This window comes from Neofelis nebulosa, chromosome 8 (genome assembly GCF_028018385.1).
Source record: "Neofelis nebulosa isolate mNeoNeb1 chromosome 8, mNeoNeb1.pri, whole genome shotgun sequence".
NCBI classification, from domain to species: Eukaryota; Metazoa; Chordata; class Mammalia; order Carnivora; family Felidae; genus Neofelis; species Neofelis nebulosa.
The window spans coordinates 23,202,072-23,346,250 of NC_080789.1; the positions used below are offsets into that span (position 1 = coordinate 23,202,072).

Below are 144,179 nucleotides of genomic sequence, written 5' to 3' on the forward strand. Positions count from 1 at the left end.
AAAATGATGGAAGTAAAAAAATAGAATTTGAAAAAATTACAAAAAAGTAAAAAATTTAGTAGAAAAGATTAAAGAAAAGTATTTTTAATAAAAATGGAAAACAGAAATAATGTTTTTCTCTTTCTGTATTCAAGAATGAGAAAAGAAAAGAAAAGAAAAAAAATGAATAGATGGACCAGCAAACAGACTGAAGTATGATTGAAATTACATCAGTTTCTGTAAACGTTATAGTCTGTAAACTAAGCAGGCGAAGAGACTTGTGTTGTTCCTGAAGAGCAAGGTTGGCCCAGTTAGGCAGGGCTTAATGTAATGACTCTGTTCTCCATTAGATAGTGCTGCTTAGCTTACTGGGGTGGATTGTTGTGGCGCCTGTAGGTGTGCGTGCATGGGAAGGGTGAAAATGGTGTCACCCAGGTACCCATTCTCTAGTATCGGAACTCTGTGCTCTCCCTGACCAGCAATCACCCACCCATCCTTTGTCTCTGGCCTCTGTCTATTCCCCGCTTTTACACTGTCTGTGACGAAGGCTTCAGATTGCCAGGTGGCACCTCCCTCCTGAGTTTTAGCTCAGATGTGGCTGTGTTTCCCAACCCCTCACTTCTGAGGGACTGTGGCTTTGACCCACTCAGACCTTCTGGGGGAGGGTCTCACTGAGCAATGACCAGGTGTTGACCCACCCCCAGGAACGTTTTGGAGACCGCTCCTGCTGCTGATGCCCAGGGACTGCAGCTGGGTTCCAGCCCTCCCCAGGAAAAGTTCACGCAATTGCGTAGCAGCAGTGTTTCAGGGATTATGGAAAATCACAATATACCACTGGCACCAGGCTTCCCCCTTAACGTCCTTGTTCCAGCACCAGTGAATGTGGTTGTTCTCCAGGGTCCACTGGGACCTTTGTCTGTGGGGAGGCCACACAGCCTCTACCAAATGTCCTCCCAGCAGGGGAACCACCTCTCCCCTTGTGGTCTGAGGACCTTGCTCTCTGCTCCTGGGGATTTTCCCGTCCCACCATAGCACCACCAGGTGTTGAGCTGCAGAGTTTCAGACTCTGCACTCCCCCTTTTTATAGAGTCTTAGTGGAATTTAAATCCTCTCCTTTCTCCTTTCTCCCTTTTTTGTTCAGTCCCTTGTGTGCTCTTTGTTTTTTCTCCATCTGCTTTCAGGTGGTGAGGGGATGCTTTCTGTACTCTCCCCCTCCAGCCATCCCCATCTCCGTCCTCTGTCTGCAAGCAAAAACAGCTCCCTGCCCTCTGCAGCTTTCTCCCCCAGTTCACCTCTCCACACCATGCACCTGCTGAGTTCTCTGGTTCGGGTTGTGCAGATTCTTGTGTTAATCCTCAAATCAATTTTCTAGGTGTGCAGGATGGTTTAGTGTTGATCTGGCTGTATTTCAGGGATGAGAGATGCAAAAAAAAATTCCATGCTGTTCTGCCATCTTGGCCCCCTCCCAATTTTTATTTTAATTTTAGAGAGAGTGTGCGAGTGGGGGAGAAAGGGAGAGGGAGAGAGAGAGAAAATATTAAGCAGGCTCCATGCTCAGCATGGAGCTGGACATGGGGCATAATCGCACAACCCTGGGGTCATGACCTGAGCTGAAATCAAAAGTCAGATGCTCAACCGACTGAGCCATTCAGATGCCCCATTAACTCTATTTTTCAATAAAGGCACTAAGATCCAAGTTTCCACAATCAAACTGGACCTTGAGCCCAGGTTAGGATGGGACCATTGCTTTTTAGGTCAGTCTTATAGAGCTATTGTAAGATTTCAGCCTGAATTATGGGCATTATAGTATTGAGATTAAGAATTTGGGCTCTGGAGTTGAATTTAAATAAATTAAACTCCTGACTCTGCAATTTAGAGCTAGGTGATTGGCACAAGTTAGTTAACTTCTCTGATCCTCAACTTTCACCCATACAATGGGTATGAGTTTCACCCATACAATGGTTATGAGGCCTACATGAGATAATGCTTGTAAAGCTCTTAGAATACTTGCTAGCCCAGTCTAAGCACCCAATTAGCATTCCCTGTTAATATTAGAACTGGCTTGGGGTAGCAAATTCAGGTGTTGGGCCCAGAAACTTAGCTATGAGGAACTGGAAAAGGCATTGCAGAGAATGTCAGGGGATGCTGATATTGTCTTGTATGAATTTTGTGTACCAGTCTCAATTGGTTAGAACAAGGAAAAATGAGGAAAATTACAGATAAAGTGAATTAGTGATGCTGTTAGGTGTGTCCTTTCTTCATTTCTTTAGTTCTAAGAACCTTTCCTCCATCCTCTGTGTCTAATGCTTGGGTCCAATCTCAGCTGATAATGAATTAGGAAGATACCTATCCCGGGGGTATTTAATCTTTGCAAAAGACTCAATTAACCTTCAGGATCCAAAGGAATTAATCTTTCATAGTGTAATTTAAGACCCTGTAAGGGGTACTGGGGATATAATGTTGGGTAGGGGCTGTTTCTCTGGTTAGCCAAGAAATATTGCTGCCATGGCTGCTTGAGGGATTGTCATCAGATAGTTGTCCAGATGGCAGGGACCACCTCCAGTTTACCTTAGTATCCTCCAGAGTCTTGTGTACAGTCCTGGGGACATAGTAAGTTCTCAAAAGTCTTTTGTTGAAGAGAATTTAAAGAATATATTTAGTTGCCAATCTTAATATTGTTTCTGTCTAGGTGTTTATGAATGCTTAGTAAAATTTCCTTGCAAAATTTTGAAAAATATTACCAAAGTAACTAATTACATTTTATACACTTAAACAATTAATTTTGTTTTACTCCAAATTCATTTGTTTGTTCATTCAGCAAATTTATATTGTCTACTCTGTGCTAGTTGCTGGGGGAAACATTTTGGATTGAGGACATTCTTTCCAGATTTGTTGGGCTCATTTCTTTCATAGTCTACTTGAAGTTGACCCATCTCTCCTTCAGGCACCTTCCTGGCCAAGTGAATGCCTGATCCTTTGGATCTAGATGTTTGGGAGCCCCATTCTTCAGCTCTCAATTCTTTCTCACTCATACTGTAAGTGCTTTTTGTATGGGTGTTTACATTCTATGTATTCCAAAAAGACAGTCAATTAAAAAACAAAATAATCAATCACCTCTCAGTTAACAGTCAAGACCGATAGAGATTTCTCCAAATGAATTATGAAGTACATTTCTTACTTTCATTACTTGGGACCTGGTTTTGTTGTGACTCAACTGATGAATTTGAAGCTCTGATAGTAATATTAACATGTTCCCAGTTACTTAGTTGGTCTCCAAGGGAGATTGTTTGCAGAATGTCCTTGCCAATTTTGGTGGGTATTGAGGCTAGTAACACATTTAGAGTTAAGGCAAAAAAAAAGTGTGTCAAAGGATCTTCAATGATAGTAGACCTGAGAATAGTAATTTTGCGTTTCTGACTATTGTCACATGTGGAATTTTCAATACTGGGTTGTGTTCATTTTGGTTTATTGTTTAAATTTTGCATCTAGGATGATGTTGACAGTTTTTGAGGAAGCAGTGACTCTAGGGACCAGCTGTGTGAGCTTTGAAAATGAAAGGGGGAAGGAATGATTTCATGATAAGGGAACAGAATGAGAGTAGTGGGGCCGTGTTGTGGAGAGGATTCAGAAAGGCAGAGGAGAGGACAATGCAAGGGAAAGTGCCAAGCATTGAATTAGATGCTGCTTCTGGGGTCTGACCCATCCTTATATTAACCTCTTTTCCTTTCTGGAGTTTACTTAGTTTTACTCAAGCTCACTAACTTTGAGTGTATATGTCTTCACATAATTTATGGTCACCTATTTTTACATATCCTTGTGCAGGTACATTTTGAGGGTAACTTCCACTCAAAGATTTATTGAGTGCCTCCAATGTCATGAACACAGCATATATAAAGATGAGTAAAACCAAGGCTCTTGCATTCCAAGAGTTACAATAAGGAAAGGAAACTAATCTGCATGTAACCATCCAACTGACCAACCAAGCAACCGACCAATGAATCAACCAGCCAACAACAAGACAAGTGCTAAGTTGATGTGTTGGGCAAAAGCTGAGAAGGGTTTTTAATTTAAACCGCAATGGAAGTGATTAACTTAGTCTATGAGATTAAAAAGGGTTGAATAGTAAAATTCTACCACTATTGAAGGGGGTGGGCTATCCAGCTGGAGGTGACAGTTAGGGTAAAGACTTGGAGGAATGACTTGACCTGGTTTATTGGGGGAGTGGCCAAGTAGACCAATGTGGTGGGATTGCTGGGCACTTCGGAAGGTTGGGGGGACAAATTGAGGCTAGCGTATGAAGATAAGGATGATGGATTGCAGAGGTGAATGAGTGCAAAGTTGGATAATATCGCCCAAAGAATGTGACTGCTGCAGAGAGTTAAAGGGAGACTGAATAGTGTTCAAGTTTGTGACCCTAGCTTTCCCTCTTGGCAAAGGGCAGAAAAGGGGATGTTCTAGCCTGAGAATGGATATAACTAAAACATTTTAATTATATCCTGACCACGAGCCTGGGCATCCCAGGTCGGGGTGGGGGGCAGATACTCTGAGAGGAAGCCTCTGAAGCACAAGGGGTCCACAGTACCCAACTATGCTGCCCTCCCGGAAACAGTGTGGACAGCTTTACCTGCAGCATGTCTCCCTGGGATGTCAGTGACATGGACCAGCGCGAAGGGAAGCAGCTGGTACCCAATATGACTGCGGCTACAGAAACGCCCAGATTGTTAGCCAGTCTAGGTCATATGAACTGGCCATCTCAAAGATATTTAGAGGAAAGATGAACCCAGCGAATGAGCTCACAGTTCATTCCAGGTGTGCCAGCCCTGGGTCTAAGGTAGGGATGTTCCATTCCAGACACCCTAACAAATGAGAAGTTAGCATTCCTAATGTCGTCCTTCTTTTGGTCCAGAGTGATTGAGAAGTGGGTTCAGATGAACCTTTCTTTTTGGCAGACAGTCAGTAGTCATTTCCTTTCCCTTTTTTAAAATGCCTGTAGAATAGGGACACTGTTATGGAAATTAGTTAGCAGCTGCTGTACACTAATGTTTAGAAAATTAATATTACTTACATTAGGCAGTACGGAAGCAGAATTTTAATGAAGCACAGAAACTACAGGCACATTGACCCCTTCCCCTTATCAGAGAAATCTCAGGATGCACAACTTTCTTTGAGAAAACTCATTTCCACTAGGCTTCTATAGGCCTATTAGTGACAAAAATAGCACATTCACAACCCAAAGGAGCAAATATTTCAGAACATATTGTACTAAAATATGACAGTGCCAGCTAAACCATTATCTATACTTATTTCTTATTATTAATTCTTAACAATTAGCTGTTCTTTGTTGCATGGTAATGGGATTTGCCACATTGTAAAAAATGCTTTGAAGTTGTTAAGTGTCAGACCTTGTTTGTGCCAATTCTGTTCGAGATGATTGTTATTTGCTCTACAGACTGCTGGGGATGTGGCTGGCATTGGGCAAGAATAAGTATGTGTGTGTGGGGCAGGGGTGAGAGTGGGGTGTGGTGGGGAAGGAGGAAATGACAAAGATTCCATACAGAAAAGCCAGTCTTTGCAAAGCTGAACCTGGAACCACCTACCAAATTTGATGCAAATGCCCTCACAGTTCTGAAATGTTATTTTAGGCATGTGGGGTTCCTGGGGGAAGGTGCAGAGGGAAATTTGGGTGAAGAAGGTGGAGAGTAGTCAGGGGTAGGAGAAGGTGGGATGAAAAGAATCAAGTTTTCAGGTGGCATGATGGCATGATGAAAAGCAACACACAGAACCTTGTCTGGGGCAATGGGGGAAATGCTCTGAAGGTAACAGATCTTTTGTTTTTAGTTGAAGAGGAAGCTCAAGAAGGAGGAGAAAAAGTAAGCTTCCAAAGGTAAAGTGTCTTTTACATGATTTATAACCTCAACCTATGTAGAATGGTATTTGGTGGTATCAGGGCACACCATGATTTTTCTTGCCAAAGGAAAGCATGGTCAATGGTGCAGGAAGGTACAGGAATGATGTGATGAGAAGAATAGCAAGAACAATGAACCAGTGCTAGAAATTACGCGGAGAAAGGGATGTGTGTACTTTTTGTGGGGAAGTTTGCTTTATACAGATGTTATGCATTCATTATTTAAATGCATCACCATCCACCCTGGGAAGAAAGTGTGTGTGTGTGTGCGCGTGTGTGTGCGTGTGCAGAGGTTTGCTCTGTGTGAGGTGCAGATCTTCAACCTTACCACCACCACCACCACCTGTATTACTGAGTACTCATTGTGTATAGTCAGCGGGCATTGATCTTGAGTCTGGTGCTGGTCATAAGGGCCAATTATATTTGTCATCTACAGCATAAGACTTTTCAAAGTCTGCAGTGGTGTGTTGGAGCCATCTTGTACTAACTTACAAGATGGTGCAACCTGATGTCAGGTTGGTAGCTTGAAATCAGCCATGGTAGGAATATTTATGCCACAGGAATTGGCAAATGTTGCAAACCAGGCTTCTCCCTGCTCTCCACCTCCACATACAGAGCTAATTGGTAAACATTTACTAGCATATTACTGGGTCTCTGCCATTTAGATGAAGAGGAAATAGTGAAGGGGAACAACTCCCTTCAGAGAAGAGAAGAGCTACTTGCCAACTCTTTATCTGTTCTTCAACATTAACCTTTTGGCCAAGGGCAGCCTGTGTTAATAGCAGAAAGAATATGAGCATTGACATTGAACAAACCTAGATTGGAATCCCCACTCAGCCAAACACTTTGTGTTACTCTCTCAGCTAAACTATTCAACCTCTCTGAGGCTCAGTTTTCTCATCTATAAAATGGGGATATAGTATTCACCTTGCAAGGGTGTTGTCAGATTTACAAACAATATCTGTATAACAAGCAGATGTTAAATGTTTGCAATTTACTTTCACATGCATTAAAGAGATGGCTTGATGTGGCTAGAAGGATAGACATGTGAAAAATCAAGTCTAGTAAAATGGTAGAATTCAGGTAGTGAGTATATGGCTGTTCACTGTAAAGTCTTTCAACTTTTCTATACTTTTCATGATAAAATGTGGATACCAAAGAAATTTATTGTGTGACAGTACTGACAATAACAACAATAAACAATAATAATAGCAGAGATGACTCATCTTCTCTCATCTTGTCCTTTCCTGACTCTGCTCCAGTAGCCCTGCTGGTTCTGGAACATTCTAGGCTTGGTCCCCTCTGCACCTGTTTCCTCATGCCTAGGCTGCCACTCTTCCTCCCTAGCTTGCTCCTCACTCCCTTCGGGTCTTTGTTTACATTTTATCCTCTTGTTTAGCCCTTCACTGCGCACCTATTACATTGCACATCTCAACTGCTGGCATTCCCTCTCACGGTCCTTATCTTTATGTTCCTCCATACCACTCATCATACTCTGCCTTACAGGACATTTTTATTGATTTTGTTTATTATTTCCCACCCCCCAAGAATGTAAACTCCACGAAGACAGAGATTTTTGTTTATTTCATCACTGCTGAATGCCCAATGGTAAGAACAATGCTGGGAACATAATAGGTGCACAATGAATATTCTCTGAAGAAGGAAATAATAATAATAATAATAATAATAAATAATTCATTAGACCTACAGCTAAGCCCCCAATAAAGGCAGCTGTCTTGGTTTGGGTTTCCCCAGAAAAGCAGATCCTAAAATAAGGTTTCAAATGCAAATAGGTTACTTGGGAGGTGACCCCAGGAAACACTGGTTATGTATGGAGTGGAGAATTAAGATAGGAAAAGGATGGCAGGTAATAAATAATGCATTGTCAGGCAAGTTGTCCTTGGAGCTTCAGTTGCCACACTAGGAACCATGTATGACATTGCACCCAGAGTTATCTTACAGAGTGAGGGGGTGGGATATTTATAGATCAGTCCCCAGTAGTTGAGAGTTGTTCCCAGGGGTACATATTTCCTGACTCTTGCCTGTGTGCTTGGACAGAAGAGGCTCAGGAGGCCAAAGAAACTTCTCAGGCAGAGGATGCAGAGGCCAGCTTTTAGAAAGCAGGCTGACGTGTAGGAAGTGGTATGACTGGGAGAGATGTGGGCAGGGCACCCACAGAATCTGCTTTGCTTCCCACATGACGAAGTCTCCAAATTGGTATTGAGAGCTGTGAGGTTAACATTAACGTCACTGATCCTATAAAAATTATTAAAAAAAAATCAGTGAGGGTTTTTATCTATAAAATATTCTAATTTAATTTTACCACCTAGGTCCTAGATGATTTACATTTTTTTTTAAGTCAGAACCCGTTTAGTTTATGGAAGAGAAGTTATTTCTTCACATATTATACTAAATTTAAGATGGTCTATTCTTTTAGCGATGACCTAACTAAAATTAATCTCACTCATAAAACAGGAGCTTCCAGAACAAAATCATATTCACAGATCCAAAAGCAAATATGCTGACATTAAAAAAATTTCCAAGATACCAGAGTCCCACACTAGATTTAACTATCTCATAAAAAAACCTCATGTTTCACTGATTGCTGTTTATGACTAAAGCTAATAAGTTGGGCAAGAGGGAGACATACAGTTCCTCACAGTGAAAATAAACAAACCAAAACACCATTCCCAGAAGCAAGATGTGATTTGGAACTTAATAATGAAGTCACAAAGCTTAAAGGAAACTTAAAGACTTATGACCTCATCCTTCATTTTACCCAGGGCCACACTTAATTTTTATGTATATAAGTTAAAACACTGCTCAATTTGGTGGCATTAATCTAAATAGTTGGTTTTGTAGAAATCCAAAAAAGAGTGGGGCAAGAGGTTGGGTGAACAGGTAGCTTTTTAACTGGTTGTGCTGCATTAGGAGAAGCAATAATGCAAAGAGGTTAAGATCTCCCTTTAGTAGGCGGACAGACTTGCGTTCAGTCTTCTCCCTCTCCCTCATTCATTCTTCTGTTTATTAGAATGACCTTGGTGACTTATTAACCTTCTGGTTTTCAGTTTTCTTCAGCTATGGAATGGGAATTATAATGACTCATCTCCCCTTCCTGCCCTTCCTGTTTTACCTACCACTGATGGAAGGAATAAATTAGATAATGTATGTAAAGTACTTAGTTTAGTGCTTATAAGGAGACAATGCTTCGTAAATTACTTTTATTATGTCCATAATCTTATTATGTCATTCATGCATTTGTTCAGCAAATATTTATTGGGCATCTGCTATATACCAGGTCCTTGGGATACGTCAGTGAGCAAAAGAAAGATTCCTGCCTGATGTGGTGTTTACATTCCAGTGGGAAGGGGGGTATAGACAACAAGAAACTGATACAGCAGATAAGCAAATTATGCAGCAGATCAGAGCATAGTAAGTGCCATGAAGAAAGAAAAAGGATAGAAAGGAAAATGGGACTAGAAGGGCCAGGGAGATGGTGCTTTGCAACTTTATATACAGTGGTCAAAAGAGGCCTTATTAAGAGGTGGTTGGCATTTGAACCAAGATTTGAAGGAGGTGAGGGAGTAAGCATATGAGTATCTAAGGAAGAGTGTTCTAGGCAGAGGGAGTAGCCAGTGCAAAGTCCTCGAGGGTTCTGCGTGATTGAGGAATAGAGAGAAAGTCAGGCTAAACGGAGTGCATGAAGATCAGAGGGGGGGTGCAGTAGAGGGATATGAAGACAGAGAGGCAATGAGTGGGTGGGTTAAGTTGAGCAGGTAGGGCCTTGTACACCGATGTGAGGACTTTATCTTTTATGCTGAATAAAATGGGAAGTCACTATAAGGTATTGACATCAAGCAGAGACTTGATCTGAAGTGCATTAGAAAAGATCACTTTGGAGGGGTATTGAGGAGGGCACCTGTTGGGATGAGCACTAGGTGTTGTATGGAAACAAATTTGACAATAAATTTCATATTAAAAAAATAAAGAAAAAAAAAGAAAAGATCGCTTTGGCTGCCGTGTCCACAGCAGACTTTCTGGGGAAAAGACAGAAGCGGGAGACGTGCTAGGAGGCGGTTGCAATCATTCAGGTGAGATATGGTGGTATCTTGAATCAGGGTGGTAGCATGGGAGGTGGTGGTGGTCAGATTCTGGTCATAGTTTGAAAGGAGTCCAAAAAGGTTTCCCGATAGGTCGGGTGTGGAGTATTAACAGTACAGCACGAAGACTTTACAACATCAGAACGTTTGGCAGCTCATTCTGTTTTAGGGGCTGCACCATACACCATTAGGCAGGTATACCAATTCATTTAAGCATTCTTCTTTTAATGGAATTTTAGGTTTTAAAAATAGTTTTGTACATGGTTGATACTAGGGAAAATGCTGTAATGAAGTCTTTGGTGCCCATGGATAAACATGTTTATAGACTGGGGTGCTAGAAATAGAATTTTGAGTAGAAAGGGAAGGACATTTGAAGTCTTGATGGCTTTGGCCTGTTGACACCTCCCATGCTGATACCAATGTACCTACGCACCAGAGGGTACGGCAGCAAGCACGTCTCCCAGCTGACACAGTGTATATTATGGTTCTGTGAGTTTTTGACTCTACTCTGTCATATGGTAAATTATAATAGGATTATCTTAAAAATTGCTACCGACAAAGTTGCCTGGTGCTTCTGGGTGTTGTTACCAGATATTAAACATCAGCAAAGTTTGGAAACAGTTTGAAATGAAGCATTTAGGTATCATTTCTTCTAGAGAGAAGGCTGATGACATTCTAATGACAAAGCGGTGAAGTGTTACAACATTACTTAAAGGTCACCAGATGTGGGATTAAATTGTCACTAATCTATTTTTTATGCCAATGTGAAATTGATAATTCAAGGGAAGCAGGAATCTTTATCAGTTAATGTCACAGTGTTCAATAATTATTGTATTTATTATTTCCCCATCCAAAATTAAAAATCCTGATTGGCGAGGAAGCACTTTATGAGTCTGGGGAGCTCTTCTGACATTTAATATAATCTTCCAATAAGTCAGATGGGTAGTTGTTTTGATGAAAGCTGTGGACAAAGTGCTATTAAACCAAATGCAAGGAAGACATTATTTTGTAAATAACTATGGTGATTAAAGCTTTGTTTCACATCATTAAAAACGTGTTACTTGATCCAGCATTGCCTCTCCCTAACACCGTTCAGCAGGAGATGCTTCAGTTTGAAGAAGCACAGAGAAAGAAAAGATGCCCATTTAGAGAAAGACCGAAATAGAACCAGAAATCTGCTAAACACATTAGAGGAGGCTGAGCTATGGGCCCCTCTCCCTGCAGATCCTTTAGGGGTGCAATTGTGCACTTAGCTTTCACGGTGCTTCCGGAACTTTCTCACGGAATCTGCCGTATGGGCCGAAGATTTATGGAAATGCCGTTCCAGCATCACCTCTGTCTTGGGACTCTGTCTTATTGATCAAGTGAAAAGTTTAAAAACTCAGGGCAGTCTCACTTAGGCAACATTCGACTTGTGCCAAGCCTCCAGTCCCCTGCAGTGTCAGCTTTATTGCTCATACAATTAGAGATGGCTGCCTGCGAGAGGCTCCCCACCGCTGCCACTCTCCCCAGTCCGTCCGCTTCCCCTTGCCCAGCACGCTGGCTCCTGGCTCATTTCAACTTTCATTAGCCTCTCCGGCTCCTGGGTGTGAAGGTGCAGCTCACCTAATCTCTGCCATCCTGGAGCACAAAATAAAACATCCCAGTGTTTGAATCCCTGCTCTTACCACTCAAGTGTTTAACTAGAGGCTAAAAAACTTTTTATTTTTTTATTTTTTTTAATGTGCTGGTCAGTCCCATCAAGAGGGAATCATCAAAAACCTGATATTTTTTGAGCTGATGTCTCTCTCTCCCTGAAAGGGGACAGGATGTACTCCATCCCACCCTGACATATGTGGGGATGATGAATGAGGAGATATGCAGTAGCCTGTTTGGGGGTCAATCTGGACAGATCACTTGACTGCATGCATGACAGATCTGATTGTGAAGGCAGTGAGCAGTAACTGGTCTGGGTCAAGTTGTTGCATTATTATGGAAGTCACTACTCTCCAATTGATTTGAATCATTGCTTTAGTGACTATTGTGGATGAGTGTCTCATATATCACGTACTGGCTTTAGTGAAAACAAATTGGTTTACATAATGTTAAGTTCCAACTTCTTGTATAAATGGTTCCAGAAGGGCACACAAGTTGTTCAGGAATCTTTCTCCCCCACCTCCAGGTCTACTTTCTGCAGGCAGTGTCTTCCTATGTGAAGACAAAGTAGCTGCTCAGTAATTCCCAGCTTATAGGCATCCTGGGCAGAAAAGTCTCTTCTGTAATTCCAGCTAGTGGCCTGGGTCTGCATTTCATCATTCAGGCTTCAACTGCCTGCCCACAGGGGCTGAGAAAACAAGGCACCATTCTGATGGGCCAGACCTGAAATCCATACCCATTCTCTGAAACCACTGAAGGGTCAGTCCCACCCAGTGCACATGGTCTGTGAGAGGAGGAGAGGTGGTTTCCAAAAGAAAATTGGAGCAGTGTTTCCAGAAACAGGGGTATGGATGCTGAGTAGGAAAAAAGTGGCTGATGTTCATTCCAGTGTGCAACTAACTCAGGCCCTGGGCTCCTGGGAGCACCAGTAACCTGAGTAGCACAGCCATGGATGCCTTTAAATCTGAAGATGATAACATAAAAGCAGTTCGCATAGCACATTTTATAGGAGGAGGATCTGAGTTAATTAGTAGCAGGGTAAAATGAAATAAGGTTTGGCACATAGTAAATGCACAACAAACGACTGAGATTTGAGTGGTTTATCATCCTCTACCTACTTTTTCATATATGCATACTTTATCACATGCATTATATGTATGATAAAATTTTGAAAATTTTTAATACATGGTGTTACTCCATAAGCAAATTTCGTGGTTGCGGTTTGGTGTCCAAGAATAGATAAGCTCACTACAATGGGAAGTGCAAGGGATGGATTGGGTTCCTAATGGCTCCAAGGAAAGAAAGCTCTTGAAGTTGAAGGCAGAGGCTAGAATTGAATGAGGGGTTACGGTCAAGGGGAAATAAAGTTTTTTTCCTTCAGAAACGTGTCTGTTGTGCAAGAAATGGTCCTGGGGGACAGAATATAAAATCCCACGGGAATGTCGACCTGCCTGACTCTACATGGAAGTCATTTGAGGGAGCAGGAGGAAGCAGGCTTTGTAAATTAATAAATGGGGAGCTGAGCGCTGAGACCTATACTCTTTCAGTTCCCTGGTTAGCCTTTTACTTAATGGCAGCAGATGTTTCTGGCTGGACTTGAGTTTTGCAATTCTCAAGACCAGTAACTCCATGAAGCTTAGAGTAGGAACTCTGGGCAAGAGAGATAAACCTGGAACTGCTGTTTAGATTTTAAGAAATGGGCATTTTTGCATTTATCGTTGGTAAGGTAGATTCCTAAAATCTTTCTTGCCTAAAATCTTCCCTTCCTGTGTGTATCCAGGTTGGCAAAGGAGCATCTGGGGGCCTGAGGCTGGGGAGTTTGCACAAGAGGACAGTTGGGGGATCCTTTTCTTACTTCATTTATTTATTCATGTCATCTTGATGAAGCAGCTCTTCCAAGCAAAGCCAGAAGCCAGGTGGCACAAGTGAGGCTCATAGAGCACAAAATTTTAAGAGGTGCTCCCTCTTGGGTTGGTGGAAGTGTAGAGTTGGTGCCCAAGAGCGATCACCACCTTAGGTTTTAGGCCCCAGGACCCTCCTTTGCCTCATGTGTGTTCTGGTCCAGTTCTGCATAAGATGTCAGAGATCCAAAGATAAGTGAGATGAGTTTCTGATTCCAGTAAGTTCCTTCTCCAGGAAGTCCTTGAAAGGTGATGTTAAGCCTGGGAAGTATTAGGTCTGCCTGAAGCTCATGGGGAAGAGGGTGTAAAAAAAAAGAGAAACTTGAAGTTCCCGGACTCTTGAAGCCTCTGGATTGGAACTGGAGTCCACAGAGGGAAGCACAGGCCTGGGGGCTTCTTTCAGATGCTTGCATTGGAGTTGTGCTGGCCAGTTTTTAAAGTAAAAAATTAGGTGTCATACTCTTATTGTTATTAGTAGTAGTATTACTATTGTCTGACAGGACAGACCATATCATAATAATGGTAATAATTAACATATAATAATAATAATAATAATACTGAAAATAGAGCTCGTATTTGCTAAATGTATAATAAATGCATTTTTCCATTTAGTCCTCACAACAACCCTTTGAGGTAGGTATTATTTTTATTTTATAGAAGAACAGATTGAAGTTCAGTGATGTCAAATCATTTCTCTAAGGTCAGATAGTGCAAACTGCCAAGGTCAGGATTCAAACCCAGGTTTGTCCGCCATGCTGGCTCAAAGGGTAAATCTAAGCCAGTGGTGGTGGGAGTCGTCATGGACGACTCCTCCAAATTCCTAACCCTGAATGGACTTTAAAACATTCCTTATTTTAAAAAACTAGACTAAGGGCAAACCAAATTTCTTTAAAAAGATTCTCAGCTTGCCGAGGAAGACTGAGCAGGAAAACACAGCCATCTGTGCTCTCAAACCCTTGTCTCCTTCCCACAGCCCACCCCTCACCTTTCACTCTCCTCCACTGCTGCGTAGCAGAACTGACCTGGGAGAGAAAATAGAAAGACAGTGGAAATTGCTGTCACTCTCACACTGCCCTTAGGGAACAGGAGAACACTTATTGCCACACTGGGGCAGCCAGACAGGCCCTGGATTTCTGTTCTTCTATGTTAATTAGAAAGCAGAATCTTAAGAGCCAATTTTGACTAAGAACTCTGAGTCCAATTTTCTCCTGGCCCTGATTGTGAACGGCCTGATCAATATTAAATCTAATTTACAATGATGGCCCCTGTGAAGCTGGCAAATGTTATGTCAACATACCGTAATGACTTCGGCTTGCTAAGCACACTTGTTAGCGTGGCCGCATCTGCTGCTACCACTCTCTTAACCGCTCCCACCTCTAATGCCACATCTGTGATAATGTCTCCCAAGTTCTCTCGCCTTCTTTCCATCAACAGAGGCCCCAGGCCTGTCAATCCTTGTTGCCTCATTTCTATGTGATGAACTCGAGAAAAGAAGGAGAACACAATTAATTTTCCTCCCACAGCTGATGAACCAAAGAAAGAAATAATTGCTACTCAGTTTTAATAATGGCAAATTTTATGAAATTTCCATAAAGACAATTCGGAAAGGAGCACGGGGATCATTTCTCCACGGGGGGCCCAACTGGTTTGCATTGTTCATAATGTTTATGTTATTACAATTCCATGTTGTCTGCATTTGCATCCCCGTTGTCTCCAGGGCAAGTTCTTGCAACTCATTTGTGAGGCGCTGAATAAAAGAGCTGTGACAGGAGCAAGGCTCCCATTCCAGAGGTTTCTCGTCTTTCCTCATCTCAGGGGAGACTGGGGTGACTGCTGGACAGAGGCGCTGAGGTGCTGGGTGTTTCTGAAAGCCAGTAGGCAGATACCATTCATGTTGCCTTCCTGCCCAAAACACGTCTTGGACTTGCATTGTTTGTTAAAAAAAAAAAAAGGTACAACTCTTCAGCTCTCACCTCTCAGGGTGCTTCAGACAACACATTCCCATTGTCTGCTCCAGCCAGCAGGCCTCCCCCAGTCTCTAATATTTGCTACACTTCCTCCCACCACAGGGATTTGGCATCCGTTCTTCCCTGTGCCTGAAGATTGTTCCCACTCCACCTTCCTGAGGAGAGGCTTTCTCACCCTCCAGATATCAGCCCTCCCTGTATCTTTTTATCACGGCTCCTCCACCGGGTCAAACTTGTCCTTTGTTGGTTCTGATTGCCAACACTCTTTTGTCCCACTTGCAACTTGATATTTGTTGGTGCAATTATGTGATTAATGTCTTCCTCTTCATTCAAATGTAAAGTCCTTGAGGATAGGGGCCTCATCTGTCTTAGCTCACTCGTTTACCCTTTTGGAAGAGTATTACCTGGAAGTGGAACATGATGCCATAGTGGGGCATCATCACATCTCTGTTGAAGGAGAGAATTACCATCTCTGTATTAATTGAGTATTGGTTTGGCCGTCATAACAAAGGAGAAGGTAATAGTAAACTTAAAACAGTGGTTTACTTCTGTCTGAGCTTAAGGTGATACAGCCACTCCACAGTGTCAGGGATTTGGACCCCTTCTATCCCTTTCATTCATTCAATGCAGAATTCAATTATGCACCTGCTATATTCCAGGCATTGTTCCAGGCATTGAGGAACCAGTAGTGAACACAACAGAAGGAGTCCCTGTCCTCATAGAGCTTATATTCTAGTGGGATTGACAAGTACATGAGCATGATGAAAAGTAACACGTATAGCATGCTATATAGGACTATAGGGAAAAATAAAGCAAGGGCAGGAGGAAGAGTTGGGGGTGGGGAGTGGATGCTATTGAAATTCTAGACAAGGTGGTCAAAGAATATCTCTCTAGAAAGGTGGTATTTGAGTAAAGACCAAGAGAGAGTGAGGGAGCAAACCATGAGTATACTTGGGGAGAATGTTCAGCAAATACGAAGGTTCTGTGGCAAGAGAGTCTCTGGTTTTTTGGGAATAGCAAAGAGGGCAGTGTGGCTACAGGGGAGTGATCAGTGGAGAGCAGTGGGAGCTGAGGCCAGAGAGATTATGCAAGGCTGGATAACACAGGGCCTTGTAGGTCATTGCAGGGACTTTGGCTTGTTGCTGTGTCCTCCTCACTCGGACTTGTATCTTGTAGTCCAGGATGGTTGCATGAGCTCCTGGCATTCTAGCCAGTGGCAAGAGGAGAAGGAGAACAGGTGGATATGACCTTTTCCTTTAATGAACAAGCTGAAAGTTGAACACCTTGTTTCCCTTCACATTTCATTGGACAGAATTAGTCACATGGTCATACCTAGCTATAAGGAATGCTGGGAAGTAAGCCTTGGCTGCCAAGGATCCAGATAAAGCTCAGAGATTCTAGTACTTATGAAAGAAGGGATGAAGTATCTCTGAAGACAGTAACCACTTCTGCCACAAACTCTTTCTTTGAAAATAGAAAATAAGAAATTAGAAATCTGATTATCCCTTTAATAATGAAATCAGCTTTCCATTAATAGAAAATACAATGTAAATATTTTAACCAAAAAAGTACTTTATTTTTGGGTAATGTGCCAAAAATTCTTTCTTGTTTTGTTTTGGAAGCTCTATTTATGACCTAGTGCACTAAACAAAAGCCTTGTCGGGTTGACCAGTTAACTAAGGAGAAATACCCACATAGGATTAAGTTGAACTATTTTTCTTCTCTATCACAAGTGACAATTTTCTTTTTTATATTTCCTGCTACACAATGTAAAAATATATGAATTCCACTGTTAAGCTGTTTTACTAAAGAATCTGTCTTTACCCAGCTAAGGATGTGTATAGACACCAAGTTTTGTAAAGCACGTCTGACTTTAATAATGATGGAGATTCATAGAACAAAGCTAGTATAGAAAATAGTTGTAGTTCATAAATTAAACTTATTGCCAGTCACTGCAGAAATAAATTAATTAACAATGAACTTGCTAGATTTTAAATTTTTTGGCTATCCAGAGAAAATCTCCTTTGTTCTCTAAAACCATACAAATCATAGTTTAATTTCTGGTGCTTGAGATAGAAACTCTCCCCATGGTTTCTCTCCTACAGTGGTTAAAAGAATGCTTTGACGTCTCCAAACCAAACTAAAACTTGGAATCATGATATTCTTTGATAGTTAATGTTGAATGAGTGCATGAACCCTGAGAAGCTGCTTTGTTTCCTAATCGTTAGCATCTCAGAGTTGGAAAGAAGATTAAAGAACAGGCAGTCAGTTCTAAACTCTATACAACATCTATCCTAGCTTGAATCCCTTCAGTGATAGGGGCCATGTCCTTTTATGCAGTGGTCTGGTTCATTGTCACATAGTACAGATGATTAGACATTTTTATTTCCCTAATTCACTTTATGTTTTTTTCCCAATAGATCCAAGTTTTCCTCAGTGTGACCAATACAAGATAAATTTAATTATTCTTTCCCATGACAGTTTTTCTCCCCAGAAAGGGGAGGGAGACCCAGAGTTGGCTCTTCCAAAGTCCCTTTTGTGCACTTTCAGTGATCAGGGAGCTTCAGAACAGAGAACTTCCTACTTTGGGTGACATATCTATACCATTAGGTCATCTCTCAGAATAAAACAGGGAAAGTTAGTGGCTCAGAATTTTGTTACCAACTTGTTCTCTGTCTTTGAGCAAGTCATCTAATAATAATAATAGTTAATAACTGCTACTGATTATAGAATACTTCATATGATGGAAACTGTTCAGATATTTATGTATATTTTCTTATTTAATCCTCATATAACAGTAAGGGTAGTTTCTACTACTATCCTCATTTTATGATAAAACTGAAGTTCAGAGATATTAAATACCCTACCCAAGGTCCCTATGACATTACGTTTGTACTTTTTTTTTTTTTTTTTTTTGGTACAGACAACCTCCCAGGCGCCCCTACATCTGTATTTTTAACTTCTCCACTGAACTCCCTCCCTCAGCCTAGTCATGAAACAATAACCAAGGCTGCCCCAAGTAAGATGGCCATTGTGGGTCCTGAAATTCCAACAGACCCCCAAGACTGAAACAAAGGATGGGGAAATGGTCATCAGCAGGAAATAGAAGAAAGCCTGAACCAAGTTCAATGAGGGCTGTTGTGGCCAAGATATAGGTAATAGTGAGTGCTCCAAGAGGCCAGTAGCTTGGGATGCCGCGAAGATCTGGTAATAGGCAAAATACTTATGTTTGTTAAGAGGACATAAATGCTGAAGAGATTATAAGACCCTCTGTCATATCAATTCAAAATAAAAGTAAGAGAAACATTAAAAATAAATGTAAAAAAGTTCTCTTTTTCCTTCCTGTGCCTGAAGACACCTAATACCTGGTGGATACTCAGTAAAGGTGAGGTACATTTATTGACTTACAGGAACCACAGAACAAGCAGGTGATGGTGGGAGAATGTTGTCAAAGGAAACAAGACAAATAAGAGCTCAGTTTCCATAATTGAGTGTAAGTAAGGATGGCTTGTATTTGCTGAGGTTTGGGGGAATAAGAGGAACTGGAGTGGCCACAGAGTCCAAAAGTGAGACCGAATTTACAGACTGGTTGAGTGTCTTCATCTAGGGAGCATGGAGGGCTTAAAAATCCTGGGAGACTTTTGGGTGTTGATCCATATCACTCTGAAGTTAACCAGAGGAAGGATTTTAAGATGGCACAGATTGTAAGACACCTGTTGACTTAACGGCAACATTTTAGAAAAGAAAGAAATATGACTATCAATGTACATGGCAGATACGGTGGAGGATTTTGTCTTGGGCATGAAGATTAATGGTCCCAGGTCATGTGAATAAAATCTGAACCAAGTTAGTCTTGATGTGTCAAGTTCAGAGGTCTTATAGAACAGGACAGGCCCACACAATTCTGGGCTTTATTCAGAAGTGAGGTTATCTCCACAGTTCCACTCAGACAACTGGAGGGTGTAATCACCGTAGGCTCTGGTGGCAAAACTGAGCTAATGCTTGGAGGGCCTCTGGGTTTTTGACCCAGTGTAGTAATGCTTTTCAAAATGCTTGTAGCTTACTGAGTGGGAATTATGGGCATGGATTCTCCATTTCTGAAGGTTCCAGAGGGGAGAGGGAGATGAGAACAGGAGACCAAAATGAGAAAGTAGAACTTTACCAAGAGGGCATGGCAGTTACTACCACTTCCGTTTTATCTCACACCAGAGATAAACATTCCAATCAAAATGCCAAGTATGTCAGCGGAAATACCACTCTGACACTGTCCTGTTGCTAAGGTTACTCCAGAGATACAAAAGTTTCAAGCAGATTATTGGTATTTGGCCCCAAGGACCTTAAACTACAAACAGAAGACTTAACCATTAGGATAATATTGTATTAGATTTTAATTTCACATGCTTCAGTTTTCTTTATATCAATAATATAAATTTCAATTACCATAAAATTAGTGTCTGAGTGGGCAGGAAACACATCTCTTTGCAAGAAAATGTTGATGCAATAATTGTTAACAGAAAGGGGAGTTTCAAGCTCTTCTGTGTAACTAAAAGTTCCCTTCCCTTCAGTGACATAAATGCAAAGCTGATTTCCTTCTTCTTTAATGAGAGAAATTGAAGCCTTAATTAAAATAGTGAAACTAGGGGCGCCTGGGTGGCGCAGTCGGTTAAGCGTCCGACTTCAGCCAGGTCACGATCTCGCGGTCCGTGAGTTCGAGCCCCGCGTCAGGCTCTGGGCTGATGGCTCAGAGCCTGGAGCCTGTTTCCGATTCTGTGTCTCCCTCTCTCTCTGCCCCTTCCCTGTTCATGCTCTGTCTCTCTCTGTCCCAAAAATAAATAAAAAACGTTGAAAAAAAAATTAAAAAAAAAATAGTGAAACTAAACTTGGGCTTGTGTCACGGTTGAGACACTGGGCGTGTATGAGGGCTATCATGGATGGGGGCAGGCTGCTTTTTTACTGTAGAGGAATCAGAGACTTGCTTGGTGAAGTTGAGTGTGTTAGTCTATTTTTAGTGTTTTGATAAACATTCTCATCAAAAAGACCTCCAAGTATCTGAGGCAAAGTTTACCTCAAAACTAGGCTACCGAGGTAAGACATGGGTTTATGGAGAAGGTACTTTGAGGTCCGGGTATTACAGTCATCACAAAAGAACAAGCAAGCCTTTCAGTAACAAACCAAAAACCTTCTGGAACCTTGAACTTTTTAATTAAGAGAAATAAAGAAGCAAAAGTTTCCAAGGGAAGAAGAGAGAAAGAAGAGGGAATATATGCATGAGTTGAAAACAGTACAGATAAAGCACAGTTATTAGGTTTTCTTACTTTTAAGTTAGGAGCAAATCTATAAAACCACAAAATCTCTCTCTTGTTCTTTTTGAAAGTGCAATCAGATGTCTGTTTTTGCTGATTAACATCACAAGCATCTTACATTTCACAAGGTCCCTAAAAGTCTTCCTTAATTCAAGGTAAGATGTGAAAGACACACAAGCTATTCTCGGCAGGGATTCAAAGAACCTGTGCACCCATTCAAAGTACAATGAGCTTAGGCAGAACGCTGTGCTACAATATCAATTATCCTTACTGAATAGCATTTCTGCCCCCTTTTTGTGTGTCTTTTTGGAATAAGAATGTATGTTGCCCTTATTAAACCTACGGAATTACTTTTTTTCCTCCTCCTTAGGAAATCTAGCAAATGCAGACAGTTTCAGCGACTTAACAAAAAAAAATCTAATTTCCACTTGAGCAGCTCTGAGGTTAGGTCAGCAGAAAAAAAAACTGCAGTAGCTTGTGTTGATGAATATTTTATAAGCTCTACCATCTAATAAAAGATGTATTTAAAAATGGGCAGGATGCTGGTTAAGAAAATGTCCTATTATTTAATTATCATGAAGATAAAAGTTGAGTTTTGAGTGTGACGAAAGAATGAGCCAGCCCACAGACAAGCTCAATTTTGGGTCTTTAGACTCTTTTCCTTCTGTCCACCATAGATCTTCCATCATGGCTCCAACTGCTGACTCGTATAATCAATGAGGCAACGGGGTGATTGCAGAGCTTGACCCATGTGGCAATTATTTAGTGGCCTCAATGGACAAGAGAAATCTTTAAAAAGCTTCTAATTAGCACACCCAGTCAATGAAACTGCAAACCTCATTATTTGAGTCAGGGCCAGAAAAGTACAGGCTAATATAACCCCAGATGACATCTTGGCAGTATTTGGATCTTCTTACCCACTCACCATGATCTATAATGATGATGATGATGATGATGATGATGATGGTGACAATACCAACAACTCTAAAAATAGCAGCAACCATTTGTTGAGCACTTACTATGTGCCAGACATGATACTAAGTGCTTTACATGCATCATTTCTTCCAATCCTTAAAGTAAAACTCCACGAGAAAGGTCCTATTATCATACTTATTTTATAGATAAGGAAAATGAGGTTTATGGATGCTTAGCTAGCAAGTGATTGAGCTGACTACAAAGCCAGCAGGCTTTGCTAGAATGGATACCTACAATCCTACTCCTTGTATCTTTTCTAGCAAAACCATAGTTTTTTTTTTATGTGTCTAATGGAAAAATGACAAATGCTTATGATAGAAATGCTTATAACACTGGTTTTGATACCAGCTGCATACCTCTTAGGCCTTTAGTAGAAGATCTTAGCCAGGAGGATAAAGGAAGTGTGGTAGAAGAAATAGCAGATTAGACGCCCTGAGTTTTAGCACCAGCTCCATCCATTACAAGCTATGAGACTTGTCAAATCCCTTTACCTCTTGCATTCTTGGTGGCTTATTCTTGAAAGTGATGATTGTAATATTTGCTCTCTCATTGCAGGGTTGTGCTGAGAAAACAATGTGATAATGTACCTGAAAGCTCTTGGAAAAGTTTCAAGTGTTATGTAAATGAAAGGTGGTAATTAAAAACCTCCAGAGAAGGGCAGCCTATCTCAGTCATCAATTATCATGTTTTCTTCCTTGTCAGAAAACCTGCATTTTTTCAGCTTCTTGGGGGGTATCGATAGCTCTGTGCAACATTTTTGTTTGGGAAATGTGTGAAGAAAAGGATCATCCTGACAGCTCAGAACCTATTTGTGATAGGAAATAACCGCACATAAATTGATGAAACCAAAGGCAGATGCATTCTCATGCGAAATTGTGAAAATTCATACCTCCACTTATTGGTTTTTATACTTAGTTATAAGAAGATGGAATATTTAACTGTCATAACACACATAAAGCCCAGATCTTTAAATAAGAGAGTGGTACAGGAATTGACTTATTATCTAGAAAAATGGAAAAAGATTTTGGAGGAAAAAACATGAAAAATGTGAATACCAAAAAGCTTAGTGTGTTTCCAAGCTTTGGGAGCCTGGGTGTGGGGATACACCTGAGAAGTTTGAAACCATTTTTTGCACATATTATATATATATACTTTTTATTTCTTTTAACATTTTTTCATTTTTTGAGAGACAGAGACAGAGCATGAGCAGGGGAGGGGCAAAGGGAGGGAGACACAGACTCTGAAGCAAGCCCCAGGCTCTGAACTGAGCACACAGAGCCTGACGCAGGGCTCGAACCCACAAACCACGAGATCATGACCTGAGCCGAAGTCAGACACTTAACCAACTGAGCCACCAAGCTGCCCTACATATTATATTTTTGATGAAATTCAGTTATATTCCTGAATGAAAGCCACAACTGGATTAGGAAGAAGCATTACTTCCAAGATGGTGTAATGGCATAAGGGAACGTCTCAGGCTTTAGCTTCAGGAAGACCTGGACAATAATTCTGACTTTGCTGCTTATAAGGTGCTAATTAGCTGCTCTGAGATTCTGTTTCTATACAGCTACTGCATGTAAACCACCCAGTGTCTTAGGCATTATGTTACTAGACAGACCAACAATATAACCTGAGTAATGAAGACCTAGCCAAAGTAACATCCATGTCTAAGTGCCATGGAGTTTCTAAATTCTTCCTCATCTGACTTTCTTTCAGCATGGATAAATAGGGACATGTACTAATCTGAGCTTTATCTTCTTATGTTTTTCCTTGATTTTTCTTGCCTAAAGTGCTCAAAGAAAGCAAATTTGGACTGATTGGGTTGTTGAGAAGTTGAGATCAGGTAAAGGCGAGACAAACCTGGATAATCAGGGTTTGGCAGGGAAGGAAATCCAAGATTCACCATTTTAAATGTGTTGAGGCACACTGAATTACAGTCTGAAATGACTGGGAAGGTTATATCTATCATAGATAGCATGGCACTGAAGTTAGATCATGTGTAGGTCCTTACTCAGCTACAAGGGAACTGTGTGTGCCAGGACGGTGTCAGGGAGTATAACCTTTGATTCACAGTGGTCCAAAATTTATCAAAAACTTGAGTTAAGAAATAATGTTTATGAGAATTGGTGGAAAGTCTAAATTCTACAACTTATTCTCAGGTTTAAGTTAGACCTTAACTTAAACATTAAACACTAATGTTCTTAAACATTAGAGAGCCTTAACTTGGACAGTTGGCCCCCTCATAATGTTTGCTTTTAGTGATCTAGGGATAGCATCTTGCCATAGACCTTTAGTGGGGAATGTTAAAAGACATGGCCCGGGAAGTGCATCACTACCTTTGTGGTAGGGGTCCTATCCTTCCCAGAGGTCTGCCTGACTATATTCTTGGAATTCTTAAATGTTTCCTCTGTATTATGAATAGAGAGATTTTTCTAATAATTAGCTATAATCATGCTATTTCCCTACACAGTAATCTTAACTGGCTCTAGACTAACTGCAGAACCAAATCCAGGTTTCTTTGCAAAGCCTTCATGTCCAGATTCTGGAAGTGGCCTCATGTTACTTACCTCGCCTCTTCCCCCTAGTCTCTTGAACTTCCACTCTGGTAATACTGAACGTCCAGACAGTATTCCTTTAGCCTTCCATGTCCTTCCCACAATTGTCTACTGAATTAGTCATTCTTGAAGCCTCATCGCAAATGCTAATCCTCTGAAGATGTTGACTTCCCCAGGCTGACTTTAGGGCTTCTTTGCTTGCTTTAGTCCCAATTCAAGCAACACTTTTACTGTTTATAATTGCTTTTTTGTTTTGTTTCATTTTATTGATCTGTCTCCCCTCTAATCTGCAGGCCTCCGGAAGGCAAGATTGGTTTTCCCTTCACATCTGTAGCTCCAGTGCCTGCCATAGTGCCTGGACCATTGCTACTGCCTCTTTTCTGTCTGTTGCATGCAAGCTGCTGCTTTTCCCTCTTTCTTTTTTCTTCTGGTCCTCATCTTAAAAATGGCTTGTTAATACTTTCTGTTGAGTGGCGGGAAGAGTTGGAAAACCAGCTCTGACACATTCTACACTCTTTTTTTTTTTTCGGAAGAGGGTGCAGTCCTCTGATGGAAGTACTGGTCCAAAAACTCACCTCCGTTCTGATTTTGTGTGACATTTCCCATCATGTAGAACATGATTAGTTGTCTTTTTAAGTGCTTCTTTAGGCCAAGTCTATTAATGAGATTTTGTTTAGTCCAGTGTGAGTCAGAGCCAAGCATGTTTGCTCACAGATGCGCATTAAAGGAACAGGGTCTGACTGGTAAGTGGCAGCCCAATCTTTGGGGCTGAGGTAATTTTCCAAAGCTGATTTTCTTAGTGTTCAGCAAAGTGGAATGTAATTTTAATTTGCAAGGAGAACTTTGGCTTCCACAAAACATAACTATCAGCTTTTTCTCAAAGCATTTCTCCACAATGGTGCCAGAGAGGTCAGAATGGAATAGTAAGAGATACAAACAAATTTAATAAAAAGGAAGCCCCAAACAAATTAAAAAGTATGTCCTGAAATTTTATGTTACAAAAGGGGGAACAAAAAAGTTCAGCAAGTATTCTTGTTTAATGATGTCCAAATACTCGTTTAGTACAAATGTAAGAGCAAAACAAACATCACAGGAATGTATACCTAAAGATATTACAAAGCCAATTTGAATAAAGTTTTAGCTCACCAAGCAGTCAAAGGCATCAAAGACATTTATTTCCTTGCAGAAGATACTTTATGTGGAGGATTCAAATTGGCAAAACTTTTTAATTGGTTCACTTCTACAGTGCAAGTTTATAGAGGCAACAATTCATTAGATGCTGTAGCATCAGACCAGAGCACCAACTATTTATAATTCAGCCCGCCATTCAGACATGCAGCCATATCAGAATGAGATATGAAAGTTCACCAAGTGGGCAGATTTTCATTAACCATTCATTTCCTTTTGTAAAGTTGAGGGCCACACAAATAATTCTTTCACCTCAATCTTCCTACATAGGAATAATATGCATAAATAAGTATACTATTCAGGAACTAGATACAATAGAAAAATGATGGACTCCAATGCAAATAAGTGTATAATATTATAAAATCATAGATGATGTGATTCTTAATTCCCTGCTCTCTTTCTCTCCTTCCCCCAATCCTATGTTTTCTCTGAAATGTCAGGAGTAAGGCTCACAGGGATAAAAGATGACATATTGCTCTCATTTCTGATTCTTCCCTGGGACATTTATTTGTAAGTACACAGTTGGGGGGAATAGTTTAGGGATATTCAGTCATGTATCCAAAGAGGAGAAAGGGTCATATCTCCCGCTGGTCTATGGAGATGAGGGCTTTACTGACGTTGCAAAAGGCAACAGAACCCAGATCCAGGGAGACATTGTTTTGCGAGAATAACCTTGGGAGCATGAGCTTGTTGGTTTTTCCTACTATTCTTTTTTTTTAATAGAGGAAACAAAGTAAGTAGGACTAAAATATGAAAAAGTAGGCATTGCACAACACCAACAGACATTTGCTAGAACTTAAGAGCCCTATTTATTTTGTTTAACGAATTAAGACTACCTGATGACAGCTACTGTTATGTCTCTTTCACCTTGTAGGAACGACAGTCTAGGGGTTGGGACGAAGATGACTGGTGTAATTCTGTCTGGCGAGACCATTGACTCAAGAGGATCAGAACTTTGCTTGAGGGATAGAGGCAAGAGTAGTTCTCAGTGTTAAAGTTGATAGAAATGAGAGTCAGCGTCTCCCTCAAATAACATGGATATCTGAAGTCCACAGACTTGGTGGCATGATTTTTTTTCTTTCAAGTGTGACAAGTTATTCTGGTGAGTTTAGACGAGAAGGTTAGTGAGAACTCATTTCTCTGTTGTACACCCTGTTCTGCAGATGGGATTTCTTAGAGAATTGCTTGCCTGTGTTTGGCATACAATGCCATGAAATGTGTTATGTCCAACAGATGTGCTAAGAAGTGATACAGTGGCACACTAAGAGAGTCCTGCAGCTTCCTGTCCTAGTCTACCCAGCGTGGGGGTGAGGCGGAGCATGGGCAGGACCAGCCCACTGTGCAAGGAAGTGCAGCTGTTTGGAAGGTATTTATCATGCTTCATAATAAAGCTTATTATCATCACAATCAAAATAATTCGTGTTTATTGAGCACCTACTGTGTACTGGGTTCTGTGCTGGGAGTTTACATAAAGTATCTCATCATTATACTGAATCCTTTGTATCACCTTGGGACATCAGCATCAGAAACCCCATTTTGTAGAAAAATGAGCCTCAGAAATCTTGAGTAGTGTGTCTACGTCAGACTGTGAGTAGAGGGAAGCAGGGATTCAAACCCCTGCAAGTCTGCCATTGACCTACTTCAGAGTATGATAACCTTTGCTGGCAGTCCCTGTCCATATTCCCTTGCCTCTCTTGGAGGTCACCAGAAGTTCTTTTACCTACAGGTGGCTTCCTGCATATCTCTGCTCTAGGGTGTTGTCTGGCTACTGAAGTGTGTTTCGTTAGAACACAGGGCAGGCTGGAAGTACTAAGGAGTTAATGCCCTTGGGAGCAGCCCTCAGTTCTCAACCACTGAGGTTTAGAAAGATTAATAACCTGTCTCTTGCCCTTCAGCAATTCTGAGGTGTTTTCTACACAGTCTCTCAGAGAGTCCCCGATGGGACAGAGTCCCAGTTGCCCATGGAGTTATCCCTCTTTAACTCACCTTTTACTGGTCTTCCTTCCTTCCTTTCCTCTCTTGCTCCCCTCATTTGCTCATGATTTTTTTCTGAAATCACCTCCCAAATACCACCTCTACCCAAGATCTAAGTTAAGACAACTATATGTCCCGTGGGAGGTCTTCCACCTGCTGGTTAATGACAGAATTATGCATTATTTAGAATGGAAAATTAAGAAAGATGAGAAAGACTCATTGCATATGTCTAAAGACACCAGGAACTCTGAAACCTAGCTGTCAGTTTTGTGCACAGACAGAACAGGGAGTTTTTAGAACAGCACAGACGTTTCTCCCATTTTGGCACAGTGGTTGTGTGGAAAAAATATATTTTCCTAAGTGTTTACATATGTCTCTAAGCTAACAGATTTCAGAATTAGTCCTTCAAGTTCACTAATAATGTGGGAGTAGCTTAGGAGTAATAAAATAAAGTTTAAACAGGACTGTGTACCACATAAATGCTCCCCTAAACCAACAAGACTGAAGTAGAAATAATATAAAGAAAAATGAGCTCACTGTATCTCATTAGGGGTGTACTGCTAGATTTGCATTTTTGTTTAATACTCAAATGCTGCCACGTTATAGCTGACTCATGACTTCAACTTCCTTTAACAAATTAAAATGAGATTGGGTAAACAGACATCTAGAACACCAGGCAAGCATTTACGAGAGTCTGAAAATGGTACAGGTGATCAGCTAGGCCTTACCTAGGGAGCAGTGAGTATCCAATTTCCTTCTGATTCTTTGGGTTTGTTGTATTTATTAAATAGAGTAAATTCAAGTGGTATTTCATTAGTTGGGATAAATGGGTATATCTGTTGGGAAGAAAAATTGGTTTAAAAAAAAAAGAAAGAAAGACCACAGGTATATAGAAATGACACCAGGGTCCTGCTGATAATGAAAAAAAGAAATAACTTCTTCTGGAATTTCTAGTTTCCTTTCATTATCAGGAAGGGAATATTGCCATATTCCAAATACTACTTATCTTCTACTGATAAGATAATAGTTCATTTACACCAAAGATTGTAACATGGTTTAGAATTATCCTTTCCCTTTCAATTTGCTTCCCTCTTCCAATATCCTCAGATTCACAGTTAGTTATAAAAGAGATTTATGGTTTTAAAACATCATCTTCCTTTTTGCTAACGAGTTGTATAAAATAAGTATGATTTTCCTAATATTCATTTTGAGTGTAAAAATATACAGTTTAGCAAAGAGCATCAAAACACTATTAATGCTGCAATTTAGTGACAGAACACCTCTCAGTTTTCAAGTACCTCTTGCTATATTTCTTCATTTCAAAGGATTTATTGTATTATTTCCTTGGCTGTAATGGTTGGGTCCTAGCGTAATAGGCTTATTTTGATATTTTCTCCACAGTTTAAGTTATTTCAATAATGACTAACTCTACCTTTGAATGATGCTCAGCAAACAGGAAAACAGTGGGTGTTCCATTTTGCCTTTTCCATCTCCACACCTTCAAGGGATCATGTTATCATTGGCAAGTGTGAGCGGCATCTGAATACTGGCTTGGAAGAGTCCTTCCTCCCTCTGTTTGAGGAAAACTGTGGCTCCTGGGCCATCCACTCTAGTTTTAAAAAAAATTTTCAAACAACCCTCACCACAAGAGCCTGAACTCCTAAGCTGTGAATGTAAGTAATGACATAGATCAGAAACTAGTTGTAGACAAAGTAGCCTACTCCTCTGGCTTGGACAATTAAGCAGAATCCAAGCATGGAGTGCTTGGTTCTAACTACTGGTTAAATCAGAATTTGGCCCGTGAATCTTTTTGGATTTTACTAGTATGTGATAACAACCATAGGCAGAGAGACAATCAACTCTATTCAGCCATTTGTAACTGAAAAATAAATGTAGTGTGTCCATGCAGGAATGTATTTTCTGGGCTTACGTGAGGACTGGGACAGAGAGATTTAAACTGAAGCATTAAAGGTGGTTTTTCCTCCCAGCTGGCTATATGGGCATCATGCTAATACCTTAGGAAGTTTCGGTGGTAGACGTGAACTGTGGATGTTTATCTCAAGAAGGTCAACTGTAAATCTCTCAGTCCCTGTTGCAGTTGGCAGGCCTCTAAGGAATATTTATATTTTTATGCATCCAAAATTTAGAGAAATCACAATTCTACAGGCAGAGAATTAGGTATTTAAGGACCCCAAAAGTGGATTGTGTATCTGTGGAATTTCTTTTTAATGTAAATATGATGTTAAGGCAATATGAAAAAAAAATTTTAACAAAGAAAGAATTTGAATACTGTGATACATGTTCTTTATCCATATTCAATTTTGTTTTGAACTTAGTCATTGGTTGGAAACAATAGTGCTCTCAGAACCGATGGTAATAACTTTGTCTGGCCTGGTGGCTCAGAAACATTCCTCAGGAGGACCAAGCATCATTGGGCTGTAGGAGGAGAGCTTCATCCAAATAATTCACTCTTTGTGGTCCGTGGAAATAGCCTCCTGACTGTCTTGCTCCTATCCTTGACTCCCCTGTCTATTTTCAAAACAGCAGCCGGAGCGATCCATCTACTAAGGTCAGATCTGTTACTCAAAACCTCCAATGACAGCTTGTTTCATCCGGAGTGAAAGCCGGTAGGCATGTGAGCTGCCTTCCAAGTTACTGCAGGGACAATTTTACCAAATGTTTTGTGGATACACATCACATGATCTCTAGCTTTGCAACCTGAGTTTTGTTTTGTTTTGTTTTTTCTCTTCTATCCAAAACCCAACTGTAAATCAATAACATACATTTTAGGATTTTGATGATAGCATTCAACTTCTATATTCTATTAGTTAATTTGATATTAGTTGATTTAATTAGTTGATTAGTTTTATTAGTTAATTATTAGTTTATTAGTTAATTAGATTATATTATAGTTTATTAGTTAATTTAATTAGTTAGTTGATTAGTTAGTTATTAGTGCTAGATGAGATCAATTTGAAATCTCCATGGCTTAAAAAAGTACAAGTTTACCTCTTGCTGCCACAATCCTTTGGGTCTTTTCCTGGTTGGGCAGCCTTCCACATGGCCAATCAGGAACCCAGTCTTCTTTACTCTTTGGGCTCTTCTCTCTTCTGGGTTCTTGAAGGCTCTCCATTTAGCCGGGGTGTGAGAAAAGAGGTATGATGGTGCTACAAGACTTTCTGCCATAGTCCACAGGCCAAAACTCAGTCACTTGGTGACACTTGACTACAAAGGTTGCTGAGAAATGCAGTGTGTGTCTGGAAAGAGGGGGAAATAGGTTTGTCAATTAGCTAGTAGGCTCTGCCATATCTATCTGCCATTCCTACCCTTAGTTAGTAGACCATGTGGCCTATTACATTATTTCTCATTTCTCAGTTGTTTAGGTATTGCCCTAAATAGACATTATGGTTGGATGTTGTGATATATTCTTGGAAGCAAAAGGGAAGGATCAAGTCTCTGGAGTCAGACACTCCTGAGTTTACATCATAATTGGGGCACTTAACTAACTGTGTGCCTTTGGGTAAATTATTTAACGTCTCTGGTCATTAGCTTCTTCATCTATCTAAACAGGTGTGTAAAATACCTCCTTCATGAGATGACTGGATAACAAATACATCAGAGAACAGAATAGCAGAGGTTAGGAGCACAGATCCTGGCACCTGCCTGTGTGTTTGAATCCTGCCTGTATCCCTTAGTTGCTAGAGGATCTTGGATAAGCTTCAGTTTCCTCATCTGCAAAATATAAATCACGACACTATCTACCCCACTGAGGTTTGGAGAATTAAATGAGTTAATATATGTAAGACACTTAGAATGGTGGCCTCACACATAGAGTAAGTAGTATGTGACCGTTAGCTCTAATCTGAGTATCTGGTGCATCTTACAGGCTTTTGATAAGTGGTATTCTCTGCAGGTTGTTGCTTGACATAGCTTATTCTTTTCAGCATCTATCAAAGACTGAAAAAGCCCCCAGAGATCCCCCAAAAGGGCTCTTCAAGCATGGGATTTCAGACATACTAACGGCATGTCAAGGAGGTTTGTGTAGAGAGCCCTGCCAAATGACCACCTGCTCTGATTATTGCAGTGTTGGTTCTGGGTCCTGGAGGAAATTGCTCAAGAGAGAATATTTACCCAGGGCTCTTTGGAGTGATTTTTTTTAAAAAAAATGTGTGATGTGAGGTTAAATAGCACAGAACTCATTATCAATTTGGGTGCACAATGGAGAGGGGAGGTTATTCAGGGTATCAGGCTCATTTAAGTAGAATATTACGGTCTGAAAAATTGTTTAAAGAGAAATATAATTGGAATAATGGGACAACATAATGGGAAATCAATGCTATTAATGTAACTGCTAATTACTACATTAGAACATTTATCCAAATCTCTTCTCCTTAAAACTAAAAACATGAAATTAAGTCACCACAGTAGACAATTTGTGTAGAGGGACTCAGGGATCTTGGATTACTCTGGAAAATCTGCCCAAAACAATTTGTCATTGTACCAAACATCAAGCTGGATCTTCTCAGCTTCAAGGAGAGAATGTGCTTGGGAGGACTCATATTTTCACTCTATTCATATTGCTCATTTTAGGTCTCCTGGGTTCTGAGCATTGAGAGTGCTCTAATGTTTATTTAAAAAAAATTTTTTTACGTTTATTTTTGAGACAGAGAGAGACAAAGCATGAACGGGGGAGGGGCAGACAGAGAGGGAGACACAGAATCGGAAGCAGGCTCCAGGCTCTGAGCCATCAGCCCAGAGCTCGACGCGGGGCTCGAACTCACTGTCTGTGAGATCATGACCTGAGCTGAAGTCGGACACTTAACCGATCGAGCCACCCAGGCGCCCCAGAGAGTGCCCTAATGTTTAAAATGGACTTTTTGTTTCCTGCCCTTAGGAGTGTTATTTTATTGAATGTGGGTCTTTTTGATAGTATCATAAAAGCTCGGGTTCTGAGTGTTCTGAGTACCCTCTAAGAAGGTGGAATGAGGTGGAATGAAGAGCTTTATTGGACCAATTTGGGACTGTTTGGGGTAGAATGCACAGTGCAGCCTGCCTGGCAGAGAGAGTGGTGGTCCCACAACAAATGGAAGGGAATGTGACCACCCAAGTTTCTGGGACCGGAGCTAAAGGCCAGCTGTCTTGATTTGAGATATGGTACAATAAGACACTGCCTCTTTGTTTTTTTTTTTTTTAAATTTTTTTTTTTCAACGTTTTTTATTTATTTTTGGGACAGAGAGAGACAAAGCATGAACGGGGCAGGGGCAGAGAGAGAGGGAGACACAGAATCGGAAACAGGCTCCAGGCTCCGAGCCATCAGCCCAGAGCCTGACGCGGGGCTCGAACTCACGGACCGCGAGATCGTGACCTGGCTGAAGTCGGACACTTAACCGACTGCGCCACCCAGGCGCCCCAAGACACTGCCTCTTTGATGTTAGTGTAGCTTGAGGTTGGAGACCAGAGAGTTTCCCATTTAGGGGGTTAGGAACAGTCCAGAAGTAAGGTGTAGAGCTAGACACCAGGAGTAGGAGGCTCAGACCCCTCAGGTAAAAGGTATGGATGGGATGGAGTTTGTCTTGCTTTTAATTGTGGGAAAAAATATCTAACATAAAATTTGCCATTTTAACCATTTTAAGTGTATAATTCAGTGTGATTAATCATATTTACAATGTTATGCAACCATCACCATTATTTCCAAAACTTTTCCATTGCCCTAACCAGAAACTATAACTCCCCATTCTCTCCTCCTTTAGTGCTTGATAACCTCTAATCTGCTTTCTGTCTCTACGGGTTTGCCTATTTTAGGTATTTCATATAGGTGGAATCATACAATATTTGCCTCTTTGTGTCTGGATTATTTTACACAGCATAATGTTTTCAAGGTTCATCCATGTTTATACCATGTATCAGAATTTCTTTTTTTTAAACTTAATTTTTGAGAGAGAGAGAGAGAGAGAGAGAACAAGTGGGAGAGGGGCAGAGAGAGAGGGAGACAGAATTCGAAGCAGGCTCCAGGCTCCAAGCTGTCAGCACAGAGCCTGACATGGGGCTTGAACCCACAAACCTGAGATAATGACCTGAGCCAAAGTCAGATGCTTAACCGCCTGAGCCACCCAGGCACCCCAGAATTTCTTTGCTTTTTAAGGCTAAATAATATTCCATTGTATGTTTTTTTTGTTTTTGTTTTTTAGGTTTTAAATATCTCTTTGAGGCAGATAATCTTATTTACAATGATACAGAATCATTTCACATTTGTAGATCAGACACTAATAAATGCCTTATTTTAGTAAATTATCAAGAAAAATGGAAAGGAAACTAGTCAGAAGTGTTCTCCATTGGCCTGTCTTACCACAGCAGGAGGATCTGGAACATGGAGCCCGTACAGCTGAGGCTGGGCAAACTGTTTTTCTCTGGCTGGACAGTAGGGAACTTCAACTGGTTAGACTATGCTTTCCTTTTCTGAGCAAACATTTATACAAGAAAAAAGGATGGTTCCTAACATTGAAAAATTCAAACACACTTCTGAAAACAGTGTGAACAGTGTGAGTGGGGAGAACCAAGCCCCTGGCAGGCAGGGTGGACAAGGCTCCAGGTTAACGAGGCCCTTAGTCGGCTGCCTGTAGTGTGAGCCCCACTCACACACATGCATATCTATATTTCACACGTGGATCTGTCAATAGACATTTGGGTTGTTTCTACCTTTTGCCTGTTGTGAAGAATGCTGCAAGAACATCAGCTGTAGTGTCTGAGTCCCTTCTTTTGATTCTTTTGGGTGTATACCTAGGAGTGCGATTGCTGGGTCCCATGGTAATTTTATGTTTAGTTTTTTTGAGGAACAGCCAAACTGTTTTCCTGGAGTTGTTCTTGAGATCCGTGAAGCTGGTGACAGGTGTGCAGAGGTGGGGGGTGGGGTCTAACACTAGGAAGTGGAGTGAAGGGGAGGAAGATGGACCACAGGAACACAGCAGAAGCCCTAGTGAGTGGCTCGACCATGCACAGAGTTGACTCTGCTAATATGTTCTCAAGTGTGGTCTGTGGACTGGGGTGGCTTTACCTGGGTGCTGGTTAGAACTGCAGCATCTTAGGGCCTGCCGCAGAAGCACCTGTTTCTGCCTCTCTAACTTCTATGTGCATGGGCACATCGCCTGGGCATCTTGTGTGTGTATTTTGAGTGAAGTGGTCAGAGAATCTGCATTTCCAACTCTGAGCCCAGGTGATACTGGGCTTGCTGGTTCCTAGACTACATCTTGAAGAAGGGAGTGTCAGGACCGTTTGCATTTTGGAATTACCTGGTAAGCTTTTCAAGCATCCCAATGCCTGGGTGCCACCACGGAGGTTCTGACTTAATTGGTTTGGAGTAAACCTGGCTTTCGGTATTTTCATAAAGTTGACAGGAAATTCTACCACGCAGCCGGGGTTGAAAGTTTCTACTCTGGGTTTGAACACTGTCTTATCTGCCCTCCTTCCTGTTTTCTTTCTAACCTTCTGCTTAAAACTGAGTCAAATTCTCAATGGATTGATGTTTCTTGCATTCATCATTTACACTGCCTGCAGATTAATCTTTCTAAACCAGTGGCGGACAGACTGCTCTCTCGCAAAAACTTTCGGTCGTTCCCTCCTGCCCTCCATGAATCAAAAATACCTTGTGTTTATCTATCTTTTAGGGCCGTCCTTGGGATAGCTCCAATCTTCTTTACCCCCATGTCTCCCTCTTGACTGAGCCCTATATACTAATTTCCCTGAATATACAGTCAGTGTTCCTATCTCTGTGATTTTGCTTCGGTTAACTCCCCATCCGTTTCATCTTTTCTATATTTGTGTCATTCAAAGACCACCCTATTTTTACTTGCCCCCATGAAAACTTTCCCTAATCTTTGCAACTGATGAAATCCTTTTTCCTCTAGCATTTTTATTGGTTTTCTTACAGCATTTACTTTTTTCCCTTATATTTCTGGAATTTGAATTCTTCTCTGACCCTCCTTGCTGGATTATAAACTCTTTGGGGGCCAGAACCTCTTTTTGTTCATGTTCGTATCCCCTGCTGGGCCTACCACAGTGCCTCACACATAGTAGGCATTTCCAAAGATTGGTTAAATTGTATTGAATTGAGTAATTTGTCTCCATGTTATTAATTCTATTTTGGCTTCTCTGCCGTGTATTGATATTTTAACCACACTGTCTGACATTTAGTAAATCTTTAGGGATTTTATTTAAATAAATGCTTTTCCAAAAGCTCCAAATGTTCTTTATGAACACTTGATACAGTTTCCTCACTGCCTTCCAAAGTTTGCAATGTGTTAATTGTTCACTCTTTGTACCAGTTTGTTTGTATTTTGGCTTCCCTGTGTCCTGAGACAGTGTGGGATCTAGTAGGAGGTCAGAGGCTACGTTCATTTCACTTTCAAAGACTCATTATATTCCTAAAATCTTTGGGGTGCACTGGTAATGAGCCATGATTCTGGAAAGCCCATTCGGCTCTGATTCCACCTCATGTTCGGGTGGGAACTTCTGGGGTACTTAAGTGGGTGATGGGACTTGGAAGGTAATGATGTTTCCTGCAATTAAATCATGTCCATAACAAGTTGCTTGCAATCCTGTAGGAACAATTATAAGGAATCCCCTCTCATTTGGCACAATGAGATATGAATATTTTCTAACGGGCTAATTAGTGCAGTTATCATTTTTTTTAGCCAAAAATGTCAATGTGTGGGATTTAATTAGTCTGCCCTAGGATTACGAGATAACTTCTTAGCTTAGTCAGTCTGTCAGCATTTTCAGGATTTGGAAGGATGCCAGGAACTATCACCTACACACTTGCAGAAACTTTTAAGACTTCTAGAGAAATTACTATGAGGAGCAGGTAAAGTTTCCAGAAATAAAATCTAAATTATATGGGTGGAGGCATTGTGACCAAAGGAATATTTAGTTAGTGGAAAGTGTAAAAAACAGGCCTTGACATCCCATTGTTCTTATTTCTATATTGCAGGATGTAGGTGGTTTAGAAGTTGCTGTCTCTGATTTAACTCGTTTGGTTTCTGGTAGTGGAACTTGATTCTACCTGGCTAAGCTACATGGGAATTGACTGGTAGGATATTGGGTAATGCGCAGAATGAAGGAGACTTTGAATAGTTCGGCCATGCAACATGGGGGATTAGGGAGGTTTCTGGGATGTCGGTAGCAGGCACTAGTAGGGGGATCTCTTCAGGATTCTGTTGGTGGAATGAATGTCTTGCAAATAGTTTCAAATCTTTTGACTTTCCAGGGAAAGAGAGTTGTGTTCACTTATCTTATGTTGTGGAATGGGTTCTGTAATATCCCTTCAAAGTTCATATCCATCCAGAACCTCAGAATGTGTGACCTTATTTGGAATAAGGGTCTTTGCAGATGTAACTTAGGTAGGGTAGAGATGAGGCCATACTGGATTGAGGTGAGCTCTGCATCTAATGAGAGTGTTCTTATATGAGGCAGAAAATGAGGAGACACAGACACACAGAGAAGGAGGTGATGTGCCATGGAGACAGATATGGCAGTGATGTGTCCACAAGCTCAGGAACACCAAGGATTGCCAGCAACGACCATAAGTTGGAAGGGAGGCATGGGACAGTTTCTCTTCCAGAGTCCCCAGAAAGAACCAACCCTGCTGAAAGCTTGATTTTGGACTTAGGTCTGCCTAAACTATGAAAGAATAAGTTTTTCTTTTTTTTTTTTTTTAGCCACCAAGTTTGTGGTAATTTGTTTCAGTACCTTTAGGAAACTAGCACAGGTTATATGTCCTGTGGTAGGCACCTTGATTGACAACCTCCCTGTAACTGTATGCATTGGGCTTAGAGGGACTTCCCAAAAGGAAATCCAGGGGTTGTCTTCAAGGAAAAGAGCATGGATAAGTGGAAAGAAACCATAGGAATGTCTATTATGTACCATAAACCTGAATTTCTATTTTACCTGGGAAAGCTGGGGAACAAGGATGGGAAATGTGCTGTCTAGCACCTGACTCAAGTAAAATGTGAAGCTCACCCTCAGATTTTGCCAAGTTAAAAGTGGCAACTAGTCTTTTGGGGGAGAATTTGTGGTGTTGTGGATGACAAAAAATAAAGGCAATGTTAGGACAAAGGCCTTGTTTATATGGTCAGGGTATGGTATGATATGGGTCTGGAAGATAATCTCTGAAATAAATGAAAATTTACTACTGTATGGATTAAAAGGAACCCACAATAATGATTTTGCCTTATTCCTGGACTGGGACACTGTGATACATGTGAGTTGAGCATAGTCAACAGAATAAATTCTAGCATGTGTGCAGAGAAATCATAATGGGCTACATGGAAATTATTGATCTTGTTTGGGTGATTCTGTATTCCATTCCCTTTATGTTATTAGGTATTTGGTGGCCAGAGAGACATCTTTGTGTTTATTTCCTTTGCAGCTCTGACAACAACAACAACAACAACAACAACAAATATTTATCTAGGGCTTCCTATGAGCCAAGAACTCAATGTGTTACACAGGCATCAATGTTGTTCATATTGTTAGTGGCTCTGACTTTTGGATGTGGAAACAGGTTTAAGGAAGTTATGTACTTGCCTAGGGTCCCATAGCTGGTGAGTGATGGTACCAGGATTCAAACCCTAGAGTCTTGATCGCAGAGCCTAAATTCTTGAGTAATTGTGTAGCTATTGCATGTACCTTTACTGTGAATATATGTATCATTTCAGTAAAGAATTACCATCTTTTCTTTTTTTGGTTGTTGTTATACTATTTCCTTAAAAGCCCATGTGGCATATTGCTCATGTGGCATATTCCTTGGAAACTTTCAAATGTCAGTCAGTGGAATGAACCAGAACTTTCTTTGTGCCGTGAAGTATACTGTCTGCTAAGCTAATCTCTTTCCTACTGGGGAATATGTATAATACGAACTGGTTTAGCTAGACTGAAAATCAATCATCAAGGCCACTGACGATGCTTAAAAAAAAAAAAAATCAAAAGCAGTTAGCATACAAATGAAAGTGATTCCCTATAACTCTATGTGGGACAAATTTCCTGAACCACCACACCAATAAATCAAGGCTGTGGAGGCTCAGTTATAAAGGAAGATAGATTGAACAATTTTCTTGTTATAAGCAAGCTGTTTTGTACTATGTATCTATTAGCTAGTTATTCAGGTCTAATTTAGGAACGTGTAAGTAAACATGGACAATATATTTCACTTGCATTAAAAATTTCCAAATAATGCTCCATATCAACACAACCAGATTATTTCTGGAATCTTTAAAGTGCCTTTTGCATAACTGTAATTAGAAATTCTTTGCTATAAAAAAATAGTCTGTGAGGGTCCCCCTCCCTCACTCCTTCCCCCAATCTTTGAAGTGGAATTTTTGTTGTTGTTTGTCCACAGAAGGCTTTTTGAATTCATTGGACCCACTGTTGGAGCATACCTTCTCAGTTCTGTTGAGTGACTTCCCTGCTGGGATTCTAGAGATACAGATAAAGCCAGAACAATAAAGCAACTAACTTCCAGTTTCTCTTATCCGAAGAGGCTGGCTGACTGCAGGGCTTTGGGACTCTATCAAAATTACTGAGGTAATTTGTATCAGGACTTGGGGGCTATAAATCAATAGAGAGGATGCTTCTCTTGACTGGCTGTAGGTTCTTTCTTCTAATCCACTCAGAGTTGAACCAAAATATGCAAGTGTCATGGGAAGGCCAATAATGCGATGCTCTGTGCAGGAAAATTTTTGAGCATAGCATCACACTAGTCATATCAAATAATCATTCAACATTTATTTACAGCTGTGAAAATATTGGAAGTAGAGGGCCACTGGTGGTAGCTCTGAATTTTTCCTCTCCTATTCCAAGACCTGACACAATGTACTTGCCACTCTGCATGGGATGGCACCCTGGGTAAAAGCCAAGAGTATGGACTCTAGAATCTGACTGTCTGGCTTTCGATCTTGGCTTTTTTATGTCCTGGTTTATGACTTCGGACAAGTTACTTAAGTTCTATGTATCACAGTTGCCTCATCTATAATATACATATAATAATATGTATTTATTTTATGGTTAGTTAGTGTTTAGTTTATAGAATTGTTTTGAAGTTTAAATAGGATCACCCATATAGTACCATTACCATGAGTCCTAGCACATAGGGATCCTGTAAAAAATGTTGTCTATTATTACTAAGCAAACAAAGTCCTTCCCTGTAGAATCCCCCTTCCTCCAAATTTATGCCTTGCTTTTCTGTTGGGGAAATCATCTCTTGCCTGAGCTTGGCCCAGGTGGTTTGGTTGGATGATTCTTCTCCCTTATCCCCAAATCCAGAAATGATTTATGATCTGGATTTGACCAACCAGTCTATTCCATTTCCTCATGGCCACAGTGACTAGATCAAGGATGGGCTTGTGATCCAAGTAGACCAATGAGACCCTATCCTGGGACTTTGGTAGAGTGTTAGGAAGGAAAAGAGGATGTTGCTAGAATGTACGATGTAAGTCTGGAGGTGCTAGGGGCCACTGTGAGATAGTAGGTGGAAAGAGAGGCTGAATCCTGAATAAATCACTAGGTTCTGGAATTCTTGAAGCCAGATTTACCACTGGACTTTTCAAACATTGGCACCAATAAATGCCCTTTTGATTAAGCCAGTTTGATTTAATTTTCAACATCTAAAACAAGGGTGAGCATATGTCGTTTGGGACAGCCTTAATTTATACCTATTGTCTTAGCATCGTTATGAATAGTGTACTTTCACTCTCAGAAGTATCCTGATTGAGAGGATAAATTATATGGCCATCTTATTTAAACCCAAAAAATCCAGATTAATACAGCAATACTGGAGCAAAGACCCTTGTGGAGTCCCACCTCTCAAGGGGTTCTCAAATTACTCAGCACATACTGTATTCTCACTAGGGAAAGTTCTGGTGGATACACTCATCTTCATCTCTAATGAGGGTGTAGGGCCCCTTTGAGATGGCCACTGCCACAGTGACCTCCTTAGTCTAGCTCTGATCTTTAGGCTATGGCTGCTTAGACCTACTTGGGACTCTTGTCCTTTTACTGACAAGCTGAACTTCTCTAGTTGAGCAATCAGCCTTCCTAGTCAGTCTGTCTCTCTCCCCACTTCCTCTCCTTCCTCCTTGACTACTCATACATGTGTGCACACTCACACACATGCACACACACAACATTGGATTAGGTGAAAACCACCAGCTCCCTTGTCTTACCCCATGACCATGTTTGTTCATTCTCTAGTCAGTTGTGCTAAAGGGGAGAGGTTTGTGCTGGGAGTTTGCGTGGGCAGACGAACAAGATCACTGGGATCATTTTAGGTAGTAGAAAACATACTGGTGAAGATCTGACTTGCATTAAGTGATGTTAGCTTCTTCGAATCTCTTGATTTTCCTTTGATGAAGCGTCCAAAGTGAGATATCAGAGGCAGAGCACTGGTCCTGAGCCAACTGTATAACCTTAGGCAAGTCACTTACTGCCTCTCTGAGCCTCCATTTGCTTCACTATTAAATGGATGTAAGAGTGTCTCATCTGCCTGTGGCACAAGGTTGTTTAATGTTGAAACACAATGATATATTCCATTGTGGTTTATAAGCTGCTATGTCAATGCAGGAGAACTGAACACAGTCATCATGCTATGGCAGCTTTCCTCACGTCTCACATGGGGTCTTGTTTGTTATCAGCAGGGTTCAAGAGATAAGTTGGCAAGGTCCTATTGCACTGTCAGGCTTTACAAGTGTGTATGTAGGTATATGTATATATGGGGAGGGAGAGTGGGAAACATTAAGTTATTTATCTGCACAAAAGTTCTTGTTTAGGCAACATGAGTTGATAATAATATCCATTGTTAATATTTAATGTTTACTTTTTTTTTTTTGCCAGGCCTAGAGCTGTGTACTTTATGTGCATTGTACCATTTTATTTAAAACATATTTTTAGTTATTTATTTTGAGAGAGAAAGAGAGTGGATGCTAGCAGGGGAAAGGCAGAGAGAGAGAGAGAGAGAGAGAGAGAGAGAGAGAGAGGGAGAGGGGGGGAGAGAGAGAGAGAGAGAGAGAAGAGAATCTCAAGCAGGCTCCACACTATCAGTGCAGAGTGATGCAGGGCTTGAACTTACAAACCGTGAGATCATGACATGAGCTGAAATCAAGAGTTGGACGAGAGTGGGTGGCTTAACACACTAAGCCACCCAGGGTCCTCTGGATTATATCATTTTAATCCTCACAGTGATGTGAAAAAGTCTGTATCATTACAGACTTTATGCATTTTTCAAATGTAGAAATTAAAGCGATAATTGGCAGAATCAGGACTCAAACCTACGTCTGTTTGATCTCAAAGTTTTTGCTTCTAGAGGTGGTATTATTCTGTTCATTTTGTGCGTTGGGAAGAACACTTAGCCTGAAGTCAGGAGCTCTGGCTTCCATTTCCCTATCTGCCCTTAATGAGCAGGTGACCTTGGACAAGTCAAGCTACCAAATGGGCCTTTATTGCCCTGCGTGATAAATGAGGGGTAGATTAGATGATTCCTGAGGTCCCTTGAGGTTCAATGATTTCATGACTCTAGGAATTTGGGCTTGGGATCAAGTTCAAGTTTTCTTTAATGTCATAAGGTCTAAATCTTTCCTGTGGGGGAGCTGCATTTTATCATAAACATCAGTCACCAAAGCCTCCAGCTGCAAATTAAGAATGAAGGAGAAGGGGTGGTTTGTAGGTGCAATGAAGGAAAAGTTCCTCCTGCCAGATATTTAGAAAATGGTGAAATTTCCATTGAAAGTATATTATTAGTAGTAGAAAATAATGATTAATGCCATTTCATGTTCCTTTCACAAGTCATGGTAGATAATGAACAATGATAACACTATGCATGATTGCTGATCCTTGTGACATTCAAAACAGATTCAAAATTCCTCTTCCACATACAGGACTCAGTTAGGACGCTATATTAAATTCAAACTTAGGGATCAGATTTAAAATTCAAATGCATATCCTTTTTGCATATCTATTTTGACACAGCATTACAAATTACTCACTGTAATATGAATTAAAGATGGACTTTTGCACAATGGGGGAAACATTAAAAAATCCTATTTAAATTTAAATCCCCTTTTTCCCTTTTCAGATTTCCCCCCATATTTATCCCTCAGTATATCTGCTAATTATCAAAAGTATTGCTGTTTAAACAGTAATTTGTTCATTCACATTTTATTATTTTGTCCTGGTAGCGACTGCCAAGAAGCAATGTTGATATCTTGAATCACAATTAGTTCATTGTGATGTTCTTAAATGAGAGAATTTTAAGAGTACTTTGTCCTATCTACATTTTAGTATTTACCTAATGTACATAGTGTAGAAAGAACTGATGTCAAAAAGGACAGAGTGGCAAATGTGCTTTTAAGTATATTATAATAGAGCCAGTGAAATGTGCAAAATGACAAATTAAATTTAATGTTCAGGTGCATTGCCAATTTGTTTGGGGGGTAAAAAGCAGCACCCTTTGCTAACCTGATAAGAATTAATCAGATTTTAATTACTCGATGTGCAACCTGGACTGTTTAGCACATTTATACCGAGTAATCACTGGGGCATCTCAAGCCAAATGGCTGAAAATTTCCATCTTTTAAATTATGGGTATGGTTCTCTGTTAATCATTTTTGGACCCTCTAATTTTTGTTTTTTGTTTTTTTTTTTGCAACTTCATTTCTTCTATGACACTAATAATTTCCTTCGGGTTTTTCTTTTTTAGTGGAGGGGAACAATTTGCTATTTTGTATAAATGGAAGTGATGCCCATCTCAGTGTTGAGGCCCTAAGGTTGTATTTCCAGTTTTGTGGAAATATCCTCTTTGCTTTCATCTACCACGGAAACTCCTGGAGGTTAGGGGCGCAGTTTGTCATCACAGAGATGGAGTCTGACATTTTGGCCTCATTAACGCGGTGCTGTAACAAAGCGAGTAAACCTCAAACCTAATTTAGCAAAACAACCAAGCCCATAAAAAAGGGCAGGACAAGAAAATCAGAGGTGCATTCAATAAACTTTTATTATTGAACTTCAAAGTCTTTCTTAAAATTGCCAGAAGCTTCCCAGCTTTGTGCTGGTGCTTAGGAATTGCCACTCACAAATGTTAGCAAAGTCACCACGTCAGGCTCAGTAGATACGATGAAATCCAGAATCACATTCATTTTTGTGTTTCTTCAATTCCTGGAGGTCCTTGTTCAGCCTTCAATAAGATCAGCCCTGGACTAATCAATGAGAAATTGCAGAGAATATGAATCCTGCAAAATCAATAATTCGTATAATAATTACACAAACATATTAGAGAAGCATAGTAGTGCATAGCCAAGCAAATCCCAGGGAACATGCTCTTGACATCTTTTAAAACTCAGCCAGATATGATAAAGTTTTGCCTACCTTGCTTTTGCTTTAGGATGATCCTAGAGTTTAATAGAAAGAGTATTGCAAGGTTTTCCTCTAATGTATGCAAGTTAAAAAATTAACACATATAAAAGCCAAGTTGTTAGTAGAAAAGTTTAAGTGAATTTTAAAAGAAAAGAGACATGATGGTTCCAGATACAGGTTCTTGTCATATGTCTGAAATACCAAGTCTACTGTCTCTCCTGACATAGTTCACACAGGGAATCCTAGTAACTGCTCATGGCTGCATTTTTGTGGTCTGCCCCAAGACTTCTCCTTCTACCAGCTCAGGTTACCAATCTCATTGCTTTCCTCACCCCAACACCATGGGGGCATGAAGAGAACTGAATCAGAACCATGAGACTGGAGTTCTGGTTATGACCATGTGCAAAGGCCTACCAATCCCTCTCACCTTCAGCTTCCTTATCTGTAAAATGGACATTACAAGATCGCTGAGTGTATAAGGTGAAATGTTACTAAAAGTGCTTTCTTTCTTTTATTTTAGAAAGAGAAAGAATGGGGGAGAGAGGAGGAAGGGAGGGGAGAGGGAGAGGGAGAGGGAGAGCGAGAGCGAGAGCGAGAGAGAGAGAGAGAGAGAGAGAGAGGATCTTAAGCAGGCTCCACACTCAGTGCAGAGCCCGATGCAGGACTTGATCCCATGACCCTGGGATCAAGACCTGAGCCGAAATCAAGAGTCAAACCCATAACTGACTGAGCCACCCAAGCACCCTGGTAAAAGAACTTTCTAAATTGTTTACCTCTGTAGTCCCTGCATGGTTTTCTGACCTGGAATAACTTTATCTTTGAGTAGAGGAGTCACAGAGAAGGCCTGTGATGGTTAATTTTGTGTGTCAACTGGACTGGGCAAAAAGATGTCCAGAGAGCAGGTGAAATATAATTTTTTCTGGGCCAAGAGCCTACAATGAATCCTCACTTTTCTTGTGAGCCTCACTTTTTCTGTGTGGATTCCTCTTTCCATTACCTAGCCCTGCCAGTTTCAGTCCCTTTAGCCACCTGGAGCTCCACTCATTGCTTCCTTAGCTCAGGGAGATTGCCCATCTCCATTTGCCCTCACTTTGTGTATTTCCCTCCTCTCAAAGAAGACAGCCCTGTGCTGTTTGCTGTTCGAAGTCTTGAAAAAGTTGGGGCACCTGGGTGGCTCAGATGGTTAAGTGTCCAACTTCAGCTCAGGTCATGATCTCGCGGTGAGTTCAAGCCCTGTGTTAGGCTCTGTGCTGACCCTCTGTCTGCCCCTCCCCCACTCGTGCTCTGTCTCTCTAAAAAATAAACAAACATCAAAAAAGAATTTAAAAAAAAAGTCTTAAAACAATTGCTTTATGTACTTTGTCCAGTGTTAGAATTGTCGTTAGCAGGAAGCAAATCTCTAATAGTTATTCTGTAATAACTGGAAGTGAAAGTATTTATCTAGATTATTTTGCTCTAAATCATACATGAATTATTTATTCCTGACAGTTTCAATACATTAAGACTTTGTCTAACATTACTGCTAGAACCTACCCAACCAAAAAGTGAATTTGATTTGAAAAATAAATCCTCAGAACAATGAAAGATGCTGATTTCAAATTGTAAGTTTCAACTACTATAGCATGAGGGTGCCCTAATTTAAGAACAAAGAGAAGATAATCAGACAGTGTTTCTACTCAACAGGAGTTTCAGGCATAATTGTGAAATCAACCAACACCTCTAAAGTTTTAAATTAAAATCTCTAAATTTAAGCTATGACTCCACACATGTAGCAACATCCTTGTGATTCCATATAATATAAACCATTATGTTGAAAGTAAACATTGACTAAAAGCACTCTCTCCTCTCTCTCTGTGTGTGTATATATATATGTATATATATATGCGCGTGTATATATATATATATATATATATACGCATGCGTATATATATATATATACACACACATATATCTATCTATCTATCTATCTATCTATCATCTTCTATCATCTATCTTTCATCATCACCTACCTCTCTCTCCTTGTCTCTTTCTGTAACATTTATTGAGCAGTTGCTGTATGTTAAGTACATTATATACCACATCATGTTTAATCTTCACACACAAAAAAAACCCCTATAAGGTTAAGTAAACTTTCCAAGAGTAGTAGTAATCTTGGGTAAGTCAAGGATCAAATCTAGACAGTTGATACTGTTGTTATAAGTGCTTCAAGTAATAGGGTGGATGCTTTTAGTGAATTCTGAACAAAAGTTTACAGCTTGTACAGTAGATTTTTGATGTTTGTTCTACCTTCTTGACAAGTTGTGTTTTGTGGATCCACTAGTAGGGGTACCCCCAAATAGAATCCACTAGATTTATTCTCACATTGTACAAAAATGACCTAAAATACAGATAAGGAAGGGAATTTTCCATTCACAGTTTATTGTTTGCTTGATTTTATAACATTCCCCCTCCAAATATGTCTTGCCTCCTAGGAGAATCTTTCATGACATATTATGTCATAAGAACATACTAACTCAAATACAAACATCTGGTCTTAAAATAATGTCTCATTTCTTATTTCTCTTCTTTTTGTATGCTTCTTCATCTTGCCTAGTCCCACGGTTGTATCTTGGTTCAACCTTATAACATACAACATCACTCACATCCATACAAAACAAACAACATGCATATACTAAAATACATCGTACAATAACTTCTTTTTTCCATCAAAGTATCAATAATGATTGAACAGTATTTAGGGAGTTTTGTGCCAGTATTTTTCTAAAAAAAAAAAATACCAATTTATGGTTACTGGTGTATACTATAGCAAAAAAAATTGACCATTGCCTATGTAATCTGACTTAATGGTACTAAAGACTATTGGGTTCATTTTTAAGAAGTCTCCCACATTTTCAGCTTATGTTTTTTTCTGATTTATCACTTTCTTAGATATTCCTAGAATTCAACTGCAGGAAGAAAATAATGTTTGATGATGCCAGTAAAGTAAACTAAGGAAATAGTATAAAACCAAGAATCACAAAGAAGAATGTAAAGATAGAAGTTGCTCTTGTTGCTGTCTTACATCTGCAAAGAAAGGACAATGCCTAGAACTATTTGCTGTTAATTTAGTAAATAATGTACAGTTTATAAAAATATAAATTGTAAACTGTATGATATATCTTTTCTCTTAAAACTCTCTTTGTGCAGAAGGAAATTGGGGGTTGAGATCATGTCAGCTGTAACATTGTTGTTTTACTAGGTTTGTCTTGATTGGTTCTCTGGAACTCCATTAACCTGCTTTCCATCGAGAGCCAAAGACATTATCTGCTGTTGAACTTAAAAAGAATTTTGCTATTAGAGACTGTAAGAAGTAGAGGGTGTTTTTTTTTTGTTTTTTTGTTTGTTTTTTTTTTTTGTTTTCTAATTGAACCTGTTAGAGGACTGGGACCAAGTCTTATATTGCTTTTCTTATTTCCCCACAGTTCTCAGAACTGGCCTTAGTACCCAATTAGTATTTAATAAATACTTGCCTATTGGCTGACTTTCAGATTTGGAAATGTAGACTACCGTGAGATCAACAGGGGATTATGCACAAGGAAGAAACAACTCAAAAAAGAGAGTATCTCCTTGTTTTATTTTTTAGTAAGCTTTTTGTTTCAGAAGAAATTATTTTAACTTCAATCTGAGGTAATATGTAATTTTAATACATTTATAAGTAGTATAAAAGTATGACTTCACATAGCAAATTGTGTTAGTCATTTCATTTTAAATAACGTTTTACTCAAATTGAGGGTTGATGAAGGGAGGTAGGTGGGAGATGGACCAGATGGGTGATGGGTACTAAGGAGGATGCTTGTTGAGATGACCACTGGGTGTTATATGTAAGTGATGAATCACGGGTATCTACTCCAAAATGAATGTTGTGCTGTATGTTAACTAAGTAAAATTTAAATTAAAAAAATAATGTTTTACTTGTCCTTGGCCTGGGAAAGTATCTAAATGCATTTAGGTGCTAGCCAAATTCATTTTATCTTGGTAGGTAAGATGCTTATTAGATATGTATCCTTATAAATACAATAGATATCTCTTACAGTGAGAAGAATTTTTTCTCTATTAAAAACTAAATTCTCAAAGAAGTTTCTGCACATTTTCAATGAGGTTTGAATGTTCATCTCATATGTATTCTTAATATTCTTTTGGGGACCTTGATGTAGTACTGCAACGGGAATTTTTTTCTTTCAAGGTACATTGAATTACGGAAAAAAAAATCAGTTGAGGGTAACATCATTAAAAACCAACAGAGTATTATACTCATTAATTCCACAAGGATTGAAAAAGCATAAAAAGTTATATTATCAATTAACACAGAGAAGCTGGGGGAGGAAGGAATAAAGGCTTCCAGTCCCTGTCAGTGTTTTTTCACAAATGTCTACCCATAAAACTTCAATAGCAAGACAAAGTGATTGATTGTGGATCCTACTGTCAGCTATCCCAACTTGAACTTTGCATTGTAGACTAAATTATAAAAATAATATTTATCTATTATCACTTAAGTAGTACCTAAGTTTTGGGGTGCCTGGGTGGCTTGGTCGGCTAGGCGACCGACTTTGGCTCAGGTCATGATCTTGCAGTTCAGATTGTTGGTTCCAGCCCTGCATCAGGCTCCGCACTGACAGTGTAGAGTCTGCTTGGGATTCTCTCTCTCCCTCCCTCTCTCTCTCTGCCCTGACCCCACTCATGCTTTCTCTCTCTCTCAAAAATAAATAAACTTGGGGCGCCTGGGTGGCGCAGTCGGTTAAGCGTCCGACTTCAGCCAGGTCACGATCTCGCGGTCCGTGAGTTCGAGCCCCGCGTCAGGCTCCGGGCTGATGGCTCGGAGCCTGGAGCCTGTTTCCGATTCTGTGTCTCCCTCTCTCTCTGCCCCTCCCCCGTTCATGCTCTGTCTCTCTCTGTCCCAAAAATAAAATAAAAAAATGTTGAAAAAAAAAAAATTTAAAAAAAAAAAAATAAATAAACTTAAAAAAATATTTAAAAAAATAGTCTCCCAATTTTCAAATACAATTGATGTTGTGGGATAATGAACCATTTTTACACCATGAATTTGGGTATTTTCTGGCATCATTTCTTGTACCCCTGTAGAATAATTATACTCCAGTTTGAAAAACATGGTATTGTGGGACACCTGGGTAGGTCAGTCGATTAAGCACCCGACTTTGGCTCAGGTCATGATCTCACGGTTCATGGGTTTGAGCCCCATGTCAGGGTCTGTGCTGACAGCTTGGAGCCTGGAGCCTGCTTCGGATTCTGTGTCTCCCTCTCTCTCTGCCCCTCCTCCACTCATGCTCTGTTTCTCTTTCTCTCAAAAATAAACACACATTAAAAAAAAAAAAAAGAAAAACATGGTATTGTAACACCTTACATAAATATTATTACAATGAACTTTCATTATTTTTTCACATTGTCTCCTCCTACATTTTGAGTTCCCTGAGGTCAGGGACTAGATCTCATTTTTCTCCATATTATCAGAGGCCAGTTTAGTGCATAGCAAACAATAGCATGTAGTATTTGTTTGCCAAATTGAATTAAATTTGTGCATATTTTATACTTGGGCTTGTGAAAGTTTCATTCAGACTGTATCTTTGAAGAAAATGATAAACAATAACAACACTACTAGTTACATGATGTTTACCATTGTCATAAAACTCTAGTCTTACGTATTTACATTTGGATAGAATTTAACTTGCAGACATGGTGCTTTGTTATCAGTGCCTCACTAGTGTGCTGTGATCTGGGACGAGTCACAGCATCTGGTTGCTGCTGTTACATAAATACGTAAAAGAATGTTTAAAAAGATTTTGCTTTGATTGGTCATTTTGGAAAATCCCTATCTTATTGTCATGTTAAATGTCATTCAGTTCTGCTCTAATTCTTCATTTTCATCTTTCTTTTGTGCAAATGCTAAGGATAGGAAGGTCATGGGGGTTTTTCCTCTGCGAAAGTAGGACCTGGATCAAAAATTCAGAGTACCCTTGTGTTAGAGGGATGGTCCACTATGCCCCTGTTCTTCGGATGCTGATCCAGAATATATTTAAGCACTAAGGACTGCACCATCTTGTACACAAATATTGACAAAGCAAGGAAGACAGAAAAACCGATCTTTTGCTTAATGAGTAACCAATCCTTCTAGGGACAATAAATACTCAAGGCAGTAAGATGTCTTTTTTAAAATTTTGACTTAGAAAAAAAAAGCCCCCAAGGATGCTTTGCTTCTATAGCTGTGGAGATGCTCATGGTCTTAGCCATTCAGGACCAGGCACCATGTAAAGAGGGAGTGGACTCTTTGTGTAGCTCTGGAAAGCAAAGGATTGCCATAGGTGTCTGTGATGGTGGGGAGTGCCAGCGTGGGCAGAGCTTCAGAGAATTAGAGACCACCGATACTTATTATAAACAAAAATAGAGAAATAGAATAGATTTTGGTGCTAGAAGCATATAAGCTCTAAACTGTACTTTATTATGGTAAAAAAAAATTTCCCCTTCAAAGGCTAATTTTAGTTTTGAAGTATAGAGTGATTGTACATACATTGCCTTATGGAATGACTGTCAAATTCTTGAATGTGAAAAGGTAGACTGTAGATCTAGGGCTACTGTAATGGGTAATATTGCTACCTGTGGCCTGTAAGCAAGCTACAGACTCCTAGGGCTTAGGAGTATCTAAGCCTATCAAACAAAGTATCTAAAGTATCTAAACCTATCAAAGACAATACAGTAATTAATCCCACCCTTTGTTTTTTATTGTATTATCTTTGATCTTTAGAAGGTTTCTTCCACTTAACACAGTTCTCTCAATGCTGGATATTAACTTTGCTTCTTCTGTTTTCAAACTCTAAATGACATTTTTAGAGAAAATATTTATTTCCATGGAACAGAGTTTGCTCACATACCAAGTAAGATTTAAGTTTTTAGAAATTTGCGGTTGAGGTCACAGTTCCTTAAAAGGGCTATAGAATGCACTTCTTGATCGACAATTTTTGTTCTTTGCGAAAACAAGGGCTGCTTTATCCAGGCTGTATTTGAAAATTAAATTTCTAAACCTGAACCTCCCCCTTATCCCCCAAATCACTTTCTTTTGTGTTATAGTTGATCTCATTGTTTATGATTCCTTAAACCCTGCCAAGGATTTTAAGAACACTAGTTCTCTGAATTTAAATACAGTTTACTTGAAATACTTAGAGTGGTTTCCATTTTCTTACATAAATGCCAACTGATATAGAGCATGCGAGCATAATATAGCAGGATACAGAAAGAGGAGGCTAGGCATCTCAGACAGACTAGGGCTGCTGTGTTTATCTTCAATCAGAGGGGGACAAGTTAAAACTATGTGTGCAAGACATTTGATATGGGCACACATACAGCTAACCAAGAACAACATTCTTAAGTGAACAATTGCTAATTTAAATCTATAGACCTAGATAACATTAGTCTTTCGTTTTTGCCCTGCAGAATAATTGAAATCAAGCTTCGTCCTGGTGGATTCTTTAGCCTTGCATGAGGGACAGGCAACATCCATTGTTCATAGGCTTTTTTAGTAGTTGTTTCGTTGGAGCTGGGTGGTTTGGAGCATGTGTTTCTTAAAGGGGCAGAGTGCAAGGCTAGTCAAGTTGGTTCACCAAACTTGAGTAGACAGAATTGGCTGGTGGGATGCCCACTTCTATCATACCATGCTTATTCTTCCAGAAGTTGTTCATTTGGCTAAAGAGGATGACCTTCAATCGTATAAATAGGAACTATTTTTTTTAAAGTTTATTTCTTTATTTTGAGAGAGAGAGAGATAGAGCATGGGCAGGGGAGGGGCAGAGAGAGAGGGGAAAGAGAGAATCCGCAGCAGGCTCCGTGCTGTCAGTGCAGAGCCTGATGCAGGACTCACTCATGGACCATGAGTCTGAGCTGAAATCAAGAGTCAGACCCTTCACTGACTGAGCCACCCGGGCACCCCAAGAACTTTTTTAAAAAATCAAGAGTACACTAGTAGCTATGGCAAAATAAATTATTTTATTTATATATTTACATTTCCATCCCTCACCACACAAATGTAAGCTTCTCGATAGCAAGGTCCTTAAATGTCTTACTTTATCTTTAGTAAATAATACGCTTTTACCTATTCAAATCATTCAATGACTAAATATTGAATAGGTACAGTGACCAAGACATTAGACTAGGCCCTGGGGTTATAGCAGTGGAAAAACTTGGCTTCAGAGTTTTGTTGGTAGTAATAGGGAAAAAAAATATCATTAGCAAGACAACTTTCCTATAGTTGGGCTTTGAAAATTAAAAAAAAAGTCACATCTTTTTATTGTGTACAATGTGTAATAACACTGTTGGAGACTGATAGGGTGCCAAATATGGCTTTTATTTTACCTGTTAAAGCAGATTTATAGAGAGCTCATAGAGGCTCAACAGCTAAACATTTTGATTTTAGTCTAATTGGAAAAGAGAATTTAATTTTACTGACAATTACAGGGGAATAAAGAGTGCACTTAAGTTGAAATTAAAAAGTAAAATAGTAAACTAGTTAAGTTTATTGTAATATTGTTGCTTTCCCCTGATAATTTGCATTGCATGATCATGTTCATGATCTCATAGAATACATTAAATCCTATGGTTTATTATAATAAGAATATTTTACTGTGTAACTTGATAAATAGACAGATGTAAAAGAACACTTTGCGCGTGTGTGTGTGTGTGTGTGTGTGTGTGTGTGTGTGTGTATGTGAAAAGATTGAGCTCTTTACCTTGGAAAGGATTTGAAAATTGGGTCACCTTATCCATTTTCTTCATATTGATGGAATACAGGTCACTGAAGTCTAGCTTTGTTTAGCTCTTCTTGCTCCATTTTGACAAAGTGATAAAGAACCTAATTACTAAACTACTCAGCTAACAAAGATGGGGGAATCACCTTCTCAAAAATGGAAAAGCACCTTTTCAAGTATATTAAGGGCCCATCCATTTCAGACTTGAAATTTATCCCACTTAGAGCCTGGATGAGGAGATATGTGTTGAGGGGAGCATAGCTCCTAATTAGCTCCCCAGCCTGGGTGTTGGAAGGTGGAGACCTCTGCACTTGGTTTCCCATTTCTTGGAAAAATGCTCAGTGAGAGCAGGGATAATGTCTCTGAAGCATTAATTATATATTTACTGAATAAATGAAGGAAGCTTGATAGCAGCATGTAAAGTAGGGATCCTGATTGTTCTGAACCTATCATTCTATCTGCCTATACCTGGATTTTTGTGTGTGATCTAGTATAACAGGGTCAACTTACTTCTGTCAGCCTCAATTTCCCCATCTGTAAATTGAAGATTCTAGCATTCTTCTATTGCCAAGAAGAAATAAAAATTCTTAGTAAGAATGACCTAACATTTTTGCCTTTGTAAATACGGTTAATTCACTGTTACCCAGCTTCCCTTAGTAAACAAATGCTGAATACATTTAATTAATACATCTTAATTACTAGAAGAAAATTCTACTTTCTGTGCCCCCCCCCCCCCCACCTTGTCCCTGGTGACTTTCCGTAGTGGCTTTCTCAGTGGCTCTTCCTTCCCTGGCTCTTTAAAACTTAGTGTTCTTTAGATTTTCCTTCTTTTCTTATGCTATATGCTCTCCTTGGTTGATCTCGTAGACTTTTCTAGGCCTAAGTCTTGACCATGTCCAAATCTACATTTACAGTTCAGTCTCATGCCTCTTACCCTGAATCCTACACTGATATATTCAGCCGCCTACTCTGTTACCACTTAGATGTCTATGGCAGAGACAGGCTAGTTGCTCATCCAACCAGGTTCCTCTTCCTGGCCACACAGTTAGACTATAGCTGCTAACTTCTTCTGCATTCAGTTGGAGATTACATGAATGAGCACTAGCCCATGGACTGATGTGAGTGAAAATGATAGGCACCAATTCCATACATCTCTCTTCTGTCTTCATGGCTGGAAGCAAAGTTCTCCCAGATGGCAGTATTATCATATGGGAGAAGCCTGGATTCCTGAGTCACTCCTTGAAGGAGAGCTTCCCAAGAGAGCTACCCAAACTGCCTTGAGCTGTAATATGAGCCAGGAATAAAAGTTTGTTAAGCCACTGAAATTTGGGGGGTTATTTGTTGCCACAGTAGAGCTTGACCTTTCTTTATTAATATTGTGTCCCCTAGGCACCACGAGCTCCCCAGGTAGTCTACTTTCCACCTCAGTTGGTGGTATCATCCTCTTGTTAGCCACCCAATTCACAGCCCCCTAGTCCTCAGCCAAATCCAATTACTAACCAACTCCTGTGGATTTTAACTCCCTTATTTTTTTTCTTGGAATTATCTTTTTTTTTAAAACCATTATTCTGGTCTAGGCTCTTACTATTTCTTACCCGCTTGTTGATTTGAATGAAGTTAAAACAAACCAGGAGGTATCCTATTAGAATAGTCGGTCATTATTAAAAGGCCTTCCCAGCAGGGAACACGAGAGAATGTGGTGACAACGTAACGATACAGTTGATGTCTGGAAATAAGTAAATCTCCAGATCACTGATGAAGGAAGTGGGGACCTCCCCGGCCTTTGCTCTGCGCTGATGATGCCTGAATACAAAATAAAAAAAAGGACCCCCTGCAGTGCACAGATGGACAAGTGAGGCTTAATGCAATTAACCATGGACACCTGGATACTTCCTACCTACTGTCTTCCACTTTATCTTTTCATCCACTCACACATGCTTTTGATAAAGGGTCACAATGCCAGCTGCTTACTGAGTGCAGATCAAAGCTGGAGCGATAGTCTGGCAGGGGTCTTCTTGCTAAGCTTAACCTTACCTGGGAGAGTCAGTTAGCTCAAAACACTTCTAATCACCTGTGATCCCTCCTTACGTCTCCTGCAGAGTGTGGGACTGTAGTTGACAGCTCCCACGCTCCCCTGTCCATTTAGTGATGCTCCCTTTATAAAAGCAGCTCTTGGTTTTATCAACCTATATTCCCTCTACCACGAAAAGGAAGCCCCACTTTGATCACACTCCTCTTGCTTAGAGGCCCCTCCTGTGCCATGGTGCTTCATTTTCTTCATTTCTGTGGCAGCTCTCTCTCCTCCAAACCTCAGCACACATTTCCATTGTATATTTTAAACAAGAAAATTAAAATAATCCCATGTTTAAAGAAATGGGGTTTGCCTTTAAATAATTTTTCAGCAGTCCATAGCTTTGTTTTTTCATGTAGAATAAAAAGATCCTATTGAAGCTTGAAATGGCTTCAAGGAACATAGAAGTGATTTTGAGGTCCGGATGGACATCTTTATGCTGGGTTTTATAGGAAAGCTTGTGATTATTAGAGGCTTACGCCAAAATGGAGTGACTAAATTTTCCCTGCCCTCCTCACTGAAATGTCTGGGGGGACACTTCTGCACATAGAACTGATTCCCGTATAAATAAGTACAGCGTTGGCCACACTAGTCATTCTTACTACTGATTCTTCTTCTGGACCCTCTTCCTCCCTTCTTGTTTCCTAACTTGAACCTAGACCTTAGCCTGTTTCTGTTTCAGGCCTGCTGTTCTGTTACGTTGTCTTCTTCCTCCCTCTGTAGCTAAACTGGTCACATGCAATGTCATCTATGCTTCCAGGGGAATGATGGCCATTCTGTAGCCCCTTCTAAGAGTATTTGCTTTTCTTAAAAAAAAAATTTTAACGCTTATTTTTGAGAGACAGGAAGAGACAGTGTGAGCAGGGGAGGGGCAGAGAAAGAGGGAGACACAGAATCTGAAGCAGGTTCCAGGCTCTCAGCTGTCAGCACACAGCTGGATGTGGGGCTCAAACTCACAAACTGCGAGATCATGACCTAAGCCGAAGCCGGATGCTTAACCGACTAAGCCACCCAGGTGCCCCTAAGAGTATTTGCTTTTAAAGCACTATTACCAACTGTAAAATGAAAGATTGTACTCCCATTAGAGAAATTTAAGGTGAAATGAGTATCGAGGGATTGAGGATATTTTTAAGAAGAATATTTTCCCTGAAATCCTTTCGTAACCTGCACCTCTATGCAGGTGGATCTTCTCCATCTAGCGTGTTGCTGGGTCCATTAGCATCTCATTATCTGCCATAGGGAAGTAGATACTGTGCTAGCTTTCATCCTGTCAATAGTCCCTATATGTAAAAAGAACAAAGACTTAAAAAAAAGGGAGGACAGAAACGATTTCTCTGTTTTCTTCTTTTCTACCATGCATACTGCCAAGTAACTTCCTACCTCCATCCTTTGTACATGCCATTTCCCGTGTCAGGAATTCGTCTCTTCTTACCTTCCTACTCATCTTTCAAGTGGTACTCCCCCAATGTGGCTCCCCCTGGTTCCTCCAGCTGGAATAACTTTTCTTTGTTTCTATCTTGAGCAAAACACTTAGCCACACTTTGCATTTTTGTAGTCTATAGCACACTGAGGCACAACAAAGGCTTGGCACTTTGCAAAATTCAGTGCTGTGGGCTACTTGTTTGGTTTTACAAGCTCTGAGCATTAAAATCTTGATCACTGCTGTTGGGTGGGGTCCACCCAGTTTAAATTTCTGCATATGTGACAATATCTAAAACGGGCTCTTTATCTTAGGACTTTATGAAGGTAATAAAAGTGTGCATCAAGTTATTTTTGAAACAATACGGGGGTATAAATAAGTAAATAATAACTGAGCCCATGCTATGCAATGACAGCTATGTAGAGTTAGCAAGCAAAATTATTTATAAATAAGGAATTATACATTATATATAGGGAGATTCTGATGTTGGCCAATTTTCTATTCACTAAGGGATTGAAAAAACTGCTCAGTAGTGTGGCCAACAGAAAGGTTTCTGTTCCATGCTGAATATTTTTTTTTCCTTTTTGTATCATCCAAGTTCTATGTGCTCTAGGATTCTTTCTGTGAATTTCTTGTTTTGATCCCTCATCTTCACTAAAATGTTCTTTTCTTCTATCAGAGCCCTTAATGCTATTTGCAGAAAATCTGTAGTCCTTGATTTTTTCATTTGCTCTTATATTCTGCAAAATTACCCTACTTTCCCCTTCCTGTCCTTAGCTTTTCTGCAGAAACGGGAAGTCCCCACTCCACACCCTTGTATTGTTAGACTAGCTTCTTGACTGGGACCTAAGCTGAAATCAGATTCTCTCTTGGGGCACTGACATGGTATCTGAGACACCCCCACTTTTTCTCATCATTCCTCAAGGAGCTACGAGGCGCAGCATCCAGGGGCATTGATGCTTAGGTTCGCCATCCTCTATCTCCTGTGAAGCCATTCTCATGATGGTATTTGTGTCTGTGTCTTATCTTCTCTACTAGACAGTAACCTCTTGAAGACGTCAACAGTATCTTATTCAATTTGTACCCTCCAGGGTTCCTAACAGTCTTGCATAGGGCAGATGCCCATGAAATGTTTAATGGATTGAACTACATTAGCTATTACTCTAAGTGCCCAAAAAGGGGTACTAGAGCTCTGAAGAGCCTTAATTCACCTCATGGGGTTACATGAAGCTCTGTCAGACCTAGTTTATACACCCCAGCTCTTGATGGGTAAAGTCAATGCCAATTAATGAGCTTCTGCATTGGAGAGAAAGCACATTTCCACCTAAAGGCTGATCAGTTTCTTTTCTGCAGTATATCTCAGTGATCATAAAGCAAGAAGACCCCTGGGACTCTATTCTATTTAGGCAAAGGCAGGTGTGCTGGGAAGCTTTATATTTACACACAGAGAAAGCGGGGCTTATTTTTGCAATTACTTGTGAAGCTTGCCCATGTTTTCCAGCATGTAAATTAGGACTTGAAGGAAAACATCTAATTGCATTTCGCTCTAACTAATTGCCAACTCAAAATTTTAGATTAGTGTGCACACCATACTTAATTTTTTTTTTGTTGTTATTAATAACACATTTAGCTTGGTAAGATGAAAAATAACGAGACAGTACTGAAAAGACTTGAGGGCTGGCCCATTAAGGAAATGCTTTGGGTAGGGTGGTAAGGAAACTTTGAGGCAAAGTCATGGCTAAAATTCCGGACAAAGATTGCCTGGGTATTATACTCCTCTGTTGGTTCGCTGGTAAAGGTTAGATGGAGAAGAAAAAACCAGAGGTGGCATTTAGAGTCATTGCATGTGTTTTGCCACAAGGAGGGGCCATGGTTACAACCATGGAAGTGTCCTTGACTTGTATTATACCAGTAGCCTTTCCTGCATGAAAAACAAAACCTACTTAAAAGAGCTTTTTTTAAAAAAAAAAAAAATATGCTGCACATCCAGAAAGAATGGTACGGTCTTTTGTGAGTAATATAAACATTCTGTGATATCCTTACATTATTAAATGAACATTACAAAGCATGACAGAATCACAGCCACACAAAAAAATAAGGACAAGCTAGTGTTGACTGGAAATAAAAAGGGAGAGGCTTTTTCACATGTTGTCATGAAAAGGTAACTGGAGACCTCAGAATTCTCCTGTTTTCTCAGCAAGAGTTATTCTCCAAAGGACACAATGAACTTTTTGTCCTTCTAAACACAGAAGTCAAAAAATGTATCCTTGGAGCTCAATTTAGCAACAGCGGGTTTGTGAATCTATTAACCATCCGGGAGAATTTATTCGGAGGGGGTTAGTTCTGAGTTTCTAAATGAAGGGTCAGAAGTCAGATTGGATGGACCTTGGAAAAACATATGAACTAAATAATGTGATCTCATCATAGCATCCCTCTGCCTTCATCATCTGCCATTCTTTAGTGGATACATGTCTGTGCCAGACAGGGTGCTCGACACAGCAGCTGTCCCAGAGACAACGCTCAGTAAGATACCTACTGTTGCTTAGTTTCTAGACAGGTGGAGGGCGAAGATTCAAACATCAGAGACATAAGTAAATATATACTTATAAATTATGTTAACGTACCACGAAGGAAAAGCGCAGGAATTGATTAAGACCACAAACTTTGCATCTCATTGAAATAAAGAAAGCTTGGCAAAGCCTCTCTGAAGAAATGACATTTAAGCTGAGACCTATATAGGATGAGGAGGATTTAGCCAAAGCAGGGGGAATAGATATTTCCAGACAGATGGAAGGACAGGTGTGAAGGCCCTGCAGGGACTAAAAGACAGCACTTCCTGTTGGAGCTTGGTGACTGAGGGGGAGAGTGGCTTGAAACGCGGCTGGAAGATTGGCAGAGGCAGAACCACACAGGGCCCTGTAGACCACGGTAGGGAGTTTCTGCAAGCAACAGAAAGCTGCTGAAGAGTAGAAGTGATGAAAATCAATTTATAGAGATCTCCGTGTAGAGAGAGGATGGGAGAAAGGCAAGGATAAATGCCAGGAGACCAGTTGGGAGGGAATTTCCGTGGGGATGGGGAATGCGTTGCTCATTTGCCTATTTGTTCTGAAATCTGTTCTTTATCCTTCCCGTGCAAAACAAAGTATATTTCCGAAACTCTCTGGCCAATTTGCTTTTGGGCGGGCTGAACCAACGTGAGGCAGTGGAGCGAGACTGCAGAGCTGGATGAAAGGAGAAGCCAGGATATTTCCTCTTGTCTCTCCCTGCTTTGTGGGGCATCCCTAGCAATGTTGGTCCTTTTAGGTATCAGCTGCTCCTGGACAGCCCCGTTGGACAGACCCACTGGATGGTCCCATTGTCTCTGGACCTGGATCCTTCAGGGCACTTTTCTCCATGGTTCCTCTTTCTACCTGGCTTCCCAAGTTCTTACACTTCAGCGGTACCGTCTCTTCCTCAGTCCCTTCAGTCTTGGCGGTAATAGTGACTCCCTGCTACTGCTAATCTCTGGGTTGTATCACCATTCTCTGGCTTTTTGAGCACCTTTATGACTAGCCCTCTACATTAAAATACCTCGAATCAGAGCTTGGACTTTGTTTTCCTGACTGGTCCTGACTGATGCAATGAGCAACAATGGTAGCTTCGACCCTGGGTCATAGCAGTTGGAGGATGAGTACCTATATGGATTTGAGATAGCTTCTTGAATTCTGGGTGAACTGAGTGAAGACAGGGGAGGAATTCGATAGATCTGCAAGAGTCGAGTTTCCCAGCACCCTGAGAAGGATTAGTTAATCTCTAGCTAAATTTAGCTGGCGTAGACTTGACTGAGGAAAACAAACGACCATTGGATCACCTCCTACACATTATGGATATGCCCTGAAGCCCTCATTAGTGGTCATGAAGCGGCCAACAATTGGATCCAAGCTAATATCACTCCACCCACAGACTCCCACCTTCACATTCTAATTTCTATAGCTGAGGTCTGGATAACTTTCCTGGGACCACAGAACCATGTCTGACTATAGTCTATGCAAGACTGTTTTCCTTAAAACAAAGAAGGGATAGTTTCATTTTGTTAAGAAATGATTCCCCCAATTATTTTTTAGCTTTTCTTTCCTTTTTCTTAGAAGATCGCTAGCCTTTCTTGTTTCTTTTCCTTTTTCAAAAAAAGCTGTTCTAGCAGCTTCTCTAGACCCTGGCTCCCCCAGTAGCTCTTCTCCAGCACCCCCTGACTGAAGGAGCATTTATCTGTGTTGACGCTCCCCTCAGAGTGGGACAGAGCAAAGCATCAGTGGCATTCTTGCCATGGCCTGTGTGCATTAAGATGGTGAGAAGCCAGGTGCTTCCGTGTGCCTTCCTTTGGATATCTCAGGCTGTAAACCATTCAGGAAGATTTGGGGAGTTTTTCAAAGATCATATTTCTGTGGCCCCAATAGTCTGGAAATAACTACTGGGAGATTAATGTGCGTGGAATGATACAGGTGTGGGTGTTGGAAGACTTCGGTGGTTTCAAGGCCTGTGAATCTATGAAAGGCTCCCCACCTTCATCCTTTCCTGAGTCCCTTCCTGTATCCATTCAATCCAATGAGAATTTTGAACACCTATCATGTGGGTATTAGGGGTGTGTGCCAGGTGCTCTGAAGTACATGAAAGAAGTACAAGGCAGAGACTTGTTCTCAGAGGTTGGGTGAGACACACATCTGAAAAGCGAATTTGCTATTAGTAAATAGCAGCATAGGGTCAACATAGGATCAGAAATCAGGAGGTCAGTATTTAATCTTATTGGTGCTTTTGATTAACTGTGGTCTTGGGCAAGTCACATAGCCTCCATAAGTTAATCCCTATTGAAAAGATTGAACTAAAAGATCTCTAAGTCATATTATTGTTCTATGATTAATGGGGACATTTATGAGTGATCTAGAGCAGAGGTCCTTGGACATTATGGTTGCAGGTTCCCTTTATACTCTTAAAAATTATTGAGGGCCCCAAAGAGTTTTTGTTTAGGTGGGTTGTACCTATTGATATTTACCATACAAAATTGACATTTAGTACAAAAATGTGACTTTAAAATATGTATTAATTGATTAAAATATAAACCTATTACATGTAAACATAAAATTATTTTCATGAGAAATAAAATATTAAAAAAAATTTTAATGTTTATTTTTGAGAGAGAGAGAGAGACAGACAGACAGACAGACAGAGCATGATTAGGGGAGGGGCAGAGAGAGAGGGAAACACAGAATCCGAACCAGGCTCCAGGCTCTGAGCTGTCAGCACAGAGCCCGACGTGGGGCTCAAACTTATGAAGTGTAAGATCATGACCTGAGCTGAAGTCAGACCCTTAACCTTCTGAGCCACCCAGGCACCCCAAGAAATAAAATATTTTTTTGACCAAATACTCATAATCACCTATTACTTATCCATTGAACTTTGGCTTAACCACATTTTAATCAGATTTCTTTCTTCCCCACGGGCCTTTAAGATCTGGCTTGCCCCCCATTTGAGCATGCACTAATGCACTGAGGTGAGCACCACCCACCCTTAACAGCTCATTCTGAGACTGGCTAACTCCAAAAAGAAACATTTCTTATTGAAGTGTCCTGATTTTACCACCTTCTCACCCCATCAGCTTGCCCTCCTCCCCCCATGAAGTCCCTGGTTACCCCTCCCTACATAAGAGAAGCCTCTTTCAGCATGATATTGAGACATGTGCAGGTCCTGAGGTGAAACCACTTCCCTCATTACAGTAGTCTTTCTGAATAAAGTCTCTCCTTATCTAAGTCCAGTTTTGTTTTTATTTGACATTTTCAAAACAAAATCTTTAATGGAAATAGTGACATTGTTTTACATTATTGCAAACCTCCTTAATGTCTGGTTTACTATCTACTTCTGCAGTTCATCTGCTGCGATATGTTGCTTTGGTTGAAGGATATGGAGGAAATCTGGACTCACCAGCTCTGCAATTGGAAAAGGAGGACCTCACAGACCCCTCTGACAGGGTGTCAGGACCCCAGGGGCACACTTTGAAAACTGCTCTGGAGGAGCAGTTTCCTGCTATGGAGGAAATAGCTGAATGTTGAACTGGATTCTACAGAATTGACTTTGGATTTGTAAAGATGGGACAAAGAGGACAGGGTGAGAAAAGGCAAGAAGGAGAAAGTGAGCAAGCTGTGCTTGGGAAAGAGATGAAAGTGGAGTATGGAGAGAGAAGGTTTGAATTCACATTAAGTTCAAGTTATAGAGGAGCTTAGGGCCTTGAATTCCTCTTCTATCAAGGACTATGGTCTTGATCCTTTATGTCATAGACATCCACTGGAAGCTTGTAAACAGGGGAGTAACACTATGAACATGATAACTGAAGGCAATAATAATGGTAACTATGTTTGATGGATTGGTACAAGGAGATAACAAAAATTATGTGCTACTGCAATAGTCTGGGCATGAGGCGGCAAAAATCTATGGCAGAATAGTCATGTTAGGACAGTAAAAGGATGAGGAGGTGAAAGGATGACAAGAGAATTGCGATAATTGACTGATTACACAGGGTGAAGGGGTGTAAGAAGTGAAACTAAATTCTAAATTTTGAGCCAAGTGATAGGTAGAATGGAGGTAAAATCTCCATTCTAGGTTTTGGCAGAGATGGGAAATTTAACAAGAACAGTTTGAGGGCAGATGATGCTTGAAATAATTATGATGTAATTTAGGAACTACAATTCATAATCTTCCTAGGCCTGGAAGATCCGTCTTGATCTGGCCTCTGCCCAGCTCTGTAACTTCCTCACTCCATTCTCTGTCTCATTCACTGTGCTGCAGTCATTATGCTTTTCCTTTACTCCACTGCCAAGTTCACTGAAGCCTCTCTTACCTCTGCCAGGAGTGCTTTTCCTGTGCCCTGTCCTTCTTCCCCTCTCCACCAGCTGTCCCCAAGTTGCTACCTACCAGCATTCAGGTTGTAGTTCACATGTCGTCTCTTCCAAGAGACCCTTTCTCTTCTATTACCATCAACCTTTTCACCTTGTTTCATTTTCCTTCTAGCACTTACTATCATCTAAATTGATTATGCTTTTTTGGTTGTTATTTATTTATCTGTTTATTTTCTGCCTCTCCCCACTGGGTTGTAAGTTCCATCAGAGCAGGAATTTTATATATTGTTTACTTTTGTGTTTCCAGTACATAGTAGGTGCTCAGCAAATATCTGTAGAAAATGGAGACATACAGCAGACTGTAGAAATTTCAGGGTTTGCTCTTAGGAGTGACACACAGATGTATGAGTTTGGAGGTCATGTCAGAGAGGTAGGACTTGCAGCATGACTAGGGCTAGAGAGTGGAGGACATCTGCTCTTTCTGACAAGGGAGGTAAGACAGTGTCACAGCCAGGATGCCCAGGGCCTACGGAGTCAATGTTGCCAGGATACCTGGAGATACAAGGAGTCCTGCCAACAAAGACTGTGCACTGGGATGAAATCATACCTATGAGGTAGAAAGGATGTCTACATGACTACAAGGAGATATCATTCCTGTGATTATGTTATGTTATATGGCAAAAAGCCTTTTGCAGATGCAATCAAGGTCACTAATTAGTTGAGTTAAGTGAAAGGGGGATGATCATGTGGGCCTGACCTAACTTGGTGAGCCTTTAAAAGGAGGGCTGCAGGTGGCTCTTAGGAGATGCAAGTGGCCCCTAATTGGCAACCAGCAAAACAGGAGCTTCCTTCATGGGACCACAGAACTGGATTCTGCCAAAGGTTATGTGAGTTTGAATGAGAATCCTGAGCTCTAGAAAGGAACCCAGTCCAACTAACACCATGGTTTCAGCCTTACGAGATTCTAAGCCAAGGGCCCAGCTGAGCTATGCCTGGACTTCTGATCCACAGAAATGGTAAGATAATAAAGCTGTGTTTTTTTAAGCTGCTAATTTTGTGGAAATTTGTTACACAGCAATAGGAACCTAATACATATTTCAATAAGCATTTGTATGTTTAATTGCCAACCTTAACTGAACCTTGCAGCCTTCCTAGATTTCCCCATGACTATGTATCATAATGATAATTTAAAAAAAAAGCAGGCTAATGATCAAAACAGTTCTGCAGCATTACCACATGGGGACCCATACAGGTTGTTTCTCTGTTTAAATCACTTACTGGTATTGTTTTAAAATGTCACTGAAAAGTGGATAATCTAAATTGCCTTCTGCTCTGGTTTTCTTTCTTAATACACCAGATCTTTTAAAAAAAATATTAAGCAAGATTTTAAAAAAAATATCTGGTTAATCAATTCTTTCACCTTTTTGTTCCTACCCACCACGACCACGACCATCACTACCACCTTGGTCATTGTTCTCCCTGTTCAGGATTCCTGGTCCCTGTTTCTTCTCCTTTTCCTAATGAGCCACACACCACATTGTAGTCAAAGTGACCTTTAAAAAGTGAAATTAAATGGTCAGATGATGTTATTTCCCTGCTTTAAACTTGTTATGGACTGAATGTATCTCCTCCAAATTCATATTTTGAAGCCCTCCCCCCCCCCCCCCCCCCGTGTGACTGTATTTGGAGACAGGATCTTTATAGAAATAATTAAGATTAAATGAGATCAGAAGGGTGGGTCTCTGATCTGACAGGATTAGTGTCCTTATAAGAAAAGACACCAGAAAGTTTGCTCTCTCTCCAAGCACACACACTGAGGAAAGGCCATGTGAGCACACAGTGAGAAGGTAGCCATCTACGAGCCTGGAAGAAGGCTCTCACAAGAAATCAAACTGGCTTGCACCTTGGATCTTGGACTTTCCAGTCCCAGAACTGTGAGAAATTTCTGTTGCTTAAGCCAGCCAGCGTATGGTATTTTTTTTTAAGGTAGCCTGAGCTGACTAATACAAAGTGGCTTTCCATTCATCCCAAAATGGAATCAGGGCTTTTTATCATGGGTCCTCTCTCTAGCCTCATCATCTCCCTTTCTTACCCGCTTTGCTCACAATGGCCTTATTTTAGGATTTAAAACATGCCACCCTTTCCTACTGCAATGCCTTGGTCTTCACTGTGGCTTCTCTTCGGGATGCTCAGTCCTTTACATCTTATTGCAAAGGTTAGTTCCTGAAAGACACTGTCCCTACCACCCTTTCTTGGTAAAATTCTGCCTCCCCCATTATTCTCATTTGATAGTTCACTTCATTTGACTGTCTGGCTTGCCCACTGGATTTTGAATGCCAAGATGGTGGGGACACATCTCTCTTTTATACACCATTGTATACCAGTGCCTGTCTCAGTGTCTGGTGCATAGTAGGTACTCAATAAATATTTATTGAATGAACAAAGAGCTGACATTTGAAGGATGTTGGTTTTAATGTATTCCACATACACTCTGGAAGCCAGAGCTCCACATCCTGGGCCCAGGTCTTCCCTTCACTTTCTGAGTGCCTTGGGGATATCCTTTACTATTGACACGCATGTGTGTTTGCTATTAGAGGGAAAGCAATATTAATTAACTTCCAGGAAGTTGGTGATGAGTGAAATATGTGGGTTTTTCGTTTGTTTTCAGAATACAGACTAACTCTCCATTTCAAAGACAATGGATGGCATGCTTGGCTTTCAACTAGTTGCCACTTAACTAGTGATTATGGTATAAAGCCATCTAGATTACAACATTTACAGGGAGCAGTTTCTTATTCCACAGTGATCTCCTTGAAAACAACGTTAATAATATGGTACAAAGGGATTGTAACTGAAGGGTTTTCATTCATAATTTCTCTTCAGTTTGCCAAAGACAGTTCTTGTGGCCCTGAGTAATGCTACTGTCTTTAAAAAAACCTTCATTTTTATGATGTTCCCTAATTACTGCTCCTTAGGGCATTTGAATGTCTTCCTAAAAATGCATTTCCTTTGAAAGCATTAAAAAAAAAATGGACTGCAAGTATTACATTTCTTCAATAGAAGAAAGTGGGGTGTGGGGTGGAGTCAGGGGAGAAAAACCCCCAATTGTTACAGGATAAGATTTTCAAATCTGGGTGCATGAGGAATTATTTGATTTGATTTGATTATTATTTTTTTAGTTTTTTAAAACGTTTTTATTTATTTTTGAGAGAGAAAGAGAGCGCAAGTGGGAGGGGCAGAGAGAGAGGGAGACACAGAATCCGAAGCAGGCTCCAGGCTCTGAGCTGTCAGCAGAGAGCCCAATGTGGGGCTCAGACTCACAAACTGTGAGATCATGACCTGAGCCAAAGTCGGACGTTCAACCTACTGAGCCACTCAGGTGCCCCAGGAATTGTATTTTAAGTATTTCACTTAAGCTCCTTAAAAATTGAATGTGGATGCAGAAAAGATTGCTTTATTCATAGTGGAAGCCCCACAAGAACAATGAGATACAATAGCCATTATATATACATCATGTGTTCTCTCTCTCTGATGAAGGATAAGGGATACACAGAATTCCTCTTCTAAGCCCTCTCTGCTTTAGGGGAGCATTCACACTCTCTCCTTAATCACAGTTGAGGCCTGCCTCAAAACTCTTTTCTCACTCGAAATTTCTCCACTATGAGGAGGCCTGCTTCAGAGTTTTCAACAAGGTCTAGGTGGTTGATTCAGGGCTTACTCTTTAATCATATCATGCCCACTCCCATAGGTAACAAATATTCTCGCAGAAGTCTAGGAGGAGCACTGTAGAGGATGCTGTCCCCCTTCAGAGCTCAGTCCAGACCCCACCAATTCCACAGTCATGTCACCTGCTTGTGTGTCCACCTGGGTGCATCAAACTGCAATGCGCACAGGTACCGGAGAGAAAAAAGAACTTTGTGATTTGAGCAGAAGGGAGATAATAGGGGGTGGTGGGGCCTGTCAACAGAGAGTGCTTGGCTCGCTCAACAATACTATGAGTGCTTCCAAAAATTTGCATTGCTGGCTGTTTATGACCCTCAGTGATGGACAATGATCTCTATCTATAGCACTTTCTAGTCTTAACTCATTTTCTGCTCAGTATGAATTCTGGTGTCTTAAATTTCTGGGGCCTAGGCCTATAGGTGTTTTCTTCAACTACATTGTAATCACTCTAGGGAAAGGGGTTCTGCATCACACATTTATTGTGCAGACTGGAATTGGCCTGCTCGCCGCCCCAGGGCCCACCATAGCGGCTGCTGCAGAGGCTGGCTGAGTTCACGTTTATTGGTTACTTGACTGACATGTTGGCGCACGTGTGAATGCTGGGTGACCCCAGCTTGCTGTGGCGCAATCTCCCCTGAACGTGTTCTGCTTAATGAAGGGCTGCCAGATAAAGAGCTCCATGGTCAAACAATTTGAGAAAAAGCTGAGTTTAGCAAGGTTAAAGTTTAATAGTTTCCTTTACTGCAGGATTTTTTAAAAAGGCTTAAAATGTTAATGAGCACCATACATTTTTAAAAGGGGAATGATAGCATGATTGGCGCTCTCAACCCCCTCCGAGAAACGACATTTTTCAGACTCCCTTGCAACTAAAGTTCTGGATGAGAATTCAGTTCTGCCAATCACGTGCATGCCTATGAAATTTGGAAAGTGAAAGTGAGATGTAGTTAATTTTCTTGCTATTGATGCTGGTAAGCAAGGTCACAGGGATGTGATTATTTATAGGCAGTTTTGGCTCAGTCATGTGACAGTTGCAGCTTCCAGAAGTCTGTATTCTGGCAACTGTGCATGTGGGCTCTTGAGCTGAGCAGCCTGGGGCAGCCCCTGACTTCTGTTCCTTCAGTCCTTCTGAAAATTTTGTAATCACCAAATTTCTTGTATTAAATTCCTTTTCTGCTTGAAACACTTAGAGTGGTTTTTGTCTCCCGCCCTGAACCCTGGCTGATACGAAAGGTATATAATGTGTGTATACCATACACATTACTGTGTGTATATATGTCTGTGTATATATTTGCTCGGAAACAATTTTGTTTTCACAGCATAACTCTCAAGACCACGGTTCCTGAGTAACAATTTAGGGTAATTGTCTACGGAAAGAACACTGAAATCAATATCAGAAGGTCTACGTTACAGTTAGGACTTCACCATTTACTTGACTAGGGAGGTGATCTCCTTGGAGCCTAGAGTTCTCTTCTTCATTTGAAATATAAGAACAATAATTCCTGCCCTCGAGACCTCACAGGGTTGTCATGAGAATCAAATGAGATGATCAATGAGAAAGTGGTCTGGAAACTGTAAATTGTTATAGAAATGCGAAGCATCATCATTAGTCATGCTGCCATCTATGAAAATGAATGTTAGATTCATAATTCAGGGACATCATTCTCCTAACAATTGTCTGAGTAGTCTGTGGTTCCTTGAAAACATTGGGGGTTTGATAGATTAATCAGCTGGGAGCAGAAATACCACCAGCCTTGTTGAATAGACCATAAACCAAAGGGAACATTCCCTAGCTCCCAAGGTGGCCTCTTTAACAAAGGATGAACACAGAATTCTCTCTCTTCCCCATCTCTTCCAAATTAAAGCCTTTGGGGGAAACATTCCTAACAGAATCCTTTACATCTTCAAAACAGACCAAAGGAAGTGCAGCAAAAATATTTCCTTCATTTGATTTTCTGTTGGTGAGATGGGTCGTTTCATTAGCAAATTGAGTACACACAGCCCCCACAGTCTGCTCCAGTAATTTCCAAAACATGATTTACATAAATTTAACTTTGTAATCTTGTGGTTATATTACTGCATTAAAATGACAAATAATGTGCCACATGAAGCAGTTTCAAATGTTGATATGGTAACTGTTTACCAACAGCTGCTCAAATGGAGGTGTCTCTTATCATCCTCTCTTTTCTCAGGATTTGGATATTCATGAAGTATCCCAAATTTGGTCTTTATTTATTTATTTATTTATTTAGTTAGTTTATTTTTATTTATTTATTTATTTATTTTATAAATGAGGGAAGTATATCCCTGTGCCCCACAAACAGAAAATTTGAAGTTAGCCAGTGGCTACAGTTTACCTGCTTCACTTAGGATTCTTTGAAAAAACTCAATGTTAAGCAGCTCAACATGACAACTAATGTGTGTAGGACCCTCTTAAATAGAGTTGATGACCAAGGTCTAGGATTTTAGGGAAGCAAGTGAGAGATTCTAGAAGTTATTTTGTTTGAAGGCTTCCTTCTGTTTTTGCCACAATCTAAAATTGCCTGTAATAAATAGAAAATAACCCCATCACAGCACCTCACATGCCATAGGTACCTAATGGTGATCTGTTTTGTGAACGAATGGGTTGAATCTTTTTTTAACTTTGCAGTTTTTATCCTAACCATCAATAACATAGGAGGTATTGGGATTCATAATTAATGTCCTTTCTCCTTCCCTTCTGTCCTCTTTCTTTCTTCCTTTCTTTTCTCTCTCTCCCTCCTTTCAGAGAGTCAGTGCCCACTACACATCAAGCTGTGCTCAAGCCACCGGGAATATACAGGATACAATACTCTCTCCTGGTACTCTTTCCTTTAACTACCACTCGTCACATTTGAAATTATATGTTAAATGTCTGTCTGCTGTTCTGGACTATAAGCTCCCTGAGGGCAGAGAAATGTTCTGCTTTGTTCACTCCTATGTCTTCACATCCAGGACAGTGCTCTGTTCACAGTATTTGCTCAATGACTATTAATCAAAAGACTTGGACCCTTCTAGGATTGTGCATTCTCCTTCACTGTCTTATGTGTCTTATGTCTTATTTGGCTCCTGCTGCTCCTTACTCCACCCATCAATTATTCCCACAAGGTCACTGGTGACCATAGAGTCAACTTCAGCCTTTCCCAATGCTTACAAGACCACTCTATCACAGCTGTCCCTAATATAAGGGCCTCACAATCTAAGGAGGGATTCTGCTGATGTTGGGCGGTCAAAGCCCTTCGTGGGCTTACAGCTAACTGATTTAGGGAGCGGGAACATCAACGTGAGTGGGTAAATAATTACATTAGTCAGAAAAAATGAAGACCAATATCAATCCTACATAAATGCCATAAAAGGAGTAACTGCTGAGAACTGAGGTGGTTAGGGAAAGCTAAGAGGAAACTGAACCTGAGGTAGGTCTTAAGGGAGAAGAGAAAGAAGTAAGGAAAGGCTTCTAACATCATTTTGAGTAGGACTTGAGGGATGTAATGTGGAAGAGATGAAATCAGACCTTGAGGAGATCGTTTAAATGCAAAGCTGAGGATTAAATTTTAACCTGTGCACAATAAAGAATTACTGAAGGCACTAGAAGTGAAGGGGGTGAAGCTCACGCAAATCTGTGTTCTTGATAGAACACAGCAGTTGTGGGAAGCTTAGCCAGCATTACCACCCTCCCCCCTCTGATTCCTGCGTTTTCAACTTCTAATTCCGTACTGCTTTTACTTCCTTTAGTAAACAGTCTCAGATTTCTCTCAGCTTAAAAACTAACACCTACTCCACCAACAAAATAAAACAACATTCCCTTACCCCTCATCTCCATTTAGCTATTTCAGCTCCTTCATTCAAGCGCTTAAAAAATGGCTTTATGTTCTCTATATCTGCTTTCTTACTTCTTATTTACTCCCTAACACACCAGAGTCTAGTTTCTGCCCTAACCACAGAAATGTCTCTGTCAAGATCACTAATGAGCTTCTAGCTGTTAATTTGAAGGCATAGTCGTTAGTCCTTATGTTACTCAATCTTGCATGTCATAGTTTCATGCCCTCTTTCCTTCCAAAAGACTTCTCTTGCTTTGGCTGTTGGGACATCTCTCATTCTTGGTTTTCATTATACCTTTCTGAGCTGTCTCAGGTGTTCTTCTTTTCCATTACATCTTTTATATATTGCTGTTTCCCAGGGCTTTTTTCCTTGTTCCATTTTGAATAGTCCATTCAAGTGTGGGACAGTTTGGTAGAGATGTCCAGTGGCACTTGGATATAGAGGTCTGTGCTTGAAATAAAGATTTGGGGGCTGTCAGCATATGTGGGCAAGTGAAGACATGAGATTAGGGGAGAACAGGTAGAGTAAGAACAAGCCCAGGGAAGACAGATAAAGGGCAGGTGGAGGGATGGAATCACCCAAAGGAGAGGGGAAATCCGGGGAGACTGATGAAATGGAAATCAAGAGGGAAGGAGAATTTCCAGAAGCAGAGAATGCTACAGACACATTAAATAAGGTAAAGACTGGTAAGGATCTGTTGAGCTTAGAGAACTCTCACTACTGATAAATACAGAAACTAGATTTTCATGAGCTTGAATGGGGGCAAGGGCAAGAAAGTAGAAAGAGCTGGGATAGTCTGCTTTTTCTAGAATCTTGGCTGTGAAACAAGAGAGGAATTGAGTGGTAGAAAAAGAAAGATGCTGTGCTTAAGATGGGAGAGACTTGCACTGTCAAGTTCTTTAGGCAAAGGGAAAGGTAAAAAGCTATTAATTTTATATATCACAAAGTTCATAACTAGTCAATAGAAACAGACAGGGATGCACAGAGACCCATATTAAGGAAAGCAGAGTATGTGAGATTCCAAATTTTCTTGTGTTGTGGGTTCATTTCTATTCTTTAAGTTTAATATATGTCTGGTGTTTCATTTCATTTCTTCACAGCAGTAGATCATAATTTAATTTTTTTCCTTGATGTAGGTATAAATGGAGATGCTAAAGCATATTTATGCATACAGGGTCATTTCTAGGTGCATGCACTAAATATTAATATTCCAATCCTCTTCTGAGCTCATGAGCCAAGCAAGAAATGCATTTTTCTTGCTTAGTGATGAATTTTTTTTCTGAAGCACAAGGCTATTTGAGCAGGCTCTCTATCCTCAGAGAAAGCAGTATTATTATTACATTTTCCAACAAAAGAAACATATAGGAAACATAATTCGTATAGGAGCTGGGTTCTATATTCTATTTCTGGTCTATTTGGAGACATGACACACAGTCTAGCAGATCTAGATGAAACAATACTAACTGAACTTCCATACTGGTGGGCTTAGTTTGCTTTTGTGATCTTATATTCTTCCTTCTCACAGCAGCATTTTGGTTTTTCCCCTGGGACATGACCCTTTTCTCTCTCTCTCTCTCTCTCTCTCTTAGTGTTTGTAGATCAGTTGAGGCTGACTTTTTCCCTGGCTCCCAAAGCAAGGCATATGATCTAAAGCAGGTAAATCAAAGTGCAGAATTGCTTTGTCCATAATGATGGGTTTAGAGTGGCTCCATGACCCTGTCCAGGCCAAGGATGGCCCTGTTAAACCTGGAGTTGAATTACGGTAAAAGAGCTCTGTAACTGAGGATTTGAGTCTGGAGCTGCCAGCTGCCATTTTGTTCCCTCAAGGGAAGAGCCAATCTGAGTTTAAAGTTAGCACAAATGAGAGCATGGCCAAGAGATGGAGAAGGCCAGGTTCTTTGTGACATCAGTTGAGTTCTTGCCTCTAGGCATACCTAAAGCACTAGCACTACGTTTTTTAAATTCATGCAAGCCAATAAATAACCTTTGGAGTTGCATTTCTGTCCCCTGCAGTCGCAAGAGCTCTGACAAAAATGGTCACTTGATGCCACATTCACACGTGTGACCTTATGCAATTCCACCCCCGCTGGGTAAGGATTATTAACTTCCTTTTATAGATAAAGGTCACAAAACTGCTAAATGACAGAGTCAGGATAAGAAAGTCTTAGGTCCTGTGCTTGATCCATTATACCATAGCTCTTTCCCACAAGGTCTCTCTTTAAGGTTTTTTAGGAAGAATTTATAGTGATTAATGCTATTGCCCTACTTCACCTTCCTGAACTATTAAGGTAATGACGAACACTCTCTGATTTAAAACTTAATGCTGCCCTTAGTTTTAAATTTAGTTTATTTACACCTCCTGTGTCCTTTATTTCTTCTTCCTTTCCATATATGAATATTTTTTTAGACTCCATTGAAGTAATAGATCCAACAATTATTAATAGGATATTCTGTTCTTATTTAAAACATGCATTTCTCAGCCTGCCACTGCCTACTGATTTTAGTCTAACATATCTTATTTTCATACAAAGTAATGATGACTCCCAGCACCTAGCACATAGTATAGTAGACACTCAATAAGTTGAATTTGTTGAATGATTTGTTGAGTGCCCATGGCATGCACAGTTTACTGATTGGCTTCATGAATGATACTTTTGCCGTTTTGCCTGGGACTCTCTCTCCTCTATCTACCTGGCCTGATATTCATACCTTTAGTTTTTCTTTCTTGAGTCGAACAATGGGAGTGACGATGGGTACAAAAGTCTAGGCAATGTGGTTTCAGAGAAGATGGGTTCTAGATTCCTATTCTGTTACTAAGTAGCTACCTGACATTCACTAAGTTATTCACATTTTCTGAGGGCTAATTTTCTTCAAATAGGTTGTTTTGAGGATTAAAAGAAATAATATGATAAATTTATCACTTTTATTGGTGCAATGTACACACCAGTGGGAAGGCAAGGAAGAAAGGAAAAGGATTGCTTTCTTCCAGCAACAAATCAAGTCGAGTCAGTACAGCTAAGAAGCACAAAGGAAAACAGAAGGAACAGGGAAAAGTTTTTTTGTTCAGTCCTCTGGCTTTTTCTCATCCCCTTCACCTTGTTTTATTTTTCTCTGTAGCACTCAGCACCTTCTAACATACTTAATTTGCATATATGTTATGTTAATGAGCTGTTTTGCCCCACTTGAGTTTAAGCTCCATGGGGGCAGGGACTGATTGAGAGGGCACTAAAAGCCATTTGTTCAGTGAATGAAAAATTGGAGGAGTGTAGAGAAAAACAGGTGTGGGAGACTGCAAAATGGGTGGAGAAGTAAGAATCTGGGGCATGGGTATTACGGAGAAGGAGCAGAAGGACCATACGAAGAGAATATCTTTGATAATATCCAGGATCTGGAGTAGGGAACATCTTTCCCATATTTATTTTCCAAATATGTGTGTGTGTGTGTGTGTGTGTGTGTGTGTGTGTGTGTGTTGCTTTCAACAAACCTTATTACAAAAGCCACATTAAATAACCTTTACAATTCAACATTCTCCTTACGTGACAATGCATTCTCAGAACAAAAGGATGGTGATATATCACTACAATATTCTGAAAGTTAGGACACCTCAAATCTTGTGCCTCTTCTGTTGAGCTCTGTAGTCCCTGAAAGACATTGAGCACATTGTGACACTCCTGTCATGTCATCTCATCTTGTCCTTTTTCTTTTTTCTTCTTTTTAAAATGGTAAGACCTAATAGGGTACATGCTCAGCAATTTAAGTAGCTTTTTGTTGGCAAGTAAACAAATACTTCAAGTTTATAACAGATGCACAAGTCCACTTTGGGAGAAATGCATTATAGGCTCAGGTGCATCCTAAGAGCTCTTATAATCACATTTGTTCATCTGTTCATGTGGTGTACACCTGTACAAATTTGGCATGGGCTTGGGTAAAGTGTAGGAGAGTCCCAGGTTCAAAGCAAACTTCCAATCTTTGTTCAGTTCTCTGAATGTTGTAGATTATTTTCCTCTCAACCCATAAAAAGGTAGGATTCTTAGCATATCTAGAAGCTGACATTGCCCTTTGGTGAAAGTATTAAATACAAATGCAAATAAATCAACCTGGATCAAAGAGCACAGACCTAATTTGTAAGCACTTTAAAGTAAGCAGGAAAAAATGGATAAAAGTTTTCAGAGTTTTGTATTTAAAAAACTCACAGATTTCACAGACCAGCGTATAATCTGAGGGAGTGAATTGTCTTATGTATATTAGTCTCTCTTTAGACGAATTGTATTAAGATGTTTTTACTTGCATTTGAGGCCTCCCAAAAGTTCAACACTAGATATTTCTATGGCACATACATTAAAATAAAAATCTGGGGATGGGGACGCCTAGGTGGCTCAGTTGGTTAAGTATCATACTCTTGATTTTGGCTCAGGTCTAGATCTCAATCATGAGATGTAGCCTCGCATCAGGCTCCATGCTGATAGCATGGACCCTGTTTGTGATTCTCTCTCCCTTTCCCTCTCCCTCTGCCCTTCCCCTACTCTCTCTTCTCTCTCTTTCTCTCAAAAAAAAAATCTGATAGCCACATGTATGGAAGAAGGAAAGAAAATACTGAAAACCAAAGACTGTTTCCAGGCTAAAGATTATTTCTTGACTTTTCAAAATGTTTAGCAGAAGGTTAATTAGCTCAGAAAATGCTGAAAGACTTGCGTTTTCATTCTTGTTTTTTGGCATATACATTATGCTCTTCTATTACATGCGGGATTGCAAAGTATTGTGCTTTACAGACATCAAATTGTGAACTCAAATGTATGTATGGTTGGACTTCAGTTTTGGCCTCCTCCGTAAGAATAAAGAAAGTGGGGACCCCCAGAGCATAGCTCCCTTCCCCTCATGGAAAGACAAGTGGGAATTTTCCAGTGAATGACCTTGCAAGTATATCCTGAGTTGCTTCTCTTCGGTGTGTAAAGGTTTGACTCAGCAGGTTTGGGATGTTCAAACCCTGCACATTCCAGAGGAAGGTCTGGCCCTTGACTGGCTCCTGAGAGATAACCTCTAAGACTTTGGTATATCCTACTTGACAAGAGTGTCTTTGTTTACCTGTGGCCTTGAACTACACCAATATGATTTATGGAGGGGGCCTTGGACCATGTGATATCAGTTTGAGCTCTGGTGGTCCTGGAGGCTGGGTAATGAGGGTCAGCTTCATACTCCATGACTATGTGACTCCCAGTAAAACCCTCAACTCTAAAGCTTGGTGAACTTCCCTGGTTGGCAATACCCTATGTGTTGTCACATATTGGCTCTGAGAGAATTCGCTGCTGTCTGTGTAACTCCACTGGGAGAGGACAACTAGAAGTTTGTGTTAGGTCTCTCTTGATTTTAATCTGTATCCTTTCACTGTGGTTAGCCATACAGTGGGTATAACAGTTTTTCTGAGTTCTGTGAGTCCTTCTAGTGAATCGTTGAAGCTGAGGGTGGCTCTGGGGATACTTGACAACATCCTCCTTCCAGTGAGAAGGGCTGTCCTTATACTCACCATTGTGGCATGTGTACCTAATGACTATAAACAGCAGGCACCTACACACAGACTATTTGGCAACCAGGCTTGGACTGTTTTGCTCTGCTCAAAAGGCTATTCTTATGCTCGCCCCTTTAAAAGGGAGAACAACAGAAGCCTACCATCCTCTTTTTTTAGAGCATGGCCTCACAGCAAATGTAATTGAGTTATAGACCTAGCAAGCCTTTCTGAGAGATGCTGGAAGACTGGGAGAGAATCACTGGCTTTTATTCTTACACAGTCTCTCCCTGTGGTCCTACTCGCAGCCTCTCGAAGGTGGCAGCTTTCAAAAAGTCATTAATCTGCCACAAGGAGGAGAAGCGCATGTCTCTCTTTGTGACCTATGTATCATGTTTTCGTAGGGAGGTGCCAATCATTATCAGATTCATTAAAATCACCCTCAAAATAAATGTTGATTTTCTTCACCATTGTCTCCACAAACTTGCATTAAATTTAGACTCTGATGCCAAGGAATTTAATATATCTGTCCTCTGTCTTTTGGAGAGGGAGGACAGATATATTAAAAACAAATAGCAGGACTGACAAAGCTGCACAGGTGACACTACACATAGCCACCAGTGAGAGCCACACTCCCTACCATAGGTGGATGCCAACCCCAGTTCTGAAGTATGGTAGGCTGGCGGGATAGTGAGGTGGAGTCATCTCACTGTAGGGAGAGAGAAACTCAGAGAGGAAAGGTGCAAGTCTAGAAAGGCTGTAAAGGTCAAGGTCTAATGAGTTTGATCTTCATGTGTAGGTTCAGGGGCTTTCAGTGGCCTTGGAATTCTGCCTTCAACTCAACTCTTCATTCCAATAGCAAATGCTTGCCGGTCATACAGCACATAATAGGCCATTTCCCTTGCCATCTCTTCTGCATTGTTTTCTCTTTCTTGTCCTCTGCTCCCCTAAACCCACCTCAGATTCAGTCCTGTCCAGGAGTGTGTTTGGCCTGACTAAATGTGGTTATTCCAAAGACTCCTCAGTAATTCTGTGCTCTCTTCACTCCAGAGTTAACCTCAATTTTTTTTGTAATAGATATGCTTATAAAGGTGGTCTGTGGAGTCAGTTTTGGTATAATGGCTCTCTGCTTTTCTATACACTTTCAACATAAAATCATACATATGTTTCTCTGGAATACTTTTTAGCATCCAAATCCAATCTAATCACATTTACAAACTCAGTAACCTTTTTGAAATCATATTTAAAAGTTATTTGAGTCAAGTTTTTCCTGATGAAATAATAATGCAAAAATAAGTCTTAATATAAATGCAAAACAGCTGAAGTTATTTTTAAAATTACAGTAACTTAAAGGCTTAAAGAAAAAAAAAATACAGCAGTCGCTTATCTGAACAGAGCTCATTGATATTAAAAAAATCCCAAATGGTTTCTGAAACCTGTAGGTGAAATGCATGTCCCTCTGAATGCACAGATCTTTTTTATTTCCCCTAGAATTTTGTAGGCATGACTGGTTTTTAAAAATGAACAGGTGATGTAGGCTGAGGGAAGAGGCTGCACTAAAGCAAAGCAAAGGATTCAGAACATATCAGTAAATGAACAATTGGTAACCCCCTGTGTCGCCATTTTCTTCTCTGCTTTATCCTCATACTTTTACACAGTTAATAAGGGGAAGAGCTGGGACCCCAGCAGTTCTAGCTCCATATTCATGGCTCTTTCCAATTTACCACAACTGCCCTAAGCAGTGTTCATTAATCTTTGGAAATTTTCTTCTTTATATGGCAGATTGCTAGATCTCACTATTATAGCAGATACCTCTAAACCAACGTGCCAAAACCAGAACCTGTCCTGTCACTTTGCACCCAAGCCTGTTCCGTTTCATGACCTGTACTATCATTGTCATCAACTCAGGTTCTCAACATACTGTAGCTCACATTTGATTCTTCTCTATTCCCACTCTGATATCCATTCATTCTTATAGATTCTGCTCTCATGATGCCTCTGAATCCCTCCCCCTCTTGCCTTCCCTGCTGCTGTCACCCTAGCTCGAGTCCTTATTATTATTATTATTATCAATTAATTGTACAACTGCAATAGCTCCTAACTGGTCTCCTAGATCCTGGTTCCGTTCTTTCTTCCAGTCTCTATTCATCATATGAAAACCATCGCACATACTCTTTCTTCTTTCTCCACTATGGTAGGGTGATTGCATCAATGACCCAAATTAAATGGCATCCCTGTGTCTATGTCCTTTGTTCTGTTAGTTAATGGTTTCTTCCCAAACCGATACTGGGCTTGTTCATTGTGACTTGCTTTTGCAAATGGGAAAGTAGCAAACTTGATTCAAGCAAAGGTTTACATATAGCATGGGGCAATTTCTGCTTTCTTTACCCCTTGATCCTCTGAATTTTTTCCTGAGGACACATCCACGGAATCCTACTGGAAAAGGAGACTAGTGTGGAATAGAACAAAGTCAGCCCAGGTTGATACAACCAAGGCTATCCTGGACTAAACATCCAACATCTGACCACAGATATGTAATTGAGCCAGCTAAGATCAGCAGAATCATTCAGCTGACCCTTAGACATATGAACAATTATCAATTGTTGGTGTTTGGGTATAAGTTTGGGGGTGCTTTGTTATGTAGCAGTAGCTAGTTAATACATCCAGTATGTTTTCTTCTGAAATACTTCCATATTGTATGTACTGTTATTTTAGCATTTATTATGTCTGACTTCTGTCGGACTGGGTCCTTTATGTCAGGGGCCACATTTTTAAAAACTGCAGTATCTAGCACATAACCTAGCACACAGTGGGTACTCAATAAGTATTTATTTATTTTATATAATTTTACAGTAACTCATCCCTCCCCACTCTTTTACAAAACTGAGTCAAAATGTTTTTTTTTTTTTGGCCATCCTTTCAGATTTAGCAAGAATATCTGTTTCAGTCAAGTCCTTGCTTAAGCTGTGAAAGAAAAGGCTTACTCTATAAGTGCTTGAAAATTAGTGTTTGTTTTTAAGTTTCTTTCTTTTAAGCCTGACATTTGGATAAGCCTCTTGTTTAAGAGGAGAAGTAGTCCGTCAGTTCAGCTCCAGTTCATGCCTCGTGACTTCCAAGGTGGGGGACATGTGCTGGATCTTGGATTTGGGGAGGATGCTTCCAGGGTAGGGAAAGTATAGGGCTTTGGAGAAACGAAGGGGAATGGGAGCCTGTGAGGAACATCTACACAGTCTTCCTTTCCCCGTCACCGTAAACAATGGTAAAGTATGCATGGACTTTTAATTCAGCCGTCTTTGCCCTTTTGGCAAACTTGAATCAAATTTCATAGAGAATACTCTACAAGTAACACTGGTGGTTGTTTCCATGCAGAGAGGTGAAAATGACTAAAGACTTTTGAATTTTTTTCAGCATGTTTGTGCATATTTCTGATAGTCTATGAATCTTCTGTAAAGATGTTAGTATTTTTTTTTAGTTTATCTATCTATCTACTTATTTAGAGTGCTCATGTGAGTGGGGGAGAGGCAAGAGAGATAGATAGAGAGAGGAATAAGAATCCCAAGCAGGCTCCACACTGTCAGCTCAGAGCCAGATGCAAGGCTCGATCTCAGGAACCGTGAGATCATGACCTAAGCTGAAATCAAGACTTGGACAGTTATCTGATTCAGTCATCTAGGTGCCCCTATAAAGAGACTTCAGATAACACAGTGAATTTGTCTTTCCTATTTAAAATTCAAGCTACAGGGGCGCCTGGGTGGCTCAGTTGGTTAGGCATCCAACTTCAGCTCAGGTCATGATGTCATGGCTTGTGAGTTCGAGCTGCATCGGGCTCTGTGCTGGTAGCTCGGAGCCTGAAGCCTGCTTAGGATTCTGTGTCCCCCTCTCTCCCCGATCCTCCCTACTCATGCTCTGTCTCTGTCTCTCTCTCTCAAAAATAAATAAACATTAAAGAAGAATAAAAAAATAAATAAAATATAAGCTACAAAATATTTAAATTATGCTTGTACGTTAAGTACCAGTTATTGATTTCACAACCAATGGCAAGTATGTCGTATATATATGACATATATATGCTATATATATGTCTGCTCATATTCAGTTGACCTTTGAACAACATGGGTTTGAACTATGCAGATCCATTTGTATGTAGATTTTTTTTGGCAAATACAGTATAGTACTATAAATGTATTTTCTCTTCCTTAAGATTTTCTTTTCTCTAGCTTCCTTTATTGTAAGAATACAGTATATAACACATGAAACATACAAATATGTGTTAATCTACTGTTTATGTTATCTGTAAGGCTTCCGATCAACAGTAGGCTATTAGTAATTAAGCTTTGAGGGAGTCAAAAGTTATATGTGGATTTTCAACTGCACAAGGGGTCAACACCCCTAATCTCTACATTGTTCATGCGTCAACTGTATACCCTAAATTATTTTTGGGTCCATTCTCTCAATCTCTACACTTTCCCCCAAGCCCATAGCCTGCCTGGTAGAGCATTGTATGCATAGTAGACATTTAGAAAATTTACCATTTCTTAGCCAACACTACCCTCTGCTCCTTTGAGCTTTCTGAAACATTAGACATTCCTATCTCCAATCTCCTTCGTACTAGAATTGGCACATTTGCTATACATCAACACTTGGACAATGACTAATGGCATCATCTAGGGAAGAACAAGTAGCAGATTTGTGAACTTCATTTCTTTTCAGCCTTTTATGCCAAGGCTAATTGCTTGTTTAAGTAAATGCATCTGACTTGAATAGCAATTGAAGATGTTTGGGGATAGTTTGAGTATTGAATTTCACATGCAGTGACCAAGGCTAAGAAAATAGAGGTTAATGTCCTGAAAACTTTTAATCAATACAGAGGCTTTTCCTTACAGAAAGAAATTGGCCTTGGCAATAGACAAAATCAAGGGTCAGAAATTGAAATGCCCATAGAGGTCAGACAGGTGACAGAAATCAGTCAAGTAGGTGGGGATTGTGGTGAAGTGGCCAGCCGCTCCTTACTTTGACTATTGTCATGGGGGGAAGGCAGGCCCAGGATGGCCAGATCACCCAATTTTTAAAGCCAATCTGAAAATTTAAGTTTTATTTAAATGTGATATTTGAGTTTTAATTATTGACAGCTAATTCAAGAATATGGATTGCTCTCAAGGCTATCATTTTATTTCCTCTAAACTAAACAGAGACGATTTATGGATTTTCCAATTGTTCTATCCTCACTACAGGAATTAACCATTATTCCGTTCTGACCTGTGACAGCTGCATCACAGGGTGTGATGGGAAATTACCTAGGGGACACCTGGGGCTGAGTTCTGAGTGAGCATCATCTATTGAGCAGAAAATCTGTTTGTATGAATGTCTCTGAATATATTTGTTTCCTGTTAAAGTAGTGCTTCCTGTAAACATGCTGCATCTTGTGTTGGAAATAGCTGAGAAAACTCCTCCTTTAGTGAGTGAGGGGCTAATTATTTAGTGACCTATCCTCGGCCTCAGTTGAGACACTCCTTACATGGTTGGGTATGGTCCCGGTAAAACAATGCCACAGATCAGAGGTTTCATAGGACCTTGGGGAGCTATAGCACGGGACAGCTAGGAGAATTCACATCTTACCCCAAAGAAAATCCCTACTCATAGGGATTTTGGTAAATTGCATCTACAGGTTATTACATTCAAGGTGAGCTTTGAGGTATAAATTTGTAGGATGTTGTTCTCTACCTTCACACTGATAACAATTGATCAACTGATAAACAACCATGCCCCTATGTCCCCAGAATGCTCCTTTGTTACTGTGGACACCTTGTTTCTTTCCCTGGATTCCTCAGACCTCCTGCAAGATCCAGGCACTACAGTGTTAACGCATTTCCCTGTACAGCAAAGGGCAGGCTCTGTTCTCTTTGCTAGTGCCCAAGCCATACCAGCTTAAAATATCTAACTGTTATCTTGGAACACTTGAACTAGAATGCCAGGACTCCATGAAAAGCAACACAGTTCAGATATTAGAATGTTTTATTCTTACTGCTTTCCTTCTGGTAGCCATGGGCTAGCAGGAAGCCTGAGATGAGTGGGAACAAGCAGCTCAAGGAACAGAACACATATTTCACTAAAAGCCAGAGGTCCTTTGTTCCAGTCCCAATATGTAGTAGATGCCCTGAAGCATAAATTCGTGAGTTTCATCTTGCATTTTTCTATTACTGGAAAATTTCAACTGGCTAATTTTAAAACATAGATTTCCGCGCCCCCCTACCCCCCGCAAATATGCAGGCTCCGCACACATACTCTGTGGTAGCTGCGAAACAGTTGGAGAATTCCCCGTGTTCAGTGACCTCAAACTCACACTTCAAGCTGTGCTGTGGTTTCTTGCTAGTACAATAAAACATACATGAGTTGTGACTGGCTGCAGAGTCAGGAGCGGGTGTTTCAGTGTTAAATAATCTGGCTCCATTAATTTTGGCGGTTGCTGTCCATGTTTCTATTTTTGTCCCCAGTTAGAACTGTCAAGAAAGGAGTCCACCAGATTTCCGCAAGTGCTTTTGTAAAAATGTCATTTGCCAAATCAAATGTCCGAGGCAGTGATCACACTTTCACAGTTACACACGCCCATCACGTGCTTTTCCATAAATGACTACCCGAGAGCCTGGGCAGAGAGCAGAGATGAGGCGCGGAGTGAGAGAGACAGTAATGAGGAGACAGAGCCTGGCTTTCACAAACAAGCCTTTCCCCTAATTGCTCCCTCCTGTTGCAGCCACCATGGCAGCAGCAGCAGCCTCTGACCTCAGCTGCTGTGGTCTCCCCGGGCGATGAGAAACCCTGCAAGAGCAGAGAGAGGAGCAGGGCCAACACAGGCATGCAGAACATCCCTCATCTGATAACCAATCAAAATCACATGTTGTAGTTTCGAGATTGTCAGGGGTTGAATTGTGCCCCACCATATTCGTGTTGGAATCCTAACCCTGGTACCTGAGAATGTGACCTTATTAGGAACTAGGGCATTGCAGGTGTAATTAGTTAAGTAAAGAGGAGGTCAAACTGGAGTAGGTGGGCCTTTGATCCAAATGACTGGTGTCCTTATAAAAAGAGGAGATTTGGACACAGACACACAGAGGCGGCATGTCATGTGATGATGGTGGTTGAGACTGGAGGCATGCATCAGTAAGTCAAAGAACACCAAGGGTTGCAGGAAACCACCAGAATTTAAGGAAAGACAAGGAAGGGTTCTCCTCTACAAGTTTGAGAGGGAATGTGGCCCTGAAGACACTGTGATTTCAGACTTGCAGCCTCTGGAACTGTGACATAATAGATTTCTGCTGCTTGAAGCCACCCACTTTGTTTTGCACACCATTGGATACTAATACAGAGACCATGCCTCAATTTTTGCGTCAGGAGTCAAAGTTTTGAATTTAAGCGTCTGTTCTACTTAGAGTGCTCCAAATATCTGAATTCAGGGGAATAACATCTGATGACATTATCAACTGTGATGTTGATATTTTCCTACCTGTAAAACTCCCATCAGAGGGGCATGAAAGCTCAGAGATTGAGAACATGAGCCATGGGGTCATTCACGGGCTCGATCACTTAGGGGCTGTGTGATCCTGAGAATGTTACTCAATCTCTTTACTTTTTAGGTTCATCATCTGTAAAATGAGATACTAATAGTGTCTTCCTCACCTGATGTTTCATAAGGATTTAGTGAGGTAAAGCAGTAATCCACGTTCACTCGGCAACTATTTATTGATCATGGTATGTGCTGCATTTACAGTTAAGGAGGGAAAATAAACAAGAGCAAAGACAAACGAGATAATTACAAATTCTGACAGATTTGGGAAGAGATCAACAGGGTCTTGAAAGAAAGTGTAAATGGTGGTGGGGAGGGGACACACTTTATTTTTTATTTTTTAAAGTTTACTTATTTTGAAAGAGCGAGAGAGAGAGAGAGAGAGAGAGAGAATGAGTGGGGGAGGGGCGGAGAGAGAGAACCCCAAGCAGGCTCCAAGCTGTCAGCACAGAGCTCGATGTGGGCCTCGATCTCATGAACCATGAGTTCATGACCTGAGCCAAAAACAAGAGAAAGATGATTAACTGACTGAGCCATTCAGGTGCCTCTGGACCCACTTTGGATAAGAAATCCAAGGACTACTTCTGGGAGAAGGTCAGATTTCAGCCAACACCAAAAGGATGAATAGTGTTAGTAGAGTGGAAAGTTGGGGAAAGAAATCAATGGCAGAGGGAGCAGCTTGTACAAAGGCCCTGAGGTAGAAAGAGCATGGCATGTTCAAAATGTCTCTTTAGGTAAGGGGTAGATGGCTACAGTGGTTTTCTATTGCTGTCATAACAAATCACCACAAATTTAGGAGCCTAAAACAGCATCCATTTATCATCTCACAGCTTCTGTGGGTCAGAAGTCTGAGCACAGCTGAATTCTCTGCCTAGAGTCTGTCAAGGCTGAAATCAAAATGGCGGTCAAGCTAGTTCTCATCTGAGGCTCAGGATCCTCACTGGTGCTTGGAACTTCTTTTTCACACTATCCATGTGGCTCTTTATATTTTTAAGCTGGCAACAGCAAATGAAGTCCTTCTCAGATTTTCAATCTGACTGCCTTGCTGGCCTTTGCTTTAAGGGCTCATGTGATTTTTATTGGACCCACCTGGGTAATCCATGATACTCTCCCCATTTTAAAGTCAATTGATTAGCCCCTTAAACCTATTCACTGGAACATATTCACAGGCGTGACAGATTCACAGTCTTGGGGATTTGGGTGTGGGGTCTTCTCTCCCCCTGTAATTCTGCCTACCACATCATATGACTTGGAGAGGAATCTGATGATGTAGGGCCTTATGGATCATTGTGAAGGTTTTGAAATTTAATAGCAATAATTGTAGTAATTACTATCATGTAGTTACTATGTATACCATCTATGTATTAGATTCCAAACATTACAAAATATAATCTTATTGGATCCTCCTAATAGCCTTTTGAGAAAAGTACCACTATACTCAATTTACAGATGAGGAAATCGAGGCTCAAGTGATCTACCCAAGATTTCACATTTCCTGGTGACTCCCTATTTAAGGCCAGATATGTCAGTTTCCAAATTCCATCAGCATTTTTTAAATGTTTATTTATTGAGAGAGATAGAGATAGAGACAGAGACAGAGAGAGAGAGAGAGAGAGAGAGAGAGAGAGAGAGAGAGATTATGCAAGAAGCCGGGGGGTGGGGGCAGAGAGAGAGGGAGAGAGAAAATCACAAGCAGCTGTCAGTGCTCAGCCTGATATGGGGCTTGATCTCATGAACCCGTGAGACATGATCTGAGCTGAGAATCAAGAGTCTGACACTAACCCACAGAGCCACCCAGGCGCCCCCAAATTCCATTAGCATTTTTATTTTAAATCCCCCTTACTTAGACGTGCATTTAAGATATATTTTTAGAGGTTTCAATAGGGACTTTTCTCTTCTTATGGGTGAAAGCATAATTGATCTAACTAGATGTTTTTCTTTTTCAGTCTCTTAACCATGCCTAGGGGAAGGCTGGTGATTCCAACCATCAGGTTGTAGCCCAGGACTACAGCAGATCTGGCGTCTTATACATTAAAGAGTTTTAAAGAATTTCTGGAGCTCCATGAAGCAAAGCTTATTTAATTTTTGATATACTTTTCTCAAAATTCAGTTTGTGGGCTTTTCATTTTCATGCGCTCAGTATGAGTTTGAATACTATCACCTGCTTTGCCTTTGGAAATACCTTGATTTTTATTGAGGGCATTGAACTTTGAAATTTTTCAAAGCAGAAGGACACATATGCCAGTAAGGCAGTGTTTAATAACGGGGCCATAGCATCCACATTCTAATCTTCTTCAAGTATCTCATTAATTATCTGTATTTTGATGACAGTTAGAAACCTGGCCATTTCCACAAATTGTTTCATAATAGCTAGGCAGAATCTTGTAGTCCTGGGGATTGTAGAGGAACACATTTTTACATGAGGCTAGAGAATATGCCTTGCTCTTATCCCATGGGCCTCCTTGTTCACCTCTTGGTCCATCCTGCCAAGGATAAAGTTCTAGAGATCTGACTCCATGCTGGGGACAAGAGGTGATTAGTCACATGTTAGTTCCTGTTCCCCATCAGGCGCCTACATATACAATGGCCCCTTGTGTTTAAGGGTCTGGTAGACAGGAAATATCGGGGACTATTAATTGTGGAGTCACCTCTAGGGGGTAGTCAAACCTTTTCCAAGGACCTGGGTGGGGGGCGGGGAGGCGGTGAGGAGATGGACTCTGTTCTCTAGGAAAGCGGGTGGAAATGTTGCAGGAGAGGAGGGAGTTGGGGAAGGTATGTCCCACTGATTGGAGCTGTGTCCTGGGAGATTGCCCAGCAGGCATATTTTGCAAAAATGGTCCAGTGCCAGTTCCCAGGTGTCTGCTGACTGGGGGCAATTCATCATTAGTTAATATTTCAGTGCCCATTGAATGCTGCTTCCCTGTGCCCCCTGTAGCTCCAGAAATGCTTGCTTGAGGATATGCTGCTAGAACCCAGGACTCCAGGAGAGAATAAGAAACACACGTGCATTCCCGTTGCCAAAAACCATTGCTTTGCAGCTGCAGTACAAAAACAGGTATCAACACATTTAAGCCATGCAGGAGGGGGAAAGAATTCCACCCAGAAGGAAACTTTGTTTGCCAAGTTTCTTGCCAGTTTTTCCTATACAGGGGGTAGGAAGCATTCCCAGAAAGAGAATGGCAAATGAAGTTACAACAAACTTAAAAAAGGCAATCCGCAGGGGAACAAGATCTTCAACAAACGAAAAAGTGTAAATGGTAATATTCCAGCAAATTAGCTCCTAGAGAAGCCCTTAGGCAGAACTGTAAGCCATTATAATTAAGGATTTGGAAAATATCAGTATTTAATTAGAGCCTCTTCTCTTGGTGAAATGCTGTTGCGTTGCTGTAACTTCAGGTGTAAACAACTAGACATACCCATTTCTAAAACGTGTTTTGTTGCAAAGCCTAGAATCGGTGCTAATGTTAATTTGCTTATCTTGCGTCTTCCTCGCCTGTTTTTTTGTTTTGTTTTATTTGTTCGTTTCTGATCAGAGCTGAATTTTAAGAGCATTTTTATCTTTAGTTCCCAAATACAGTCATCTCCAGTTCCCAGGCTGTTCTAGGTATTTATTCACAAACACTAGGGATCATCCCATAAACATACCAACTCCTCTGTAATCTAATAAACACGGTTCCTCCAATATTTAATGCATATTTGTGGCAGTTGTTTCAGACAAGGAGTTTTCAAATCCATTCCCAGCCTAATCAAGTATCTTGACAATAGCAAAATGTTTCAGCTTTATCCCTTAACAGCAGCAAACATTATAGAAATTGGTTTGTGCCGCATGAAATGCTGATTAAAACACACACACACACACACACGGAATACCTGGTGCCTGACTCACATCAGTCTTAGCCCCCACTTTTTGCACCTGCAATATTCCTGACAACAGATAAACCTTTATTCCTTTGCCTATATAGAGACGCGTGTAACTCAAAATGTTTTCCTGCCGTGATGGAGAAGATGAGGCATTATCAAGACTAACACTACAATTTAACGCTTCAGAGGAGCAGTGTATATCATTACTCCCTCTGTAGCCAAGCACACTAATTAATATTTATTGCACCTGTCAAGCCAGTAGCCACGGCCAATCCATTCCTGTGGCAGTTCAATGGGAGACTGGACACCATATTTCTCCTTGGCAGACACGTTTGGGTCATCAGCAAAGACAGAAGCCCCTTTCCCCAGTGAGACATCGTAAACGCTCTCTTTGCTCTTGCAAAATTAAACCATTAATTCTTTTCGCGTTAATTTTTATCCTTGTTGAGAATTGCTGTAAAAAGCAAGTGGGGGAGGGCGGAGAAAGGATGAGAAACCACTGCATGTTCAGGATCAGCTGTCAAACATATTTATTAGAAGAAGGGCTTTTGGAACCCATGACCTTTGCTTTGTATCAGACATCCCTTAAAGGTTACAGACATGTGGGGGGAGACATGGTTATAAATCCTCATGAAGTTTAATCAAAAGTGGCAGACCACCCAGCAGTAAACATGTTATTAAAACTCTTTGACTTAAGACTTTGTTCAGCATTGCCAACAGACCCCCATCATCAACAGGTAGCTGGCAGTGGAATTAATTAAGCGAGGGTAAAATAATAGATGAATTCTCATGTTGCACCTACAGCAAGGCATTTGGCACCGAGAGCGGAGAAGTTTCTATCAAGGCTGTGAATCATTCTATAGTGCATCTGAGTAAACCCAGCACGGCTGTGGAACGAAGTTTACTCAAAAATTTAATTAGGAGAACATGTAAACCGTACTGGAGAAAAGTAGGGCACCAAATGCTGCTTTATTTTACTTTCCTTTTTTGCTAATTCTGTCAGGAGCACCTGTGTCATTAGAACCATGTGACCCAAACTGCCAAGCTTTTGATTTACAGGAGGAATACTGTGAACTGATCACTGAAGATTATCAAGGCCATTATACTTTCCCTTTGAAATAATTGCTCTTCCCTTGAGGATGACAACATTAATGCTGATGATAACAAAGCAACAATAGCAATAATAATAAAAGAGCCAGCAGCTTCTGAGCTGGTATGATGCCCCAGGTACTAAGTGCTTTACATACATTATCTCATTTAATTCTTACAAGCCATGGAGGGAGGAATTATTAGGTCCATGAAACAGATGAGTAATTGAGCTATAGAGAAGGCTTGTAACCCCTGGCACCCACGTATAGTCTGTTATACTCCAGAGCTGTCCTCTAGGATGGAGGCTTCTTTGGAGGGCAGTGGGGGTACCAGGAGAAGAACCCATTTACATAAGAGAGCAGCATCTCTGTAACCTCTCTACTGCTGTCCTGTGGCTCCTGCTTGGGTCAGTGTTTCCCACCAGCAGTGTTATCCATGTCCTGACCTCTGGAATTAGACTTTCCACACTGGGCTGGCCGGTTAACTCATGCCGCAGCCTCAAGTTCCTTATTATAAGTTGGGGATATTTATTCCCCTTTCATAGTGTTGTTATAAAGATGAGATGAGGTGACATATGCAAAACCTTCAGCACAGCGCAAGCACTCATTATTATTAGAAGTTTTGTAGGTGGTTTTCAAACGGTGGTTTTCGAAGGGTGGTCCTTAGAGCGGCAGCATCGGCATCACCTGTGAACGTGTGTTAAAATGCAAATTCCTGGGCCTGCCCTAGATTTCACCGAATCAGAACTTCTGGGGGGTGGGCCCCAGTTATTGCATTTTATTCTTGTATTTTTTTAAGTTTCCTTATTTATTTTGAAAGAGAGAAGGAGAGAGGGCAGGTGAGTGTGAGCGGGGGAAGGGCAGAGAGGGACAGGGGGAGAAAGAATCTCAAGCAGGCTCTGCGCTATCAGCATGGAGCCCAATGCAGGGCTCAAACTTACTAACGGTGAGACCATGACATGAGCTGAAACCAAGAGTCAGATGCTTACCTGACTGAGCCACCCAGGCGCTCCCCAGTTATTGCATTTTAACAAGCCTTCATGTGATGGTGATGCTCTGATGTCTGGGGACCACTGGTCTACATACCAATGCTTCTTATTGATGAGTTACATTTTGACTGCTGGACATCTGTTTTCTCCTTCCTTTGGATAACGATTTTGGCAGCTTGCTCACCATCTTTCTCCTCTTTAACTCTTGGTGGGTGGGGTAGAGAAATCAGCTGGCTTCCCTATTTAAAGTACGATTTTGACTGGGAAACTTTGCTCCACTAGTGGCTCACCTGTTTTTCTAATAAATGTCTCCAGCTTTTCTCTGCTGTTCTAGTGAAAACTGTGAGGCCCTCTGGGTAGGAGCTAATTCTATGCTCTGTGGATTGTCTGCCTCACTTTTGAGTCCTAATGATTATTCCTAATAATAATAATTACTGAAAGCTTTTCTTTGACTTGATTACTGCTTCATGCTGAAGAAAAAAATCCCTTCAATTTTTCTTCCCTTTTCTGAGGCCTGACAAATGACTATTACCATGTTAAGTCACTCACCTGTGTAAAGCAGAGATTTTTATTTATGTCTCTGATGTTTGTTCTTTAATATCTGTAGAAAAACATAAAATTTGTGTTAAATTGTAAATGGGGACTTTCATTCTAAAGAAGGGTCGGTGGCTTTTCCCTTTTACTTGCTTGCCGTATTTAATTCAACCTTAGAAGACTGGTACACGCATCGTTTCCTCCTCATCTCTGTTTCACTGTTGAGTGAAGTGTTCTGAATTAATTTTGTTAAATTATTAATAGCTCACTATTGGAAAACATTCCAGCACTGGAGTTTATATTTCATCATGCGCTGTGAAGTAATATGGTAGATTTCATGCACACGAATGAATATGTGTCTAGTGGTTAGGTGAAATTTTGGTTCTGGCCTACCCACAATGAATTCTCATGAAGACATAATTTAATAATGAAGTGGATATTTTAGTTTTCATTAGATCAGGACAGTTTCCTGGGAATCAAATGATTAGAATTACAGAATGGGCTGGGTCATTCATCTATTTCACAGAAATGTGCTAAGCACTCTATTAGGCACTGGCAATACGAGGGGTTAAAAGGAGATATGGCCTTTGCTCCTAAAAACGTTATAGTCTAGTGGGGAAGACATACATTAATCAAAGAAATACCAGAATAAATATAAAGTGACAGTCATGATAACTGTTACAAAAGAAGGGTGAAAGGTATGTAAGTGTGAGCATATAAGAGAAATCGACCCAGTTTTCCCTGGGAAGTGGTGTTGGCACTGAGGTGAGGGAGAAGCATGATTTCCTCAGGTGGAATGGTCATGGGAAAGGGTACTTTGGAGAGAAGGAACAATGTATACAAATGTCCTGGGGCAGGAGGGAGCATAATAGCTAAGTGGGGCTGAGAAAAGGTCATTGTGGCTAGGGATCAGGGAACAATGGGGACCCATCAAGGAGTTTAAAGCAGAGGAAGATGTGAATAGATTTAGGTTTTGGCAAGATCACTCTGGTTGCAGTGGGGGTATGGGTTGTCAGGAGACCAGAATGAATGTAGGCAGACTAGCCAGTGGGCTATTTCAGAAGAGATAGCACAGAAGGGCTGGATTGGGGTAGAAGTGACAGAAATAGAATGAGTGAATGTAAAGATAATGACAGGATGGTGATGGGCAGAGGTGATTCTCTGATTCTTGTGTGCATAGGAGTACTGGTAAGCAAGCTAAGAGACCCCTGGAAGAAAACCATGTTTGCCAGAGAAGCTCGTGTCTGCTTTTGGACTGTTGAGTGTGGTGAGCCAAGGGAGTGCTGGATATTTGGGTCTGGAGCTCAGAGGAAATTCTAAAATGTCACATGTACACTTGGATTTATCTGTATATATGTGATGAGGCAGCTATAGGCATGGATGAGAAGAGGGGGCGTAGATTCCTGTTTTAACGAATAGCAACATTTAATGCTAAGTAGAGGAGAAGACAAAGAAGGAATGGCCAGAGGGAGGGAAGGAGAAGAGAGTGAGGTATCATTGGAGCTGAGGAAAGAAAGTATTTCAAGAGAGTAGGAGTGGCCAACAGAGCCAAAGTATGCCCGAGAAAAGACCAGCAAAAGGTCTATTGGATATGGAGAAGCCCATGGCTTGGTTTGCTTGACACTGAATCTTGGGAAAACCATGAGTGATAATAACATAACAGTGGTCCCTGATAATAATCGAGATATGTGCTGTTGAGGTTATCCATCTCTCCCTGCCTGAACCCATCTGCCTATGGCCCAAGAGGAAGGAGAACAGAGAAGAGGACCCACTGAGGTATGAAAGGTCATGAAGCACATGCAAAAGCAGGCTCTGGAGACAGACATCAAAGTTTAGATTCTGACTGCAAACTACTTAGTTTGGCTGGATTTCTTCATCTTCCTAAGTTTCAGTTTCTTTATCTGTAAGATGAGCATAACTATTTTACAGGTACTTGTGAGGATTCAGGAGAAATGGATCAAAATCTTAGCAAGGTACCTGACCCACAGTAAAGGTTAAAAGCAATTATTTATTTAATAACTGAATGATGAATTTCAGGCAAGGGAATAAGGAAAAGATGTGTTTTAGCAAGATGACTCTATCTATCTATCTAACTATCTATCTGTCTATCATGTATCAGTCAATCAATCATCTATCTTCTACCTATATAAATGACTTCATAATTGGAAGAATAACAGTAACTAAACACAAAGAAAGTTCATTTTTGTTACCTTGGAAGGGAGTTTCTAATAGTGTGCTGTAGTCCTTTTCCCCAGGTGATTTACCTTTTCAGTTAATGCCTTTCATGAGGACATAACAATATTCTTAAGAAATGTACAGATGGTAAAGTGACATGAATATGGAAGTGATAGCAAATATAACTTGTGACAGAATAAAGATTGAAAATAAAACAAAATAAATGGCCTGAATCAAATCAGACAAAAATTTGACAAATCAACTAATAAACGAACTGTACAAATTCAGGACAGTATGATCCATGTGACTTTTCTGGGCAAAGGCAGTTAAGAGCACCAAGCCTTCTCCATAATTTCACTTTTCCCTTGACTTAGGGCTGGATGTAGTGGGGCCCTCTGAGGTCCTAGGAATGTGCCAAAGCCTTGGTCCATGAAGGACTGTGTTGAGGAGAGCCCTTCCTCTGCCCTTGCCTCCTGATCTGCGACTTCATGTCACCTGAGAAGTGCGCAACTATTACAAACTATTACAAGTTAAGCCATAGAGATTTGGGGACTGTTACCACAATAACCACCGTTATTCTTTGCTAAAAAACCAACAACAAGCAAAAATAGAAACAAAAAACCCCACTTCAGTCTTCAGTAATGTTAATAGAAGTATGGTGTCTAGTTTAATGGGAAATGGTATTCTGGAAGAAATCATCTAGGAAGCTACCAAATGACCACATTTTTTTGTATTCTGTTAGTAGAGCTATATACCTCATCTTTAGGTTCTTGGCTTCACACAAGAAGAGATAGACCTGTTGGGAGAGTTCTTGACATACCCGAGGCACTCAATAAGTATCTGTCAAATGAATAAATATTAAAATGTATACATTCAGGGGTGCCTGGGTGGCTCAGTGGGTTGAGTGTCTGACTCTTGATTTCGGCCCAGATCATTTATGGGATTGAGCCCTGCGTCTGGTTCTGTGCTGAGCTTGGAGCCTACTTGAGATTCTCTCTTTCTTCCTCTGCCCTTCTCCCCTGCTTGCAGTTTCTCTCCCTCTAATATTAAAAAAAATTAAATAAAGGAAAATAAAATAAAATAAAAATGTATACATTCAATGGCATGGTCACAAGGAGAGGTGGTAAACTGAATCTATGTCCTATTAAGGGTGGTTAGAGGAACTGAGATTGTTCAGCTGGGAGAAAATGAGACAGGATAGGTATCACCAACTATAAAAGTACCATGTTATAGAGGAAGGATTAGATTAGTTCTCTGGGAGTCCACCTTGGAAGTGCAATAATAGGTTGAAGTTAGACATTTATGTTCACTGCATGATGATGGAACTTATGGAGGTCCCTCATCAGTCAGAGATGTTCAAAGGAGAAGTGGCCCCTTACTGCATTTGAAGTGTTTAAGCCAAGAGTGAGTGACAATCAGTTGGGGGGATATTATTGAAGAAAGTCAAGCACTGGATGGAATCCTGCATAAGATGCCCCTTAAGACCTCTTACAACCCTAAAGTTCTATGTTTACGTGGTTCTAAATTAAACTTCATCTGGAGATAGTCGACAAAAGGCACTGATCCTAGAGAGTCCTGTGGTGGGCCACACATGGCTTGTCTATAGTAAGAGTAAATGTCCTTTTCATCTTTTAAATAGTAGTCACTGTTTTGTTCTTTATAGGGCAGAGATTATTAATGCTTTTTCCCAGCTGTCTTCTCCAGATTTCTAAAGGTGGCTCTGCCTTATAATTTTTTTTTATCATGAAAACAATATTCATAGGAGGGTTTTTCTTATAGGTGGTCTTAAACCACTGTAGAGAAGTTTTAGCTGAAGCTCAGGTGATTTGAAATCTATTGCATATCAAGTTGTGTTGCTCTGAGTGTCCAGCAAATGCCAGGAGCTCTATGGATTAATAGGCACCTTCAAGAAGGTTCCATTCTCAGCTGTTAAAGTCAGTTCTGCCACTGAAGTTGATGAAGACCCGGAGTGTGATCCCAGCTTTGTGCACACCATGACTTGTAGGAAAGCTGTGACTATCTCTTGAGTGAGCGTTTCTATTCACAAAACAGAGGCATAGCAATTGGTTTTCCTGAGAGGGATATTGTAAAGATAAAAGAGAACAGGTGTGAAATTGCCTTTACTTTTTAGGAGAAATAAGAGAAACTTTGGACAGTAGAGCCCAGGTTTATATTAGTTATTCTTTTAAGAAAGTACTTGGAGTCTAAAGGATGGGTCTCATTCTCTCATAGTCTCCACATTATGCTTACCAGCTACGTCTTCAACTGAAAAGTTAATATGGTACACCTAAAACATCTAAGGTTCCCTTTACTGTCATGCTAATATGTGAAAATCAATGCTCATTACTAAGAAACAATTATTTGTCTGAGGGTCAGTTGACTAAATGGTTAATATTTAATAAAACCAATAGGGGTAAAATTAGAAGTTTAGTAGAAATTCCCATCTGGCACAATTGTAAAGAGATATAGAGGAGAATAAGGTACACACCATCTATTTCTCTAAGAAAAGATGTAAATGTAAAAGAAGTAGTGAGCCAAAGTTTGACGAGAGTTTTTGGGTAAATATTTAGATTGTTTCCACGAGGTCACTGATATTCCTTAGGGACTGTTAATTCCCTCTGAAACTTTAAATGCCTTAATATGTTCTGCAGATATTTTCTGAGTGAACACCAGGAATGAATACATTGACTTTTAAAGTGAATTCTTCATTTTATTTGCAGTTGTCACGCATTCTATTTCAAATACTACTCTGTCAGAAAAAGCTCAAATTTGAGAGAAATACCAGATAGTTCTACCTAATATAATGAAATCAGCAGGACTTGAGCCTCTCCACACTCTCATTTGCTCTGCTAACAAAGTCTTTGCCTCCGTTCAGGAAACTCTCACCACTCCCCGCCCGCCAACCCCTGAATGTGTCAGGTCGTTCGTTGGGCATGAGAGACACAAAGGATGTGTGACACAGAGTCCCTGCCTTGGAGGAGCTCACGGTCTAGAGCCGCTGGGAAAAGATGTATCTAATACTGGGCTTAGAATGAATTTGAGGCTAGATTAACCAGGAACATCCTGTGAACAGTAACTTAGCTTTGATTATTCTTTTCTTGAATCTTTCTCTTTCTTAAAGATAATGTCTTGGGCTGTGAATCCCATAGATTTTCCTGTGGCCCTTTCAGGCACAGAAATAAAATACTTCAAGTCCTAAGGATGGGCTTTATTCATGTTGTCCAGTGGGGTGCTTTGCATCTTGGGCATATTGAATTAATTTCCCCCACGCTGGCCGCTCTCACCACATTAGAGCATTTGCAGTTGTTACGGACTTAACTGTGTGCCCTTAAAATTCATATGTTGGAGTCCTAACCCATCATACCTTAGACTGTGACTGTATTTGGAGATGAAGTGTTCAAAAAGGTAATGAAGGTTAAGTGAGGTCATATTTGTAGGCCCTAATCCAATATGACTGATGTCCTTATGGGAAGAGGAAGAGGCATTATGGACGCACACACTCAGAGGAAAGGCCGTGTGAGGACACAGTGAAAAGTGGCCATCTGCAGGTGAAGAGAGAAATCTCAGGAGAAATCAAATATGCCAACACCTTGATCTTGGGCATCTAGCCTCCCGAACTGGGAGAAAATAAATTTCTGTTGTTCAAGTTACCCAGTCTGTGGTATTCTGCTATGGCAGCCTGAGCTGACTAAGACCGCAACTATTTCTGATACTTCAGTTTTGGTAAAGTTGCCAAATTGAGCAGTTATTCCCAAATTCTCCTCCAGGTTCTGCACATGGCTCCTCTGAGTCCCAACCATTCTTTCATGCCTCTATGATCAAAGTTCCCTAACTTTTTCTCCAGACTTCCCATAAGATTTGAAAATTTTCAAGGCTAAAGAAAAAGAGGAAATCCATCTTTCTATTTGAACTCTGCAAATGTCACCTCAGGAAAGGCTTGACTGTCACCTCGTTCTCTCCCCAGGAGACAGGGATGGAGAACTTGGCTGAGATGTAATGCTGAGGCCCCACAGTGATGTTTAAGTTTCAAAATGTCCCAAAGAAAGTTCATAGTGGGAGTAATGGTCTGGCCCCGCCCATCTGCAGTGGGGCAGTATTGGGTTAACTTCTTAAAATCCCAGGTGTTGGAAATGTACCTGCAGGAGCTTCATAAAGACAGGTATATTCTAAGGCAGAAAAACTAATACGAGTTCAAATTAAAGAAATGACATGAAATTGCATTTCTTAAGGAGGGAAATAACACTCAGGAACATTAAATGATTTAATTATGCTTGAAAGAGCTTTTTGAGCTAAAAATGCAGCAAAAGCAAAGTGTGTTGGGATATAAAGTTTGAGAAAGCAGCCACAAGAAAAATCTTGAAAGCAAAGCATGCAAAGTCTGTAATCACCCATAGCCATATTGAGGGCAAGGAGAACCCTCCATTAACATTCATTTTGCTTTTTCTGGGACAAGGACCTAGAAGAATAGGGCAATACTTTTATGTATTCTTGAGGCTTAATTGTCACCAGTGGAAAGAAATACCGCGAGTCTCAAGATTCTTCAACTTAATAGATCTCAAATATATTAAAGTATATTTAACATATAGCATTAAAATTAATCAACATTTATTCTAGTTTCCTTAAGGACACACATATAGAAAATGACCACTATCAGAACCAACTGATTATTGATATAGCAAATACTTTGTCATTAACACCTGATACATTTTATGTGTGTGTGTATAACATAACATAACATAACATAACATAACATAACATAACATAACATAGTATATATATATATATATTCCCTATATATATATATTCCCTATATATATATATTCCATATATATATATATTCCCTATATATATATATATTCCATATATATATATTCCCTATATATATATATATATATATATATATGGACACTCCATACGTGCCAATTATTTACTAGATTCTTACTTTGTTTAGAAGAGGGTCATGGGCATATTTAACCCCAAATGTTTTTCTGGTAATGAACTAGCATTCTGAATGGAATCTGTCATTTAAATAGGTTCTTTAGCCATCTCTGAATCCTCAGGTTTTAGTTCTAAACTTTAAACAGAATATAAAATGGTCCATGTGGAATGGGACGCAATGTCCCCCTGACTGAACAGTTCCTGGTATGGTGCAAATTTTCTTTTATGGTGCCAATTAGTGTCTGACTTGTCTTTTTTGCCATGTGATGAATTAAAAATGCATGATTTGGATGCTGGAAAGCTAACCAGCTTCTGGATAGAATCCCCCGGACACTGCCATTCTTCCAGTTGATCTTTTTGCCCTCCCTGTGTTGGCAAGTACTGCCTCTATCGCCCACTGCTTACATTTTTCCCTAACAGATGGTTCTTTTTACTAGTCAAGATCCAATCTGGTGATTTACTTTAATATGCTTTGGCCTAAAGAATACCCACGACAGACAGCTAGCACAGCCTCCCGAAGCAAAATTTTGCAAAGAAAAAGTTAAGTCGACACATGCTATCTAGACTGCGTTCCATTTTATGCACCCCATAAATCAGAATATTTGTCAACAACAATTAAAATGTAGTTTCCCCGGTAATAAACATTACAGGGGGGAACAAATCAAGTTTCATTTATTCTGTCAGAAACCGAAGGCGAGCGCTTCATATTATTTTGTGGATAATCTCTGAGGAGTAAACTAAGCACAATTACATTCTTGATTTTAATTAAAACTCTGGGTACCTTTCAAGTTCCGTTAGGGAGATGTCCTGGGTCTGCTTAGCTGAGGTCTGCACCGTGAAGTTAATTTGACATATAACATATTTTTCATGAGGTAACTGTCGCAGGAAGCGGTTTGTAAGTGCAGCCTCTCCAGTGCCTGTGGGCCCCACAAAAAGTAATGACTTCTCCTGAAGCAGCAACTTCGCCAGGAAGTACATCTGCATAACGGTCCCCGAAGCCCTCCCAATAATGTCATTAAGGTGGAAAAAATCAAAGGAAAAGGCGCCCAAAAGATGCCGTTAAAAATGTTTCATTATTCACTGTACACAGAACAACAATAGAACTGAGTCATGGAATCATTTCAAATCACAATAAAAGTGAAACCATCCCCAAGTACCGGAAAGGGTGGTGGAGGCAGACACGATGGAAATGTGAGGCTGGACCTGGGACTCTGGAAGGCCACCGGGGAAGGCCCGTGTTCCTGCTTCTGTCTGTGAGGACCCTGTTCTTCAGGACTGGGCCTGAGGCTCCACCAGCCGTTAGTTTTTGTGTTATTTGACCAGGGGTTGGCTTACAATCTACTGATTTTCTCCTTGGCCTATTTTTTCAACTTAGTTCTGCAAAGTAATGAGCAGAAAGCTCAATGAGCATGTTCACTGGTGTGAGCTGAGTTGTGAGGGGCAGGGGACTGGACTGTCAAGGGGCCGCACACATGGAACCTCTTCCCCATCCTCACTGTAGCCCTCCTCCTCACCCATCCTAACCAGGGTTTCCCTACACTGGAGTCTGAAGAGTAGATGCTCCTCCGGGGCGTTTCTTAAAATCCAAGCAAACCTGAGCTGCTATTGGCCTTTGGAGACCGTCTTCTCCAGCTGGTCTGTTAATTCACAGATGGAGAGGCTAAAGCAGGAAAAGAGAAACAACAGCCTTTCTGGTTCTCTCCAGCCACATGTATTCACTGCCACCCTTGACTCTGAAGGGCACCTGATTTATACTTTCATTTTGGAGCTTTTCACTCTAAGCAATGACTGCTGTTGCCATGATATTTATCACATTATGTAATTATTATATAATATTAATGTCTATATTCATGCTACTGTGCATTACGTCTGTATGGCTTGTTTACTACTCATTGCATGTTCATGCCTTTACACACCATCCGTCTTGTGCCCCACGTCCATCCCCTGGTGGCTACCATTTTACTTTCTGTGTTTTACAGCTTTGAATTTTTTAGATTCCACATACAAATGCTGTTGCACTTGTCTTTCTCTGTCTGACTCCTCTCACTTAGGAAAATGTGATCAAGTTCCATCCCTGTGGTCCCAAATGGCAGGATATCCTCCTTTCTCGTGCCTGAATGATATTCCAGGTAGTGGTATTTGTTACTGTTAATAACTCGAAAGCCTGACTATAATGGATCTGTAAATAAGTGTGCTGCGTATACCATTTAGTATATACCTGATTCTGCTTTAAGTTGTTGACATAAACCATCTTTAACTTTCATAATAGTCTTTGGAAGAAGTGAGTATTATAAACCCTGCTTTTCAGATGAGCAAACAGAAATTGAGTGAGTTTAAGCAAGCTGCATGGAGTAACATAACTACTAAACACTGGCAAAACCAGCACTCCAGCCTGAGGCTTGCCAGAGTCAGTGTTCCATGCTGAACTGCATCATGGAGGAGAGTGAGGGGCTTGATGTGGATGCCTAACACTTAGAGAGAAATAGTGAAATAGTGGGCTTGTGCTGGGTTTTGAACTGGCAGGATAGGACCCTGTGCTGTAACAGTTATGTGGGTAAGAGGATTACCCCCGCCCCCCACCCCACTCAAGGAGACCCATTCCCCTTTGGCTTCTTATTTATCTTACTTATTCTCAGTGCAATCCTAGCACAGGGTCCCAGAGACTAGGAGCTCAACAATCATCTGTTGAATACAGAAATGACTACAGACGGATGGCCCAGGGCTTATTCCCTCACTGCTAACCTTACCTCTTACTTTGCTGCCAACATTCCAATGAGCACTTTTTTTAGCCATGAATGTGTCTCTCCTTCCTATCTTCCCCGAGTTTCTACAGGCTTATTTATATCACTGTCTTTCCAGGACTTATTTTGAAATTGTGGACTTCTTTCGCAAATATAGAAATCCTCAGTAAAGCTGGTAGTTATTCTCTGAGTTGGTACTGAGCAGGGTAAGGAAAATAAATAAACACACAAGAAACAAAGCCCTGTTAGACCTGATCCAATTCTGGCCACACATTTTATGTATTTCCTGGGTAACTTCTCTTCACGAGATTTTGATCATCAGAGAACATAGGGTAATCATTTTGCAATATATTTGTTTATAAAAGCATTATGTTGTATACCTTAAACTTACATATGTTATATGACAGTAGTATCTCAGTAAATCTGGAGAGGAAAAAGTACCATGATGAATATACACTGCCACCTTTTAATGGATATTGAGGCTCTTTCTTAGTATCTAGCTGTTTGTTTTTATTATGATCAGAAAGCAAGGAGCATCCTGTACATATAACTTTGCAAATCGATGTGAATTTATCTACAAAATAAATTCATACAAGTAAAAAGAAATGGGTAGGTGATGCCCCAGGTATTAACACACAAGAATTTCCTTTAACTTGCTGTACTCTTCAAATTAACCGAAGCTTAGTGAGTAGCAGAAGCTGCATGTGGCCAATGGAAGGAATCCCTGCAAAGCTGGGATTCTGGAATATTCAGCAACTACTGCCACTGTTGCAAAATCCTTTATTCCTTTGGGGGACCCTCCTTTTTTCCTTTAAGCCTACTAACTCCAGGACATAAAATGGCTTGAAAGAGTTAATGCAATTCTTCATCAATCTCTCTCTCTCTGAAGCTTAGCTTTTTCATTTGTAAAAAATGGCTGCTAAGGTCTGAACGTTTGTGTTCCCTCCAAATTCATATGTTGGAATCCTAATGGCAGATGTGATGCTATTGAAAGGAGGGGCTTCTGGAAGGTGCTTAGGTCATGAGGGTGGAGGCTTCATTAATGGGATTAATGGCCTGGCAGAGCTCCTAGCCACCTCCCTCCAGGAGGCAGATCTTCACCCGACATCAAATCTGCCTGTGCCTTGATCCTGGACTTCCCAACCTCCAGAATTGTGAGAAATAAATTTCTGTAGTTTACAAGCCACCTAGGCTTTGTGGTATTTTGTTATAGCAGCCTGAACAGATGAAAACGTTAGTTCAACAAAGTCTGCCTTCGATGTTGTAAGAATTAAATGCAACATTCATAATAATAATAGCTCATGTTATTATTCCAAGATATATTTATATCTGTATCAATGTCTACCTATCTATCTAATCATTTGATCCTTATAAAAACCCTATGAGGTAGAAATCATTTTCTCTCTAACAGATAAGATTAGAGAGATTGCCTGAGATCATGCACTGAGACAAATTTGTGAATTCCCTGAGATTGACTAACTCTGGAGCTTGTAAGGCATTTTGGAGCCCGGAACAGTGCTAGGCACAGAGGCACCTGTAAATGTTCCTTGACTCTGAATTTGGATGCCGGTATTTTTCTCTGCAAAATTGGAACTGAAAAATGAAGAAGCATAAGAAGAACGTGCAGGGGTGCCTGGGTGGCAAGGTCAAGCGTCTGACTCTTGGTTTCAGCTCAGGCCGTGGTCTCTCGGTTTGTGAGTTGGAGCCCCACATTGGGTTCTGTGTTGTGCGGAGCCTGCTTGGGATTCTCTCTCTCCTCTCTCTACCCCTCCCTCCCTCAAAAATAAATAAATAAACTTAAAAAAAAGAAAAAAAGACAAAGAATATGCAATCAGTAGTGCCATGTTGTGGCTTTATGTTCTCCAGCTTGGCTTATGGGTACCCAGTCACAGTGACAAAAGTGTCTATGGGCAGCATGTCTACCCCTGCTCGGCCTCTGCTGGCATCCCATGGCTTCTTATCTGATGAAATAATGTCCCGTTCTGGCATGTAGATAAGTCCAGTGAGATTTTTAGTGGGCAGAGGGTGTAAAATGGAGAAAAATAGTCAGGGCTGACACGGTGTGCCAGAGACAGCCATTATGGATGAAATCATCGTCCTCAATATGGCACTTGCTTAGACTTGAAAAACTCCCTAGTTTCCTGCTACATGCAGTTCAGGCTTGCCTTTTAACCTCTGCAATGTTAATGTGTATAGCCCCAGGATATCTTCTGTCACAAGAGTACAAATCCCTGGTCTAGAAGGTCAAAAACCACATTGCCATCACTCTAGACCCTTCCTCCAGCATCCCTCCCCCTCACCACTAGCTCCCTGGCCCTCATCACTTCAAATCCCCTGAAGAAATGGAACATGCAGTCATTCAAAAAAATATGTATTGTTGCAAAGGTCAAAGCAGTAAACTCCAATTCAACAGAATCTAAGAAGGATTACAATTCTGATCCCCCTGTCTGGTGATAGACGTCATGTTTGGAGGAGGAAAAGGCAGCGTGCCATCAATCCACTCTAGTAGAGAGGGCAGGTGGAGCCACGAACTTAACTATTTTGATCCCAGGAAGTCTCGGGGAAATCTCTCAAGGACGTACTGTGAGCTGATATGGCAGCACCTCTGGCAGAGTGTTTTGGTCCCTGTCCACCATTAGCAAGGAGACTGGCAGTGGCTAATGAGCCTCTTTGAAATGATTTCTTTGCATTGTGGAAAGAAGTTCACTGTGGCTGGAATGTCATCTCCATTTCTGAACAGAAATGAAAAAGTACTGCCACATAATAGTTAGTTGTAAAAGATGGGAGAACAAGAGGTTAGACAGAAATTCTATTGCCCTCTGTAGGTTTGGGTTGAAATTTAAAAATAATCAAACTAACCATTATGGCTCTTCTAATGGAGTGGGTTGATTATTCTTGTGTCCCTCCCCCCCCCCCATTTTTATAAGTAGAAGAGTAAATGCTTGAAATGATACCTTATGTGTATCTGAGAGTACCTTATACTTATAAGAAGTGAAGAGAACTTTATTAGGAAAGAAATCATGAAACGAATAAAGTACTAACATCACATTAGGCTCATAGCTCATGCACAATCTGGGTGGGATGGAAAACTCAGAAACAGAAAAAACATGGGGGTGATGGAAGAGGAAACGCTTTGAATCAGCTAATTTTCACAGTCTGAAATCTGAAAGAAAATTGGGGCATGTGAGGATTATGTGTCAAAAGTTTTAGCAAGAAAGGAGAATGTTCTAAGAAGACTGATTTATAATGCTTTGGGTGGATCAGAACTCATTATTCAGGTTCTTGCTCCTTTGCAGTGGCACCAGGGGGGAGCTTGTTAGAAATGCAAACTCTCCGACTGGCTCATTGAATCAGAATCTGAATTTTTAACAAAATCTTCAGGTGACTTGTATGCACATTAAAGTTTGAAAAGTTCTAATATAGTCTAATACTTTGTACTAGTACTCTGGAGTTATTATTATTATTATTTTTTTACCTGTTCCACTATTTATTTACCAAATCCACTTACACAGTAAAATTGCAAAGAGAATTAAGGCCCATATTATCTGGCAAATATTTTTCTTCAAAAGACTGAAGATAAAGGCCGAGGCTGTCTAATGAAGCTTTCCTTTGACCCTTCCCCTAAGATTTCACCCTGTGTGTTAGCAAGTCTAGTCATAAATAGAAATTGCATTGTCAAAACACAGAGGCCATGCCAAGGGGCAGCAATAGCATTCGCTGAACTCTGTTAATTGTACAAAAGGCTAGTTAGGCTAGTTGTGACCCGAAGGCCAGCTAACAGCTATGCAGAGAGAACGTTCCTTGGGAGTGTGTATCTTTCCAAATGACAAAATATAATTAAAATTTGAACTATTAAATGAACTGTCAAGAACACAATTATTATGACCATGGTCTCTCTCTCATTTCTTTTTAAGGCAAAGTTGGACTACATTAAAGGCCAAATTCAGATATTCGATCTATGTGGTATTTCTGGCTTGGGGTTTTTCCAATAAAAGGGTTTCTCTAAGTTACTGTCTCCTATAATAAGCAGATTTTCTGAATCTTGAGATTGTTATAAGCATACGGAGAATGTGATATGCCTGTGGTGAACTGCTGAGAGCAAATTTTTGTTAAGCATCTCCAATTTGCTTACAAGCTGATTTTTAAAAAAATGTATTATTCCAAATTCTCTTGCTCAGATGATAGGAAATATGTTGAATAATCCAGATTGGCACTAAGACGGTGTTCATGTAAAGCTCTTTGGGCTTGTGGATTTTCTTGTCTCTAAAATTTGGACACTTAAGGGTATTTATATCTCTGATATAAAAACTGGCTCTGGCTAAAGCTAAGGAGAGAAAAGATGAATAAATGGAAAAAATGAATAGGGAAAGGGGCAAGAAATTGAAAAGAGGGAGGAAAAGGAGGGAACTGATCTTAATACTTGGGATAGCTTAAAAAATTCATGTATTCATTCATTCATTCATTCATTTTTCAGACCATTATTGAGGACTCTCTTTTCAAAATACTCTGCTGGGCCTTGAGGACATGTAAAAGAAATATATAACAGAGAAGTCCCCTCCCTCATGGAGGTAATAGACTAGTGAGTGGTGATGGGAATCAATCAGTAAAATATATGTTGTGGCCTCACTCTGTGTTCTGCACCTACTTTGTGCCCAGGTGCTCTGGGGAATGACAGAAAAATATGGTCCAGTAAAGCCTCTTTTTTTTTTTTTTTACTAGGTTTTTTTTTTTTTAATATATGAAATTTATTGTCAAATTGGTTTCCATACAACACCCAGTGCTCATCCCAAAAGGTGCCCTCCTCAATACCCATCACCCACCCTGCCCTCCCTCCCATCCCCCATCAACCCTTAGTTTGTTCTCAGTTTTTAAGAGTCTCTTATGCTTTGGCTCTCTCCCACTCTAACCTCTTTTTTTTTTTCCTTCCCCTCCCCCATGGGTTTCTGTTAAGTTTCTCAGGATCCACATAAGAGTGAAACCATATGGTATCTGTCTTTCTCTGTATGGCTTATTTCACTTAGCATCACACTCTCCAGTTCCATCCACGTTGCTACAAAAGGCCATATTTCATTCTTTCTCATTGCCACGTAGTATTCTATTGTGTATATAAACCACAATTTCTTTATCCATTCATCAGTTGATGGACATTTAGGCTCTTTCCATAATTTGGCTATTGTTGGGAGTGCTGCTATAAACATTGGGGTACAAGTGCCCCTACGCATCAGTACTCCTGTATCCCTTGGGTAAATTCCTAGCGGTGCTATTGCTGGGTCATAGGATAGGTCTATTTTTAATTTTTTGAGGAACCTCCACACTGCTTTCCAGAGTGGCTGCACCAATTTGCATTCCCACCAACAGTGCAAGAGGGTTCCCGTTTCTCCACATCCTCTCCAGCATCTATAGTCTCCTGATTTGTTCATTTTGGCCACTCTGACTGGCGTGAGGTGATATCTGAGTGTGGTTTTGATTTGTATTTCCCTGATAAGGAGCGACGTTGAACATCTTTTCATGTGCCTGTTGGCCATCTGGATGTCTCCTTTAGAGAAGTGTCTATTCATGTTTTCTGCCCATTTCTTCACTGGGTTATTTGTTTTTCGGGTGTGGAGTTTGGTGAGCTCTTTATAGATTTTGGATACTAGCCCTTTGTCTGATATGTCATTTGCAAATATCTTTTCCCATTCCGTTGGTTGCCTTTTCATTTTGTTGGTTGTTTCCTTTGCTGTGCAGAAGCTTTTTATCTTCATAAGGTCCCAGTAATTCACTTTTGCTTTTAATTCCCTTGCCTTTGGGGATGTGTCGAGTAAGAGATTGCTATGGCTGAGGTCAGAGAGGTCTTTTCCTGCTTTCTCCTCTAAGGTTTTGATGGTTTCCTGTCTCACATTCAGGTCCTTTATCCATTTTGAGTTTATTTTTGTGAATGGTGTGAGAAAGTGGTCTAGTTTCAACCTTCTGCATGTTGCTGTCCAGTTCTCCCAGCACCATTTGTTAAAGGGACTGTCTTTTTTCCATTGGATGTTCTTTCCTGCTTTGTCAAAGATGAGTTGGCCATACGTTTGTGGGTCTAGTTCTGGGGTTTCTATTCTATTCCATTGGTCTATGTGTCTGTTTTTGTGCCAATACCATGCCGTCTTGATGATGACAGCTTTGTAGTAGAGGCTACAGTCTGGGATTGTGATGCCTCCTGCTTTGGTCTTCTTCTTCAAAATTACTTTGGCTATTCAGGGCCTTTTGTGGTTCCATATGAATTTTAGAATTGCTTGTTCTAGTTTCGAGAAGAATGCTGGTGCAATTTTGATTGGGATTGCATTGAATGTGTAGATAGCTTTGGGTAGTATTGACATTTTGACAATATTTATTCTTCCAATCCATGAGCAGGGAATGTCTTTCCATTTCTTTATATCTGCTTCAATTACCTGCATAAGCTTTCTATAGTTTTCAGCATACAGATCTTTTACATCTTTGGTTAGATTTATTCCTAGGTATTTTATGCTTCTTGGTGCAATTGTGAATGGGATCAGTTTCTTTGTCTTTCTGTTGCTTCATTGTTAGTGTATAAGAATGCAACTGATTTCTGTACATTGATTTTGTATCCTGCAACTTTGCTGAATTCATGTATCAGTTCTAGCAGACTTCTGGTGGAGTCTATCGGATTTTCCATGTATAATATCATGTCATCTGCAAAAAGCGAAAGCTTGACTTCATCTTTGCCAATGTTGATGCCTTTGATTTCCTTTTGTTGTCTGATTGCTGAAGCTAGAACTTCCAGCACTATGTTAAACAACAGTGGTGAGAGTGGGCATCCCTGTTGTGTTCCTGATCTCAGGGAAAAAGCTCTCAGTTTTTCCCCGTTGAGGATGATGTTAGCTGTGGGCTTTTCATAAATGGCTTTTATGATCTTTAAGTATGTTCCTTCTATCCCGACTTTCTCAATGGTTTTTATTAAGAAAGGGTGCTGGATTTTGTCAAAGGCCTTTTCTGCATTGATTGACAGGATCATATGGTTCTTCTCTTTTTTTTTGGTAATGTGATGTATCACGTTGATCGATTTGCGAATGTTGAACCAGCCCTGCATCCCAGGAATGGATCCCACTTGATCATGGTGAATAATTCTTTTTATATGCTGTTGAATTCGATTTGCTAGTATCTTATTGAGAATTTTTGCATCCATATTCATCAGGGATATTGGCCTGTAGTTCTCTTTTTTTACTGGGTCTCTGTCTGGTTTAGGAATCAAAGTAATACTGGCTTCATAGAATGAGTCTGGAAGTTTTCCTTCCCTTTCTATTTCTTGGAATAGCTTGAGAAGGATAGGTATTATCTCTGCTTTAAACGTCTGGTAGAACTCCCCTGGGAAGCCATCTGGTCCTGGACTCTTATTTGTTGGGAGATTTTTGATAACCGATTCAATTTCTTCACTGGTTATGGGTCTGTTCAAGCTTTCTATTTCCTCCTGATTGAGTTTTGGAAGAGTGTGGGTGTTTAGGAATTTGTCCATTTCTTCCAGGTTGTCCAATTTGTTGGCATATAATTTTTCATAGTATTCCCTGATAATTGTTTGTATCTCTGAGGGATTGGTTGTAATATTTCCATTTTCATTCATGATTTTATCTATTTGGGTCATCTCCCTTTTCTTTTTGAGAAGCCTGGCTAGAGGTTTGTCAATTTTGTTTATTTTTTCAAAAAACCAACTCTTGGTTTCGTTGATCTGCTCTACAGTTTTTTTAGATTCTATATTGTTTATTTCTGCTCTGATCTTTATTATTTTCTTCTGCTGCTGGGTTTAGGCTGCCTTTGCTGTTCTGCTTCTATTTCCTTTAGGTGTGCTGTTAGATTTTGTATTTGGGATTTTTCTTGTTTCTTGAGATAGGCCTGGATTGCAATATATTTTCCTCTCAGGACTGCCTTCGCTGCGTCCCAAAGCGTTTGGATTGTCGTATTTTCATTTTCGTTTGTTTCCATATATTTTTAAATTTCTTCTCTAATTGCCTGGTTGACCCACTCATTCGTTAGTAGGGTGTTCTTTAACCTCCATGCTTTTGGAGGTTTTCCAGACTTTTTCCTGTGGTTGATTTCAAGCTTCATAGCATTGTGGTCTGAAAGTATGCATGGTGTAATTTCAATTCTTGTAAACTTATGAAGGGCTGTTTTGTGACCCAGTATATGATCTATCTTGGAGAATGTTCCATGTGCACTCGAGAAGAAAGTATATTCTGTTGCTTTGGGATGCAGAGTTCTAAATATATCTGTCAAGTCCATCTGATCCAATGTATCATTCAGGGCCCTTGTTTCTTTATTGACCATGTGTCTAGATGATCTATCCATTTCTGTAAGTGGGGTGTTAAAGTCCCCTGCAATGACCACATTCTTATCAATAAGGTTGCTTATGTTTGTGAGTAATTGTTTTATATATTTGGGGGCTCCGGTATTTGGCGCATAGACATTTATAATTGTTAGCTCTTCCTGATGGATAGACCCTGTAATTATTATATAATGCCCTTCTTCGTCTCTTGTTACAGCCTTTAATTTAAAGTCTAGTTTGCGTGATATAAGTATGGCTACTCCAGCTTTCTTTTGGCTTCCAGTAGCATGATAAATAGTTCTCCATCCCCTCACTCTCAATCTAAAGGTGTCCTCAGATCTAAAATGAGTCTCTTGTAGACAGCAAATAGATGGGTCTTGTTTTTTTATCCATTCTGATACCCTATGTCTTTTGGTTGGCGCATTTAATCCATTTACATTCAGTGTTATTATAGAAAGATATGGGTTTAGAGTCATTGTGATGTCTGTATGTTTTATGCTTGTAGTGATGTCTCTGGTACTTTGTCTCACAGGATCCCCCTTAGGATCTCTTGTAGGGCTGGTTTCGTGGTGACAAATTCCTTCAGTTTTTGTTTGTTTGGGAAGACCTTTATCTCTCCTTCTATTCTAAATGACAGACTTGCTGGATAAAGGATTCTCGGCTGCATATTTTTTCTGTTTAGCACACTGAAGATATCGTGCCAATCCTTTCTGGCCTGCCAAGTTTCAAAAGAGAGATCAGTCACAAGTCTTATAGGTCTCCCTTTATATGTGAGGGCACGTTTATCCCTTGCTGCTTTCAGAATTTTCTCTTTATCCTTGTATTTTGCCAGTTTCACTATGATATGTCATGCAGAAGATAGATTCAAGTTACGTCTGAAGGGAGTTCTCTGTGCCTCTTGGATTTCAATGCCTTTTTCCTTCCCCAGGTCAGGGAAGTTCTCAGCTATAATTTCTTCAAGTACCCCTTCAGCACCTTTCCCTCTCTCTTCCTCCTCTGGGATACCAATTATGCGTATATTATTTCTTTTTAGTGTATCGCTTAGTTCTCTAATTTTCCCCTCATACTCCTGGATTTTTTTATCTTTCTCTCAGCTTCCTCTTTTTCCATAACTTTATCTTCTAGTTCACCTATTCTCTCCTCTGCCTCTTCAATCCGAGCTGTCGTCATTTCCATTTTGTTTTGCATTTCGTTTAAAGCGCTTTTCAGCTCCTCGTGACTGTTCCTTAGTCCCTTGATCTCTGTAGCAAGAGATTCTCTGCTGTCCTCTATACTGTTTTCAAGCCCAGCGATTAATTTTATGACTATTATTCTAAATTCACTTTCTGTTATATTATTTAAATCCTTTTTGATGAGTTCATTAGCTGTTGTTATTTCCTGGAGATTCTTCTGAGGGGAATTCCTCTGTTTGGTCATTTTGGATAGTCCCTGGAGTGGTGAGGACCTGCAGGGCACTTCCCCTGTGCTGTGGTATATAACTGGAGTTGGTGGGCGGGGCCGCAGTCAGACCTGATGTCTGCCCCCAGCCCACCGCTGGGGCCACAGTCAGACTGGTGTGTGCCTACTCTTCCCCTCTCCTAGGGGCGGGATTCACTGTGGGGTGGTGTGGCCCGTCTGGGCTACTTGCACCCTGCCAGGCTTGTGGTGCTGGGGATCTGGCGTATTAGCTGGGGTGGGTAGGCAAGGTGCACGGGGGCAGGAGGGGCAGGCTTAGCTCGCTTCTCCTTAGGTGATCCACTTCAGGAGGGGCCCTGTGGCAGCGGGAGGGAGTCAGATCCGCTGCCAGAGGTTTGGCTCCGCAGAAGCACAGCTTTGGGTGTTTGCGCGGAGCGAGCAAGTTCCCTGGCAGGAACTGGTTCTCTTTGGGATTTTGGCTGGGGGATGGGCGGGGGAGATGGCCCATGGCGAGCGCCTTTGTTCCCCACCAAACTGAGCTCTGTCTTCTGGGGGCTCAGCAGGTCTCCCTCCCTTTGTCCTCCATCCTTCCCGCTTTCCGAGCAGAGCTGTTAACTTATGACCTCCCAGAGGCTAAGTCGCGCTTCCTGTCGGAACACACTCCATCCGGCCCCTCCGCTTTTGCCAGCCAGACTCGGGGGCTCTGCTTGGCCGGCGAGCCGCCCCTCCGCCCCTGGCTCCCACCCGCCAGTCCGTGGAGCGCGCACCGCCTCGCCGCCCTTCCTCCCCTCTTCCGTGGGCCTCTCGTCTGCGCTCGGCTCCGGAGACTCCGTTCTGCTAATCCTCTGGCGGTTTTCTGGGTTCTTTAGGCAGGTGTAGGTGGAATCTAAGTGATCAGCAGGACGCGCAGTGAGCCCAGCGTCCTCCTACGCCGCCATCTTCCCTCTCTCCCAGTAAAGCCTCTTAAGAGGCATTTAGATCACCTGGAGCTCGTGTAATTTACTTTATTTCCCTTTTTACTCCTCAGCCTCTGTTTCTGCTCTTTTCTAGTGATAGCACCCCCTTTTATGTTGAGGAGCTGCAATGAACCCGTTAGGTAAAGTATGGAGGGATTGTGAATTGAAGGTCTCTGATTTCCCTTATAATGACTGTGCACAGGCAAAAGCACAACCAGTTGGATGTTCTATCCTTAGAATTTCAATCCCAAGCCAAACTGCAAAAAGCCTGAATTGCTGATTCATCCTCAGTGGTGGTGGCCTCAAGGGCTAGTTCTCAGGATGCTGGACCCACATTCACAGGGCTTCCCTGGTTTCTGGCCTTTTTGAGCCAAGTCCTTCATCTGGGAGTCCTTCCATGTCCTTTTCAAATAAAATACTTTTCGCTTAAGTTAGCAGATTTGGTTTATGTTTCTTGCAACTGAAGAAACTTACCAAATGAAATTAGTACCAGAAGTGGGGAAAGGGATTCTGGGTAACAAAGAAAAGTGCACCACAAGTCTAGTCACAGCCCTCAAGGAGAATACAGTTCCTCTGGAGCTTCCCACGTGGGGTCTGAGAGCTTTTGGCTTGCTAGAATTATTTCTACAGGTATCAGTATTAAACCACAGATCTTAACTTCCCTACTTCCACAGGCAATTTCTATAGGGTTTCAGAGTCAAGTAAACTTGAAGAGAGAAAGATCTTAACAGGATCATTGAAGAAAATAAATAAAGGAGAGAGAGAGAGAAGAAAAAAAAAGGGCAGGAGAGAGATTGGGGTTTGTGGAGAGAGAGACATTATTATGTGTCTTAATTTTTATTTTCTGAATTTTTTTTGTGAAGATTTGTGGGGAAAAAAGGCCTCTCTGACACAATACATCTTGTCACGTGTGAAGAGAATTTTCAGAAGGATGAAAAAGACCCCTTCATACCTCATTCATAGTCTGTAGCTTGTGGACGATGCCTCACCTGTGAGAGACTTAAAAAATAGAATCCATTTCAAGACTCTTCAGCCAGTAAATAACATTTCATACAGAGGGATTTCAATCACCCAAAGGCATCTGTCTTTATGACTCTATTTGTGGATAGTAAAATTACCAATGTTTATCAGGGGGTAAAATATTGGCAAGTCCATTCTGTACTTTAGTATCTGAAAAAATTCTATTTTTCAAGCAAAAATGTCTGACAAGCAAATCACATAAAATGACATATATCAGAATCTCACGGAACGATCTCTGTTTCTGGACGATTTAAATCAGATTTGAGCAAGGAATACTAGATGCTGATAAGAACATTAGCCAGTGATTTTAAACAATGAACTTGACCTCATCTCTCCAAAGATGTATGGTCTTTGTGGGACAATTAGCCAGGAACATTACCCGATGTTATTATGTTGCTTTGTGTGTGGAGGTCCACCTATACCGTGCCGGTGAAAAGACTCTTCTTAATCTGGGTACCTTCTCTTGATGTACTTCTTTCTCTTTCTCTTGTATTCTATGGAAATAAAACAGTTGCCTCCAAGGCCTGATGTTTCTTTTTATGTGGCTGGATGTCTTACCTGAGGAATATCATGCCCGAGACTCTCTGCCCCCAATTTTTTTCACCTACAGAACTAGATAGCCTGCTTCTTTCCTGTTAGTGCTCAGATTATACAAGAACAAGCGTCACAGTGTAATTACTAATTTTAGCTTTTCTCAGAAAGATAGCTTTGGGCACTGCCTTAGTCTTTCAGGCTGCTATAACACAATACTATAGATACTACTACTATGCTGGGTGGCTTATAAACAGCAGATATTTATTCTCAGTTCTGGAGGCTAGGAAGTCCAAGATCAAGGTGTTGGCAGTTTGGGGTCTAGTAAGGGCCAACTTCCTCATATGCCTGTCGTTTCTCTGTGTCCTCACATGGCAGAAGGGACAAGAGAGCTCTCTGGGGTCTCTTTATAAGGGCACTTATCCCAGACATGATGGCTCTACCCTCGTGACCTACTTATCTCCCAAGGGTCCCACCTCCTAATACTATCACAGTGGGGGTTAGGATTTCAACATATGAATTTGGAGGGGAGACAAATTCAGTCTATAACACACGTTATAGAAACACTGATAACTTCTCTTGATAGAGTTATGTGGACAAAGTAAACTGAATGATCAGGAAAGAAGGGTGCAAAGAGACTTTGTGTTTTGAATGGCAGAAAAGAGGCCTCATCCTCTGAGAAATGTAGGGATGGTTTTAGATGCAGTGATGATTTTGTCCTTATCTCCTTGGGGGGAAGGGGTAGGCTTAGGTCTCCTTATGCCAACTTGTGCCCTCGTAAGTGGGAATTATATGAATTAAGAACGATGTCCACTAGAGTTACAATCTCAGAGCACTGAGGGAATGAGACCAGAACCTGCACATGGCCTCACCTAGAGTGGACATGAGCCCATGGATTGTGGTACTGTGTAAGGATAAGCATTGACATTGACACATGAGGAGCAGTGGTAGTGGTGACCTTCAGAGTTCTCTGTGCACCTGGAAAGGGAGGAGAAGGGAATTACCTTTGGAAGCTCTCAGGAGTTCTTGAACAACTGGCAGGGGCACCTTGACAGGAGAATATTGAACTTCCTGCTTATATGGCAGGTGGGAATTTAAGGGATTATTTGTAACAATAAATGATGTGATTTTACTTGTATTGTTATTTTTTTGGAGCATTTCCTTTTGTGGCTGTGATCAACTACATCGATTTTTATTCTCTTATGCTAAAATCAGTTAACATTTTTGTATTCAAACGAGCATGTCATAATTTCTCTTCTTTATTGTCATAGAAAAAAGAGGGTGACTGAATATCATATCCTCCAGCATTTTTTTCCAGTTTTATTGAGAAATAATTGACATACATCAATTTAAGGAGCACAGCATGATGGTTTGATTTACATATATTGTGAAATGATTATCACATTAGGTTAAGCTAACATCCATCTCATCATATAGTTACAATAACAAGAAAGAAAAGCAAAAAAAAATTCTCTTTCTGATGAGAACTCCTAGGATTTACTCTCTTAACAACTTTATATATCATACAGCAGTGTTAGCCATAGTCATCATATTGTACATCACATCCCTAGTACTTATTTATTTCATAACTGAAAATTTGTACCCTTATTTTTAGTTTCATGTGTTTTTTTTAATTTTGATTTTTTTTAAAGAGAGGGACAGCACAAGTCGGGAAGAGGGGCAGAGGGAGGGAGGGAGAGAGAGAGAGAGAGAGAGAGAGAGAGAGAGAGAGAGAGAATCTTAAGCAGGCTCCATGCTCAGCAAGCTCCCCTCCACCAACCCTCAGTTTGTCCTCTATAGTTAAGAGTCTGTTTTATGATTTGCCTCTCTTTTTCCTCTTCACGTTTATTTGTTTTGTTTCTTAAATTATACCTATAAGTGAAATCATATGGTATTTGACTTTCTCTGACTGATTTTACCTAGTATAATACTCTCTAGCTCCATCCACATCATTATAAATGGCAAGATTTCATTCTTTTTAATGGCTGGGTAATAGTCGATTGTATGTATGTACACACACACACACACACACACACGCACACACAAACACACACCAATGTTCTTTATCCATTCATCAGTCGATGGACATTTGGGCTTTCTCCATAGTTTGGCTATTGTTGATAATGCTGATGTAAACATTGGAGTACATGTGCTCCTTCGAATCTGTATTTTCGTATCCTTTGGGTAAATACTGAATAGTGCATTTCTGGGTCACTGTTTTCCAGAGCGGCTGCACCAGTAGAGTTCCCTATTCTCTGCATCCTCACCAACGCCTCTTGTTTCCTGAGTTGTTAATGTTGGCCATTCTGACAGGTGTGAGGTGGTATCTCATTGTAGTTTTGATTTGTATTTCCCTGATGATGAGTGATGTGGAGCATCTTTTCACGTGTCTGTTAACCATCTGGATGTCTTTTCTGGATAAGTGTCTACTCATGTCTTCTGCCCATTTTTTCACTGGGTTGTTTGTTTTACGGGTGTTCAGTTTGATAAGATCTTTATAGATTTTGGATACTAACCCTTTCTCAGATATGGCATTTGAAAATATTTTCTCCCATTCTGAAGGTTGCCTTTTAGTTTTGCGGATTCTTTCTCTGTGCAGAAGTTTTTTATCTTGATGAGGTCCCAATAGTTCATTTTTGCTTTTGTTTCCCTTGCTTCCCGTGATGTGTCTAGTAAAAAGTTGCTGTGGCCAAGGTCAAAAAGGTTGCTGCCTGTGTTCTCCTCTAGGATTTTGATGGTTTCCTGCCTCACATTTAGGTCTTTAATCCTTTTTGAATTTATTTTTGTGTATGGTGTAAGAACGTGGTCCAGGTTCATTCTTCTGCATGTCACCGTCCAGTTTTCCCAGCACCATTTGCTGAAGAGACTATTTTTCTTTCCATGGGCTGTTCTTTCCTGCTTTGTTGAAAATTAGTTGAACATGTAATTGTGGGTACATTTTGGGGTTTCTGATTCTGTTCCATTGATCTATGTGTATGTTTTTGTGCCAGTATCATACTGTCTTGATCACTATTGCTTTGTGATATACCTTGAAGTCTGGAATTGTGATGCCTCCAGCTTTGCTTTTTTTTTTTTTTTTTTTTTCAAGATTGTTTTGGCTATTCGGGTTTTTTTTATGGTTCCATATAAATATTTTGATAGTTTGTTCCAGCTCTGTGAAAAGTGCTGGTGCTATTTTGACAGGGATTGAATTAAACGTGTAGATTGTTTTGGGTAGTATAGACATTTTAACAGCGTTTTTTCTTCCAATCCATGAGCATGGAATGTTTTTCTTCCATTTCTTTGTCTCATATTCAATTTTTTTCTTAAGTGTTCTATAGTTTTCAGAGTACAGATCTTTTACCTCCTTGGTTAGTTTTATTCCTAGGTATTTTATGGGTTTTGGTGCAATTGTAAATGGGATCAATTCCTTGATTTCTCTTTCTGCTGCTTCCTTACTGCTGTATAGAAATGCAACAGATTTCTGTACATTGATTTTGTGTCCTGAGACTTTACTGAATTTGTGTATCAGTTCCAGCAATTTTTTTGGTGAAGTCTTTCAGGTTTTCTACATAGAGTATCATGTTGTTTGTGAAGAGTGAAAGTTTACTTCTTCTTTGTTGATTTGGATGCCTTTTATTTCTTTTTGTTTGATTGCAGAGGCTAGGACTTCCACTACTATGTTAAATAACAGTGATGAGAGGGAACATCCCTGTCTTATTCCTGACTATAGAGAAACTCTCAGTTTTTCACCTTTGAAGATGATATTAGCTGTGGGTATTTTGTACATGGTTTTTATGATGTTGAGGTATAAGTTCCCTCTATTCCCTATTTGCTAAGGGTTTTTTAAAATCAAGAATAGATACTATACTTTGTCAAATGCTTTTTCTGCCTCTATTGAGAGGATCATATAGTTCTTTTCTTTTATTAATGTGGTGTATCACATTGATTGATTTGGGAATATTGAACTACCCTTGCAATCCAGGAATAAATCCCACTTGATTGTGGTGAATGGTTCTTTTAATGTACTGTTGGATTTGATTTGCTAGTATTTTGTTGAGAATTTTTGCATTTGTGTTCATCAGGGATGTTGGCCTGTAGTTCTTTTTTAGTGGGGTCTTTTTCTGGTTTTAGAATCAAGGTAATGCCTCATTGAATGATTTTGGAAGTTTTCCTTTTTTCTATTTTTTCGAACAGTTTGAGAAGAATAGGTATTAACTCTTTAAATATCTGGTAGAATTCTCCTGGGAAGCCATATGGCCCTGGACTTTTGTTTGTTGGAAGATTTTTGATTATTAATTCAATTTCTTTGCTGGTTATTGGTCTGTTCAAGTTTTCTACCTCTTCCGTTTTCAGTTTTGGTAGTTGATACATTTCTAGGAATTTATCTATTTCTTCCAGATTGCCCAATTTGTTCACATATAATTTTTCATAATATTATCTCATAAGTGTTTGTATTTCTGTGGTGTTGGTTGTGACCTCTCTTCTGTCATTCGTGATTTTATTTGGGTCCTTTCTCTTTTCTTTTTGGTAAGTCTGGGTAGGAATTTATCAATTTTGTTAATTCTTTCAGAGAACAAGCTCCTGGTTTCATTGATCTATTCTACTGTTTTTGTTGTTGTTTCTGTATCATTTATTTCTGCTCTAATCTTTATTATTTCCCTTCTTCTGCTGGCTTTAGGCTTCATTTCTTGTTCTTTTTCTAGCTCCTTTAGATGTAAGGTTAGGTTGTGTATTTGAGATTTTTCTTGCTTCCTGAGGTGTGCCTGTATTGCTATATACTTTCCTCTCATGACCACTTCTGCTGTGTCCCAAAGGTTTTAGACTGTTGTGTTTTCATATTCATTTGTTTCCATGTATTTTTTTGGGGAAATTTGTACCTTTTGACTACCTACCCCACCCCCACCCTCCCAGATGCTTCTGATCTTTTTTTCTATTAGTTTTGTCTTTTTTTTTTCTTTTTAGGATTCTACATATAAGTGAGATCATACAGTATTTATCTTTTTCTGTCTAACTTATTTCACTTAGCATAATTCCTTCAAGGTCCATCCATGTTGTTATAAATGGTAGGATTTCCTTATTTTAAAAGACTGAATGGGGGCATCTTGGTGGCTTAGTCAGTTAAGTGTCCACCTTTGGCTCAGGTTATGATCTCATGGTTTGTGAGTTCGAGCCCTGCATTGGGCCCTGTGCTGACAGCTCAGAGCCTGGAGCCTGCTTCGGATTCTGTGTCTCCCTCTCTCTCTGCCCCTCCCCCACTTGCACTCTGTCTGTCTCTCAAAAATGAATAAATGTTAAACATTTTTTTAAATTTTGGGGCGCCTGGGTGGCTTGGTCGGTTAAGCATCTGACTTCAGCTCAGGTCATGATCTCACGGTCCGTGAGTTCGAGCCCCGCGTCAGGCTCTGTGCTGACAGCTCAGAGCCTGGAGCCTGTTTCAGATTATGTATCTCCCTCTCTCTCTGCTCCTCCCCTGTTCATGCTCTGTCTCTCTGTCTCAAAAATAAATAAATGTTAAAAAATATTAAAAAAAAATTTTTTAAATCTTAACAGGAACCCATGGGGGAGGGGAAGGAAAAAAAAGAGAGAGGTTAGAGTGGGAAAGAGCCAAAGCATAAGAGACTCTTAAAAACTGAGAACAAACTGAGGGCTGATGGGGGGTGGGAGGGAGGGGAGGGTGGGTGATGGGTATTGAGGAGGGTATCTTTTGGGATGAGCACTGGGTGTTGTATGGAAACCAATTTGACAATAAATTTCATGTATTTTTTTAAAAAGTTTTCTCATTAATTAGTTAAAAAATTTTTTTAAATGACTGAATAATACTTTTGTGTGTGTGTGTATGTGTGTGTGTGTGTGTGTATATATATATATATATATATATATATATATATATGCATACATACTACATACATACCACAACTTCTTTATCCATTCATCCATCAGTGGGCACTTAGGTTGTTTCCAAGTCTTGGCTATTGTAAATAATTCTGCTGTAAATATGGAGGTGCAGATATCTTTTCAAGCCAAGTTAGTGTTTTTATTTCTTTTCAATATATTTGCAGAAGAGAAATTTTTGGATCATATGGTAGCTTTATTTTCATTTTTTGAGGATCCTATGTACTATTTTCCATTGTGGCTATACAAATTACATTCCCACCAATAGTGCACAATGGTTCCCTTTTCTCCACATTCATGCCAGCATTTATTATCTCTTGTCTTTTTTTGTAATGGTGATTCTAACAGGCATGAGGTGGTATTTCATAGTGTTTTTAATTTGCATTTTCCTTCTGACTAGTGATGTTGAACATCTTTGTGTGCTTTTCGTGTTCCTGTTGGCCTTTTGCATATCTTCTTTGGAGAAATATCTATTCAGGTCCTTTGCCCATTTGAAAATTGTATTATTTGGTTTTTCTCTTGACTTGTGTGAGTTGTTTATATATTTTGGAAACCAACTTTTGATCAGATATATGGTTCACAAATATTTTTTCCTATCCCATAGGTTGTCTTTTCACTTTATTAATTTTTTTCTGTGCAGAAACCTTTTAGTTATATGTAATCTTACTTGTTTAAGTTTTTATTTTGTTGCTTGTGCTTTAGGTGTGATCTCCAAAAAATCTTTACCAACACCATATGAAGGAGATTTTACTCCTGTATTTTCTTTTAAGAGTTTCAGGGGTTCAGGTCCTACATTTAAGTCTTTAATCCATTTGAGTTAATTTTTGTGACTGATATAAGATATAGGTTCAGTTTCATTCATTTAGATGTGAATATCCAATTATCCCATAGAAATTTCTTTTTCTTAAAAAATTATTTATTTATTTTGATAGAAAGAGAGGATGAGCGGGGGATGGGGAGAGAGAGAGAGAGGGTGAGAGAATCCTAAGCAGGCTCTGCACTACTAGCCCCAAATGTGGAACTCAAGCCCATGATGGAAAAATAGTGCCCTGAGCCAAAATCAAGAGACAGAACTTTAACCGACGAAGCCACCCAGGTGCCCCTCCCAGTACCATTTCTTAAAGAGACTATCTTTTCTCCATTGAGTATCATTGGCTCCCTTGTCAAAGATTAGTTGACCATATGAGAGTCTATTTGGTCTTGGGTCTATTTGTGGCTCTTGATTTGATTCTGTTGGTTTACTTTTCTGTTTTTATGCCCATACAATATTCTTTATAGCTTTATAGTGTAGCTTGAAGTCAGGAAGTGTGATGCTTCCTACTTTGTTCTTTCTCAGTTGTGTGTGTGTGTGTGTGCATGTGTGTGGCTATTTGGAGTATTTTACCATTCTATATAAGTTTTAGGAGTGTTTCTTCTACTTTTGTAAAAACATGTCATTGGAATTTTGATAGAGATTGCACTGAATCTATAGATGGCTTTTGGTAGTATTGACATTTTAACAATATTAATTTTTTTCAATCTATGAACATGGGATACCTTTCCATTTATTTTTATCTTCAATTTCTTTCACCAGTATTTCATGGTTTTCCCAATAAAGATCTTTCACCTCCTTAGTTAAATTTATTCCTAAATATTTTATCGTATTTGATATTTGGAGCACTTCTTGCCAGTGACATTTGACATTTAGAAATTATATTGCAACTGCTAACTTATATCTTCTTTCAAATAGATAGAAACTTTTTACATCTTTATAACAATTACACTATAATTCATATATAAGTATTTCATAAAATAATATGTGTTACCTAATATGTAATGATAAAGCTATGACTATGTAATCACTTTAGAATTAGGTTTGGTTTTTTTCACCAGCCTTCTTGATGATTAACACAATTTTGGCATGGGAAGGAATTCAATCTTCACCAACTTGAGGCCTTTGCAAGCACCATATTCTTAACAACTCTATATAATTAATTGGCTACATCATTTATTCATTGTTGGCTAAACATTTATTGAATACCGAACATATGTCAAGCACTGTATAGGATTCTGAAGTTTCATATATAAAGACAATGTGTTGTCTTTTCTTTTTTTTTTTTAATTTTTTTTAATGTTTGTTTATTTTTGAGAGAGACAGAGACAGAATGTGAGTGGGTTGGGACAGAGAGAGAGGGAGACACAGAATCTGAAACAGGCTCCAGGCTCTGAGCTGTCAGCACAGAGCCCGACACGGGGCTCGATCTCACGAGCTGCGAGATCATGACCTGAGCTGAAGTCGGACGCTCAACCGACTGAGCCACCCAGGCGCCCCTGATGTCTTTTCTTAAAGAGTTTACAGATTATTAGTATGGATAGTTACATGAATAGGAAATCATATTCTTGTGGTCATTGCTTTAGCAGAGATATGTTCAGCATGCTAAGGAAGGAAATATACTCAAGAAACTGAGTGTTATGGGAAGGACTTCACAAGGCAGTTGAAATTTCATCTCAATTTTTTCAGAATGAGGAGTCATTTACTAGGTGGATGAAGAAAAGAGCAGGTCAGACTGAGGGAGAAAATTAATGGGTATAAAATAACTAAAAAAAGCTAGGTCACTATAGCCTATAGAGTGGTTTGATAATACAACTCAGAGATTGTGTGTATGAGGGCAATGGCAGAAAAACGTTCTGAGGCACTGCCCAATCCAGAAGGGTCTATTGCTACATAATCTGAGTGGGCAACAAAATTTTTAATTTCCAGCAGGCACAGTTTTCAGACTAAGCAGTAAAAGCAAGATGTATTCTCTAAAGTTCCCATATGTGCACTGACATGGCTATGGTTAGTTCAATAAACATTATGTACAGGTGTTATCCAATAGAGTATCTGAAGCAGAAGAACACAATGAATGATGGCAGTCAAGACTCTGGTGCCATAGTGGACAGATCTGGTAAATGACACACATATTATACATATTACATATGTGTTATATGCATCACATAAAGTCAGAGAGAGATTTGGGACTACTGAAAATTTTAGTGTCTTTGAAGGGTTGGAGGTGAAAGAGATGTATGGAAAATAGTGGGTTGGTTGTATGATATGCATGAAATCTAAACTTTATTTTGTGTTTCATTATTTCCCAAACACTTACAGACAGTGAACCCTGTCTGTAAGATGTTTGTATTGATTACAGTTTAATTCACCCAGAAGTAACAGAACATCCAAAGCACAGTAGCCTAAATGATAAAGGAGTTTAATTTTCCTATAGAAAGTCCGGGGTTGCTTCATGGGTCAATGATATTATTTGGGAAACAGGTTTCGCTCGTCTTCCTTCTCTTCCATCCTTAGCAAAGGCATAAGATGGCTGCCATTTCTCAGGAAGAGAAAACAGGAAAAGGGATAAAAGGAAATACTTTCCATAACTTCTGTCTATAACATATTGACTAGAATGACACTTAGGCACACCTGGCAGCCAGGAAAGCTAGGGAATATTATAATTTTACCAACTTCCGTAATAGAGAAATATAGAGAATAAAGGGATTGGCATAGATAAAAAGTAAGCCAACCCACAACATTATATTTAATTCCCCATGAAAAAAGTCTCAAATCAAATATGTTGGGAAAGGCTTGCTTCCTCTTGTAGACTCGTCATGAGAAGTTCTGCAGCAAACCTGTTTAAATGAGTTTAAGCCAATGTTGCCCCAAATTATTTAAGCATAGGTCACTTTCTCAATGAAACACCTTCTAACAATGTAATTTGGGATTCACTGAAGATTTTTATGAGAGTTACCTAAAATGTGTGAAAGGTGAAATTGAAGATGGTAAAGAATGTTGACAGGGAGATTATTGGAAGCAACTTCAACAGTTCAAGCAAGAAATAATTAGTTTTGCTAAGTCAGTGGCAATGGAGACCAAGGAGAAGATAAAGATTCAAGTGATGGATTCATGAGGGAGAATAAAAAGGAATTGGTGAGTATTGCAATATAAAAAACAAAAGCAAAAAACAAAACAAGAGCTTGGTGAATTAAGAGGGACTGAAGTTTCTAACGTGAGCAACCAGGAAGATTTCAGTGTCATTAAATGATATAAGGAAAACAATAGGAGAAGGAGGTTTCAGAAACAAAATAAAAAGTTTAATTTTGACTCTGTTGAGTTTTGGTAGACTTGTCAAATATAATTGACATTCATATTACTATATAGCAAACAGGTTGGAACTTCTATCATAAAAATAATTTTATTTAAGGACTGAAGGAGTGTTAATCTAATTTGCTTTTCTCTAGGACAGGAATAAATATACTTAACCATTTGGATATTAATTTGTCCTTTCATTTACATCTGCTTAATTGAAGGAGAACTTATTGAGGCTGTGCCATATACTAGGTGCTGTGGTAGGAGATGGACAAAGGGTTTGTAATCCATAAAACATGAGCACAACATGAGGCATTAAGAGCTCTGAATCAGCAGGATATGAAGGGGAAATAGAGGAGAGAAAGTGGCCAGCTTGGTATTTGAGCTGAATCCTTCATGAAAAGGAAATATTTCAAAAAGTAAGAATGGAGGGGGAAGGGCACTCGGAGGCCTGTTTTCCTAAATTTTTTACTGTCTTACTAAATATTACTATTTAATCTTCTCAAATGTAAGTAGTTAGAACTCTTTCCTAGAATGTTAAGCTCCGGTAGAATGGGAATGTTATCTGTTGTGTTCATTGCTATATCCTTACCATCTAGAAAAGTGCTTGGAATATAGTAGATACTCCAAAAATTTTTGTTGAAAGAGTGAATAGATTAATGAACGGACAAAATGCTTGCCGTTTGTCTCTTTTTACTACACTTTGTCACATATCCATAATGTCCTTTTTGGAAGATATGTATAGACCTCCTTTTTTTTAAATGAAGTTGAAAGAATATGAAGAATCACAGAATGTGGACTGGGAATTTTAGTAGTTCTTATCAACCGGATGATTTTAGTTTTGACTCTTTCCATTTTTACATGAAAGGTAAGGAAGCACTACGTCTTGTCTGTGGTTTCATCACCAGCACCTAGCAGTGTTTGGACTACAAATAGCTGTTGAATGAATGAATGGGTAAGTGAAAAAATGAGTGAGTGAATAAAATAATAAATCTATAAATAGAAAAGGGTTGATTTTTACCTTTCAGTTCAACAATAGAGAGTGAAGTATTTAAAATCTTCCTTCTGACCAATTCAACACCCTAGTCCCATTTTCCCTAACGATACTAGACTAGCCATGGAAAGTGATTTTTTAATTTCCAAAAGTTGGAAGAACTCATCAGAAACCTGTCAGAAGCACTATCCAGTGACAAATTCAAAATGTGGGAAGCTGCTGTAGAACTCACAAATCCTCAGAGCACATGCTAATGAGTTTGGTTTACTCAAAAGAGAAGAGTTGACTCAAACAACTGGACCAAATGTCTGGCTCGTTTTTATTGCTGTATTTTTTTCTTTATAGTTACAGTGTTTCGTACAGTTTTGTACTACTCAAGAAAAAACCACATTGCTAAGTTTTAAAAGGATCTTATTTTGTGTGGGAAAAATACAATAGAGATTATTATTTCTCCATACGTATCCACATTCTCAAGCTCTCAGGGTTTTTTGTTGCGTTTTCTTTCTTTCTTTCTTTCTTTCTTTCTTTCTTTCTTTCTTTTTCTTTGTTTCTTTGTTTCTTCCTCTTTCTTTCTTTCTTTCTTTCTTTCTTTCTTTCTTTCTTTCTTTCTCTCCCTGGAAATTGTACGTATTTGTCCTTGGTCTGGGTTGAGGACAAAAACATCGAATGTGCCATGGTTATATGTTCTCTGCCATAAGTATACTCCAGAGAAGGCTGATAGACCATTACTAAACTTGTACAAATGAGGCTAAATTGTTTTGGTTTTGTTAAAAATTAAAAAAAGTTTTTAAATTAAAATTTTTTTAACATTTATTTATTTTTGAGAGACAGAGCACAAGTGGAGGAGGGGCAGAGAGAAAGAGACACAGAATCTGAAGCAGGCTCCAGGCTCCAACCATCAGCAAGCCCAGCATGGGGCTTGAACTCACAAACTGTGAGAACATGACCTGAGCTGAAGTCAGAGGCTTAACCGACTGAACCACCCAGGCGCCCCAGCTTTTAATTTTTTTTTAAATATCATTTATTGACAAATTAGTTTCCATACAACACCCAGTGCTCATCCCAACAAGTGCCCTCCTCAATGTCCCTCACCCACTTTCTCCTCTCCCCCACCCCTCATCAGCCTTCAGTTTGTTCTCAGTATCCAAGAGTCTCTTATGTTTTGCCTCCCACCCTCTCTGTAACTTTCCCCCCTCCTCCCCCTCCCCCATGGTCTTCTGTTAAATTTCTCAAGATCCACATATGAGTGAGAACATATGATATCTGTATTTCTCTGACTGACTTATTTCACTTAGTATAATACCTTCCAGTTCTATCCACATTGCTGCAAATGGCCAGATTTCATTCTTTCTCATTGTCCATAGTATTCCATTGTATATATAAACCACATCTTCTTTATCCATTCGTCAGTTGATGGACATTTAGGCTCTTTCCATAATTTGGCTATTATTTAAAGCGCTGCTATAAACATTGGGGTACATGTGCCCCTATGCATCAGCACTTCTATATCTTTTGGGTAGATTCCTAGTAGTGCTATTGCTGGGTCATAGGGTAGATCTATTTTTAATTTTTTGAGGAACCTCCACACTGTTTTCCAGAGTGGCTGCACCAGTTTGCATTCCCACCAACAGTGCAAGAGGGTTCCCGTTTCTCCACATCCTCTCCAGCATCTACAGTCTCCTGATTTGTTCATTTTAGCCACTCTGACTGGCGTGAGGTAGTATCTCAGTAAATTTTTAATGTTAAATATAATTTATACTTACATTACAAAATCTGAGCAGTACAGAAGAGCCAAAGTAAGATAGGAAGTCAGTTTGTTTACAACTAATACTCAGGCAAAAAGAGTGTGAGAGTGCCCATTTCCCATGCCTTTGCTCACACTGAGTAGTGTCAAACTTAAATCTTTGCTTGGGTGATAGATTAAATCATTCTTAAAAGCACGAGAAAGCTATTAACTGCAATAATTCTGAAAAGTATAGAATTTGATGGTAATATGGCTTAACAGTATGGGGTCTACGATTCTTGGGTTTTCTAAAATAGGCTTGACATCTCTCCTATTTGACACATTAGAAATAATAGTAGCTAATATTACTGAGCATTTGTTAGTTACTTCTAAGTGTCTGAGAGACAGTGAATTATTATTATAGTACATGTTTTACAGGTGAGAAACTGAAGCACAGAAAGGTTGAATAATTTCCACAAAGTCACATAGCTGGCAAATACACCTACATTTTTCATTTCAGTGTCCTCTTTTTATTTAAAAATATGCTTATCACGTTTAATAGCTAACACCCAGACAGGAGATGGAAAATGTACCTTTTGTGTTTTGGGAAAAGGGGAAATATAAATCTGTAATTATATTGACAAAAGAATAGCCCCAAGTCACTGAGAGAGTAATGGAAAATCAGGAGAGGTGATATAGAGCATAAGTGTATAGGTGTATCGTTTTTCTCTTGCTGCTGTGACAAATTATCACAAGCTTAGGGGGCTGGAAAAAACCCAAATTATCATCTTTGTAGTCATGTTGGTTAAAAGTCTGACATGTGTTTTACTGGCTAAAATGAAGATTTTGGCAGGGTGCTGTTCCCTTCTGGAGGCTCTAGGGGAGAATCTGTTTCCTTGCCTTTTTCAGTTTCTAGAGGCTGCCTGCTTTCCTTGGCTCTTGGTCCCCTTTCTTCATCTTCAAAGCCAGCAATTCTTTGAAGGTCCTTCTCATATCACATTACTCTGACCTCTCTTTCTGCTTGCTCCTTCTACTTTTATGGACCTTTGTGGTTGCTTCAAACCCACCTGAGCAATCCAGAATGAGGTATCTATTTTAAGGTCATTTTATTAGTAACTGTAATTTCATCTCTAATGTGATCACAGGATCCAAGGAATAGGATACAGATATCTTTGATGGACAATAATTCTGTTTATCGCAATAGGCTCCACAGTCCAGAATCCATCCAACCTTCCTTCCTTCCTTCCTTCCTTCCTTCCTTCCTATTCTCTTTCATTAACTAAACAAATACTTATGCATCCCTCTGTGGTTGAGCCATGGTTCTAGGTTCTGAGAATACAGCAGAGAACTTGACCAACCAAGTTCCTGCTCCCATAGAGGTTACATTCCTAGTGAGGGGAATGACTAATAAATGAATGAATATACCTGTGAAAAAATTGCAGGTAGTAAATAGTCTCCTGAAGAGAGATAAAGTAAGGAGAGGGGATAGAGAGTAGTGAGAAGAAAGGAATATGGGGTGATTTTTGAGAGTGGTAGGGAAAGCTGACTACTGAGAAAAAAACCTGCATGAAATGAAAGATCTAGAAGATGAACATTCCAGGCAGAAAGAATGGCATATGTGAGAAAGTGGTATTTTTGAGAAATAGCAATATGGTCAGTGTATCTAAAGTGGAGTGAATGAGGCAGAACTTGGTAAGAGATGAGGACAGTGAGGTGGCAGCAGCCATAGAATTGATTCTGAGAGGTACAGAAGTCTTGATCAAAGGAGTGACTCTGATCTGACTTGCATTTTGAGAAAATCCTTCTTCCCAGTGTTTGGTTCAATGCCTTTGAGAAGGCAAAAATGGAAGCAGCAAGACCAGTCAGACGATGCCTGCAATAACCTAAACAAAAGGTTATGTTGGCTTGGACTATGGTGGTGAGTCACAGATCTGGTAACACGTCAGATTCAAGACAGGACTTGCAGTGGAGTGTAGGGGACTACAGAGGAAAGAGAGGGATCAAGACTGTGTTTTATGTTCTCAGCTTGAGCAATGGGATAAACACTCCTACACTCTGACATAGAGATGGGGAATACTAAGAAGGAACAGATTTTGGGGAGTGGTAAAATCTAGAGATATTTTGGGCATGTTGGATTTGTCTATTTGAGATCCAAGTGGAGATGTTTTGAAGGCTGTAGACTGGAATTTTAGGAAGAGGTCAGGCCTACAGATATAGGAATAATTAGCTTATGGCTGGTTTGTGCATGGAGGCTGGTGTGAGTACTGGACAGCAGGAGAATGAATTGCTTGCTGGGTGGTTTTGAGGAGCCTCTGAGCTTTATGTTCATTTAAGGTAATAATGTTAGCACAGTTGTGTGTTTTCCTCTAGTCACATACACTTGGGTAGTGAATGAGGAGGCTGAAGGTGGCTGCACCAAGAACCTAGGAGCTCTGGATTTGAATTCCAGTTTTTTGCTTCCATGCTATAGTCTGCAGTTTTTCTTGGCTTCACTCTCCCGACAACGGGGACGATAGCAATGCCCATTCCTGAGAACTGCTGTGAGATGAAGGAGTGTGAAGGGCCTAGTCTAGTAGCTTGACCTGAATAAGAGCTCAGTGGTTGGCAGCTGGGATCCCAGATATGGTATCCACTATTCTCATCATCAGGATGAGTAACACTGAATCAGAGTGTCCCAAAGTACTGAACTTATTTTTAAAGAATAACATGTTGGGAATATGTCTTTAAAAATGACAAAAATAATGTGAAGTGAATAATATGCCTTAATATTGATAATAAATCACACAGGACATAATATTTTTTTAGACATCCAAATAACTTCACTGTTATTTCTCAGTGCTTTAACCAATTCTTTGTATTTCACATTTAGTTCCAATGAATCCTACTAGTTTCTACCCTCTCTTCATCTTCTCTGCTTATTTCTAGGTGCCATTAGTTACACTTAGTGTCTCTCTCTCTAGATGACTTTAAGATCTCTCATATAACTCTATTTTGAAGTAGGTTTTTTTTTATTCAACTCTCATAGAAGACAACCTCGAGAAATGAGATAATGAAAGTTCAAGTGTTTCCAGAGACTGAATGCTTGTGTCCTTCCAAAATGTATGTGTTAAAACCTAACCTGCAATGTGATAGTATTAGGAGTTGGGGGACTTTGGAAGGTTATTAGGTCATGAGGGTAGAACCCTCATGAATGCAATTAGTGCCTTTATAAAAATTGTCTCACAGCTACTATAAAAAAAGACAAAGATAGCAAGGGCTGTTGAAGATGTGGAGAAAAGAGAACCCTTGGGTTCCCTTGGTAGGAATGTAAATTGGTATGGTCACTACAGAAAACAGAATGGAGGTTTCTCAGGAAATTAAAAAATAGACTACCATATGATCCAGCAATCTCTATTCTGGCTATATATCCAAAGGAAATGAAATTATTATCTCAAAGAGGTATTTGCACTCCCATGTTCACTGCAGCGTTATTCACAATAGTGAAAGTATAGAAACAACCTAAGGGTCAGTCAACAGATAAATGGATTAAGAAAATGTGATACATGCGCACACACACACACACACACACACACAATGGTATACTATTAAGCTTTAAAAAAAAGAAGGAAACTCTGGGCTGCCTGGGTGGCTCAGTCAGTTAAGCATCTGACTCTTGGTTTTGGCTTAGGTCATGATCTCACAGTTTGTGAATTTGAGCCTCACGTTGAGCTCTGCACTGACAGCATGGAACTTGCTTGGGATTCTCTCTCTCCCTCTTTCTGCCCCTTCACCACTTGTGTGCTCTCTCTGTCTGTCTGTGTCTCTCTCTCTCAAAAAATAAATAAATAACTTTTTTTAAAAAAAGGGAAATTCTTCCTTTCATGGATGAACCTGAAGGCCTCATGCTAAGTGAAATAAGCCAGACAGAGAAAGACAAATACTGTACTGTATAGCATCAGTTATATGTGGAATCTTAACAACAACAGAAAAATTTAACTCATAGAAAAAGACACCAGGAAAGTAGTTGCCAGGGCCTGGGGGTGGGGGGAAATATAACGTGATGACTACAGCTGATAAAACTGTATTGTGTAATTTCAATTTGTTAAGAGAGTAAAACTTAAATGACCTCACCAAAAAAAAGGGGGGGTTAGATATGTAAGAAACAGATGTGTTAATTAACTCAATGGCGGGACTCTTTTCATAATATATACATATATCAAAGTCATCATGTTATACACTTTAAAATATATTATAATATTGTCATTAGAGCTAGGAAAAAAAGAGAAATCCTGGAGAAATCCCTCACCCCTTCTTCCACGTGAGGACATAGCAAAAAAGCATCTGCCTATGAAACAGGAAGCAGACACTCACCAGACTGCCTGTGCCCTGATCTTGGACTTCCCAGACACCAGAACTGTGAGCAATAAAAGTTTGCTCTTTTTAAGCCATCCAGTCTATGATGTTTTATTATGGACTAAGACAAGGGGTCATTTGCTAAAGATTTGGGAATTACTCTTGAGTATCAACAAGAAATAGATGACACAGATTAGCAAATTGGATCAATTTAAGTATTTAAAATTTTTTTTAATGTTTATTTTATTTTTGAGGGGGGACGAGGGGAAGAGAGAGAGGGAGACACAGAATCTAAAGCAGGCTCCAGGCTCCAAGCTGTCAGTACAGAGCACAATTTGTGGCTTGAACCCACAAACCATGAGCTCATGACCTGAGGTGAAGTTGGATGCTTAACTGACTGAGCCACCCGGGCACCCCTTGAGTGTTTTTTTAAACAAAGGGTTGGGTTGGGTGTAAAAACTAAAAAAAATATAGTGTAGTAACCCAGGGCTACTATCAGTGACTCTGTTAAGACCCCCAAGTTTGAAGAGATCAAGGGAAAGATCAATGATTGGTTTCAGCCCATGAAGACCCTACAGTCAAGGAACCAGGGAAATAAATATCTTGATCTCACCCTTCTTGCAACCCTACTCTGTACATCTCCCGTTAGGCCTCCCCACTGCCTGACCTAGCTGGAAGCCAGGGAGTGCAGGAACCCACTGTTTGTGTCCACACTGCCCTGGGATAACAATCTCAAGACAGAGAGCAGGGAAGAGGAGGATTTAGAGTGTGTCTGGGGGACTCAGTAACTCAGTAAAGGTCTCTAGTATGGTGCCTGCTGAACACCTGCCCTCAGTACAAATGTCTCCTGCAGGAAAATCCCTTTTCATCTTCTAATTTCCCCACCTGGAACACCTGGACTGCCATTATTGTGTCATACTGGCCTTAAGCCCTCATTTATCTTTTCTCTTCTCACCTCCATCTTTCTTTAGAATGGATTTCTTTAATTAGCACTTCAAATAAGAACCCTTCACTGGTGGTCTCCATACAAGTAGCTAAATGAATAAATAAAAATGTAGGAACTTGGTACACTCACTACTCTCCTTCTTACCTGATGGACTTTATGTTGACAAATACTGCTTACGCACGTTACTCCTGGTCCACGTCTGGTATATCTCTGAGACTATATTCAGGAGTTAGTGTTCCATAGAAGGTAATGAGAAACCAATGAATCTTAAATGTGTGCCATAAAAAGCCATTTGAAAACACTAGCTGCAAGTACCCTTCTAAAGTCAGTTACTTAAGAAGACAGTGTTTTTAAAGGAACACTGTCAAGTTAGTTCAGTCTAGCATAATTTATAGGCTTTTAAATTGTTCTGGCCCTATAGTTGTTAACATTGTCCCTGGTATAAAAATACATCTAAGAAATTGCCAACATATGCAATGGCCGTGGCCTTTTAAAGACCATTTCCAGTCTTCTGTCTCCAGTGCTATGGACACTAAATAAAATGGTGGCAACAATCAACAAAACTAAAAGGCAGCCTACAGAATGGGAGAAGATATTTGCAAATGACATATCTGATAAAGGGTTAGTATCCAGAGTCTATAAGGAATTTATCAAACTCAACACCCGAAAAACAAACAACCAAGTGAAGAAATGGGCAGAAGACATGAATAGACGCTTGTGTACAGAAGACATCCAGATGGCTAACAGACACATGAAAAGATGCTCAACATCACTCATCATTGAGGGCAATACAAATCAAAACCACAATGTGATACCACCTCATACCTGTCAGAATGGCTAAGTTAACAGCTCAGGAAACAATAGATGTTTGCAAGGATGGGGAGAAAGGGTAACTCTCTTGCACTGCTGGTGGGAATGCAAACAGGTGCAGCCACTCTGGAGAATAGTTTAGAGAGTCCTCAAAAAGTTAAAAATAGAACCACTCTCTGACCCAGCAATTACACTATTAGGTATTTACCCAAAGGATACAAAACACAAAAGATTTTAAGGGGTGCATGCACCCCACTATTTATAGCAGCATTATCAACAACAGCGAAACCATGGAGAAAGCCCAAATATTCATCAACTGATGAATGGATAAAGGATGTGAAATATTATGCAGCCATCAAAAATAATGAATGAAATCTTGCCATTTGCAACAATGTGGATGGAGCTAGAATGTATTATGCTAAGTGAAATAAGTCAGTCAGAGAAAGACATATGCCATATGATTTCACTCATATGTGGCATTTAAGAAACAAAACAGATGAACACATGGGAAAGGGAGGAGAGAAGAGAGGGAAACAAATCACAGGAGACTGTTAACAATAGAGAACAGACTGAAGGTTGATGGAGGGAGGTGGGTGGGAGATGGGCTATATGGGTGATGGGTACTATGGAGGGCATTTATTTTGATGAACACTGGGTGTTGTATGTAAATGATGAATCACTGAATTCTACTCCTGAAGCCAATATTGCACTGTATGTTAACCAAAATATAAATAAAAAATAAATAAAAATAAAAAATAGAAAAAGGAAACACTGCTAAATTACTGAAAAAAATGTTTGGTAGAATTAAATATAAACAAACAAACAAAATGATGGCATTCTTTTGAGAGGGATCTGCTGAATCCCCAGACTGACAAGAAACAAGCATTATTTTGGCTGTAAAAGGAAACCAGGAATATTACTGGGGCTTTTCTAGATGGAGACCAAGTGAAAAGAACTTAGTTTTGAGATTTAATTTTGTTTTCAGAGTGTCCCCTTGAACAACTGTAGGAAGAAGAGAGGGGAAATGGCACCTGAGAAACACATTGTGGCAGAAAAAAAAACAAACAGTCATCTTGTGGGCCAGAGTTGGCCTTGTGTTCAGGCAGAAGATGATACTGAGTATAGCACTCAAGAGGGGAAAGATGCAGTCAACCTCTTTGACTTCCAGCTTCAAAGGTTTGTGTGGGGGAAATGGCCTTGGAAGCAGGTGGGACTGCCATTCTTGATCCTCTTTTCTAATCACGTGAAGTGTAGGGAAAAAGGATATTGGAAACGGAGACCCAGCTGTGCAGAGTGACAGTTCAAACATAATGAGGACAAAGAACACCCAATGCAAGAGGGAAGATGTTTTAGTCTCAGGTGTCTGCACTCTTACAGCATTGTGTAAAAGAGAGAGAGCAGAAATAATGAAGGAGAAATAATAAAATGAATGGGTTCCCCTCTTGTAGTGCCTTCTGATACCAAACCTTGAATCAATCACTAAAGAGAAAGCCCACAAAACAAAGTGAGCAAGATCAAGTAGGTAGCTAGCTATAGAATTTAGAGGGTGTAGACTAATCAAATGAGAATAACACTTTGTCCTTATATTATGCAACACGGTAGTGCATTTAAAGGGACTGTTTGAGAAAAGGGAGATGTTAACCTCATGGGGAGAAATGAAACAGGTATATGCTTATCTCCTTCAGTTCCCTTCTGTCCTTCCCACCCCTTTCCCCCTGTCTCTCTGCTTCTCTCCTTCACATAGTGTTAGAAATAATTCCAGAGCCTGAACAGCTTGGGAGCTGCCCACAAAGTGTTTGAGAAGCTGGAATCTCAGGCATTAAAAATAATTCAGACTGTTCTCTTCATGTGTCATAGACACAGCTTGAACGACAGAACAAACTTCCTACAGAAATGCAGATCCATTTTGTCTAGTTACTTTAGTAGCTAAAGTTTGGATGATTACATCATGCCCTATTTTTAGGAAGACTTCAGGGTAACCATGGAAACTGCTTTTGCTGAAAACTTACACTATTTCCTTAGAAATTAGCCACAGAGAAAACCTTTGCAGAAAACTAATAAGGGATAAATGAGTTAGATTCAAGGGGGAAAAACAACTTAGTAGGTCACAATAACATTTATATGTATGTAGACACCTATACCTTTGTTTGAGGCAGAGTTATAATCCATAGGCCTATATTTATATGTGAAAACACTCAAATTTTTGCATTCTCTTTTGACTGGCAACAGCCCGGGCACATGATATGATATAGTTTATTACAATGGTACAGCACTGCATATAATCTGAAGGGAGCCCTGCTCCTGAAGGAATGGAGCCACAGCTTCTAGCTGTGAGATGTTAGAAAGTTTCACGACAATCCTTTTGTCCCATTGGGAACTTGCTGGGGTGGGTACAGTGGGTGTAAGGAGAACAATTCACTATACCATGCTTGAAAAGACTCAGCTCGTTCCTCCAAACATTGCCACAGGAGGGAAGATGGCTAATCAGATGACAGGTAGCAGAGTTAGTGTAGTTTTGTGGTCCTACCATGTGGTAGGCCAAATGGCCACCCCCAAAAGTACCCATGCTCTAATCCCTGGAACCTGAGAATATGTTATGTTACATGCCTAAGGGGACTTTGCAGATGTAATTAAGGAAATGGACCTTAAAATAGGGAGAATATTCTAGATTATTGTGTGGACCCAATCTAATTACATAAGCCCTTAAAAGTAGAGAACTTTCATGGCTGGAGTCAGAGACATGTAGCACAAAGAAAAGCCAGAGACATTCTGAGTGCATGAAGGACTTGACCTGTAGTTGTTGGCTTGAAGATGGAGGGAGTCATGTGGAAACTGAGAAGGAAATGAAATCTGCTCACAACCTAAGGAGCCTGGGAGAAGCCTGGAATTCCCCCCCAGAGCTTCTAGAGAAGAGCCCAGGCCAATTGATACCTGGGTTTTCACCTTGTGACACTCTAAACAGAGTACCCAGTCAAGCCCATTGGACTCCTGACCTAGAGAACAGTGAGACAAGGAATGAGTGAAGTTTGTGGGAATATGTTATTACCATAGCAATAGGAGACTAATACATATCCCAAAACTGCTATGTTAGGAATGTGGCTTAGTAGTGAAACTTCTTTCCCATTGGTGCAAAAGGGGCCAAGAGACAGTTCTTTGAGTATCTTTTTAAAATTTGTCATTTATCAGGAACCTTGAAATTAACATTTAGAATGTTATGTATCCCAGAACAATAGTAGAAACTACCTAAAAGGTTGGCAATACAGTTCTGGTTAAACAAATTATGGAACATCTGTTTGATAGAATATTATGCTTCATTAAAGTTATGCTGCATAAAAATATTGATTGATCTGGGAAAATGTTCATGTTGTATATAAATTAGAAGTGGGGAGAATGATTGAAAAAGATGTATATGCATCAAAAAGATTTGAAACATGTTAAAGTATTTAATGCTCTTCCCCTCTAGGTATTGGGAATGTATAGTTTTCTATTTTTCAACTCTTTCTGTGATAAAATATATAACTTTCATAATGAGAAGAAATACTAATAAATGTCATTAAAATCATAAAAATAAATAGAGGAGCTTGATATTGAGCAGTAAGGGAGCAGTTTGAGGCTATGCATCAAATAGAACTTTCAAAAGCTGACCATATTGCTGCCTTGGAAATGGGACATTATGACTTCAACTCTCTCCCACTTCTTTTTTTTATATTAAATATAATTTATTGTCAAATTGGTTTCCATACAACACCCAGTGCTCATCCCAACAGATGCCCTCCTCAATGCCCATCACCCACTTTCCCCTCTCCCCCACCCCCATCAACCCTCAGTTTGTTCTCAGTATCTAAGAGTCTCTTATGTTTTGCCTCCCTCCCTCTCTGTAACTTTTCCCCCTTTCCCCTCCCCCATGGTCTTCTGTTAAGTTTCTTAGGGTCACACTTCTTAATTATTTTTCATCAAGTGTGGTTTAGGAGTGCACTTGGAGGGGCACCTGGGTGATTTAGTTAGTTAAGCATCTGAATCTTGATTTTGGCTCAGGTCATGATCTCATGGTTCATGAGTTCAAGCTCCGTGTTGGGCTCTGTGCTGACATCATGGAGCCTGCTTGGAATTCTTTCTCTCTTCCTCTCTTTCTCTCTGCCCCTACCCTGCTCATGCTACCTTTCTGTCTCTGTCTCTGTCTCTTTCTCTCAAAATAAGTAAATAAACTTTAAAAAAAGGAGTGCACTTGGAGCATCTTTTCTTTCATATTAGATAGGATTTGTGCAGTTGTCAGTAACTAAAATCTAATTCGAAGCAGCCCAGTCTCTAGTAATGAAAAGTCTACCTGGCTTCAGGATCCAAGTGTTCCAACAATGTCGTTATGGATCAACATTTCTTTCTGCTACTTGGCCAGCCTTTTTCTCTAGCCCAGCAGAAAGAGAGCTCTGACCTAAGTCTCTGGTTAGTCTGGTCATAGGAACCAGGGTGGTCAGACTTAAAGTAGGGTTAGTTTTGACTTAGTCACATGGAATGGCTTTTCTAGAGGAAATAGCGTGGGGTTTTTTTATTTTTTGTTTTTGTTTTTGTTTTTGTTTTAGCAGGAGAAGGGAGATGAGACACTGGAAAGGAAAAAAACAAGAGCCACCATCAGAATATCTGTGCAATGTGAGAACCAGAGTCCTCATCTGACAAGGAATATAGTCAGTCTGCTTCTTGCATTTCCAGTGGAGGCACCATATCTCCAAGGGATGTTGGCATCTTCTTCCTCTCTAGCCATGCGTGGGCCAGAGCCACCATCTGTTCCATTGCTTCTGCCATTGCCCTGGTGCTCCACTACTTCTGAAACTTGAGGAAAATTATTTCCACATTTGAGGAACACCATGCAATGTCACATTAAAATGCCTCATACTATAATAAGGGTTAAATCTTTGGGCTCCTTCCTAATGTATAATGAATTCCTTGCCTTTATAGCTCAGTGTTTGGCTCATAGTGGGAAGTCAAAAAATATTTGTTGAGTGATTGGAGGTTTCTGACTTCTGCAGTTGGTGTAAATATTTGTCTCCTTTCTTTGGGTCTCAACCTTATTGTCACAGGATCTTTACTGCCAACCCTAACATCTTCCTCACAGAGGCTCCCAGGAGGTTGACGGACGCAGCTTCTGCATTTCATAAAACACTGAATTCATAGGTAGTCATTCAGATTATGCTCCCCATTCAAACCTTACAATAAGCAACTCAATCATTACTATCAGTAGTCTAATTGTCTGGACAACAGAAGCCCATTTTTCCATACATCCTTCTTCTTTATAATCCTCAACTAGTAAATATTGCTGGAGAATTATGAATAAACCATTTTAAAACTGTAATAAATTCTTACCAGTCTTTGAGGGCAGAGAGGTCCCTCAAAGAGTCTTTGATAGGCAGAGTCCCTGGGATAGGAAGAGGAGAGATGGAAGGATCTCTCAGATGGCCTTTAGATACCTTGCTTTTCTAACCTTGCTTGTATTTCTTTACAAGTGTCATTATATTTCTAGATATTCTCTGCTATCAGAAAAATTATGCATTATGGACTGTAATATTTAAGGTGGTAAACAAACAAGAGGAAATGAGGAGTGGAGGGTCTGATCTATGGTTTACATATTGGATAATGACCTGCCCTGCTGCAGAGAACAGGGCTGGATGACCTCTGGTCTCTCACTTAAAAATTCTTTGTTTTTGATGCTCTGTGAGGATCTTTGCACAAAACCTTCTCATACTGGCAGCAACCGTTTGCACTTTCTTGAACACTTTTAAAAAATACTCTTGAGTATATGAAAAGGCCTAGAAATCAGAGGCAGTGTGTACTTTCAGATTATTACCCATTCCTTGAGTTCTCTTTGGAGGATACTTGCTAGATAATTACCAGAACAAATCACTGAGTGACTGGAGGACCCGAAAGACAAAGGCTGTCCCTAGACAGAATGGCAAAGTAGGCAAAATTGTCATTTGGTGCCTTTGGTTTTCCTACCCCATCCCCACCTCCTGCCTATAGTTTGCTCATTGTTTCATGCTACCTCCTTCCCAACACCCTGGCTCTCAAGGACCATCACCTGTGCACTTCAATAAAACATAAGCTGGTCTTGCCTTGAGTTCTTTCCTAGTAAACACAGATTCATGCTATATTCCAGTCCCTCAGGCATCCTTCTCGAGTGATAGCTCTTTCTGAGTGACAATTAGCGCATCTGGCAAAATGTATTTATAGTATGAATTAGTGTTTCCCATATCATTTGCAGGTTAGCAGGGGCTCTCTGGAGATAGTATGTTAACATGCTGAAGCCTGATCAAAGTCGAAAGGACCTTTTCTTCACACTGCTTCACTTCAAGTTACATTTTACACATTACTCTCTTTTACCAAAATAATCTTAAGGGAGTACATTGTACTTGATATGTCTATTTCCTTTCTTACCCCATTATAATTTGTATAACTCCTGCATGCTATTCCATAGCTGACAGACTATCAAAAATCACCAATTGCCAATCAACAAATTCTATTAAGCCTGTTGACCTGTTCATAACACTAGATAGTATCTCCTATTCTGATCTCTAGCCTTCTTTGGTACTCCATTAGCTCTCTTCAGCTCTGATGAAATTCTGGTTTCTTTTACTGGCTTCTCTTCCTTTGTTTAAACCCTTAAAACTGGAGCTTCCCCAAGAGTTACTTGGACTTCTCTCTCCTGCTCCCTAACCCATCCAGATAATCACAAAATCCTCAGCCCAGTGTCTGCTAAATCTCAACTCTGTTGCCATTGCTTTCATTTCATCCCATGCTACTTTTGCTTGAACTTTGGCAAGCTTCCTGTCTCCAGTCTCTTCCTCTGCATGTCTCTCTCACCCACAACCTGAATTATCCAGTCTTGACACTCCTACTATGGTCTCAAATGTATTTGTTTTTCTCTATTCCTGTTCAAAGAACTTGCCACGTCATTTGTACCTTTCTGTGAAGTCTTATCCTCTTATTATTCTCTTTCCTTTCTTCCCTAAGTCTCTACCTCTCCAATGAACATCACTCAAGAGAGAGCCCGGTGGGCCCCTCATATCCATTCCTGAAAACATATCTTGTATTGGTTTCCCAGGTCTTCTGTAACAAATCACTACAAACCACATGGCAAAAACAAAACAGCAATTTATTCTCACAAAGTTCTGGAAGCCACAAGTCACCAAAATCAAGCTGTTGGCAGAGCTTCACACCCTCTGAAGGCTCTGCTGAAGAATCCTTCCTTGCTTCCAGCTCCTGGTGTTCCTTAGCTTGTGACAACATTACTCCAAACCCTACCTCTGTCACCACGTGGCCTTTTCCCCTTCATCTCTGTGGGACATCTCCTTTTCTGTCTCTTATACAGATACTTGTCATTGGATTTAGAGCCCATCTTAACCCAGATCCTTACTTCTAGATCCTTAATATATGTAAAGACCCTATTTCTGAAGGTCACATTCGCAGGTACCAGAGGTTAGAACTTGGACGTATCTTTTTGAGGGGATCTTTTTGTTCAACTCATTACATCTTCTTTGTGTGAAATGTTCCTTTACAATAAGAACCTTTCCTCTTGGAATGGCCTCCCAGCCCTTTCAACTTGTCTTCTAGTTCAGTTTTGAAACATAACCCAAATTCCAATTTTTCCATGGGAATTCCATAGAGTCTCCTATAATTACTGTCATTTGCAAACTCACAGAGTACCTTGTACCTCTCCAACAGAGCTTCGCATAATATGCCTTAAGACAGAAGTATGTATGAACCTAGCTATCTTTTTTATTCTCCATAAGACTCTTGGTTTCTGAGGGCAAGACTTCCTCTGTAACACCCACCAGAAATTTCCAAGTTCCATTAATGCATTAGCTGAATCAAATGGACTATAAAAGTGTGGTTCTAGTGTAGGGGACTTAATGTCCATGGATGGGCAGTGGGGATCTCCATGGACTGACTGAGACTATGTTTTTTTTTTTTACCCTTTCCAGATAGGCAATTTTGGGAGAGGGTGCAAATTAAACAAAGCAAAGCAGATAAGCAATCACCATTAATCTTGAAGACAAAGGTAAAATTTCAAAAGAAGAATCCAGAAAAATCCTGTTGAAACACCTACATCCAGCATCATAAATTTTTAAATAAAATCAAGCAGTCTTATAGTTAATAGACTGCTAAGTACTATAAGAGCTCAGTGGTCTTACAGTCTAATCATAAAGATGAGTGCATGATTTGCCTAAAGCCAGATAGCTTCTCCATGACAGAATCAGGAATGCAAAGTCCAGATCTTCTCACTCAAAACCTAAAGAGTAGTTTCTTCTATTATTTTTCTGTTGAGATATAGCCAATCTAACCTCCTTCTGTGAACCCCTCTATACTCCAATTAATAGCAAGGATTACAAAATTTACTTTGTTTCAAAGGAGCTTTAAGCATAAAATTCATTTATATTTTTATTTTTAAGTAGGCTTTGCACCCAGTGCAGAGCCCATCATAGGGCTTGAATTCACAACCCTGAGATCAAGACCTGAGCTGAGTTCAAGAGTCAGATGCTTACCTGACTGAATAACCCGGGTGCCCCCCACAAGCTTTGGATTCTTGAATGCCTTTGGCCTAACTATCCTAAACTGGAAAAAGAACAAAGTACAAGTAATACAGAGATGTATTTCTAATATTTTTAATGTATAAAATAGGCTGTTTATTTTTCATCGCATCTTTTCACATTCTCACTAATAAGCAGAAGTCACTAGATCATGTGTTCATTGGGTCTTGTGGTCATTAGTGTGAAGCAGAAAGGTTGCATTCTAATTGCTTACACACTGTGTAAAGCACTCTGTTGACCAAGGTGCAAACCAGCTTCCTTAGCGACAAAGCAAATCTCTAGGTCAAAAGCCCTCACGACATTTTCTTTTCTGTAATTTTTAGATGTGTTGTTACCAACATGGGAATCATTAGAACCTATTCTATAAAATTACATATACTCATTATAACCATTTTCAGAATGAAAAGTCAGGACCAGAAGACTTCTGCTTGATTTGTAAAATTATGTATTTGGAAACCTTGCAGTGATACAAAAATTAAATCTTATTTAGCTATGTATTTAGCAAATCAAGGTATTTTATGAAAGAAAAATAAAATTGGGTTATCCAACAAAATCTGGGACATGTGATCATTGCACTATGCTTTATCAGCTTTACTAAAAGCCATACATAAATAACATGTACATATATATTCAAGAATATACATACATATATACATATATATTCCAGAATAAATGAAGGTTAGTCAGAGAATTAAGTAAGATCATGGAATAATTGTGAAAAATAGAGTTGAAAATCATACACAGGAGTACAGAGATTGGATGGTCTCTTACAATCTCTTTTATGATTAAACTGTTGCCAATATTAACAATAATGATAATAATAACAAATATTTACTGAGTTCTAACTATATGCCTGATTTATGCTATAGCATTAGATGAATCCACTGACTTAAATAGCTTTATATCTGTAAATTTAGTCTCAAAATAAGCCTATGACATAGGTAATAATAATAAAGTAGGTACTAATATTATCCACATTGTATGATTTTACAGATGAGGAAATTGAGGCACAGAAAACTTATGTAACATGTTCAAAGTCACATAATTTGATAAATGGCAAAATGGGATGGACTGTGGTATTTAGGGTCCAGAACCTGTTCTCTTGACTTCTATATCATCCAAATTTACTTAAATATCACCACACATCTGACAATATAAAATGTAATAAAATGTAAAGTAGGCCGGGAGGATTGGTTGAAATATCTCTGAAATAGTGCATATGGGTGACTAGGATGCATATATTCACTTTCTGGGTAGGGGTTATTGGGCAAGGTACATGAGGAGGAAATCCTTTTCTTTCCCCAATCTTTTATTTATTTCCAACCCTCTAGAATGACTGGGTCATTTGACAGCCATGCATGAAAACACAGCATGAGAAGTTTAGGCAGTTACTCAAGACTCTGGCACCATGTGGTTAGAACATACTGATGGCTGAGCTGATCCACTGTGAGGCCAGGTGCTCTGGCACCATGCAGGTGCAGTAAGACAGCAGGCCCTGGGTTCTTGGATCCACACTAATTGCCATTCTTGCCCCTCCTCTCATCTTTCTAATCCCTTCTACTTCCAGCACATGCTAGAATGGCCTCATCACAGAGAGCAGGAGGAAGAGCCCAGTGAGATTAGGGATCAACTGTGAAATAGTGATGCTTTGGGACTGTTTTCTTCCAGTAAAGAACTCTTCTGCTTTTCTTTCCTCTTCCTCTTCTCACACCTAAGTTTCCACAAAAAAGATTTCTGACACTGCTTATTTATAGATTCCTTTTTTAGTGTAAGGCAGGTTGAGTTTTTCCTTTGGTGATGTGCAAGATCCAGGTGAGCATAGATCTCACCTCATAAAAGGTTATTTTATTGGCAAAGTCATCATTTAGTATTGTCCGGACTGCTAAAGTAAAGCAAATCTATTTGGTAAGTCAAATATATCTCTCACTCCAAGCCTTTAGAAATCGTTTTCTTTTGTTCCTCAAAAAGGGACAGGAGGGTGGGGAGGGGGGTTGCTATTTATCCTAGGGCTTTCATGTGCCATGCGGTCTACGTACCTTGTTTTTTTTTTTTTATTTCTTGTAGCAATTTTGCAAGATAGACATTATTACTCCATTTTACAGATATGGAAATAGAGGTTTTGAGAGGCAAGCTCAAAGACCTAAGGAGTAAAATGGGATTTGACTCCCAGTTGGGCTGAGTCCTAAGGCAGCATCCTTTCCCAAGTGTCATTGCCATGGAGGTTACCTGCCTTTTAACTGAGATAAGGGACTGAGCCTTTTAGTAGAGTTTTGGGCATCGATCTGATGCTTCTTGTGAGGAATCCTTGTCCTGAAATCATAGCACAGAGGTAGTGATTTGGTGTTATTCTGTGGATAATCTGCCCTGGTGGTCCAGTACAACTACTAGTCTGGTGCTACATGAAGGGAGAGGCCTGCCCTGGGAAACACAAGATTGGTGCATTTCATACAGGTTGTAATTCTTAGAGGCAGGAATGACCTCATCAATTAAGGATATCTTTGTGTAGGCAATTGATTGCAATTGACAACAGCCAGAAATAGGACTCTTGCTAATGAACTTGCTAACAGTTGCTTCCTGTTGACTCATATTGGTTTAAATTCAGTCATTGGCATTATTGCCTGAATGCTTGGCCATTTGAATGGTGTGATAGAGGTACTGCTACCAGCAACATACTTGTGTATTTCCCTACCCGGAGTGGCTGTTGACTAGATACCTGCCCCCTGCTCATCAGTCCTCATTCTCTCCCCACCGGAGAGCTCATTTAAATTCCATTGCTTCAATATCCTTTCTATGCAAATAACCCCCAAATTGGCACCATCCCAGCTCCATTTCCACAAATATCCCCCTGCCTACCAGATATTTACAACTGGACATCTCACAATCACTTCAAGGCCAGAATTTCCAAAGCCGCTAATTATCTCCCCTCGAAGCAAGGTCTTTCTCCCAAACAGTCCATCTGCTGGTGACTCAACAATGTTAGTCATCTTCACTTTGGGATCCTTTAGAACCCATCTCTCTTCTTTACTTCTTAATTTTCTTCTTGAGTAAAATTCCAGGGACCTGTTTCTTCATCATGATCTCCATGAACACCAGTTTTCCCTGAAATGGTAGACCCCGATTCTTCTGCATCTGCAGACTATATTCTAGCTTCAAATTCTGGGACCCATCCCATTTTTAGACAAAGGAAAATTAAAGAATACTGGACTAATTGTTTTCCTCCCCCTCAGGAGAAAGCATCACAGTTTTAATCATGCATTTAAAATTTTTCTAAATTAATTTTTTATTAGCCAAGTAATATGTGAATATTCTCCTTGTAATAATTAAAACATTACCATTAAAGCTGAGGTCCCTACTGACCCTCTCTGCTTTGCCCCCAGTGAATTTCCAGTTTGTTTGTATCCTTCCGGATCTTTTCCTAAGCATTAACACACATGCATGCATGTATCCATAGAAAATACTATTTTTCTCTTTTTTCCAATACAAATGATCACATATAAGAGTATCATACTGAACATATTCTGTGACATGCTTTTTACTAAACTTCCATTTATTCAACAAATATTTATTGGGTAGCTGCTAGATGCCAGGGACTGTTCTGAATTACAAGGGATACACTGGGGAAACCAACAGAAAAAATTAAACCCCTAAGTTCAGAGAGTTCACAAGCAATCTATTTGTGTGGTACAAATAGATACATCTCATGCTTTTCAATGACAATGTAGTAACCCATAGTATGAGCATGTTGGAGTTCATTTAGCCATTCCTGCATTGATGGACATTTAGATTGTTTTCAGTGTTTGGCTGTGACGGTACTACGGTGAACACCCTCAAACGTGCCTCCTTGAGCATACGTCTGTGTCTCTCTAGGGCAAATGCCAAGACGTGGAACCGCTGAACCAAGCACCCTCCAAGAAGATTCCAGCACTTCCAGCAGTGCGTACATGACGATTCATTCTTATACATCCTTGCTAATGCTTGATATCATCTGAATTGTATGCATTCCCTCATCTCATGAATGCAAAATGATATCTTGCTCTTGTTTAAAGTCAATCAAGTTTTCATAAAATTCACATCTATACACTGTTGTGGGTAAAATGTATAGACTGAGTTAAATTAGTACAACCCCTTACTTTTTAAATTTATCACTTCAAACATTGATGGGGATGGATATGAAGTACAATCAAGTAAAAAAAAGAACATTAAGTGGACACATACAGTAAATAAAGTAGCTGTATTTGGTCTCCCTTGTCTCCTTTATGGACAGGTTTCATGACCTTAAAGCTCCCATGAAACCCAGAGATTTGCTTCCCTGGTGGCCTTCTCTGATCTTCCTTGGTCCTCTATGTCTGAAACTCAGCTCTGATAATCTGCCCTTGAAAGAATACTTAACAAAGTCAGAGGGAGGTTGGTAAGGGGAAGAAACAGCACATGCAAAGGTCACCACAGGAAACTACTTTGCTGGGCACAGAGGAGGTCCCACTCAGTATTGGCAGAGAGTAGTAGTGGGGGTGGAGGAGGAGGAAAAAGCAGGAGGCTGATCATGATGTACTAAGGATTTGGCCTTGACCTTATGGACAATGGGAAGCACTTCCATGTTTATTAGAACTCATCTATAAAACTGTTCTCTGTTTTATGGGTCTTATTGTTAAAGTAAAAAAAAGA

The 144,179-nt window shown here is 40.1% G+C and overlaps 1 long non-coding RNA gene across 1 annotated transcript; it reads right to left on the reverse strand.

Moving 5' to 3' along the window:
• Positions 1-43,498: 43,498 nt before the first annotated feature.
• Positions 43,499-98,154, reverse strand: LOC131519042 (uncharacterized). The gene is made up of 3 exons (XR_009265421.1): positions 97,997-98,154; positions 90,118-90,169; positions 43,499-43,751 (listed from the first exon to the last, which is right to left on the reverse strand). It is a non-coding gene; the product is annotated as an uncharacterized LOC131519042 (long non-coding RNA).
• Between the last annotated feature and the right edge of the window lie 46,025 nt (positions 98,155-144,179).